The 144179-nt window shown below is 38.8% G+C and overlaps 1 protein-coding gene across 3 annotated transcripts; it reads left to right on the top strand.

Annotated features, from left to right (window-relative positions):
* The first annotated feature begins 47128 nt into the window (after window positions 1-47128).
* STAC (SH3 and cysteine rich domain) lies at window positions 47129-125449 on the top strand. 3 transcript variants are annotated; one of them, XM_063304093.1, is made up of 11 exons: window positions 47129-47671; window positions 74958-75231; window positions 92825-92925; window positions 97480-97561; window positions 99386-99501; window positions 111136-111217; window positions 113617-113678; window positions 115900-115988; window positions 116324-116375; window positions 117457-117591; window positions 124929-125449. In XM_063304093.1, the coding sequence occupies exons 1-11, from the start codon at window positions 47567-47569 to the stop codon at window positions 125025-125027; spliced, it is 1197 nt and encodes a 398-aa protein (XP_063160163.1). In that variant the 5' UTR covers window positions 47129-47566; the 3' UTR covers window positions 125028-125449. The 3 variants fall into 3 exon arrangements, with proteins under 3 accessions (XP_063160163.1, XP_063160162.1, XP_063160164.1); XM_063304092.1 differs by having other exon boundaries at window positions 113617-113687; XM_063304094.1 differs by lacking the exon at window positions 47129-47671 and adding an exon at window positions 52875-52931 and having other exon boundaries at window positions 113617-113687.
* Window positions 125450-144179: the final 18730 nt, after the last annotated feature.

The raw sequence follows: 144179 nt of genomic DNA, 5'->3' as shown, positions 1-144179 counted from the left end.
TGCACCTAGAAATACAAAGTCTTTCACTGCCTCTACGTTTTCTCCCTCTATTTGCCAGTGATCAATCAAGCTGGTTGCCATAATCTTGGTTTTTTTGAGGTTTAGCTGCAAGCCAGCTTTTGCACTTTCTTCTTTCACCTTCATCATAAGACTCCTCAGTTCCTCTTCGCTTTCAGCCATCAAAGTGGTATCATCTGCATATCTGAGATTGTTAATGTTTCTTCCAGCGATTTTAACTCCAGCCTTGGATTCCTCAAGCCCAGCATGTCGCATGATGTGTTCTGCGTACAAGTTGAATAGGTAGAGTGAGAGTATACAACCCTGCTGTACTCCTTTCCCAATCTTAAACCAGTCCGTTGTTCTGTGGTCTGTTCTTACTGTTGCTACTTGGTCATTGTACAGATTCCTCAGGAGGCAGACAAGATGACTTGGTATCCTCATACCACTAAGAACTTGCCACAATTTGTTATGGTCCACACAGTCAAAGGCTTTAGAATAGTCAATAAAACAGAAAGAGATGTTTTTCTGAAACTCCCTGGCTTTTTCCATTACCCAGCAGATATTGGCAATTTGGTCCCTAGTTCCTCTGCCTTTTCTAAACCCAGCTTGTACATCTGGCAATTCTCGCTCCATGAATTGCTGAAGTCTACCTTGCAGAATCTTGAGCATTACCTTACTGGCATGTGAAATGAGTGCCACTGTTCGATAGTTTGAACATTCTTTAGTGTTTCCTTTTGGTACGGGGATATAAGTTGATTTTTTCCAATCTGATGGCCATTCTTGTGTTTTCCAAATTTGCTGGCATATAGTATGCATTACCTTGACAGCATCATCTCATGAGATTTTGAACAATTCAGCTGGGATACCAACATCTCCTGCTGCCTTGTTATTAACGATGCTTCTTAAGGCCCATTTCCATATTGTGGTCTTGATTTTCAAGAGATTGTTGCACTGCACTGCTGCTGTTTTACAGCATGTTGAAGACATTCATATTCAGCTGATGCTTCTCCCAAGCCAAACATCACTGAAAACATTATTTGTGGGAAACTATTTGCTGAGCTGTAATGATGGATATAACCTTTAAAACCTTTTAGAATGCAAATACAATCAAGATTGACACTGACAGTGGCAAGAAACTTCCCTGGAAAAGGTTAATCTGCTCTTTTTCTTTAGGAAAATAAACCCATTAGCAAAGAGCAGTTATTCTAAATGTTTTTCATTGCTAAAGTTGAGCAAACCACTCAATGGCATATGTTGTTTCCATCATTAGCTACTTTTCATTCACTATCTTCCTTTTTCTTCCTTTGCTTGTCTTGTGATCTTGCACAATGAGCCATGTTATATAATCGGGGTTCTATTTTTATCCCTATTAACATTTGTCTTCTTAATCCCTCATTTTTTGGTCCTCTTATTTATAATCAATACGTTTCAGCTGAAAGTTAATCCAGGCTTTGACCGTTTGACCCACCTATGCAAATATTCATCATTCTCTTTGATAAATCAAAATGACGTAAGGCAACCTAGTTTGGAAAGCAGTGTTTCATTTGCCTAATAGCTGAAGGAGTATTAATTATCAAACTACCCTAACGTGCAGGATGTGGGATGATTTTATTTTTTATTCACAGCATAAGATAAATTGAATATAAAAGATTTATAATCAAAAGCAGATATTTTCCTGCAGATATTTTGCAAAATTCAAGTGTATGTTGTGTTTAGCATGAATGGAAAGTCCAATATCAATGGAAAGAGGTTTTTACACATTGAATTCCCAAGCTTTCCTGTCTACGGGAACTTCCTTTATTTTCTAAAACCTTCCCTGAAAAGGCCTGAGCTACAAATGGGAATTAAAGGAGAATCTAGGAAAAGAAAGCAGAAGCTGCTTCTGTTTGCACTAGTGACAGATACAATTAAGGTGTGCATTAGATCTGGCCAAACTTTAAACTAGATCAGGTTCTTTTAGAAGACTCAAGGCAAACCTCTTCTGAAGCACCCAAAATTCAAATCTGAACCCTGTCGAAGCTTTAGTGGTCATTTGCTGATTTGCAGAGACATAGAAAGTTAGGCACTATATTTGGGTAATAAAATATGTTCCTCCCCAAACTCTCCGTACAAGAAAAGAGAATCTGGAGAGGGTAAAGGGACAAGACAGTATTTTGACTGACAGTTGCAGCTTCTAGTCATGGAAGACAGAGTCATCTGATCATACCATCCATTGACATGAGATGGGGGAGACTGTTGGTAAAGGTGAATGCTATATTTCAGGAAGGGAGGGATATATTGAAGGAAGGGGAGAGAGAAGTGTGTTTTTCAAAAAACTAATGGACTCATCCAATTTAGTCTGTGACCTCAGTCTCTCCCTCCTGGTCCTATTTCCCTGACGCTTTTCTGTAGTTATTTTATCCTGCTATTTTAAATAAATTTTGTACACATTTATTCAGCCATGTCTGAGGGTCCAATGTGGTGATTTTTGAAGAGGAGGTGTGTGAGAGAAGTGGAGCATTCTAGAACAGACAATACCAATAAGTTTAATGTTGATAATGATAATGAAAAATTTAAATCTTTTCAGGCATTTCCCTGCACTGGTATATCAATGGACTCAAAAAATGTCTGTCTTTACAATGAAAGCTATTTATCAATGGGTTTTACATGAACTGGTGATCCAAGATGTCCTATTCTGTTATGCCTCATCTGTGGCAAACAACTTAGAAATGCAGCAATGGGTCCAGCAAAATTAAAAAGACACTTACAATAACTACAAATCACAGCCATACGACAAGTAAAAGTTCTGATTATTTTAAACAGCTATTGGAATCACAGAACAAACAGGGTAAAGCTTTTGTTAATAAAATGACAGTCAGTAAAAAAGCCTGAAAAGCAAGTTATTTAGTAGCAGAACTTAATTTAATAATTTAATTTAATTTAATTTAATTTAATTAATTTAATTTTCACATTTGTATAGCTGCCCATCTCACAAAACATGACTCTGGGCATCATATTATTATTTGTTATACAGGAAAGGAAAAGTCACACTTTGGGTGAGAAAGTAATCATGCCAGCTTGTAAAATAGTGGGGAAAACACTAGGACCAGATGCAGTACAAGAAATTGAAAAGGTTCCACTGTCAAACAGTACAATAAGTTGGCGTACTGATGACATGTCACATGATGCTGAAGAGGTTTTGTGTGATGAACTGAAGAACAACAGCTTTTCTATCCAAGTTGATGAGTCAACAGATTTCATCAATAAATGTCACGTTATGGTGTTTGTAAATTTTGTAAATGATGGTGAAATACAATAAAACCTTTTCTGCTGCAAAGAACTACATGAAACATGCAAAGGCCAAGATGTATTTACTGTTTTGTCTTCATATCTGGAAACAAAAAGTCTGTCTTGGAGGAACTGTGTTGGCATCTGTACTGACGGTGCTCCATCAATGGTTGGCTCCATGAGAGGTTTTGTTTCTCTTGTAAGAAAAGAAAATCCTGATGTTGTCACAACACACTGCTTTCTTCACACAGAGGTGCTGGTATCAAAAACTCTTGGAGATGAAATGAAAAATGTTCTGGATGATGCTACAAAAACGGTGAACTTTACTAAACAAATTTTCACTCCAGAATGTTAAAAAATCTGTGTGAAAACCTGGACAAAGAGCACATAAGTCTCCTATTACACACCCAGAAAAGTGGTGACTCAGCAGAGGAAGAGTTCTCAACAGGGTGTCTGAGCTGAAGGCAGAATTGCAAGAGTATTTTTGAGAAAATAGTGTTCCACGTTTTGCTGAGCGCTTTTAAAATGGAGAGTGGTTGGAGAAACTAGCATACTTAGTGGACACCTTTCATCACATGAACCAGCTGAACAAGTCTCTGCAAGGTACTGGAGAAAATGTTTTGACTTCAAGTGACAAGATTCTTGGATTTAAAAGAAAACTGAATGTTTGGGAAAATCATGTTGCAAAAGGAAATATTGAAATGTTTCCACTGCTGCTTGGGCTTGAGAACGAGGAAGGAGACCAGAAAGTCTCAAATCTAATTGAAAACCACCAGGAAGTACTGCAGAACAAAACAGATCAGTATTTTGCCTCCCTTTCAACACAAATGTATGACTGGGTAAGGGGTCCTTCCTCTGCATCTTCTGCTCAGCCTGATAACTTCACTTTGAAGGAAGAAGAACTTTGTGAACTGCAGTCTGATCATACACTCGAGATTCACTGATCTGCCCATGGACCAGTTCTGGATTTCTGTGAAAGAAGAGTATCCTATCATTCATAGGAAGGCATTGGACATGTTGCTGCAGTTTTCAACTTGTTACATGAGTGAGCAAGCTTTTTCTTCTTTAACAAGCATCAAAAGCAAAGGCAGAAATCATCTTATTTCATGAGTTGAAGATGAAATCCATATATGCTTATCTCAAGTTTGGCCCAGAATTGAGTATTTGTGCAGTAAAAAACAAGCACAGGTTTCACATTAAGGAGGGAAGTTTCATTCTTTATTTTTAGAGTAAGAACACTGTTAATGCATATATACAGGTCTACACATGAAACAAATATAATAATTTTGAAACTTCTGGCCTATATTTGAGTTGAAAAATGCAGGGTTCCTCCAGGGTCAGAAGGTTGAGAAAGGCTGCTCTAAATTTTTTAAGTTTTAAAAGGCAGACTATGTATGATGTTTTTGGGAAAGATAAGGATTGCAGAGGATTAAGTACCAACGCAAGTCGAGCCAAGTATTGCACATAAACAAAGCCATATTTTTCTGGTAGAGATCTGAAAGGACTTTGTTTTTCTTCTTTTTACACAGTAAGGCTATTTTATGGCATAATTTGTAAGTTTTTGCCATCCCAAAATGAGTAGGAAAATTACCATAGGTAATTACCTATTACCATATACCAATTTTTTGGCGGACTCTCAGAGTTCTCCTACACAGGGCTCTACACAGAAAGGTACAATCCATTGCTTTTGCAGAGGAATTTCCTCTTTTCCTTTGTCCAGCTTCTATCAGTAGTGATGTCTGCAGGATCTCACTGTAACACTTATATCAACTATTGTTAACTTAATTTCTTGGAAATGCAGTTGCCTGGAATAAGGGCCACATAACTTCCCTTAGAGGTTAGCTATGGCCTTCCACAAGTATCTAAGACTCCAAATCTCATCAGGGCCAGATAGTATAGCAGCTTCAATGATCAGGAACAATAAATATTGTTGTCCATGGATTTCCCACCCTACTTCATTATACTTCATGCATTCATATTTAAATGGTAGGGGAAATGAAAAAGCTTGTTCATTTCTTTTATATACAAAGTACTCCAGAAGGTCTAAAAGCATTTAACTCATGAAAGTAATTTAGTAAAACTACTTTAAAAGCATTGGCTTCCAGCTATGGTTTCTACTGCAGCCCATGCTTAATGAATCCAAGAAAAAAAATCTCTCTTCTGAAATATACACTGGAGCTTTGTTAATTGATATTTTGTATAGCTTGATTGCAATAGAAAGCTATGGTATTTATACTATTGCTTACAAACAATAGTCTTATTATGAAATGTATTCCTTAGTTTCTAAATTACTAAGATTAAGTACATAGACACTGTATAATATTCAATATTCTTCATTTTAAAATCAGACTCTCATAAACTAGAGAATACCAATCAAAATTATTCATTCATTTTCATTGTACATATATTTAATTGGCATTCCCAGTACAGGGCAAATGAGCATGAAAGATAAAATTAAAAGACTCTAAAAGTCAAGTTGCTTAAAGGGGTGTCATTTATTTCTAGTGTCATGCTAAGCTGAGAAATGATTATATTATTGACAGTGACATTTTCCTCCTTAAGAGAAAGTCATGTTGATGTGCATAACAAAATCATCTCCAGAACCCTTTCTTTGCAGTAGTGATGAGGAGAGAAAATTTCCTTCTGAGATTTAAGACCACTGATTGGAAACTGATATTTTAGCATTTCCTTGCATTTAACTGTGCTGCATACCTTTAAATGGTTCTGTGGCTATGTTTTAATATCAATTTCTGTTATTTGTTTGTTTGTTTGTTTATTTATTTATTTAATATCCCACCTTTATTATTTTTATAAATAACTCAAGGTGGCAAACATACCAAATGCTCTTTCCTCCTCCTGTTTTCCCCACAACAACAACCCTGTGAGGTGAGTTGGACTGAGAGAGAGTGACTGGCCCAAAGTCACCCAGCCAGCTTTCATGCCTAAGGCTGGACTAGAACTCACGGTCTCCTGGTTTCTAGCCCATTACCTTGACCACTAGACCAAACTGGCTCTCTTAATCTTAATCTTAATGATGAGGGTTAGGAAAGCTAAGACTCTAAAAGCCCACAAAGAGTTATCTGAACATGGAAGATGTGCTATTGTGCTCTTCATGTTTTTATATTGCCTCAATGAACCTCAACTTTGAGGAGAAAAACACTACAGAAATATAACATTTGTTTTGAATGCAACATTCAGTAACTAATATTTGCCTTTCTAGTTCAAAACCTCTGTCAAACAAAAGGGTGTGTTTTATTTGTATATATACATACATGAAAACAAGAAAGCACAAGGTTCCAACCCAGAAAAAAACAAGACATGCTAGAGAGGCATTGAGAAAGCATGGTCTGAACTATTATCTGTAGTCAGAAATTAATGTGTACATTATACTGAAGAATACAGGTACACTATAAAAGGAAGATATCAACAGAATTGGGAAGAACAAAATAGCACTAACCATTTACAGTAGAGGACTATTACAGCATAATGAGGACTAATATGCCCCATGGCTTTGGAATGCTCATTGACTATTGGGTAGGAATGGAATATTCTGGAAGAAAGTATTCTGATGCCCTCATCAAAGGAAGGAAATACACAATTTTTTTTCCTCACATGAGGACACTCCCATCCAACCCTTTCATTCCTCAACACCTCCTTACCAACAATCAACAGCCAGATAAGCAAAGATTAACATCAGGATTAACACCAGATGAACAATCAAGCAGTAAACAAAAAACCAAGGAATTACCAACACAAACAAACAATCAAGCAGTAAACAACAGCCTAATCAAGGAACTTCCAAAAAGAGAACAACACCCCCAACACTGGCAGGGCAAGCTATAAACAGAGAGCAAACCCCACTCCCTTCTCGCACTGAAGATGTAGCCTAGTTTGGCAATGAAACGTCTTGCAAGCAAACAACAAGGCTCGGAGAGCACCAAGGACTCCACAGTTCAACCCTGAGCTACAGACATTCTTTTCTATTATTACTATAGACTTGACTTTAGTCTGAGGGGCAGGTTTGTTTAACATGCTTTAGAGCAGCAGACTGCGTGTATCCATATGACACAGAGCTGGTAATATTATGCAGTTCCTTTTATAAAGCCGAGGGTATCTGGCACATAACATCCTGCCTATTCAGAGTGACAAGAATGCTTTTTATTTTGAAATAAAAGAACAAGAAAAGCTAAGCTTTAAAAGGTGGCTTGTTATTCTACCTTTAGCTAGAAGGATTTGGTTGAGGAAGCACAACAGCCTGGTTTGAGATGCATTTTCCACAAAGGTAGCATCATAGATGCTTGCTTTAAACACATTTTGATCCTAAATCGTTTTCATCACTCATACCTCCTGCTATATCTCCTCCCCTTCTTTTCAACTTTTCTTCCTGCTTTGATGGACATTTCATATTGCTATGAAACTCTGAGCTCCTATGATGGGGGATTTTCAGTTTTCAAGGAATGGTATTAAGAAAAGAAACCTTGTAAATTTCCACGGTCAGCCATATTCACCTCTAATTTAAGACGGTTTATTTACCATTGTTTGATCCTGGGTTCACAAAATTGAAATATGGTCTTTCAAATTCGAAGATTATAATGCAACTTAATTTGTTGGAGGGGAGATGGTTAAGCAGTAGAATATAGTTTAGCATATGCATTGGTTTTATCATTTTAATATAGCCAAAACATATAAAACAAAAGAAACAAAAGCTAATTATTGCTTGCATTATATGATCAGATAAAACAATCTAATACATGGGTGTTCATATCACATTGCTTTCCCCGATTTGAAGTTTTCTCTAGCCAAGGTGGAGGACTCCTGGTTGTGGCACTAGATTGGGAAAAGCCTCCTCACAGACACTTATGTGGACAAACACTTCAATTTGTCTCACCGGTTCACAAACTTGGACTCCAACTTAGAGAAGGAAGATCTAGACATTACAGTGGCTTTTTAGATCAGTCTTCCCCCACCTACTGTTCTCCATCAATAACAGATCAATAATCTTGAAATACAAACAAGAAGGGATTTTTTATCATCTTTGGTGGACATGTAAAAAAGCAAAAAAAAATTAGACTCAAATATTAATCCAAAGATTTTAAAGATTAATATACAATTGAAACCAGAGATATTTCTTTTGGGACTGATGGATAAACAATTGGAAAAATCATGTAGAACTTTGTTTTTATATATGATAACCACAGCAAGACTTTTATATGCTCAAAGGTGGAAAGACTCAATATTACCTACAATGGAAGAATGGATGATGAAGTTGATGGAGTTGGCTGAGATGGCAAAACTGACAGCTTTGCAGAGAAAATACATTGACTAATTTTATAGCAGATTGGAAGTCCCTTTTGGACTTTTGACATGAAATAGAAAAGAATTAAATTTTGATATATGGATTTGATGATTAAAAATATTAGTTGGCAGTAGAAAAAAAATGTATGCTATGTTTTAACCTTAGAGTAAGAGTTTAATGTAAGTTTTACCAATATCTGTTGTAAAAGAAGTCAGAAGTTATTCCTTTTTCTGTCTTTTCCTTTTCTTTTTTCTGCACTTTTGTCTCTCCCTCTCTCTTTTAGTTTCTGTTAGATTTTATCACTCTGTTTTAAAACTTAATAAAGCTATATAAATTTATATTATATAAAAAAATAATAGACCAATAATCTCAAGCAGCCTTGCCTAAACTGGATACTCTCCAGGTGTGTGTACTTCAGCTTCCAGAATTCTCTGCAATAGGCATTCTGTGTGGGGAATTGTGGGAATTGGTGTCCATATTTGGAAAGCACCCCGGTTGAGGGAGGCTTGTCTTCATCACTGGTTCCACTATTAATGGTTTCAAAAACATAATTGGGTTATTAGGTTTACTAAGAGGATGTGAGTGGAGGAATATCAAGCTGAGAAATGAAGAAAAAGGAGAAAGAGAAAAATGTTCACATCAAAAAAAGTTATTTGCCTATAACATAGGTTCATTTTTCATTCTGCCTTGACTGTGAATATCTTGCTTAGAGAAACTAAGTTGGCTCCCTACATTATCCTCTTCTTGATCATTATTCTATTAATTGAAACTTTCAGTATTTAATAGAACCCACTGATTTTAGATTTTTCTAAAATCTAAATCAAGTACTCATTGATTTTTTTGTTTCATCACAAGGTATAAGGAACTGTTTCATTTTTTGTTTTTTTTATTTTGTGGCATTCTTGTCTTATTCTTACAGTTTTATTGCAAATTGCCTCACCAACTCATTGAATGAAGCTGCAATTCAAAAATACACTCAATAACTACTGTATATAGGAATAAAATGTATGCCAATAATACAAATATGGGCAAACTTTTTACTTTATGATTTGAAATGGGCATATCTTGTTCAGCATATAGGAGGGAGGGCATATGCCATATACTGAAGCTAAGGAAGAAATATTCCACAGTCCAAACATGGATCAAAGCAGACCTTTGACTAACTGAAGCCCAGACTTTAGGAGAGCATACTGGCCGGGAAAAACTGCTGTAGATGTACCACCTACAATTTATATATTTTTTTCTCAGCTGGTATCTGCCTCCTTAAATCTACCCAAAAAGTACCAAATAATTACACAAGATAGATCTAATTATGGTGAGCCCCAAAATTGCTTATGCTTAATGATGAGAATAAGATTTTCCCCTTGAAGGGAGACAAGAAGGCTGCAGTTATTTTTTTTAATCAATAATGTATTTTGAATAACTTTCACTTGCATTGCATAAAGATAGTACTATGCTAACTAGGACTTGCATGTTTCCAGAATAATTTGGAAGATGTTCTTCAGGATTTGCATGAGTGCATTTGCTTACTACTCATTAAAGCAGCCCCTTCTTTTCAGTCTTCGAGAAGGAGTTGATTAATTCAAATTAATGTGATTCTTAAATCTGCCATATCTATGGTTTAGGCTCATTCAGAAAGAAGTGCTGGGCTTATATCCATGCAAGTCCAAAATGCTTCTTGCAAATTATTTCCCAAGCATGCATAGACTAACATATATCATAGAGTTGTTATTCAGAGAAAAATGGATGACAGATTTGCTAAGTCTTCCATATTGAGCTCCTGGAGGGAAGGTAGGATAGAAATAAATAATATGGCCAGAAATACAGATGCAGGAAAATTAAGGATTAGGGATAGATACCATTCTCTTTTGTTTCATTATTCCAGATATCTAAAAGTCGAAGCAGATTAGCAAAATCACTGCCCATTACTCTTTCCACTATCCCAGAATGCTCTCTACCATCTCAGTTGACTTCTCAGTTCATTTTTGTTTTTGAATGCCTTGAGGTATATGTGAGGCTCAGCTCTCTTGCAAATAAAGAGTATGCTGAAACTGGTGCTTTGCTTTGCTACATCCTAGCTTCTGAGATAATTTTATTAAATAACCTATAAAAATGAAATAAAAGCAGGTGGGGACATAGAGGCTGGTTGTATCAACAGATATGACCATGGCTATATTAGGGACTCAGGGACTAAACAGACACCATACATACATGGCCTCAAAAGAATTTACCATGTAAACATTCTCCCCAGATGCAGGCCTAGCCATCACAATTACCGATACTTCCAGTCCCAGCCCTGAGTTAGTGGCAAAAAATAACAACACAAAATGCCAAGTCAAAACTCCAGACCTGACAGTGTTCTGTTGGACTACAGCAACTATTCAGAAGTATTCTCCTCAATTCCGTCTGGTAGCATGGAAAAAGGCTGACTCAGGTTGTTAGACAGTGTGGCCCTAAGGGGCTGGCCCTTCTCTTCCACTTGCTTCCTGCCAGTGAGTAGACACAATTTAGGAAGAATCTATTTTCTTAACCTATACGCATGCTGAATGCTTAGATAAGAAAATGGCTACACACAAGAGAATTCAGGCTGTCAAATAAAATGTCATAATTTTAATGATACATAAATGCTCTTCAAATAAGTACTGATTATTCTTTATTTCAAAACTGAACAATATGCTTGATTGTTCTTAGCAGCCAGGCTAACCAGTAACAAGAACTAAATGTGTTCTTTCCTTGAGTATCTCAGTACTTCGTTAGATCTTGCTAAATACTGAGTTTTCCCCTTTCATAATTTAGAAGAATTCTCTAGGTTCACATTCCTAACTTTCTCTATGTCCTCAGCAGGAAAAAAAAAGTTTCAAAAATGCTTCTAACAGAATCAGTGGCTTCTGGATTGTCTCTACAGCTTTAGTAGCCAGGTGCAGGGGAGGAAAAATTAACCTTGATTATACCTTAAGATCAGAGTTGCTTTTGTTGGGTAAAGCCTGGACACTATATACTGAAAGGGCTAGAAACCAGGAGTCTGTGAGTTCTAGTCCCACCTTAGGCATGAAAGCCAGCTGGGTGACCTTGGGCCAGTCACTCTCAGTCCAACTCACCTCACAGGGCTGTTGTTGTGGGGAAAATAGGAGGAAGAAGGAGTACTTGGTATGTTTGCCACCTTGATGTATTTATAAAAATAATAAAGGCAGGATAGAAAATAAAATATAAACAAACAAACAAACAAACATTTTGAGGAAAGTACTAGCAGCACATGGAAGTTGCTTTGAATCACCAATATGATGGCGGAGAAACTGTAACTACTGGGGTACAGAAGGACATAATGTTGGTGTAAAAAGTCCACAATCTGTCCACTTGGCTGAAGGATGTCAAACAGACAACTTTTAGCACCTTAAAAAGAACATTGCAATTTCTAGAAGGCCATGTTGGAAAGCATGTCATCCAGCTACAAAGCACAAAATGGAAAATAAAAGCTTTATTGCATTCGTCTACATCCATTGGTCTATTTCATCGTGTGGGAGAACACAAGAACAGATAATTTGGAATGAGAACCTTCTAATGGAAATAACTCAAAGAGGAACCTTAGTCCAAGATTTAAAAGCCAGATGATTTATGCCATCTGTAGACTTACTGTATATTCAAATATTTTTCAAGTTTTGTCCAAGTAAGGCATTTGTACTTTTAGAATTTTCTTCTAGGAAATAATTTTCATTGCTAATTCATTTCTACCTGTTTCTTGGCAGAATCAATTGTTGCCAATGCCATTTTTGTATGAATTCTGCATTACCTTACACCTTCTCTTGCCGAAATTGCTCTGTTGGGTTCTGGTGTCATCAGGGATATCAGCAAGATTCCAGGGACAGGCTGGAAGTTTATTTCTATGAACTCATTCTCCTTTCTCTTCCTTTTTTCACTCATAGTATAATATGTTTAGAAAGGGGCAGAGGGAATGACAAGGCAAGAGAGAATAAAAAAGGCATTTAGGGACAGAGATAGCTTATTTTCTTTACCTAACTTCCCCTCTGGGGTCTGCCTTTTCCTAAATAGGGACTGTTTTAAAAAGGCAAGCAATCAAATTCTTTTTCAGTTGCAATTCAAACATATGTCATACACAGAATTTGGGAAGCTCAGTAGAACTTTCAGAATGTAACTCCCCTATTGTTCTCTATAACTGGTGTGAAATTTGGACACAATTGTTCTCCATGCAATGCTCAGTTTCAGCTACATTTCCATATGAGCATCACTGAAACTTAAAGAATCAGAATGAGGAATATTCTTGGTTTAAAAGGCACAGAGGAAAGAGAGATGATAGATCGGTGTCAAAATTACTTGTCACGGTTATTTTACCTCTAGTACCTGAGCCAATAGCAGCTCAAGGCCAGTGAGTTTGTTATTTATTTTATTTCCCAAATAAATCTAGCCTATGAAAGTGGAGAACAGGGGGATTTTGTACAATCCAGCAAGGGTCTCCTTATCTTCTGTCTGAAACTCTTTAGCAATATTTATTTTAGACATGTTTATTATTTTATACATTTCATCTTCATCTTAAGATTTACAATCATGGGGTGGGGGGTGGAACTTAAATTCAAATGCATGAAAGGTGTAGTGTAAGGTTTCTGATCTTTAAAACTGAAAGCTGCCTGGCATATTCTTAAACAGATCCAAATGTGATATTAAAATATAGCATGGAAATATACAAATAATAAATGTCAGTAGAAGGTCCTGATAGATAGATAGATAGATAGATAGATAGATAGATAGATAGATAGATAGATAGAGCGAGCCACACTGGAAAATTGCAGCACCCTCAAAAGCACTCATAAAGGATCAGAAGTATTTAGGAGAGATGTCATGCTGTAGAATCAAAGGTAGATTTGGAGGAGAAGAAAGTGCAGGTCTCCCTCCAGACTAACCACAGCAAAACTCTAAATAAGCAAAGATGGCATATTCATAACAGCCTTGGTATGCCATTCAATGTGGAATAACAGTGAATTGCATATAATCAACCCATTGTCTTCATTTCTTCTTTTGTTTCCTTCCTTCTCTCTTTTATCAAAAAAAAAAAAAAGCTCCCTTGGGGAGTTTTAGGAGCAAATTGATTAATTTCCTAAAAGCAGAAATTCAGTAGAGTCCATAAATTGATGCAATAATCATTGTAGAATCAACACAGCAAAAGGAAAACCTTGAATTCACTTGCCAAGCTGCCATAGCAGACATTTCCTAATACATAGTGGGTATATGCAATTTTACTGAGAAGTTACAATACAATTAGTGTCATCTTCCACTTCTTAAAAAGTGCTCCATCTGTTGAGTTTGCAAAGTTTTTATTTCAGGATGGATTCCTGTTGCTTAATAATTAAAATATAAAAAGACTGCTCTGGAGAATGTTGAAAAACATTTGTTATGATGTACAGACCTAGATAATTGCCTATGACAAAAGAAAAATCCACTAACAATACTGTATTTGTTTAGCAAACAAAAGAGAAATGTACAAAGAACTAGCCTTATTAAAAAGTTCAAGTAATTCTTTATAATAATTCTGTAATATATTGATTAATCTGATTAAAAGTATTGGTCTACATTTTTTCTTTAGATCAACAGTGCTATTTATTGGGGGTGTGAGGTGTACAGTTTGATTCATGTCAATTCAATTATTCAAGTCTATTAGAAGATTTGAATCTATTCAATCTGTCCACTTCGATGCTAATTGTCAAGCTGATTCAAAAACTGAATTCAATTTGAAGATTCAGGTAAAATACCAAACTGAATCTGATCTATACACAGACCTACTGTGTGTGCGTGCACGCATGCGTGCAAGTGTTTAATGAGATAAAGTTTAAGGCTGCTATCTTTTACTGTACTACATGTGATCAAGGATCCTCAGATTTTTACTAGGACACTAAACTGAAGTGATTGAAGTGTCACTGGGTTCCTTTGCCCATCTACCTATATTCCATTCACAAGCCTACCACATCTTTCAGCAGTAGAAAGGCTCTCTCAAAGGAATGCTCTCCTAGTGTAACTGTCATGGCAGTCTGGAACTTGACCTTCTCAGTACAAAGTCTTCCACTAGATTTTAAACCTTTCAGCCAGCAGAGCTTCAGTACTGAGTTGTACCCAGAACATTTCCTTTATTCATTTTCCCAGGTGGGTTCTGCCAGCCACATCTGGACAATCAGAGCGTGCCTAGTAAGGGTCCTACCTATCAGGAGGTGCTGTGGGTGGGGAATGGCAGGGGCTCTCTGTGGCAGCTCCTCCCTTATAGAACAAGTCTCCATTCCCCAAGGCAAGAATGGCCCCAACTCCGATGGTGTTCCAGAGGTTTGCAGAGATCTAGCTTTTCTTAGAAGCCTTTAAGAACTGATTGGGGAGTCTCTGGTGCCTATATTAGCTGGATTAATCTTAATTATCTGTGGTAATTTGTACAATTTATTATTGTAAATCTATGTATTACCAATGTCATTTTTTTCTGATTCACTTGTTATTGTCTATATTATGTTTTTTTGTTGATAGTTTGTTTTTGTATTATTTTGTAGTTAATTGGTTTCTTTTTGTATTTTTGTGTCTTTTTCAAACTAATAATAAAAATAATTTTTAAAATGTATTACTTACTGTATATCTGTAACTGTATAGAATGCATTAGGATTGAGGCAATGAATAAATTGCACAAATCAAATAAAGAGTGAATGTTGCAGTTCAACAAGGGTGTTTGTGGGGAGTGAGTCAAAGAAGTCAACATGGCAGCCACAACTGCATGTTCAAAGCCCTTGCCCTCTTTTGTGTGTGATGACACACCTAAAGAAATGACACAGCTTTTATCATGCAATTGGAGCCACCATAGTAATTTTTTGACCCTCTCTGGAAATGATGACAGTACATCATTTATTCTAGGTAATGAATCATTTGATAGACATGAACTTGTGGGAGTTTTCTCAATTTTTTTTTCAAACTGTTTTGAACTTTTAATAGATAAAACTGACATTTAATGTATAGTATATCTCAAAATGAATGTGGTCCATTAATTCTATTTTTACTTTCATCATTAATAATTATTAATTATCACCATCATTAATAGGTCAAGTTTATTTTATTCAATGCTCACAAAAGCCTCCTTTGATGCAGGAAACCTTCTTCTGGAGGAAGAAACGGTGTACTTTTTCTATTTAATTAGATATTTTGTCTGCATCTGAGTTGTCTCCAAGGCTCCTACAATAAATTTAATAAATTAAGATAATAATGCCTGCATGTAAATTTAATGAATATTTGTGTGTGCACATTTAACTCTTTCAGTATCAGAGCTTTTTGTGGTTATTGCCATAATGAAAAACTAACACAGAAAATGGCAGCTTTTTCTAGTATTTATTTAGAAACCAATGGAAATGTTGCCACTAATCATTAATGAATTACTAGGTGGCTTGCACATTGCTCTCAACCATTACTAGAAAAAAGTACTTATATTAGCTTTACAAGTGTCCTCTAGATGTTTTGAACTATAACCCATAGATATGCTGCCCAGGATAATGGGACTTGTAGGTTCACCAGACTGGAAAAATGGTTGTCATTAGCAGAAGCAGCAGAATGAAGATTCCCCAGAATCAGAGTTCTTCCCAATTCATATTATTCATGAATATTAAGAATTGCTTTCACTGAAACTATTTATACTGCATCTTTCCCCATCTTTGGGGAAGTGGTCCCCAAACTCTTCAGCTCATTGACCCCTTTATGAAGTTTCAGATTGTTCAATGACTCCCAAACATTTATTATCAGAAAATGATTTAATAAATATTACTTTAATAGTACTAGGAATAACAACAACAACAACAAAAGAACAAAAATAATGGATAGTCCCATTGACCATTGGAGGTCAATATTAACCATTTTGGAGAACCCTGCTCTAAAACATTTGTTGGTGGCTGCTAATATAGCCAGCATGAGCAACAGCCAGTACCAACTTAAAGCCCGCTTAAATCTTGTTTTCTGTTGATTTCATGGACATATTTATTTTCATGGCAACATTATGTAAGTAGGTTGCAACTGCCTTCTTCCCAGATATCCCTGTTTACTAAGGGGTAAAACTGCTTAGCTTTATCAGATCAACCAAAATTGGTGATGTGTTGCTGCCTAGGTCCTTGAATGACCAAGTGTGCGTGTGTTTCATTATTACTGTGTTGGTTGGGTTTGCATGGCATGCTTTACTGCAGAAAGAAAGACAGTTTGTAGTATACTGTGTGGACACCATAACTCAGTCACCACTCAGGTGATTTTAAGCTGGAACAATACCTTTACTCAGTCCAGCATAGAGGAGGAATCCAGAACCAACATGGCACCTAATCCTTTGTCCTACTTGGCTGCAGTTCAAAGGAAGAAAATCATGGCAGGGAGATATTGCATTTCTCCTTCCTCCAAGGCTGACTTTCCAGTACTGGAATTGCTCCAGAAGCTATAGGGTTGCAAGTGTAAACAATAACACATTACACATTATTAAAAGGGTTTTGCAGAGAGGAAGATGGTTGGTAAAGTAGATGTGGATTCTGCTTACCTGGGTCTTTTGGCCTTCCTTAAGCCAAACTTTTGTTCTCGCTAGCAGTCCCAATATGCTAGCCCCCACTAAACTAAGATTGGATCAATTCACATCTTGACCTCCCCTGCCACATCTATGTAGACAGCTTTGATTGTGCAAATATCCAATCAGAGATGAAAGTCAGCTATATCGAGAACAAAGTTCATTTGTTTATTTATTTGATTAACATGGCCGCCAATCTTAGTGGCTTACAATAAAATAAATAAAATACATAAAATATATAATAAAAAAACCACATAGCAGCCAGGCGTCATCCAACCAATTATCCACACAGCCAGGAGCCAGGGTCTGTCACAGCTCAGGGCCCCAGGCTTGGGCACAAAATTAAGTTTTCAAGGACTTATGAAAGGCTAACAGGGACAGGGCCAATCTAATCTCATTACTAGCTTTTTGTCTGTATGTTTGTTGAAAACAATTCAGCCAAAGATTTAGCTGACTATTAGCTGTAAGACATCTCAAAATTATTGGTTTTTAAAGGGAACATGGATGAGCTTCTCTTTAAAATGGCATCTTTCAAATTTGCAGTGATTTTGCTTTTTCATGCTAGTTCTGTATAATTTGGGGTCATGGCTATTCCAAATAATAGGCCAATGTTTGATGTCCTAACAGAGAAACAATTGATCTACTTTGTTATTTTTAGAAAATACTCCATTGTGTATTAGATGAAAATATTTATATACAGTAAATTCAATTAAAAAGTAGGTTAAATTGATTGAGTCCTAGGTGACCATGAATGGCTCATTTCAATATCAATGAACTAATTAGTATTTAATAATAGCTAATGAAACAGAACAATTCAAAGATTCAGTTGTGCCATATTCTTTTTGAAACCTTAATGAGATCCTATATTTGGATAAAGTAGTCCATTTTTGCACTATTTTTCTAGCCCCTCACTCTTAATAAAACACCTAGCATTATTTTTTTACTAAGAATTTCCACCAGAATCATCTGATTTTAACACTGAAGATTATATTACTAATAGGGCACTTACTTGGAAGTGACTCCCACTGAAATAAAGTACTGACATATAAATAAGTATCTTTGGAATCAGAACTAAGCCAGGTAGCCCTGTAGTTTACTGAGATAATATTATGTAGCATAGCTGGGGAAATAATAGTAATTTAAAACAAGAAAAGACCAATTCCAACAGCTACTCCAACATGTCAGCATCTCACTGATTTCCGTAACATATTGCTCTAAAGAATGTACTTAGGGACATGGAAAAATAGTTCAGTTTGCATTTTAATACAAGTGTACCCTGTTGACACATTCTACATCTTTATGCAAAATCAGAAAGCAATTATGTGTGGTGGACCTCTGCTCTTTTCTGAATTTTGTGAAGCAGTTTACAACTTTAAAAAGGCATGCCCTGGAGCAATACACAGAAAAATACTTTATAATTGGGGCAATTCAAATCCAGTCTTTCGAGGGGAAGACAAAACAAGTCAAACAGCATCTCCACCAACTGGCTTTTTCTCTATGCACCTGCTGAAACATTCATCAGCCAAACTTATGACTGGCACAGAATACAAAGCTGAATGGCTAACACTTCCATCAAAATGACCCCCAAGCTTTCTTTCTGCATCAGTTACATGGCTTCTTATTTCTGAACCATCATATCCAAAAGAGGTCTGGCTGCCACATTCTGCAGCAACTGAAACTTCTGAGATCTTCTCAGAAGATCTTATACATGATCTCCTGAGCATGTGTAAGATTTAAAATGGTTAAAAACTGCAAACAGGGATTTTTTTTTCTCCTTCCTGTTCATCTGTTATCCCCATTCCTACACTTTTTTTGTTCATGTGTTTGCTTGGTTTTGCTTCATATGGTTAAGAACACCAGCAGTCATAGCCAAAAACATTTGGGTGCCTAAAACAGAGCCCCAATGTTCTTAGCTAGGACTCACCTCTTCAAATACCAAATATTTGTCCTACTTTTAACAGTCCTGATGGTACCCTAATACCTTCAAGTCCAAGTTGGCACTTTGGTAAGCATTATGTTGGATTCCAAAGCACATTGTTTTGGAAATAAATGAATTGGTCATAATTAACGTTCTGCAGTTTTTGAAAATAGGCAAGAAGATGCTCTTTGAGAGCTTTACTTGCCATAACTCAATGAGCCAGACAAACTGAAACAAAATAGGTATTTCAGTTTTGCTTTTCCTTTGAAACCTTTACAGTGTAATAATTTCCTAATCTGTATAGGTTGCCAGCAAGGAAAACCATTATGCATAAATGTCATCAACCACAGCCCCATAAGTTATGAAAGAAATATGTCATGAACTAGAAATGTGTTGAGTATAGAGTTTTCCTTAGGCAAGTGTACACCCAGCATTTTCAGGAATTTATTTCTGTGCTCTAAATGTTCTGTCGTAATTAGATTCTTCTTTTAATCAGTCGTACTACTAAATAGAATACAGCCCTAATGGTCTGAGTACATTTTTTCCCACTCTCAGCGATATCTTACATATTAATTTGAGATTAACTTTATGACTCTGACTAATGGGGCTAGTTGTCTTGGTAAAATTACTCTCCAACACTGAGCCACTGGGATAAAATTAAGTTCAGACTTCCACACTAGCACTTCATACGTAATACTTACTGTTGTATTACTTATGAAACAGCCTCCCTTGATTTGTTACACCAGCTAATTTACACCCACTTCTCATCAATTTCATTATTTCTCCCTCCTGAGGTTTCATATATGGCTTGTCCTGAAGGTCATGTCTGCATGTGCTAGGTTTTCTTTCTTCCCTCCTCAAATGCCTGTGATCCACTGAGATACGTTACATTTTCAGAGAAATATTGCTGCATACTCCAATTCCCTTAACAATTAGGACACAGCTAATCTGCGTGTTTAGTGAATTTACCACTAACAATGAAGAACTGAAGATGGTAGGAGGTTTCCCTTTCTTCCCTTGGACTCATGAATGAAGATAGTCAGTGTACTGGAGAAGAAAAAAAGAATCCTTCTGATAGAAAGGTCACGATAACCAGAATAGTTTGAGTACAGGCTGGCTAACTTTGGTGATATTACCAAACTGGCCTGTTGGGAATGAAGGAGAAGGAAAATACCTTATTTGGGAACTCCACTTGGGCAAAACATACTGCAGCTGAAATTTCCCAAATTAACGGGCTCCTGGTTTGGCAACCTGTTTACAAAAATTAATTCAATAGAAATATTATTAGTACTGGACATCTAGTGCTTAAATTCCAGTTGTTAATATAAGTGATTGGCACGATCCTCAATTAGCTTGCCACATAATCCCTTCAAAATACATGAAATGTTCAGGATGAATCAGACTGAAGATCATCGGACTCTTTCTGCACTAGGGAATAAGTTTCATAAGTACATAGCACAAATGACCAATGTGTTGTTTCGAATGCTTTTATCCAAAGTAATATGTCATTTGTTAAGTAGATAAAACTTTATGTAAATCAAAATGTCCATTTTCAGGCAATTAAACGTACATCTTCCCCTAGACTGAAGCCCAGATTTACTATTCTGAGGACCATTGTTTATTTCAACCAATGCTACAAGAATTTGTAGGTAGGACTGTGCCTAATCTGTAACATCATCTAAGAGGTCAGATGCAGTATAAGCAATCTAGGGTAGCTTCAGCAGAATTAAAATTGATATAATTCAAAATACAGTTTATGAGCGCTACCGCATAACACACCAGATGTTTTACTTATAATAGGCTGGGTCTTCTTAAAACAAGTCTATTTGTAAATTTAGCATTGGAAAATTGGAAAATGCCCACTGGACATTAAGAAAAAGCATTGTATTGGGGCCATATTTAACACCTAACAAAATTGTGCTTTTCAGGTTTGCCCAACAGAGTATTTCCACGATGCTGACTTACCTGATAAATCCTCTAATGACACTTCAATATATTTTCAGTTCTGAGATCTATAGATTCCTTCCTGAAGCAGGGATAGTGATCTTATCACCTTTAGATATTGAGCTATAATTCCCTTGGTCATACAGGACTTCTTAAAATATAACTGAGCAGCATCTAGAGGGCCAAAAGTTCCCAGTACATATTTCAGAGGTGCTCATGTGCACATGCACAAAACATAACATCTGTTTCTCCATATATTTTGTTACAAACATTTCATTTGGTTTGTTGCACATTCACTAGTACTATGAATGAGACAGGAGATTAGTGAGTTGGGAGGAACTGATCCATTATTTATTTTAATAGGAGATCCAGTCAGCCTTTTCTGCCTGTAACTTTAGCATTCTCAACCCAAATTGCATGAAATTTTCAGGTATTCTACTTTATCCCAAAGAAAGATTCAAATAAATGAAAAATTACAAGATTTCCATTTGGAACCTTTTCATTTCCATCGCAAGAGTGACAATGTAGACTCCAATATCATAGGGGCATATATTACACCCACGTGAGACAACCTTCACCGCTGAGAGTGAGGAGTGACCTCCACAAGAACTAGCTATTTCTCTCCTTTATATTGGAGAAAAATCGTCTGTGACAAACAACAGAAAACTGATGGATCATCTTCTTTGACATAGGCTATTTGAAGCCATTTAAAATAGCCTTTATATGAGGGTCATAAAAATGTAGAGCAGCTTTTGAATGAGAGCCTTTAAAGGATAGGGATGTGTCACTTTTGAAAACTAAGAAAAGGAAGCACATTAATATAGGCAAGAATTCCACAGAGACTCAGACTAAACTAGTTTATGATTATATGCATGAATCTTCCTAGACACCCATTTAAAATAGCAGCAGCTTCACAGTTTACCAAGTCGACTGAGATATGTTTGAAGAGCTCAAAAACCTTTTGAACAGAATCAGAGCAAATAATTTGATCTGAATTGCTCCAACAGATTCTGTGATAAAATAATGCAGATAATTGTTGGCTTTCTATCAATAGTATATTTGATAAATATTTATTTACCATTTCCAGCATAGAAAAATACAATAGAGATATGGAAGCAATGTTTAATTACTGACCTGAATTTTAATTAAAAGCATACACCATGGTTATGGAAGGAACAGGGTGTATCCAAACTACAAAATCATTAGAGCAGGGACTCTGAGCATAGATGATAAATTTATTTATAACTGCTGTAAAGAACATTGGAAGCTGATTGGGACACATGAAGCTCACATGAAGATTGGAAGCTGTAAAGAAGATTGGAAGCTTCTTTATATTATTATAAACAGAAAAAGTATAGAAAAAGTAAATAGTGAATAAACAGAAAAAGTAAATGGAAAGCAAAGGAAAACAAAAAATATAATATAATAACATAATATATTTTTTCTTTTCTTTTCTTTTCCTTTCCTTTCCATTTACCTTTTCTGTTTATTCACTTGTTCTGTACTTTTCTTTATTCTTCTTTTCTTTAAATCTATACATTTGTTTTTATTATTGTATAAAATCCTTTAATAAAAAATATTTTAAAAAAGAGCAGGAGCTCTGAGTGAGACAATTTCTGACTCTTTAAACTGATATTAATGAAAGATTAAGAAGAGAAAAGCAAGTTTTAAAAAGATAAAATGTTTCACACTGTGATTATAGCTCTTTTCTGCACTCATCCAAAGCAGAATATCACATAATTTATATTTTACATTTTCAGCCTGATATATTCGGATCTTTTGAGTTCTGTTTTATATTATTTAGAAGCAGCACAAATTCATGTTGATAGAAAAAAAGCATAAATCCACATACAGGCAGAATTAAGATTCTCTTGGCTCTGTGCCAGGCATGAGCAAAAGTCAGTTAGATGTGATGAAATCATGAGATTTTTGTCCTTTTTAATTTCATTCATTTGTGTGTGTGTGTGTGTGTGTGTGTATGCATGGGCGCATGAGTTCAGAGGCATCATCTCAAAGCGGCTGTATGCAATGATACACTGTCCAATCCCTGATCCGTCTGTAATAATTCCAAGGAAAGTCTCACTGGAATGCATGAAATCTGTGCTATAGCAGTCATAAATTGTGATGGAATGTGAGGGTGACCTTGGAAGACAGTGGGAAGAGATGCTGCCTAGGGAGCAATTAGATAACCGAGGAAGGAGCCTGCAACAGAGTAACAGCCACAGAAAGAAACTTAGGAAGGGCCCACCCTAATTACTCAGATGGTAAATAGGGAGGGTGGGAGATTTGTATTTTCAGACTTGCAAGGTTCTGTTAACATAGCCTTACAATAAAGTAGAATTAGCTCATCTCATAGTGCTTCCTGTCTGGTTTGCCTGGGAGGGCTGACACAAATTTACAGGAATGGAGATTTTCCTGGTGAATCTTCTTTAGAAGGAATGGCAGCTACAAAAGTGAATGCCCAGTTGTATGCATGGCTCATTCATTTCATTGGGATATTTAAAACAGTATAGTATCCATAGTCATGCATTTCCTGGGAATTCTAGACAGATTTTGCCTCGTTTTTATTTCAGTGCAGCTTGTACAGGATGGTTTTCCAGTAGAAAAACTAAAAGTATTTCTCCTATTTTCTTCCCATTACCAGCCCAAAATATTTCACGGCCTGAGGCAGAATACACTTTACCATACCACCCAAATCCCAGTTCATTACAGAATTTAACCTGACTGGCAGTAAAATTGAACTTAAGCTTTGGCGATGAGCCCACAGTTGAATAGAGCAGTGTAGCTCAAAGGACACTGTAATCCTCATGGCAGGCACAGCATGCAACCCTCATCCCCAGTCCTTAGCCATTGGCACCAAGAGGTGATCAGATGTGTACTTGCCTCCACTCTAGAGATCTAAGTATTTTAAAATGTCTGCATTTTGGAGATTTCTCTCGTATTCAAGAATGCTAGTTTTAGAGCACACAACAGGTGAACACTCCTATTCCTATAACAGTATACTCTATTCCATTTGTTTGGCAGAAAGTTCTGTTTAGAGAATAAGTACGAGCTGCTGGAAGGAGGAGGAGGAGGACCCCAAATCAAAGTGACATATATTTCTTGTAGCATAAACACACACTATCAGCACTCTAAAATACTAACAGTTAAGTTTGGATTATTAAGTGGACTGTGAGGAGGGGGAAGCCAGCCAGCTTCCATGATCTCTTGACATCCTTGTCATTACTCTGGCTAATTTGTCAGAAGATAAGGGCAGTCAGCAAACCATTTCTCAGGTCAATCAGCAGTAGCTGTACACATAATTTTGGCATGCCATTTCCACAGATATTGTCAGTTATTTCCTTGGTTCTTCTAATTTAGCTCACCATTATCTACAAGAGTTTTTAAAATTTTAGTCTTATCCAAATCTAGCAGATGGCATGGCTGGGCATTTGTTAGGCTCAAATCCCACAGAAGACCTTTCCTCATAACATTACCATTCAAAGAATAGACACCATGATCAGAGACATACCTTCTTCTAAAATAATGCAACCCAGTGAATGAGAGCCAAAGTATGTCATAGTTAAGCCATGAGATTTGAATTGGGGAGATCCAGATTCAAGTCCCCAAACAAAACAGAGTTCATTGGGGGCAAAGTTGGGCTAATCACAATTTCTTCAGCCCAAACTCTTTCATAGGATTATTGTAAAGATACTTATGTAAGTTACTCTGAGTTCTCAGAGAAAGGAGGGATGGTGATGATGATTCCCCAAAAGCTCTCAAAATCCTGCACCAACATCAGTATCGTACTGTTCATTGAATAATAGAACCCTAGAGTTGAAAAGGGCAACTCAATTGGTTATTAAATCCAATCCTCTACTCCATGCAGGAATCAAAATGAAAGTATTCCAGATAGAAGACTACCAAGATTTCACTTGCACTTATCTAATGAACAGGAGTCCACCCACTTTCTGAATTAATTGTTACTTAAAGTTAGCAACATTTTTCCTAACATTCAATCAGAATCTGCCTCCCTATAATTAAAGACCTTTATTCTATGTTCTGTATTTTAGAATGAGAAAGTATGTGTCTTAACCTCCTTCGTTATAACTTCCTTTTAGATATTTGAAGAGCTCTCTCATAACTTCTCTGTCAGCTCTTCTCAAACCTAAATACACTCAGCTCTTTCAGTCTCTCTTCATACAACATAGTTTCTATCCCCTAATCAGCCTCATTGCGCTTTTCTGAACTTCTTCCAACTATCCAGAGTTGGATACAATACTAAGGTGTGTAAAGATAGGGTGTGACCAAAGCAGAATGAAATAGAAATATTACTTCTGATGATTTTGAAATTAGACTTCTATTGATGCATTTGTTGGAGGGTTTTGTTTGTTTGGCGGAGGGGTTGGTAGCAACCTCAAACTGTTCATTTATATTCAGTTTGCAAGCAACTACTACTCCAAGAGCTGTTTTACAACTATCATCTAGCTATTATCCTCCATCCTATACTGTATCTGGGCTTTTGATTTTTGTTTAGTAACTGAAAAACTTTTCACTTGTCTCCATTACATTGCATTTGGTTACTTTCAGCCCATTTCTCTTAACTATCAAGATAATTTTTAAATAAATTTCAGTCTTCCAGAGTATTAGCTAGCCAATTTAATTTTGTTTCATCATGGCACTTCTTCATCCAAGTCACTAATAAAAACCTTCAGAAGTAGAGGACTCAAGAGTGATCCTTGTGGTACCCCACTCAATATTTCTATGCAATTTGATGGGAAACTATCGATAAGCACTCTTTGACTACAATTTTGGCCAGCTGTGTTTTCACTTAATTGTTGTGCTATCCAACCTGCCCTTAACTGATTTGCTAAGCAGCATATCATGGGTACTTTGTTGAATGATTTGCTGAGGTCTGGATATATTATGTCAATAGCATTCCTATAATCTATTAAAATAATGACCCAGTTAAAAAATGAGATAGGGTAGTCTTGCAAGATTTGGTCCTGACAAATCCAAGCTGACTTCTGGCAAGTGCTGCATTGCTTTCAAGGTGCTTATAGATTGCTTTTTTATGATCTGTTCAAGAATCTTCCCAGCTATCATGTCAGATTGACTCCACCATGTCAAGTAGCAATCACTGTAATTTGCAATGGCTGAGAGCAAGGAAGGACTAAAACTCTAAGATACCTGAATAGTCAGGCAAAATGTGATACAGTAATTGCTAATGGTTAGGCTTCCCGTAACAAGAACTGCTGTACTGAAACTGCACTTTCTGTGCTAAAGGGAAATCTTAGTTTCATCATGGATTTTACAAGTACATTTTCTGGTACATGAGGGTAAAAATAGCATCTGTGTATAAATTATGAATGGAAGCCAGGTATGAATGATGCACTCATTATTAAGAAGCTCTATTCTCCATGTAATATCTCTATCTATCTATCTATCTACACCCACAGATATATCCCTTATAATTGATGTGGCTGGTTTTGTCACTTTTCATACCTTAACAAATGAAATGAACAGGAGATCATGCTTTTCCAGTGAACTAACTCTATTAAATCAAGGACAAGTTCCTTCCTAGTTCTTTCCTTCGATGCCAAGTCTGCCAACTTGTCTCTGTTCATCTCCCCAAGAAGATCTTTTCTGTCTCACTTTCTCCTTCTGTAAAAGATTGCCTTTTGACACCAAGCTAATGACAAGTCCACATTGAATAGACAAACAAATAACATCAGGAAAATCAATACTGTGACTAATTAACTGTAGACACATGGATCCATTCCTAGATTAGAGTCTGCTGGTCTTATCTCAATGTCAAGACAGCAACATGAGCAACTCACAGGCCATGCCACACAACAAAATTAATCTGATCAAAGTCAATTGGAAGCAGATTACCTTTCCAGTGAAATGGAAAAGCAATATATTTTAATGCCAACAGAGCTGATGATTTTTGGAAAGAAGCCAATTTAACCTGGGATGCTCATTGTCAAGAGACAGACTGGTACAAAGCCTCCTGTTATACAAAAGCAACTGACTTTATTCCAAAAATAGTTCCAATATTTGATGGGGGGGTGGCGTGATTTTATACGTCATGAGAAACCATAATTTTGTTTGTTTAGTTTTGGCCTTGCTTATTATATGAACCCATCAAAATGTACTTATTTTTTTAAAAAAACAGAGAAACCATTGTTGAATGTGATGTGTTAACCCAGTCCCAAAGTGTGAGAATTAAAGGCATACTTGCTAATCAAAGGCACTCAAGATAATTATCATGCATAATTCCTATGTTCCCAAGCCAAACTTGCCAAAATCTAGCAAGTCAAGCCATCGGTAAATGTCTAGAGCTTCTTATTCACTGCCAAATACAACTCTGAATGCTGAGTGATAGGATATATATAGATGAGCCATAAGCACACTCAAGATCTATCCAAAACATTTTGCTGCCTGAGCAGGAAACAACCGCCAACCCACCCCCTCCTCACAGTGAACTTGCAAGGCCAAGTTATTTTAGTATTTTTTAAAAATTTAAATGGCTATGTTCTTCTTGGTAGTAAAATCAATTAATTGCAATTGGTACATTTTCAGTACAATTGCCTTGAGCAATCACTTGTTTCTGGCATGGAAGGCTCTAAAAGCCAACCAAACAGATGCATTTTTAAGCTCCTTTTTACTGAGAGAGACACACAGCATATAACAATGGCCTCTACTTTGGATAGCTTCCCAGAAGGGGCTTGTAAGGGATAAAGGAATAAAACGAATTCATGAAAGACAAGTATTAACGACTACCTATTGCTTACAGTGTCAGAAGTGTGCCTCTCGTGAGAAGGGTGCTACTGTATTTCTCTCCAGCTTGTGGGCTTCCCATAATACCTTGTTGGTCAAAGTGAGAACTGAACCTTGCACTTGGCTGTGCTTTTGGACTCTTGGTGATTGATAATTTCTAATATTCCCAGCACTTAAACTGAATACCCAGTAGAAAAGATGATTCTCTGAAGCATACTGCTCTTAAGTAGCAATTTATGGGATATATAGGATCTATCCAAGGTATCTGAGCTGAACTATTGTTAGGATAACCTGATTCTGCATTCAATTTTGCATTCAGGTAATTTTAGGCTGAATGATTTTATACCATTCTTTACAGGTTAATTAATATGTATATGAAAGTCAGGTCTATTATATTGTGGAGTATTCTATTCTTTCTGCTGAATGGATTCCTAGACCTCTCTCCCAAAGTCTTGCCTTAAGGTATCACTGGCTATATCAAGGAATTCTGTTCTTGCACCTATGGAGAAGAACACATTTTGACATTTGTTTTCATTTTGCTAGGTAATATGCTGAAACCTGCTCTTTCCAGAAGCATTGCTACTCAACTGTTAGAGGAACAAGTTCTCTACCTTGAGTTAATCCAAACCACAACGTCCTGTCATTTCTTATTTTAATAACCAATTTCAGCATTCTCAATTGTGTTACAGAATCTTAAAGCAGAATTTTCAGGAATCTTACAAAGCTCTAAGAATTCTACAGCAATTTCTTTCCTTTGAACTTTTAACATACTATTTGGATGCTTCCTCTTTATTGCTTTTTTTTTCAAGGATTCAAAGGGAAAATGTCTGCTTTTCTTCTAATTAGGTTCAATTGTGGGTTTTATTAAAGCCAGCACTCCAAGGGAGGGAATGGATTTACGATCCTACAGTAATTGCCCTTAACACTTATTTTAATTGGAAGCAGCAGGGAGTTGTTTACTGGCCTTTTATTCTTTACATATTTAGAAATGTGATTGTCCTCCCTAATTTCCATGTGCAATGTACAGCTGGTAAAGCAGGAAATGTTAATGATAATGTTGTCTTTCTATCAATTGTCCTTTGGTCTGGCTTCTATAGAGTCAATGTTTATATAGTAAACTTGCGTAGTGAATAAAGAGGGTAGTCTTGAAGGACAAGGGGAAGATCAGCTACCAAGGCAACAATCACATAAATAAAACTTGAGTCCCAGCCAAGGAAGTGGTTTGTGAACACACAACACACACACCCCTACCTAATTCTCATAAAGATAAAAGAGGGAGGAAAGGAAGCATATTCAGACTTTCAGGATGTCTGTCAGCCTTATAAAGTAGAAACAGACACCACGCAGACCTAAAGCTACTTTTATTAGAACAGCTATAACAGTGTTTCTCAACCTTAGCAACTTTAAGTTGTGTGGACTTCAATTCCCAGAATTCCTCAGCCAGCAAGTTAGTTAGGTATTCTGAGAGTTGAAGTCCACACATCTTAAAGTTGAAAAGGTTGAGAAACCCTGAAGTCTAGTAACAAACTCTTGTAAATCTAAATGTGCTTCCCTTCCTTCTCCTTTTATCTTCATGAGAAATGGGGGATGGGGGTGCTGTCTGAGGCATTTTTGTAAACCACTTTCTTGGTCTAGGCCCAAGTTTTGTTTATTTGATTGTTGCCTTGGTAGCAAATCTTCCTTCTGTCCTTCAAGACTACCCTCTTTATTCTGTACAGGGGGGCGGGATTCTGTCAAGGCCAAGACAGTTGATATTTAAGGGAAGTCAACTATGATTCTGGAAGTAAAATTTAGCCCATGGAGCCTGAGTCTTCATGAATTTGTCAGTCACTTTTAAAATCATCTGTAAGATAACTCACTGAGACTGCAAAAGAATAGGGGGTATTTCAATTTTTTTCTAACGAAGAGTAGTGTCAGGCTTATCTGAAAAAGATGAATTAGTCTTTCAATTTTGCAATCTGGGAAAGAATTTCAAACAACTTGTGAATTCATTCATAAATTAGGGCAGGGGGTTAATTTTCATGGTTCCAATTTAGTCTCGTAATCCCTTATTTCTTGACATTAAGCCTAATTAAGGAAACTTGGTATGACTGTTGCTTCCCTAGTCATCCTCTGTTGTTAGGTGCTTGACATTAACCTTGGAAAGTCAATTAACCTTGTAAATCCACTACTCATTACTTATTACTTTTCTTTACAAGAAAGGCTAATGTCATGCTCCCAGATCAAACATTCCCAGAACATCTGATCCAACTCGTATGCATGAATGTAATCAACATGGGTTGAGACTTGTGAGTCAGTAGAAGTGGGTGGGGGGGGGGGGACAAGCTAGGAGTGTGAAAGCATCTTGTTTGGATTACCTCTGGTATCCAAGGTCAACCGGCAGAGCCGTTGCAGACACCTGCACAGAACTGAACAGACTGGCATGAGAAAGGGGGCTGCATACCGAAGAAGGGGGAGGGGGTTGAATTCATTGAGCTGTTTAACTTGGGGAAAGTGCGGGAACTTCTATTTGCAACTTTTTCTCTGTACTGCACACTGAGAGAGATTTCTATTTTATCACGTATTAATCGAATTTAATGGTAAGCTGAGTAGGCAGTCATCACAGCTAACAAGTTTCAAGTTCCAGACTTAGAATATGGCACCTGACCCACTGGGGTCCCCTGATGGCTGAAATGATTTGTGATGCCTTATTTCAACACTGGCTAAGAGATGGATGCACAGATCACCAGTTTCAATAATGTTTCAGATGTTAACAGTAAATGGGTCCTGCAAGGCACCTTGAACTGCCTCCTGCTGTTTCTGCTCTACACCCTCACTTTGTTCTCCAGCGACAATACATTTAGTGGAGCTCAGGATCAGTTCAAGCTTTTCATAACCAGTGTAAGTTGTAGATGTCCAGGAGCCAGCTGAATTCCCCGTGGATCATATTAGAGTGGCTTGTATTCTTGGACATTTGCCAGATGCAGCTGCCAAGTGGACCATCCCAATCATAGACAACGATCATCCCATAATAGATAACTATGGCAATTTTATGTGTACATTTAGAGCTGCCTTTGATAATTCTGCCAGAAGAGTAATCAGGAGATGTGCAGATTGTGCCAAATAAGCACAGAGCATGAGACAATACAGCAGAATGTCTACTGTATGCTAGGGATGTTCACTAGAATAATGTCATTTTAATCAATCAGTTACAGGAAAGGCTATCTAATGAACTGTGAGATAAATTAGCTCGCCATCTAGAGGAATTATTTCAATGCTGTGTGATGATAGTTAGAAAGCTAGACACACACGGGAGATGGGAAAGAGAAAAATTTATACTGCCTTTCTACCCACCCTTCCCTGCTCTCAGTTTTTTCAGATGCAGCTGGAGTTGAACATAGAAGCAATGCTAACTCCCTTCTGAAGTACAGTACAGAAGAGCAACACCCTCCAACAATAAGCTCAGACATCTGGAACTAGGAGGCTAAATTTTATTCTGCCTGTGATTTTACACTCTCCAGCTACCTCTGCAATGTATCTTTTAGATTCAGGAATCATCGTTAATTTCATTGATAAAGATATTATACAGCAATTTGCCTTATCCATTCAGACAATGGAACATCCAATACATGTGGAAATCATAGATGCAAGACCCAACATTCTAGTCCCATCCCATCCCCTTCACTTCCTCATGAATTACTATCTGGAAATCTTACACTTGTATTCAACTTCTTCCTTGCATGTTCTTATTGTCTTAAAGGTGGATTGGCTACAAGCACACAATCCTGATATTCACTGGGATCAAGGGATTATACTTGTTCTATCATGGAAGTGTCAGCATCACCAATTATAGGCACTATAGCCCAATTCTCTCATCACAGTGATTCCACAGGCCAGTCCTTCTGATTTACCAGAAAAGTATTCTGACTTTGTTGATGTTTTTGGTAAGGAGAAGGCTAACACATTGGCCCTCCTATTGCTATTACCTTTGTTCATGAAGCAGAGAGTCCTGCTAATTGCCAGTATCCTATGTCTAGCCCAAAACTGGCTTTTTTTAAAATGATTTCTTGATTACAACTTTAAACAAAGAATTTTTAGATCTTTTTCATTTGCTTCTGCTTTCTTTGTGAGGAGAGGCCTCTCTCTGAGGTTGGTTCACAAGTTCAGACTTTTGAACTCTGCAACTTTTAGGGATTATTTCCCATTGCCACATATCTCTTATCTTTTGGGACTCTTTGAAACACCTTGCATTTTTAGTACATGGGATGTGAGAGGGGTTTACACATTTATCTGAAGGAGGTCCATTAATATTTAACTGCTTCTGATGCATGCTGTGGGAATTTTGAGGACATCATGATGCCTTTTGGTTTGTCCTGTTGTCAATATTTATGAGATTTATGAACAAAATAATTTTTATAGCATATTGTAGTATATTTGGATGGCATTTTATTTTTTTCCAAAAATCCTGCTGCTCATACTGAATACATCAGGAATGTTTTGGGGAAGCTATGCACACACAAGTTCTATGCTAAATTTGAAAATGTGCTTTGGATCTCCCTGCCATGGATTATTTGGACTATAGAGTTTGGGTAGCTGACATTTAGATGGATCCTGCTAAAGTGGACTCCATTGTATGCTGGAATGCTCCATGAACTGCGAAAGATGCACCATGTGTGTGTGGGGAGGATAATTTTTCAAGCAGCCTATACCTGCTTTGCTGAATGCACCAGAGTTTTATACTCACCTTACTCAGGAAGGGATTGTAAGGGATTGTGACAGGGATCCTGTTTAAGTGGACTGCTCAGGTTCAAGAAGCATTTCAGGACTTAAAGCAAGCTTTCAGCTCCCACGTCCTCCTGCATCGTGTAGAACTGTCTTTCGTTGTTCAAGCAAATACCTGTAACTTGGCCTTGGGTGTTATTCTGTTTGAGGCTACAAATTTAAGGAGAGAATAACCTGTTATCTTTTACTTTTACTCCAATTTCCTTCCTGTATCAGCTGAACACAATGTTCTTTAAAATAATAATAATAATAAACTATTAGCTATTAGCTATAAAAGAGGTGTTCTAACATTAGAGACTTTTGTTTAGAAGGAGCCCTTTGTCCAGGACAGGGCCCTACTGGTCTTAAGAACAAACAACATCTCTAGATTGCACAGAAACTGACCAAACCTCAATTCAGGTAGGCAGATTTTTTCTCCTGCTTTAATCTATGTTCCTACCTTACAAAACAAGCAAGCAAATGCACTTTTTTGCAAGCCTGTAAATTGTATTCACTGTTATTTACTTTCTGCCATTATTTTGAAAGCTGAGAATGTTGTGCCCACTCTCATTCACTGAGATGTTGGAGATAGGGAGGCACATTCTGTTCTTGACTTTCTCGAACATGTTCAGGAGAACCCGTATGTCTGGGCTCAGATGGATGGCCTCCCTACCCCTTTCTCATGTGACAAAGACCACAGTTTTATAACCATCATCTGTATATTCCCCCTTCTCTCAGAGAAAAAGTTTGCAGCCTTTTCATTATAATAAAATGGCTGGAAACTTTGGTGTTTTCAATACAGTGCATTTTTTAAACTTCGGGGTTTTCATGGACTCACGTCGGAGCAGATATAACAGCATACGTTTCTTCTTGTTACATCTGCTATTGGATCAAGCCTGTAACAGGTTAGGCTACCAGAATGTTACAACCCTTTCCATCTCCTACAAGGCCACAAGATGCTGTTTCTTTGGCTTCTATTACTGAGCTTCCAAATGTTAAGGGTCTGAGCAATATCTTAGTGGTTGCTTGGAACAAATGATTCCCTTTGTTCCCTGCAAAGGTTTGTCTTCTCCACTAGAGACTGCCAAACTCTTTATTGACTACATCTCTGAACAGAGAAGGAATGGTTAATCATGGCACTGAATTTACATCACATTTCTGGGAAGCTTTATTCCTGTTGCACAAGATTCAGGTTCATTTATCCTCAGCTCATCATCTTCAGACAGGTGGTTAAATGGAAAAAAAATTAATGCAGCTGTAGGGCAATATCTGTGCTGCTATGTTAATTATCAGTAGGACAATTAATCATCTTCATTAGCCATGTTTTGCATTTTAGGAGACACAAGGCATATTTCACGAAGAACAGTGGCAAAGTCGAACACAGAAAAATGCTGCAACATCCTTATGTCCTGGTTGTGATTTTTCCTAACTTGGTGGCCTGCAGATGGATTAGACTATACTTCGCATCATTCTTAGCCAGTATGACAGACATTGGGAACTGTATTGAAACATTTCCTTAATTGGAAAGGTTGATCTGCCGAATGTTGTCTTAAGCTAACTGGTATTCCCAGGTTTTAGAGGCTGATCTTACTTTGAGAAATCCCAAGCAACTGCTTAAAAAATGGGAAGGGTGGGATTCACTACTTCCACACCCAGAGCCCTAGTTCTGAGGAATTCTATTAATATGCAGGTTAGAAAACCAATGTCTTTATAGATCAGCCAATAAAACCCCTCACTTTTAAGAGGGGTTGCTCCAGAGTTAAATTGTAAGACTACCAGATTCAGGCTGCAAATTTCAAATGATCAGTAGCTAGAAACAAAGAGTTGGAGGTTCTGTGTCTCTCTGCTGCTATCTAGTGGATTTCCAGAATGCTGCAGCCTAGTAAAAACACCCTGATAATGGGGTTTACATATAGAGAATATACTGCCTTCTCTAACAAAGCCACTATAAAATTGCTGTTCCTGCTTAAGTTCTGCTCACAATGTCAGTTCATTTGTGAGAAAAGACAATACAGCTATATTCTATATAGATATGGATACAGAATATAGTGTTCTAGACACACACACACACACACACTGAAGAAGATTCCGAGGAGGCACGTAAGCATTGGATCAAATGCACAATGAAACAACTGGCCAGATCAAGTAAAATATCAAGTGGAAATCACCAAGGTGACTAATTTGCTTCAAAACACTCAAGCTGATTTTCTGCTCTTGATATGGGTGGCACCATTTTGAGGATGTTAATGAGGAGGTGAAACAAGGATGCAGGTTAATTGCCTTAAATTGGGACCTTGGCTTTTTTTATTTTGAAAATGGCTGTTTGCCCTGCTGAATATGGATGCCTGATATTTCTGGGCAAAATGGATTGAATGCTGCATTTTTAAAACAGTGACAGAATTTTACCTCTCTGATACTTATCTGAGGATACAGATAGCCATTGACAGAAATTCTAACTGCAACTTCCTTCTGAGGGCCATTTGCATGTCTCTTTCATGACCTGGCAGCAGAACTATGTTTTTTATACCACTGTCTTCATTGGCATCCTCTAAATCAGTGTTCTCAACCTTGCCAACTCTTAAGATGTGTGGACTTCAACTCCCAGAATTCCCCAGCCAGCATGGCTGGCTGGGGAATTCTGGGAGTTGAAGTCCACACATCTTAGAGTTGGCAAGGTTGAGAAACACTGCTCTAAATCCATTCCAATTTGTCTCAATCCTTCTTAAAATGTGGCAGACAGAACAGGACATGGTCCTGTAGGGAAGTCTGATTTGTGAAGAATAGTGATTCTTACCCATGACTTGAACAGTTTGATTCTATTCACACCACCTAAATTATATCTGCATTACTACCAAACCAAACCAGGTGTAGCAGCCAAGATTTCCCAAGGAATGTTCAAGTCAGTAGTTTTGCTAGACTGCTCAGGATTCAGCAAGGCTTCTCCCTTCCCCCAGTGGGTTATTTCCAACACGAGCTTTTTTCATATAGGCGGAGAAGCATTAAAAATGTGATACTTCAGCTCCAACCATACATTGTATAATTCAATATCTGACTGCTTTCTTTATAGAGTATGGTTTGGCCTCATGCCAAGTCTAACAGTTTTTTCCACTTAGGATGAATTTTGTAGCAGCAAAATACTGGTGAAAATCAAAACTGTGGAATACACTTGTAGTCAAAATCATAGCTGAAATATAATGCCATGTCATCTCCAAAAGCTCCTTTGTGACAATGTCTCTCAATTTCTGCAGTTTTGGTCACAGGGCTGAACCAATAAAATGTATTAATTTCATCAGAGGTAGGACTTAGCTGCACAGTCCCTTTTTAATACCATAATTTAGTCTGAGAGCATGTGAGCATTAATAAAAACAACAGCCTCTGAGTATATATTAGGTTTGTTCTGCTATCCCTGGGTAATAACATCTATACCCAGCATGGGGGTCTAAACCTCTGATTTAGACATTGAGAACTAAAGGCAGAATTGATGCTTGGCACCTTTCTTCTTTTGTTTGGTAAGTCTCACTCTTTTATTAATTAAACCTGGACCTAGGCTTATGACTGTAAATGGATAAACATTTACAGTCATAAGGTATCCATAAAACTAATATAGGCATATGTGTTCCTCTCACTGCCCACTAAGTTATAAATATACTCAAAATCCTGTTTCAGGTTCTAAATTTAGTCACAACCAGATATTGTACAAGCTTAATGTGCTTTGGCCTTTATTAAGAAATATGCCTAATACCTAGCTGCCTAAATCTTGTTTAGTGGCTGCTGTGATAAATTAATTCATCTTATGCTCCTGAAAAGCTTGAATTTTCTGTCCTAGGTGAAGTTTCTCTTCCCACCATATAACCTGCCTAAGGAAATTTCTGCCCAGCTAATTTGACCATTGTCCTGTCATAGTGACTTATTATTCACATTCATCAGTCAGAATGCTCATGAAAATAAAATCGGTTACAGATTATAGGCAGGCAGTTTTGAATTTAGTTCTTCCCCTATTTAAAAAATGATATTCTTCAAAAAGACACAATGAGTTAAAAATGGAAAGGGACAAAATGGAACAGGGTTCACTGTATTAAGAATCACCAATTTAAAAACAACAAATTACTTCCTTTCTTCCCCCAAAATTGGAGAAACCCATACATTGGATTTCCACCCATCTTGTTCAATAATGATGTATTAGACTGACTAACTGTTGTCATGCTTTGGCCTTAATATCCCATGACGCTCCAATGAGATAGGTCATTGAGTATTAAAGCAAACTATCTTTTTCCAGATAGAATGTCATGGTAAGAACAGGACTAGGATTGGTTCAAATCATGACTTGGCTATAAAGCTCTCCAACTGATCTTGTGGTAATCCCTATAATCAATAGGATTATTGTAGAGATATAAAGAGGCAGGGGGGAACCATGCATCTCACCCTTAGGTTCTTGAAATGATATAAGGATTTTAAGTATACAGGACATAAAATAAGAAATAAATAATATTTCATCCACCAGAATTGGATCCTTCAAACCCTTGAAGTTTCTTTAAAATGTTTAAAGGATGCAGAAGGGTTAGATTTTAGTTTCAAGCAATTTCTCTTCCCTTCCACCCACCTATTTCTCAGCCTATGAAAGCCTTCATAAAGCTACCCAAGAGAAAAGGTCCTTGTGGTTTAAAAGAGTGTGGTGTATATCTGTCACATCTGCATGCAATGACAATCAGTCTGAAGTCTTTGCCTATCTTCTCTGTATTCCGGGATATTTTTTTCTTTCACAGATCTCCCCATTTGTTATACATTATTTCAAAGCTAAGTTGTTTAAGAAAGAAGGCAGGGATAAGAGTGCATTATATTTATCTGATCTGAGCATACTGTTTTGTTATCTGTTTTTAGCTTATTACATTATTGCCAAATAAAGACAGGCGGAAAGACTGTTAAGGCTGGAAGTCTTGAGTCATCTTTTCTGGGATAACTGTCAAACTGCAGACAGTTTGGTCAAAGCTGACAGATGAGTAATTGGGAGAATGGAATTAGTGTAGTAGGTATCAATACTAATTTGGTGATCATTTTTTTAAAAAGCCCACAAATGGTATAATCTATCACATAGATTCATACCCATTTGTGATGTGCTCCATTTTTAATATAAGAAAGGAAAGTCAAGTAAAGTCAAGTAAAATTCTTCACTATTACACATCAATTGCAAATCTGTCACTAAGTCATCATAGAATTGAAAGGGTCATCAAGTCTAATCCCCCTGCTCAGTCCAGGAATCCAAATTAAAGCATCCATGACAGAAGATTTGTAGTCTTTGCTTGAACACATCAGTGAAGAGAAGCACTCCACGCCCTCCACCTCATTAGATGATTGGTTTCCCTATCAAATTGCTCTTCCTGATAGGAAGCTTTTCCTAACGTGCAACTGGACTCTACCTTCCTATAACTTAAGCCCATTGTTTCCTGTCTGCATAATATGACAGCAAAGACCTGGTCCTGGCTTTCTTCTTTGTGATAACCTTTCAGGTATTTGAAGAGCGCTATTATATTCCTCCTCCTTCCACACATATTTATGTATTACAATTGTTTCCATATTGTTGGATTCCAGAAAGATTCCTGGTGATTAACAATAGCAGCAAAAAAAATGCAATTAAAAATATCAAATTAACAGCAACACCCTGCACCTGGTGGGTAGTTTTAATGGTAAGAAACATGTCCCTAATGTTTTTCAAACAACATGGCTTTCCAAAATGCAAGCAAAGTGGGTATTAACCGAACTTCCAGACTATTTCATAAGGAAGGAGAGACATTGTCTCTGCTCTCCCCCAAATTTCATGAATAGGGTGGTCTTTGAACATCCTTCCTGGCAGGACCATACAGAATGTACCAGTTCTACTTCAAGCAGGCAGTCCTGGAGGTACCTGGCAGCCAAACCAGGTAGCATTTTATAGGTTAAAAACAGAACTTTGATCCAGAACTCTGTTGGAAGCCAACATGGAGCCTATAGGAACCAGTATTAAATGGCATTGGTAGCTCTCACTTACCAATCAGTATGTTGCCACATTCTCAATCAATTGTAGTTTCTGAATCATCTTCAAAGTCAGCCCCATGTAAAGTGCTTTGCAATAGTCTAGCTTCAGTACAGTAACAGTTAAGCCTCCTGCTCCAGATATGGTCACAATTATGCACCAGCCATCTTTCAGTCCAGCAGTTGCCATGAGTCCAGCATAATCCCCTAATCATGGATTTACTCTTTCAGAGGGAGTGCTATCCCATTTAAAGCCAAAACAGGAGCTGAGAGACAGCCAGATATTTTGGGATGAACAGCACCTCCACCTTGCAAGAATTCAATATAAACTTGTTTCAGTCTTCCAGACCCACCAGACACCTAGTCAAAACTTACAGAACATTTCCAGCTCAAACCCAGCATGGAGATTTACAGCTTGGTATAATCAGCGTACTGTGATACCTCTCTGAACTGACATATAAGTTCTTCCTGTCATTTCTTGTAGAAGTTAAAGAACAAAGGTGCTACACCGCACAAGGGAGCATCCAATGGGCTACTTTCTCCTCTCCCATCACCACCACCAAAGGTCATCCACCAGGAAAACAAATGTAATTTTGCTTCAATGGCCCTCCACCATTTTCTCCAACTCCTTCCTCAGAAAGAGGAGGCTGAAGATGGGACAGAAGTTGTACAATATTGCTGGATCTAGGGAAAACTGAAGGGAGTGCATAGAAACTTCTTTCAAGGCTCCACTCTTTGTACCTGAATAATGATGCCTCTGCTCATTAGGACTGGTCATCAGAGCATCTGAGAGACCACTTGGGAGCAATGACCACCTCTGAGTTCCAGAGTTTGATCCAGATGTCCAATGGAACTGGCTGTCAGATTGCTGCAAAAATTCCCCTGGGGTGGACCATCTTAAACAGTGTCCTAATTTGCCAAGATCACAAGGCATGATAATCCTCATCTGAACAATATGTTTGATTATCTTGCAACAGAATGGATCTTGCAGAAAACCAACTTCAAAATAATATATATTTAAATTATTTGTCCTTCTTAAGCAAAACAAGGCTGTTTTTTTTTGCATCCTAGAATATCCAAAATAAACTGCGATTTTTAAAAATGTTTCTGTGTTATGTATCAGAAATAATAGTATATGTCGTAATCTATATTGTCTCTTGATTCCATTTGCATTCATAAACAATTTGGAGATCTCTGCAATTCTGAAGCTGGCATCCATTAATGGTTGGAGCTACTCTCTGATTAAGAGCTGACCTTTTGATATCTTAAACTTTAAAATCAGCTTAAGGGGAGCAACTGTATTAAATTCTCAGAAATTTATCCATAGGGTAAATGATTTCCTATTTCTTTGGGATGGGAAATGTAATGAGTTTTTGTTTCTTTGGATTTTTTTCTATAAAGAAATTTGGACCGAACCAAATCCAAAAACATAAATATGAAAGTCACTCTGATTCAGCCACATATAATATCCACACAAAATTTCCAACTGTCCTTTCCAAATACAGAATATGACATCCATGTATAACTTCACCAGCCATCTATGTGTATGTGTAAGCATTTTTTTACTGAAGTTATATACAATATTTCTCTTCAAATGACCCAAAAATGGTTTTTCACTTCAGTAGCTATATTGGACCACTGGCTACTCCTTTAATTTACCAGCAAAGTTCTTTTTCAGTCTGAAAATAATTCTGTTCAAGAACTTGCTCTGCTAGGGTTGTCAGAAAATAAGCTGGAAAATGACTTGTGACATAATTTCAAAGCATTACCTTGTGGAATGTTCACAGAAAATGATATAACATCTAAGATGGCCTATCTGTCCTTTGGTTCAGTGTTAAGCTTCTATTTCTCTTTTAATCAAATCCCTGGAATCTTTTATGCATGAATGCAAGGGTCTGAGAAAATAAACTGCATATTGAGAGAAATAGTTCCAAAATATAATCATTTCTGGACACAACTGGATGAGAAAGTAGATGAATATTTTTTATGTATTTGGGATAAATATGTAGAACACCACAATGAAGCATTCGATTTTTTTTAAAATCCCATTGTACTTCTCATTATTCTGTACGCTCTATACTTTCTTTTTGTATTTTATTTTTGTCAATACAGTATAATTATCCCATTTATTAACTTTTGTTTCTCTATAACAGGCATAAGAAGTATTTAGCAGTCCAATGAATAAAAGATTATTACTAAAGTGATACTGAGAACTGTTGACAGTTAGCAGCTAAATACTTTTAACCTGCTGTATAGAGGACAAAAAAGGCCCTGGTGTGAGAAGAATCTAAAGACACAATGTTTGCTTTTGATAAACTAATATCCTTTTGACACTTCGTCCATTGGGGTCAAACTTTAATTTTGCAAGTGATAAAGAAGTGATAGCAGAGTTGCCTAGGCCAATACTTTTGGAAGGCAATATAACTATCCTTTAAAGTCTTATATTGACATATATTGCTAATAGAGATAGGGTGCACTATATATTGTCCAGTAACTGGGATCTGCTTCACAAAGAAAAGCTTTTATTTAATTGCTATTTCATTTTTTGTTTTGTGGCAATCAAAAAACATGTTTCAATATCATGAGAAGCCTTCTGTTTTACTGTAGATAGTTTGGTGTAGTGGTTAAGGCATCAGGCTAGAAACTGGAGACTGTGAGTTCTAGTCCTGCCTTAGACACAAAGCTGACTGGATGACTTTGGGCCAGTCACTCTCTCTCAGCCCTAGGAAGGAGGCAATGCCAAACCACTTCTGAAAAACCTTACCAAGAAAACTGCAGGGACTTATTCAGGCAGTCTCCAAGAATAGGACATGACTGAACAGTTTTTTTTAAAAAAAGTACTATTCAGCAGTATAGTTTCTTGTTTTTTAAAAAAAGTGACATTGCTAAACAAATCCCAGGAGCAATGAACTTGCTCTAAACTAAGCTACAGTCGAGCTATGGCCAGAAAACGTGACAAGGTTTAGAATAAAATGTAATTCATTCTTTCTTCCATACATAGAAAGGTCTGACCTCAATGTAAAGTCATTGCTTCTAGTGACAGGACAAATCACTCTTTTACAGTCTTTGTTCAGATTATAAATGCAAACTGTATAAAAAAAAAGTGTACTTTCAAAACTGTTGATCAAATATGGAATAGTTTCTAAGAGCTGGAAAAAGTGGAGCTGGATATTAAAATCCCCCCCTTGCTACTCCAAAGCACACCCTTATCGTGCATCAGGAATGGGTCTAGGCTCTGCTGCTGTCTATATACTGTAGTTTTAATACACAATATCTTGATGCCTCAGAGCAGCACAGGCTCAAACCTGGCAACATGATGGGTGGTTCTTTTAGCTGAACTTCAGCCCTACCCAACATCATGAAAAGCTTCCTCCAACTGACATCCACAATGCTCTGGTTATTTCATGCACTGCATTTTTGTTGTTGTTGTTTGTTCATTCTTTCATGTTGCATCCTCGACCAATTGAACTTTTATCATACCTTGAAACTATGGGTCAACTGGCAACCTATCAACAACTAGGGGGAGCAGTCTTGTCTTTTTTAATATCTCTTGGCTGTCATCTAGTGATCATCTGGATAAGTGCAGCCACAAGATACAGCTGGTGGACAAGTGGCGCTGAAGAACTGGAGTTTGAGAAAGGAGCTTAGCTGTGAGAATCAGTATATGAGCTGCAAACTACCCTAATGTGAGGAGAGGAAGCATGGAGTCAGGCCTTCCCTTGGAAAAGCAGAGAAGGGACTAAGATAGACAGACTACAGAAAAACAAGAGCCAGGTTCTTCTTTCAATTACACTTTCAATTAAATGCATTAAACCAGGCACAGGCTGGCCAATTTCAAGGCTTTACACTCTCTCAGTGCATCTGTCAACCAGTGACCAATCCAAAGAGGGAGGACTACAGAAGCTGGAGTTTTGGTCTTGCTTGAAACCAAAAGAAGACTGAGGATGGGCAGAGAGGTCAAGGTCCAGACTGAAAGCAGTGTCCCAAAGGAAATCAGCAGAACCAATTGGAGCCACAGGTTTGCTGCTGGTCCAGTACCTGTCATTAAGCCTGTCTCACCAAAACACATCAACTCACCCTATCTTGCCCACACACAGTATTCTAGGGCAAGACATTAGGAAAAACACCATTTCCAGAGGGTAGGATCTTAAGCCTTCCTGAGGATATACAGAGGAAGGCACACATTCATGTGGTCAAAAACAGTGGGCTGTCCTCATGTGAGGCCAAGGAGGCTGTGTGGATTTGCCACAGACACTACTCATCCATTCTCACTCATTATGTGGAAGGCATAGGGAATAGCCTTGAAGGACAGGAGGAGGGGCTGTTACCAAGGTAATGTTAGATAAGAGGGACTTGAGCCATGACCAAGAAAAACTTGAGAAAGTGGCTCAGACAAGCCCCTCCCTAGTTGACACAAAGATGGAGGGAGGGAGGGAGGGAGGGACCGTGAAGCATAATCACACTTTAATCATTTTTTCCCTATTTTCTCTTTATTCCTTTTCTTTTTCCTTTCCTTTTCTTTTTCCTTTCTTTTTCTCTTCTCTCTTTACCTTCTGCTGCCATTTCCTCTTCACTGCATTCCCAGTGACAACTGCAACTTGAAAAAAGTGCCCATTAGCAATAATTCAAGTCCATCTACTCCTGCCGCATAAATCTAATTGCTACACAGGGGCAAATTGGGGCAGGGGGACCCACAGGAATTCCTTCTCACAAAATTCTCACTTAATTCTTCCCACAGAAATGAGTATCCCCATGCTATAATTAGATTTTGAAAAGAAAAGGTTCTCTTTATTTGAACTGAATCTTTTTTTTTTAATCCATAAGGCCATTTGTTCAAGATGGGGAGGGTAGAAATGGGGGCAAATCAAATCCAAAATTGCTGTGGGCCAAAAACAGCTCATAGAATAGAGATTGCTAATTCCTGTTATTTAGGTATGGCCCATATGTCCCCTTCCAATTATACAGTATCCGACCTAGTATGTCCAAAAAAAATCATTGTGTTAATTTTCTTCAGAAAAGAATGGATGCAACAGACTGAAACAGTTAGATGTATTCTCAAACACAGATGGAATTATTGTACGAAGCAGAAAAATCCTGGGTTCAGGGGATATGCTCTGCTTGCTTCCTGTTGTATCAGGGAAAACTTTCAACTATGCAATTACATCCAGAATAGCAGAGCAGTACCTGGAAAAACCAAACTTAGCTATTTTCATCTGCTGAAAAGTGTAGAAGTATACCTCTTCCACATAAATGTTGGTGAATTTGCTCTAGCATTGGATAAAACAAAGGTAGGCAACTTTTTACAAGCCAAGGTTTGAGCAGTATGCCAAAACTACAAATGAGGCATATTAGGGCTTTGAGCCATCTGGGAACACAGCCTGTGTTTACAACAAAATTGAAGCAGATGATGGATTTGGACTATGAGGAGGAATGCATACGAATGGGACTTATGGAAAAGTGATCATTTCCTGGACAACCTGGCTTATGTTATCTGCTATACATGGAGGAACAAGGGAGGGAGAAGGCAGGTGTACGTATTCCCAATGAGCCAAACAAGTTAACTGATCCTCAGAGTTGAACCACTGGGAAGGAAAAAGAAGACAAATGTGTCAGTCCAAATGCCCTCATTTACAGAGGAAAGTGAAATTAGTAAATCACTTTGCTGCCAGCACTATCACCATGGCAACCTGTGGATACTGCTTGATGGAGATCTGGAACAGAGTCTTTGACCTTTGAATAGCACCTGTACAGTTTGCCATCTGCATGCTTCATATGCACACAAAGTGCTCTGTATATGTTACTGGAAGGTTGTTTTTCTTTGGGCCTAACTGCTCTTCTGTGCCTCTCATGCAGGTTTCAACTCCAGGCAGTAACTGGAGACACGATTTAATATGCAATTTATGTAACCTGATGCATGCAAAAAGGTTCCTGGGTATTTAAGCCCCATGACATGTGAAGAAATGAACATCATCTTCTTGGGTACACTTTGGCTTACCAGTATTTACATGCTCCTATTTTGTGCAGATGTGGGAATATTTCCATTCAACAAACCACAGTTATGCTAACTATGGCTTGGTGTGATATACAAACCCAATTACTATACCATGCATGTCACTAAATCTGGATAATTGGACAACCTAACATTTTTCTCTAGTAAATAACCTCATATAAATTGTTTCAATGAAACACAGAAAAATTATGGAGTCACTAGGAAAGAAATGGATTTCCTCAATTTGAATTAACATAATAGACATGTAGTCCTAATCCTACAAGTAGGCATGTAATTATAATCCTTCCTTTTTCCCCTTTGCTCATCTCCGTATGTTTTTTGTTTTATTTTGGGAAATTATAAAGAGCTTGTTGCACGCAAAATGAGGGCTTCTTGGTTCTTCACCCGGCGCAATTTAACAGTCAATTGATCACGCAGAGCAGGGGAATCAAGCAGCTATTTATTCAAGACGTCTAGAAGAAATAGGGTCTCCCCATTAAGAGGGAACGACCCCAAGCACATCGCAAGGGGCAATTTTATACAGTTTGATAGCAGTTATCAAAACAGTTCATCAGCAGATCAAAGCTTCTTATTGGTTAACTATTTCAGCACTTGCGCAGTTTCTTGACATACAACATATATCCCACATGGTATCCCATAATAGTTCTTAGCATGTTTTGTTTTCCCCTAAATTCCCATCCTGGGGTGGAGACTTTGGAATGGTAATTAGCTAGGGGTCAGTGCCTTGTGGTTAGGGAAGCTTGGTTAGTCACGTAGCCTTCCCCACCTCAGAATCAGGCCCTGATCACAGGCACACCTGGGAACAGACAGCAGAGCCCTCAGCCCTTCTTCTCCAACCTCCTGGCCAGTGCATAGATGAGCCAGATCCCTTGCGTCCGTTAGTTTGGCTTCCAATTCCTTTCCATTGTTTCTTAGTCCAATTTCACGTTCCACAAGCTGTTTGAGGTTCAGTAGGGAATTCATTAAAAGGAACACTCCAAGAGAGCAGTTCCCACCCAAGCAACTTCCTGCTGTCAGCTCCAAGAATTCTCAGCAATGTCATGATAGGTAGGGAATTCTGGGATTTGAAATGCACACAGCAGGAGGGTGCCCAGTTTGGGAATCTTGCACCAGTCTAGAGTAATAAATCAAGGGTACATGCAAACACAAGGAATCTGCCTTCTTGACCCTAAGAAAAAGGATATGCACCCTAGTAAATACCTCTGAGTTCTGTATTGCTTCTTGTTCTAGGTTGCTAGGGCATCAGTGCCCTTTGTCTTAGGAAAAGTCCCTCTCAGGCAACGTTGAATAGCTGGATTCACATGCTGAGCTAAAACTAAGCACCACCATGGGTTTGTATATTGTGTGAGCCAAGCCAATGAAGAAAAGGAAGGCCAGGTACCTTGGTATTTGTGACTGTTCTTGAAGTTCAAAATGCTCAGGGTACATTACTTCAGGACATCTTTTAACAGTACTGCCAAGGCTGTAAGGGACTGGCCTAAGGCCTGCTGATCAAAGAAGTTAAGTAGGGACTGCCTGACGCTTATTACTCATTTACAATCAAGAACTACAGTATATCAAGATGAATGCTGCCCTGCATGGATTAAAGAAGCTGTCTTAATCTGACTCAGACCATTGGTCCATTTCAACCAGTATCTTCTACCAGATAGACTGGCAGTAGTTCTCCTATTTTCAGTTAAGTTTTTCCAGGTCAACTTGGAGACAAAAATTCAACCTGGATCCTTTTGCATAAAAAGCAAGGATTTAACCATTGAGTCATGTCCCATAAACAGAAATAACAATAGAAAATAGCTCTGCACAGAAAAATTCTCCCGTATTTTTCCCCTACAAGTTATCATTCAATTGTATGGAAGAAAATATGTATTAAATATTTTAAATTTATTTCAAGGGAGAAGAGCATTTCAGTGAAATTCTCATAAGTGGAGTGTGCTGCACTTGCACTTCCGTAGTTATGTGATAGCCAAGGTGCAAATCTGTACAATCACTCCTCTAGCATTTGCAGATGTCAAGGCTTCCCATCATTTAATTAAATCCCAAGGGAAGCCTCACACAGTAAATCCTTTCCATGACTGAGCCACTAATTCAACCATCCAATTACCTGAGTTCACACGACACAATAAACCATAGAATTGGATTCACCCAAGATAAAAGCTTTAAATATGGCTCAGGCTATCACACAAACACAGCCATAGCAGTGATCTCATTTTTACTAATACAACAAGCTGGGGAAGAGACATTACACGATTTATTGCATCACTGCCACCGTGGCAATAAAATGCCTGTGCCCTCGCTGCTACACTGCCACAGCTAGGGCCAGATGACGCTATAAATGGCTAACGCAAAAATTCTCGATTACTCTCCAGGATCTGAAATCAGGTGTCCTCGGTTGTAGCCCAGGGCTAACCACTGCAGCAGTTACATCTTATTCTACCTGGAAAAATGAGAGGAAAGACAGCTGGCCACCACTTTATGGAAAGCATGATCCAGAAACAGAAAGATCTGGATTTGGGACGAGGTTTTGGGGGCTTTACAACAGCTCCACGACAGTCCTCGTGGACGTCGCTCCTCGCCACTACTAGAAGCACGTGTTCGGCTACAACGCGTCGCAGAGCGGCTCCGCTGCCTCCCGCCCTCCGCCGCTCCATGTGTTATGCTCACGCTTTCTGCTCAGCTCACTCCCTTGGGGCTGGGGGGCCGGCGTGTTGGCTTCTTCATGTTACACCTACCGGCTGGGGAGGAAAAAAGGGAGGTACGTCAGGAGCCGAGAAGCAGCAGTGGGCGCGTCGACCGCCCCTGATTAATTTGGTACCGGTGAACAATCCATAACTTGCAAGCAGGAGCAGTTGGGGGCGGGGAGGAGGCATAAAACGCGAAGGCGGCGGAGGAAGGCTGTAGGGTTTATTTTGTTGAGTAGAAAATCCACGCTTGCATCTTGGAGTCCGGCGGAGCCCGAGGAAATCCGCTGGCTCCGGAGGAATGGCGAAGCGAGAACACGTGAACTAAACGGAGAGCTCTTCTTGACATCCAGTCACGGCGGCGGTCTTTCCTGTCAGAGGCGAGATGATTCCTCCGGGCAACGCGACTGAAGTCACCCTTGAGAGGGTGGAGAAGGAGAACGACGGTCAGCCCCCCTCTCCTGCCTCCACCACCAGCCAGGAATCAAAGGTATCTCGAGCGTCGGGGGTGTGCATCGTATATCCCTACAGATGTTTATACATCTTTATGTGTGTGTTTGCGTGTATGTGTATTTCCAGCGCGGCACACAATTCTTCATCTTTTTGTGGCCAAAGCTTACCTCGTAAACGCTGACAAGGTAGAGTGTCACCGTTCTCCGAGATGGCTCTGGAGGGGCGGCGTGATGGGTTTGGGGTTGTTACAAAGGGTGGATGTGTTTAAAAGGATTCTTTAGCGGCAAAGTTTTCAGGTATTTATTCCTGGAGGAATGGGAGGCGTTTGATTGATTTTTAAAACCATTACTATATTTGGGGCTTCGGTAACTCGAGGATCACAAATTGCTCACTACTGTATTGAATAAACTGCTATTTATTTATTATTGGAAAGTTTGTTGCTGTTTTAAATGCTTTCCAGGAGTTTCGTTATTTAATGGATAAGCAGGTCAGTAGCTAAAGGCTAGCTATAGATAGTTTGGTGGGCAGCCATCCTTTAACAAACAGGATTCCCTTCCACCTCCCCACCCTTTTCTAAAACGATTGTTATTGGCCTGGTTAGCCACACCTGTATGATGCCCATCAAGGTTCTTTCTGTTTTCAGCATTTCAAAACTAAGTGGTTTAGCAGACAAAAAGTTTCTTTGGATTAGAGTAAATCAGGAGCAGAGTTCTGTAAAGGGAATAAAGCAGATTAACAAAGCTGAGGTATTTCTGCTCAATCAGGGCATGTTATGAAAGGCCAGGAAGTACCTGGAAGCCTCAGCAACTTGTTCACTGGATACATCACCTAAAGAGAGAACTCTTTCGGGGACCTGACACTCAGTGTTGCAATAAAGGACTTCAGATATGTGAGGCTGTGATATAAATTGTGTTGGCACAATTGTTGGTGATCCCAGAGAATAATACTACATTAGCTTTATAAGGTTGCCAAATCAAAAGAGTCAAGGTGTTGTACAGAATTAAAGGCCTTCTAAGAAAGGTCAGGACCAAAGAGATATTAGAGTAGGAGGGGGAACCCTGAGGGCAGAAACAGCAACAGAGAAGAAAGCTGGGATGTTCTTCCTCCAAAGCCTTTTCCAAGTGATTTGCAGCAGTTGAGTGGCAACAGGACTCCGACTCCCATAGCTCCCAGGAATTCAACTTATCTGAAGAGGCACTGAGGCTGCTATAAAATACCATTACTATTGGTGAGGGAGGAGGAACAGACACTGCTGTGATTTCCTTTCTCATTTGGTCAATATGATTCCAGCAAGCATGTCAAAGATGGAAGCTAACATGGTGGGAGATGGTACTCTGAATCGTATCATATAATCAATGGAACTACTCCATGCTGTATTGGGAAGTTATATGGAAGAGCAACTGTGTGGCCTTGTGTCTGTGTTGGGGGATATAAGGAAGACTGCAGTTATTGATACATATATTATTTTGGCCTATGGGAGAGGTAATTGGGGCATCTTGAATTTATAACAGGGTTGCAGCCTAATCTCAAGAAATATAAATTGTTTTAAAAGTTCTCTGAGTTTGATGCTATTTGAACTAGACCTTTTTGATGAGGATGGACATAAATACTTGGTGTGAAAACACTTTTGATATTTTGAAAATATTCTCAGTTAAATTTTCCTGTGTAAAAATGGGGAATCCGCTTCTCAAATTACAAAGTATAAAATGATAACATTTAAAATCTAACTTCTGCTTGAATTTAATTTAATGGGGTGGCCTTCAAGTTTTGGAGCAATTTTCAGTGTTGGCAATTTTCTGTTGGTCTTTATATTCAGTTAACTAAACTCAAATGTTAGTATAAAGGTGAATTATGCTTGCTTAAAAACAATACAGAACTTTTGGTATATTTTTCTAATGAGGAAGATAGACTACAGCTTTCTCTCTGCCCCTACCCATTATATCCTACATGATTGATTGAGTGGGAAGCCATAATTCTTAAAGTTTGATAGCTCAACTTTATTTATTGGTTTTTCTTCTTTTTTCAGAAACAAATTGCAAGGTCAGAACTTAGTACACATCTGTTAGCAAAGTTTATTTTCTAAAAAAATAAAAATAATGGTTATCTCCAAATTTGAAGCTTTTAGGGCCCTGTAAGACAAGGAAGATTAAAAGGATTAGAAAAGGGAATGGGTGAAGTATCCCTTTTCTATCCTGAAATTTAACTTCTGTGAGTGCCAAACCATGCTATAAGACTGCAGTACTCCTATTAAAAGATGGCCAAAAAACCTTGTAAGATGCTTCTTACCATCTTGCTTTGTGGACACATGATCAGAGGACGAGGCAGGCCTTTTATCTAGTTACTGCTTTCTTCTTTTCTCATTACCCACCAGCACAACAGGTGCCATAGCTAAAGTGTTGCATTTCCATGGGGGCAGCTCTAAACCTCTTGACTTCTTGGGGACTGTCTTAAACTCAGAAAGCAAGGTAGGCAATTTTCCCAGTGCTCTACTTTGTAAACACAGCTCAAGGCTGCCTATTTCTGCAGTTTACTCTAAGACCTCAGTACTGCTTCCGTAGCTCCTTTTCCATCCCTCTTGCCTTCAACCAGGCCAGATGTGCAGTCATCAAAGCACTGTTTTACTGATGCATGCTAAAGCTGCTATTTTTATAACTCTTTCCCTATCTTGTGGCCTTTAAAAAAAGAAGAAAACATTGAGGGTGTTTTCTAAACAAACTGGGTATTTTGCCTTCTTCAAAAACATGAAATCAGTACAGTTTATTTCAAATTAAACACAATTTAAGTAGGGTTTGAAGTGATAGATAACAGTGCAGAAATTTGGGCTCTGTATTAAAGCAATTTTCAAATTATGGTTTAATGGGTAGTTGCAGTTGGACATGTTTTCATTGTGCTTCTGTCTCATTTAGGCCACATTACAGTACTTCTGCATAATTTGGCAAATATATGTTGCTGGATCCAATCTTTCACAATGTCCCTAGACATTTACTGTTGGGGAGAAAAGAAAACCAGAACAAATGTAAATTCCCTAGTTCAAGCCAGAACGTTTGACAAGTTTATGAACTAAGTTAGACAAGCCATCACACAGCTCCTTTGGCAAAGGCTGTAATCCTAAACATTGATTTGAAAAGGAGTTCATTGGAGCTAAGGAATGCTCTTTCAAATATTACATTTTATTAGAGGGTGTTCTGCTTTCTCAAGAAAAAGTGAATCACCTGATCCACTGAAATATACATTTCAGTACTTATTTGGCCCATCATTTACAGCAGATAATTTTTCCCAGCATATAATCATTCTTTTAAACTATTGCTTAGTTTTATATCCGGTTGTATCTCTAGAGGACATAAAGGTTCTTTCTGTCTCCATTTTATCTTCACTACAACTCTGTGAGGTGTGTTGGGCTGAAAGGGAATGATGGCTCAGTGACTTCATGACCAAGTAGGGACATGTTCCTGGTCCTGAACTAAAGCTCCATGCACTGTACAAGATGGGGGCAATAGGTGGTTTTCAGGTGCCACATGTGTCCCTCCAGCACAAATTTTGTAGCTTCTGCCCCTGAGTCTCCTCAGATTGCTCTGCTGAAATTCAGTTGCAAAACAATGAACTATGGCTGGATGATTTTTTATTTTTTTATTTACATTGGGAATCAACTGAAATAAGTGGATTAAGCCTTCACTAAGTTTAACAAACACTTGTTTTACTTGTTTTGGTTGTTGTCTGTTTAAGAGGCCAAAAAGCCTGGTTCAGAAAATGTCCACCACGCCTAACTAGAGAGCTAGTTGGGACATTAACGTGCTAAAGCTTTTCATGATTAAACCACTTCTGGCTCTTGATGGATGGTTTAATCATGAAACCTAGTCTGTCAGTGAGAAACCTAGATTGATCTATCCCTCCTTGGCCTTATAATTTTGTTTCTTCCACCCCCACCCCTTGATTTTATTTAGATATGCAGTCATTAATTAGGCTGAACTGGTATGGACAAAGAAGTTTTACCATGTTCTGATAGTTGGATGAATCCAACTATCGTACGTGACACTTTTTACAGCATTCTGATAAGATTTCCTTTTGCAGTTTGCACTGATCAGTGGATTTGTCACTCAACTGAACATAAACTCAAAGTATTCTGGATATCACACCTCCTTACTGGAAAAGATCTTAATACATACAAGCTTTCATATATATACATACATACATACATGCATATACATACATACATGCAAGCTTTTTTCTATAATTGTTGTTCAAGCTTTTGAAAAGGAAGATAAAAACTAATACAAACTAATATAAAGTAAGGAAGAAAAGAAAAGAAATCAAAGAGAAAGCTAGAAGTGCAAGAAAAGAAGAAAAGAAAAAGAAAAGATAGAAAAAATATACAAAGAAGTGGCTTCCAATATTCTTCACAGCAGTTATAAGTACAATTATATTTTAACCTCACTCTCTAAAGTTTTGGTACATACAAGCTGAGATGATGTAATAGGCTACAAAACCGAATGTGGCTGATTTTTATATGTCATGATTTATTAGCTGCAAATTAGAGAAGGCTACACAAACTAGGTTGTATATTTGGCTTCATATATGCTTTCTCACCCACATACACAAATGATGCACTCTAGATAGGCTAAAAAATATTGCCCGTGTTTAAGTCCATCATTCCCCAACCTGATGTGATGGATTACAGTGCTGTGCTGGCAGAGATTTCTGGGAACTGTAGTCCTAACATATCGGGGAGCATCAAGTGGGGGAAAGCTGTTCAAGCCTGATGTGCTTAAATCTTAAGAAAACAGTCCTAAATACAAGCACTTGATGACAATTAGTTTTCTGTTTTTCTAAGTAGTATAGTGTACAAGAGGTGAAGCCTCAGGGTTGCATGAATCTCCCAAAAGATGTTGGTATGACCCCAGAATTCTTCCAGAAGATGCAACCAAATTTGGCCTAACCCTATCCACTTCTTTGTCCTGTTCCTTCCTACTGTTTTGAGATTGTTTTTCATATGCAATTCAGATCTACCTGAAAACAGTTATGGACTGCTGTTTAAAAGAAACATATCTTGGACTTAATATCTTTGCTCACATTACTAGTATTGCCATGGTGTCTCAACAGTGCTTCATACTGTGTAAAACCTGAGTACGTTTATTGATATCAACTCCCACAAAATTCTGCCATAGGTCACTCAAGTAGTCTAACGTAATTTGATATATGAGATCTATCTTACAGTTCAGTGGAACAAGCTGTGAGGAGCGTGGCTGGGCTGCTGGATCTATTCTTCTTTCTAAGAACCTCCCTTGCCTTACTTTACTATAGTAGATATGATTGGTACACATTTATACTAATCCCTTTTATAGACTGTAAAATCTAGAAAGCTGTGCTGTATAGAAGCTAGTAATATGCTTGCCATAGACAGTTTAGACCTTAAGGAAAAGCTGAATTTAGCAGGCATTAAACATCTATTGTAGCACTTGCAGAGGGACTCTAAAACCTATTGTCTGAAAACACACTAAGCCTTAGCCTAAAAGATAAGTATTTCATTCCACATAACTACTGAGTTCCTGGATTATTCCTTGGTATTACTATAGGTGAGAAATTACTACTGTCAATATTATGATATAAAAATTGTACTCAAAAGGGTTCCACACTGTGGAAGAACACTTTATTGCTTTCTCTCAGTGGCAACTGAGCAGCAAATGCTTTTGTATGTAAAACCTAATTCCATTCTTTCTGTTTTCTTTTTGTGACATCTGCCTTTCAACTTTAATATAAAATTATATCTCAAAGCATCTCCAAAGTGTTTATTATTTATAATAACTTGGATGAAATTAGCCATCTGTTGTTTCAGGACATTGTACTGGATTTCTAGAGTTGTTTCCATTAAATTCCCTATTAAATTTGATGGAAACTAGATAGTGCTGCCTGATTTAATTCTAATTTTATTCACTGAGGGTTTGTTTTTTTAATGTGTGGCAACCTACCAGAAATCTTTGGAAAAATTCTATCTGTATTGGTAGAACAAAGATTTTAATTAAGTTTTCTTTTCTTCTTCAGTGCATCCAATATTCCATACAAGTAGACCTCTGTCTTATATATGTGACACTTTTAATCCCTTTGTGCAAAGTAATACAGTTGAGAACTCAACTTTCAGGCCCTACACCTACTGTGGGAAGTCTCCAATCCACAGGCCTAATCCAACCCACGGAAGTCCCTAATCTGGTCTGTGCACAGTGTGTTTTAATTGTTAGGGAGTTTGGGAAAATAACAGGCTTAATTGACTCCCCCTTTAACTGTTAAGGTGCTTCCAGACAGTTAGCTCCTATCAATGAAAATCCATTGTGCAAACTTTCCTTCCTTAAAAAAGTTACTTTGTGATAAGAAAATAGTCAGAAGGAGTAATGGAAAAGCCAATGAACAGAAAGCTGTCTGATTGAGGCAAGGACCTTCATAATAAAAGCCTTGTCTGAAAGCATCTTAGCCTTTTTTTTCTAATTTAACTAGGCAAATGGGATTAGGTATTAATTCTGAGGACAACTGCTAAATACATAAGTATTAGCAAAGTATTAAAATTCTCAGCATGTTTGGGAAGTCAGGATGTTCTGTCCATTTATTTTATTTAATACATTTAGTATAGCTGCCCAGAGTTTGGTATAAGATGGGCAGCTATATAAATGTTTTAAATAAAATAAAATAAATAAAATAAAATAAAATGCTCTACGTGTATCCTTTCTCCCTCAACAGAGTTCTCTTCTCTTGGATATTGTTGATTAAACATGAAGTTATAATTCTAATTCCATGTTAGGTTCCCTATCATTTGAGCAGTTATTGGATTTATAGACTGGTGGTGATGTACTGTGAATGGCTGTCAAGTTACTGCAGATCATAATTCTTTGTTGTAGTGACTAATTTTTTTAAAAAAACTCCCTCTTTCACTGAAGTTACTAAGGATAGAAATTCCTTACACCAGATCCAAAGTTGGTATAAAGTTGTGCAGTCCATAGGCATACATCCATGCACTGAAGGAGTATGGAATATATCAAAAGTATGTGCCACAATGTGCCTCCCTGGATTTTGTTTTTCCAATTGTACTGGTGCTACTTCACCCAGCCTCCCATAATTGATAACAAATCACTTAGCAGACAGATATTCCATGTAGGATGGTTGAAATCAGCTTTCTGAGGGAAGTCAAATGATTAAACACTTAAATAATTTTCAAAACCTTGCGATAGCCGTTTATTCTATATTTGCAGTGTGCAGTTTTTCTCCAAATTGATGCTCCCCAGATGTATGAGGCTCTAGATTTCCCACCTACTGTGGCTAAATCTGGAATTGTGATCCAACAGATCTATATGAAGAAAAACGCTGTAGACCATCTTTTACTGGGAATTTATTTTCTGTCCCTAGTAAAGAGCATTTACTTGATGGAATGAAGGTGAATGTACAGTGAGAAATGGGACTGAAGAGTGGTAGCAGAGTCTGTAAAATACTTTGTGGTCATTGAGCATATTACATTCAGATGCCTATGGCTAAGAAAGGAATAGCTCTTAATTCTGTAAATGAATTCTTTGTCAATTCTTGTCTGAACAGTTTCCTTAAAAATAGGAAGCATGCCTGGTGTAACAGATTTGTATCCCAATGAGCCTTGGTACCATGGGGCTTAATGAGAAAGCAGCTAGAACAGTGTTTTTCAACCTTGGCAGCTTGAAGATGAAAAGCATAGCTGGCTGGGGAATTCTGGGAGTTGAAATCCACACATCTTCAAGTTGCCAAGGTTGAGAAACACAGAGCTAGAACATAGCAGCTAAGCTGACATCCAGTGAAATTTGCTCAAAGGTCATTTATACCATACTGTTAGCTTTCACTTCAAAGGATTTCCAAAAATAACCAGCATCATCCATGTAACAATCCTGCCCCCATTTCATAGACAGCAAATATATCCTAATTAAATTTCCTAATATAAAAGCCTGGTTCTGAGCTAGATTATCCAACTTGCAGTCTTGTTGAAGCTAATTCTTTTCAAGTCATGGTGTGTTTGTTAGGTAAATTCACACCAATATATTTCCTGCTTAGTGGAATTAATACACTCTGAGTCTCCATTAGTGAAGGTTACGTTACCAACTACTGAATATTTTAAAAGGCAGAGATGGTATATGGGCAGTTTATTCAGTCTGCTGAATCAACAACATACAATGTGCAGTTGGAAGGGAACATGAGAACAACTCTTTAAAATCCCCAGGGAGAATTTGAAACTCATCTGCAGTTCTAAAGCTGTTCCCATATTTCAGCATAAAATGGTGAGTATTGTGAACAAACTAGATTTGTTATATTGAAAAAAGGGAAAAGTAATTAGCAAGACTTATACAAACGGTGTGAATGTTTCAAATATCATCTCTTCACGGATCAAGGAAAAGGTGCTGTATGTTTGTGAATAGCCTGCTTTTAAACGTTCAGACTTGTTTCAAGTAGTATTGGAAAAGTCATTCCATCTGTCTGTCTTTTCCCTCTGTCCCCGTATATAGTAACTTTTAGTAACTTATTCTGATAAAAATCACCGTCCAGAATAGGATAAAACACCCGCTGCTTGTCTAGGGATGGGCACTAGAGCTGTGCTGCAGTTAGCATTTGAAAGCAAATAGTTGCTTTGGAGCATACGGGCACTAACGTAACAACTATTGGCAACTTCTTAAAGCCGCTGCTCCTTCCCCCAGGCTTGCCCAATCGCCCTCACAGCTGCAGTGTGGTCTTGGAATAAGATACATTTGATTTCAGAAGTTACTAATAGTTGAATGAGCATCTCCACATTTTTATGACAAAGCAAGGCAATTCTAACATCTCCACGAATGGGAATTTCCATATTCTACTACATACAGTAAAAGGTGATACAGAATTGGGTGTTTAATTATTTTTATATTAATTACAGCACTGTTCATTGGCAAGTAGAGCGTCTGTGCATCATGCAGTTCTAAAACTTGGCACGTTGTCAGATGTGCAACTTTGGCAGTGACTGTCAATAACTTGCAGTTGACTGCTGTTGCATAATATTATAGTGGCTCCAATGCTATTACTGTATGCTTGCCTTCTTTTCAGTTTACCAAAAGTTACTTTCTTTTAACTGCCATTGGTTTCAACTTGTGAACATCAACAAACAGACATAGATAGTCCGCTTTTTTATTACTATTTCTGCTCTTTCAAAAAAAATCCTCAAACAATGATATTCTTTTCATGATAAAAAGATACTTGTTGGAGTGCATTGCAGTTACCTGCCTGTTTGAGCTTAAAGGCAGCAGTTGCGGAAATATAGCTTGACAATTTTAAGCGGTGAATTCTAATTTGGAAACATTTCAGCCAGAGTGTCAAACATTAAACATTGCTGTTCAGTCGCATTAACAAAAGGTTTTATTGGGCTGGTTGCAGGCAGTTCCAGGAGAGCAAAAATGGGGAATAGATTGTAGTTCTTTGCTTCTCCCTTTGCAATGGATCATTGATTTGAGAACTTAGTGACCAAAGAAATGGGCCCATCCCTTTGAGCTGCTTGATGTTTGATATGAAAGCCCACCAGTGTTTTTCAGAAACTTTTATCTCCAGCATATTTTTACTACTTTTCATGATTTAGGTATTAATTATTTAGGTGAGTCATAGATGTTTTAAAGCCTGTTGATTTCATGCTGTCTTGTGCTACTTTGCAGGCAATATTTTATGGGAGAACTGCGAAGAAGTTCTTGTAATGCTAATAACCCTGTATGTGTATCATCAGATCAAGAATAATTTTATTAAAATCATCTAGAGACTGAGTTCCCTAGACTTGCAAGTCAATTCAGAAGGACTTCTAATCTGTACTAAACATGAAACAAACTGCTAAGATTGCTATCTGTGGTTCAAATACTACAAATGCTTTGCAAAACTTTTCTTAAATGTAAACCTGAGATGTCCAAATGCAGACTTCTCATTTGGAGCAGCATTTGCATTAAAACTGTGATAAACATCATTAAAAAATCACATTCCTGGCTTCCCTTGTTCTCCTCTCTTCAAAGTTTTTCTGAATTCATTTGCATGAGTAATAAGTGTAACACTGAGCATAGCCTATAAATTTCCAGAAAATTTACAGAAAAAGAAGGGCAGTCAGCTCTATGCTAGCCATAGAGGACGGGGCAATCTGGTCCTCTTTTTCTAGCCCTTCTGCTTGTCTGCAAGGAATTCTACATCTTCTGCATGCAGTTTCTTCTAGCCTATGACTACCAAGATTGATTTACCTACTATATTAGTTAAAATTGCTTCCCATTCCTTCTCCTGATAAATATGGTTTCTTATCTCAAGAAAATTGACTCTGTGAAAAGTGCCCTGGTCATTCTCAGAACAAGAGATTAATGGAGCTAAATAACATTGATAGTGAATCCATTGTGATTTGGAAATGAGATGAAGTAATTAGAGCAGGATATCTTAGTCCTACCATTTGAAATTCCCTAGGCAATCCAAGGTAAGGTTGTCTGATTAGGATAATCGCATTAGTAGTCTATCAATCAGGCTTGTTATCTATGGTCATATAAACTACTCAAGTAGCAATAATATTAAGGATGCTGTTGGGTTGTCCCATCACTCTCAGGAGTTTTGGAAGGACCCCTTAAATTCCTAAGTCAGTTCTATAAAAAAAGAAACAAAATCAACCTGATGTCACTATGCTTGTAAATTGGGCATTATCCAAATCCAGCAAACACAGCCTTTTTAATGAGTCTTGTTTCAGTAAAGCCAGTGGCTCCAAATAGGAAAGGAAAACATTACCAATTACGTATACGTGCCAATTAAATACAGATCACATCAGCAGAAAATCCTTAGTATTGTTTGATGCTGAAGTGCATTTTATTTTAGTAACTTAAAATTTCTTTTCTCTGTTTAGATATGGTCATGGCAAAACAACAGAGACTATTGTTGAACCTTCATGTAGCCATTTTTTAATATATATGACACAAACACACACAAACACGCCCACACACATACACACACATATATATATACTATATATGACATTATGTCTGTCTGTCTATCTATGAGACAATATACCCTCTGAATTCCTCTCTGTAAAAATAGCTCTCCTTTTGATGTGACCAAATAATATTAAAGTGCAGTTTCCATAGGAAAAAGTTATGGCACATGATTTCATGCATCTGAAAAACCTAGTTGAGCCATGTCAGAACCCACAATCAAAGAGTTGTTAGATCTGTTGATTGTGTTCTCTGCCACTGAAGCAACAAATCTCAAGCTCCAGGTGTGGGAGGGGGAAAGTTGTTGAGAATGAGAAGAAATCCAAGGTCATACCAGCCAGCCAGGAGTGGAATGCTGGACTGTTAAGGGAAAAGTGGGGGAGTGTGGAGGAGGTTTTGATGCACCTATGTGTTTTCTATCAGGTAGCTGTGTGAGAACTTTTTTAGTTGTGGCTTTTTGCTTAACATCTGTACACATCAATAAATATGAAATCTGCATTTCATCTGGATGCATGAGTCAGAATTTTATTGAGTCAACTGTGTCAGAACTTTACAAGCCAGAACATTCAGATAAATGCTCCCTTGTTTTCCTTGCTCTATTGTGTAGGATTCTTGAATTATTATTTTGTTTTTTCATCTTTTAGGTGAAGGGTTAAGGTTAAAAAAAATAACTATATATTTAAACTCATGTATCATGGTAGTCCAATATGTATATTTATTCGTTCCACTAATCATAGATCAGAAATCAAGGAATATCAATTCAATTTGAATGTACACAAATGCAATACAGATTCATTAAACCTGGACAGTTTTAATGTAAGGGAATAGTGGAATACCAAACAGGTAACTACTTTATAATAAAAAGAATAGATCAACTAGACCCTATAAAATTATAACAATATGTAACTAATTAAATCAAGTAAAATTAAACAATATACAACATAAAAGACAGAGAGGCTTATCACCAAGGCCGGTCCAAAAATCTGGCATCCCTATTCCTCAGAATCAAAGAAGTTTTGAATACAGACCTCACATGTTCATCTCTGAAGACTTTATACAAAGCTTGGTTCTCCTCAATTATCTTTTCATCCTTCTTAACCTCATTAATTTCCACAGAACAAGTTAATTCTGTAGGGGGTAACCGGTGGCATGGGTTCCAATATAATGCTCAATGGCTTAGAAATTTAATACTTACTTTTTCTCAGATGTGACTGATCTTAAGTTCTTTTTTTTCTTGAAGTCTTCATTCAGAAGAGCAGAAGATATTGAGATATTTAACTGCAAAATATAATGCCTGTTATGTTAGTGCATCTCTGTCTTTGAACATGAGAGCTGTTCAGATTTATGATAACATAAAGTTGAACATCATTATACATTTTATCATGTAGATGACAGCATTTGCAGTCATTACCATAATTTCACAGGGCATTTAAACCATGCGGTAATACTTTAGATTCAACTCACATTTTCTTCTTCTTTTCACTATTTTTTTTCATCTTTAAACTGGACTAATTTATTTAGCTAGAAAGACTCAGAGCAACATCTTCTTCAAAGATGTGGATCCAAGCATTTCACTTTCATAAGTTTTAGAATGGAGTTGGCTTCCACATCTGATGCAAAGCTTATTGCCCTTCCTCTTTTCTTTCCCTGAAACCCAGGAGTTGCTGTGAGCATGTAGGCAGATTTCAAAATAACAAAATAGAATAGTTTCACATTTATTTCATGCTTCAACTCTTTTTTAAAATCTTCTCATTTAGAATGGGAATAATGAACACACAGACAAAAAAATCCTCTGTACCCATACAGCAATATTGCAGAATCAATCACAGCTCTTTTTTTGTTGGGGGGGGGTAGTCTTAGATTAGAAATTTAGTAGATAATTGAATGGTATGAGTGGAAAACAGGTAGATTTTCATTGCTGTCAATGTTGTTCAAAAACATTAAAAAGTTAACAGGAAAAAAGCTTTAAAGCTTGCCAGAAATTGAATTTTGCACAAGCATTTGGGGGCGGGGGTGATTGGTGTAAAAAAATCAGAATAATTTCATAAGAGATGGGTATTGTATAATATTTCACTGGCAATTAAACTAAGGCACTTGCTTTTTCCATAAATTCAATTCTTACTATTCTTAGGGACAAAATAGATCTATTGAAACTAATAGGGATTATAGTGGATTATATTTGGATGAAACTGTTAGTTCTACCAGATCTACATGCCAAGCTCTAGAACTGTCTTCAGGTTTTTATCTTTCTTTTGTCTCCTTTCTAGACATTTTTCACTTAGTGGCTTCATTAGTCATAACACAAAAATCCAGATTCATGTTTACTCAATGTGTGTATAAAAATGATCATTTTCTAATATAAAAGTAGAGTTCCATAAGCAGGCTGTGAAAAAGTTTTGATTATAACAGACTCCAAGAACTCAACTCTATGTTTGTTCAGTACATTGTAACAAAGACACTTTTTTATTTTTTAACAACTTCCCTTCAGTGTTTATAACAACAAAACAGATTCAGAAACAAGATTTTCCTTAAATTAGAAGGATGCTCCTTTTTTTGGCATCAGATAATACTGACACTAAAGGATAATTGACGTATTTTCTACCCCATGGAAAGACACTCTTCTTTAATTGTTCTTTTATTTGTTTGATATAAAATGGGTACTGTGGTCACTGTTCACTCCAAGAATTATTTCTTTAGTTTTTATTTTTTTTTTTATTCCTGCGATTATATTATGAAGTAGACAAAGACCACAAAAAAGAGTGTTTGGGGTGATGATACATATTTACTTTATCTGCATTACATAATTGGTTTATATCTCCTTGACCCAAAGAACACAATGCAGTTCCCAAAGGGGAATATACATTTGAGCGGGTAGACGTATAAGAAGCCAAGTCTTTTGTGTTGCGGCTGATAGAGAAAGTGAATCCACAATTAAAGCCAAACGTGAGTTAAGATTTCCCCCTTGATTGCAGACTTCCAGTCTGGTTGGATGCAGAGTTTTCTTTTTCTTAGTTCAGTATAAAAATTTAAATTTCCCTTCCCCAATCTAGTGCCCTCCAGAGTCACTGGATTTATGAAACACACTCCACGGCTTCACAAGAAGATGGAGAAGCCTATACTTTTCCACAGGCCCTTTCTTTTAAAAAAAAAAGAAAAGAAAGTTAATATGTACCTTTCCATGGACATGATAGTTTTTAAAAACTCTATTGGTACCAGTGGACTTTTAAATTTTGGTTTGTTTAACCTCCCTTTTTCTTTGGTGCCAAAGAAAGGATTAAATTTGCAGTGGCCCCACTCTTGATCAGATGTATACTTTAGAGATAGTGAATTCACGTGAGTTTTACAAATCTTAAGGAAAAAAAGCTTTAGATTGGTAACCCTCATCATCCTTAGCTGCTTTGTTATCAACATAAAACACCACAAAATACAATCCTGCCAAAATTAGTATCTTGAAAATCCTCTTGATTTCACTGGAAAAGTTTTCTTTTTCATGCCTAGTGAAATTATTGAACTCTAATAGAGTATTCATCGACCTGTGTCACATTCTAATTTAATAAGTAGGAAAGGACAAGTAAGGACAAAGCAAAACAGAAACTATATAATTCTCTCAGTGTGTCTGCTTCATTTTGCATGAGGGAGGAAACAGAATTGGGTTTTTTTTTCAACAGAGTTGACCTAAGACACAATAAAATGACACAAGACAACCTGAATACTTAGTACCTTTAGTGAAAAGAAACACTGCAAATACTGTCATCTTCATTAAAACAGACATTCTGCAGCCTGGAAAATTACTACATAATCTCAGAGTAGCAGCTCTCTTCCTTCATCATGCGCAAAAGAGCAAAATGTTTAGAATCTTCACTCATACACTACAGGAATGGGCATAATGCATAGGAAATATCTTTGGGATCCGTCCTCAAGGTTGTGTGAACTCCAGCTTCAGTATCCACAATTAATGTGCCAGGAACTACAGGTCTGTAGGATTGAGCCAGGAATATAGCCCCACAGCCATTGGCACCAGTAACAAGCAACAGTAACATCAAAACAATTAATGCATTATTGAATCATCATGCAGATGACACAGTTATGTAAGTGTGTCATGACATCTGACACAAATGCTTAAGTTGCATGTGCTATGTATATATGCTTGTGCTATGATGTCATGATGCACATATTTTCACTTGTCCCCTATGCCCCCATGGATGTCCATGCCCACAGCTATGCTGTATGCCAACTACCTTCAAGTCTTGAAAGGAACTTACTTTTTACCTTTGTGTTAGATGCAGATTTTCTCTAAAATGTTCTTTCCCTCTCAGGCTGGATTCAGGAGCCACCATTTATGTTTACAGTATTCACTCCAAAATAGAGATAGTCCCTGACTTACAACCAGTATTGGGACTGGAACTTCCATCGCTAAGCAAGGCAGTCATTAAGTGAGTCATGCCTGATTTCGTGACCTTTTTGTCAGTCATTAAGTGAATCAGGGTCATTAAGTGAATCTGGATTCCCACGGGAAGCTGCATCCATCATAAATACATGCTGGTTGCCAAGTGCCTGAATTTTATCACTTGACCGCAGGGATGCTGAGAAGTTCAAGGACCGGTTGTAAGTCACTTTTTCCAGTGCTGTCATAACTTTGAACAGTCGCTAACCGAATGGCCATAAGTCGAGGACTGCCTGCACTGTGGGAAATTGAAATGGCAGCTTCTGGATTCGAGCAGCTAGAGCTGCCATTGTCAGGATACTGGAGAAGACCACTAACAAATAGGACAGGACCATTAAAGACATTTGGTTATACCTGGAGATGTTCGGTAGCTTTCAACACTGTTAACAGACAAAGCAATTATCTTCTCCTCTAAGGCTCTGCAGTGTAAACAACTGAAATCCCAATAGATAAAAGTAGAAGCAAGGAAAGGAGGGACAAATAAGTCAAAGGAAGCAGTGCAGCACTGTACATTGCAGACATGGGGAGGAGGTACAGCTCTGTGAGAGTGTATTACTTGCATGCGGAAAGTCCACCATTCAATTCCCATCAAGTCCAATTAAGGCTGGCAAAATCCAGACTGGACCTTTTGTTAGATGTCGTTGACAATATTGTATTAGATGGATCAATTCTGTGCCTTGATATAAAGCAGATCCTAGCTGACCAGCAGGATCACTCTAAGAGTTAAAATCTGCCTTTTTCCTGGGACTCACAGTGCCATCAGAGTAAAAGATTAAAATGGTTTGATCCATGCAAACCGCTGTTGAAACAAAAAAGGCACTAGGGTGAATTTTTCTAAGTCTTCTAAGTAATAGTGTTAGCTATTACTAAAACAAATCAGCAGCTTTCCATATGCAAGATGTAGATAATAGATGCAGAACAGATGACCAAGTGGGAACTCTAGCAGTATACTACAGTAGAATAAATTGACCCAAATTAGGAAATGTCTCTCTGGGATGCACTCATAAGGTCCAACTAATCAGAGCAATATTAAAATGCCCACTTTCTTGACTTTGCAGGTATTGTGGAAAGAAATCCTCAAACTTCAGACCAAGTGTACCAGGAGTTTCTCAAGTTGCTCTTATTTTTTGCCCTTCTAAATAAAAGATAGGTACATTGAAGCTCTATTCTGGTAAAGAAAATTCCACTCTGGAATACGCTTAGCTAATAGTATTTTTTCCTGTTTCTTCACTTTCTCGTACATTAAATATAAGGCTTTGATTCCAAGTGTTTACCAACTGAAGATAATATAGAAATAATATGCTATAAGGGCGGGGGGTGGCTGCTGGCTTGTTAAAAAGTTATAGTCATTACCATTACTGGAAATAATCATCTATGCATAAGTAAGAGAATGCAAAAATACATTGTTGTTTTAGTATACAGTATATATTACGTTGGCTTATTAAGTTACCCTTCTGACTATGATGTGGGCAGCATTTTTTTTGTGGCAAAAGATACCTTTCTTTTGAAGCCAATTCACATAAAGTGTGTCTTAATGATAACACTTTAAATTACAGGTGGGTGCTTAAAATAGCCCATGTGCAGCCCAGCCACCCCAAAATTTCAGTGATATGAGTTTTGAGTCAAAAAGAATAGAAGCACAAGATGTCTAAATGGTGAAACACATTTCTTCCCCCATCCATGAAAAACAAGCTGAACATTATTGACCATTTTTGACTCCAGCACTCGGATGCGGTCCGGAGTGGGAGAGTCCCCTTTTGGCGGCACTTGGATTACTGTAGGGGATAGCGGGTACCTCTGCCTCCAGGACGGGCCCCCCACCACCGAAACGTCCCCCCGGGTTTCATCCCAGGTGACCAATTCGCCCGGGGTGGTTACGGTGGTCTCCGGCGCGGTTTTCATGCCCGCTGCTTCGCCCTCCGACCCTGAACTCGCCTGCTCTCGAATTGCTGAGAGCTCACCCAGTTGGGGAGGCCGGTCGGGGCGCATCACGGTCGAGTCCGGTTCTCCTTCACTCGACTCCTCACTTTCCACTAGCAGGATGTCAGGTTCGGTCATCGCTAGCACTCTCCCTCACAGGGTCGGACAACCTTGTCTTCTCCTGGAAAGGGGCCAGCGGAATTTCGAGTTTTATGTTTCTCAGCTTTATGTAATGGTTGCCTAGTCCAAATACTCAGACTCACAAGAGGTTGCTAAATGAAATCTGATTTATTAAGAAACTTGTGACAAATACAGAGAAAGCTGAGAATGACAGAAAGCGCGCCAAATACAAACTAAAAACCCTCGCTGCAAACGTAACCCCGCCTCCCTACCAGCCGAGCCACCCGTCCCAGGTGCTGGTAACCGTCATTTCTTCTAGCCTGGGAAAGCAACCTTGAACACATGAGATAACCCAAATACATTCCAAGCTCGCAGCCAAGAGATAAACATACTCCCAGCCGGAACCTGCAAAGATGAAACACGCATCAGGCTAATGACATGCGAAACGTTACGATGTACCAAGCACATTGAAACGGTAAACATGACACCTTCCATTAATTTGTTTTTACCCTTAAGTCCCATTGAGATCGGTGAGACAATAGAGTCATAACTAGTGGAAAAATAATTGATTTTGGTGAAATCCTATGCATTAATATTTAGAAATATTGTAAGCTCACAGAATTCAGTTGGACATATTTATAGATCAGTCTTTATCAGACTGCATCCTTAAGTATAGCCTTTTAGTTTTGTTTTATAAATTCTTGCTCATTAATTGCTTTTGCTAATATTTTGAAAGATATTTTTATGGAGTATAAGTAGAACAGATTCTTCATTGTTGCGTCCTTGTTTCTTTGTCATATGGCATTTATTTGCATGTTGGCACCATCTCACTTGCTTTCCTAAACAAGTGCATTTGTTGCCTGATAAATTGATCTGTGCAACACAACATGAATGAAAAAGGCTGGCAGTGCCTAGTTGAAATAGGAATGCTCCTTCATGGGTTCCTTTGCATGTGAGGTAGCTGATCTGTCAAAATGGAATCTGTCACAGCATAACATTCATGGAGTTCACTAGCACTGCCTCAAAATACTTCTCTAGTAAAAAAGTGTAGAAAATATATACGATTTGGAGATTTGGAAAAGGTGTATGCCAATAAGTGTTCTTTGTGGGGAAGTTACATCTAAAAACAAGCAGATTCTTGTTTCTAAAATGGCTGAATAATGCTGAATTTTGATAGGAAAGACTAACCATGAGTATACTGTATGCTACACTGACATGGACCAAAGACAAACTGATCTGTATACCTCCAGACTTGAGGTTGGTATCTCATAAATAAGCATGACTTACCTAGTTATTTCATGAAACAGTATTCACAGCCTCTGAGCAGTGAGTTACTTTTAAGTCTTTCTCTTCTGTTATAGTTTTCATAGCTCAATAAAATTAAGTTTTTCAGGATAGCTGCTGAAATTATATTAAGCCTAATAATTTCTGGCTGTATTTTCCATGCGGTGTAAAGCTAGACCACTTGGTGGGAAGGAAACTTTCCAGTGTGACTAAAGGCTTATGAAATGTGCGCTGAGTTGTGACCTCAGATTCTCTATGAACAAGCTTTGACCTAAAACTGATGTATTCTAGACCATGGTTCTCAACTGCACAGAAGTGGTTTAGGTGAGACACAAAGTAAGCCGTTTAAACTTTTAAGTCTTTAAAAGATACTGGAAATGATTCATATAATAGTATTCCTGTGAACATGTAAAAATCCTTTTCAGAAAAAGTGGGCCTCAAGTTCTTTGATGGTAATTTGGGACAAGATACAAAAGGTTGAGAATTATTGATTTAGAGTCCCGTGCATGCATTGTTGAACACTTTGAAGGAGGGCACAATCTTATATGTGCACTTTTCCTTGTGTCATCATGGACATGTATGGAGGGGGCAAGTAACATCACATGTGACAGATCTCATCATGCAAATGACATAAGTTACATAATTCATGGTATTTGTGTGCTATTCTCCTGGTGTGGATGATAATGTCATGGCTTCTAATGGATGACTGCATGTCTCAGTAATCAGTTTATATTGGAAATGTGTTGTTTTGTTTTATAGTAAGACACTTAGATAGTCTCTAAGTTGCAGATAAGAAATGTTTGGGGGAAATGTTAGGGAGAGGATTTCTTGTCTGAATCGGGTTATTCTGAAACCATCTTTGGAAAGCTTAAAGGGGGAAATGTTCTATCAAGGAGAAGAGGGTGAATATTTGAACAAGTGGTTGTCTATTTAAAAAGGCACCATTGTGCTTTTTTACACTCTAAAAATCCAGTAAGTAAAGCACCGTACTTCTGCAGAAGAAGGAGAAAGAAACAGTGGGGTAATTGAGCCCAATTTTCTTAATGCCTTTTATTATTCATAATGCATAAAATGTGATATCTATTTCATTGGAATAAATAAAAAGTTGAGGCTCAAATTTAAAATTGTTTTGATTATACAGTGGACAAAATGGTAAAAGAGTTTCCTAATATAGCATATTCACAATGTAGCATAAATTTTAAGATAAAATCATTGCAGTGAAAGTTTGTAAAAAGATGTTTTGGTTGGTTTATTTTATATGACATCTTCCAACTGTGGTGGCTGTTTCATTTATGATGTTTATGCACAATGACTATTGAGACTCTCAGAAATAGTGTCATTATTTTTATTATTTATTATTTTGAATCTTTTGGTGAGTCACATCTTCAGGCAGCTACAGTGCTATAGACAATAATGGTATAATGCATTGAATAAGGAAAACTAAGTTACTTTAATGATAATTTCAGTATTTTTATCCATTATTTTAAAAGATTATGCATTGTTTAAAATGTTCTCACTTCATCTCCACCCCCCCCCAATATTTCCGCTTCTTTTGTACTTATTTGCCACCTTGAGCACTCTTTTCAGGTGGGAGGATACGATGCAAATCAAACCATCATCATCATCATCATCCAGCATGTGTCCATGATGGAGGAAGTTTTCCAGCATGACTCTGTGCCATCCCGCAAGTTACTCCTATGCAACCCACTACCATTTGCTATTCCTCCAATATGAGAAAGACTGTCGTGTAATAATACAGCAACATTTCTTTTTGTCTCTATGACTGTTAAACCAGTGCTGCATTGATCATAATCCTGAGCAATATTGGAAGCAAAGTCCTGGGTATTTTCTGAAGTATTTTTCCTGAGGTCCTTATATCAGCAGTTTCAAATCACACCTTCATGCATTTGCTGCCAATAATTCTTACTCATGGAGTGTGCATTGCATTCTTATGCACAACTTTCTAGACTCTTTAATATTGTCACCTAAAGCTCAGCTTTTATTTTCCTAATAAAAGAAGTGAACTTTAAGGGGTGACTGATGTGCTCTGAAGAGAAGAGCAAACTGAAAGAAAAGCAAACTGGAAATATTTTGAGTTTGAATTGGCCATTGTGTTTTGTGATCAAGGGTTTTTGTTTTCTTTAATCAAACTGCTTATTAGGCCTGTGCAGATCATTCAGTGAGGAATTTTGGGCACCCTTCTGAATTCAGTCCTCAAAGCTTTGAAGGAGTTGTTCAAAGGCTGAGGCTGGCTGCTTAGATGCTCCCCCAAATTTTATGTCCACATGGGCCCTCTATGCATGCTTTGTGGAGTAGATTGATAGGGATAATTTGCTGACAATCAAACTGGCTTATTGAATTATCTGCACAAGCATATTATTTATTGTATTTAAAGTACTAACCTCTTAACTCATAAGTGCTAGAAACAGGAATAGCCATTATTAAAATAGGAACTTTAAAATAATATTTGGTGGATTCCAGTCATCCACCAAAGCTACTAAATATATGTCACATTCGTAATAAGGCAAGAGGCCCATAAAATGAGACATGATTTGTCATTATGGTTTTTCAAATATCAACATTGACTAAATAAAGATTATGACAGAATAAGAAATTGCTGTGGGACTTACTCATAAAAAGTTAGCTAGATCAAATTTGGTGGGATAGATAATCTGTGTGAGTTGGCCTGGATGCAGCTTTTCCAAACCTGACAAGTCAGAGTGACTGAGAATTGTGAGACTTGCAATCCTAACACATCAGGGGAATGTGTAGGGAAGGAAGGTATCACACTTTTCAGTAGGATTTTTGGTGTATAATTTACTGCATGATTATGTGCTTCAAATCAGGCTGTAAACTCAAAATGTTTGCATTGTGTCTAGTGACTCAGTTTTGTTGTTGTCATTGCACAGCACTGAATCATTTCTTATACTGTGCCAGATCTAAAGAATTTCTGCCTGAAATAGGATTAAGGCTGGCTGGAAAAAATATAGCATTCCCTAACAAGTGCATGTTGAGGGGAGGATCTTAATATGAGCTTAAAGTATTTTTGTGCTCCAATAAAGTAATAAATAGCAGATCTGATTTAGATGTTTTCTTCAATTAAATGCCATGTAACTGTCCTTTAATGAGAACAACATCTGGCTGATGTAAGACCATTTGGTAAAACTAAGCTTTTAGCTTGAATCTTCTAAACCATTCAATCACAGCACTCTTCTTTTATGTTTATTCTCAATACCCATTTCTTTAATGAAAGGTCAGAGAGTACTTAACCCCAGGATGAGAGATTGGAAGTAATCATAGAAACGTAGAAAGCTGCTTTATATTTAGTCAGACCATTGGTCCATCTAGCAGAGTATTATCTGTGCGCTGACTGGCAACAGCTCTCCAGATAAAGGGCTATGTGGCAGATTACAATTGCATGCAGAAGGTCACAGGTTGAGACCTTCACATCTCCTGTTAAAAGGGATCCTAAGTGGCAATTGAGGTGAAAGAATTCTCTCTCCCAGAAATCTCAGAGGGCTGTTCCCATAGGGGTGCTATCCAGTTATTTTGGCTTCCATAATCTCTAGTCATTAGCCATGTTAGCTGGAGGTTGCTGCAGTTAATCAAAGTTTCAGGAGGACACCAGCTTTGCCTACCTCATATTAGAAAGGCAAATAGTTTGGCCAGGTGAAAAATAATTTTCCTTGTTCTCCCAAACTGTTCAGTCACCTCTGCTGAACTGACATAATTACACAATTTTGCCCTTCGCACTACCATACAGTTTGCCTGAGGAATGTAGATACTAAATACATATCATTTCTGCCATGTTGTGCAACTGATGTCAGAGTATAAAAGAAGGATCTGAAATGTTCCTCAAATCGTAGGTCACTAATGCAAAGTAGGAATGCTTTTGCTGGTGAGTAGTTTGCAGTAATGGGAGTAGAATAACACTCTGCTGTTCCTTCTTAGGAAAAGTACCAAAGTTTTTGAAAAACATTATTAAGCCTTTCCTAAACTGGTTTGTCCAGATATTTTGGGACTACAGCCCCCCTTCCCTCAAATATTTAGAATGCTTAAATATTATCCAAGTTGTAGATCAGCTTTCTCCAAATTGATGCCTTCCAGAAGGGCATTCCCCATCCCACCCATATGCAAGTCCCTGTTATAGGATGCCAGGTTGGACCTGTCCCTTTTACATAAATTTCAGTTACTTGTTGAAGATCTTTTCCTGGATCAGAATTCTTCTGTCATAATAATAGAAGAAAGAAAAGACCAATGTGCATTTAACCAGAATTCTGATTCAGGAAAAGATCTCTAATGGGAAATTGCAATTTGATAACTTTAGGAACCTCTTCCCCATCCCTCCATTCCAACATAGCGAGGTAATTTGGGATATGTTGTTACATAAAGAAGGAAGAAGAAGCAGGCAAATACTGAGATTTATTTTCCCACAGGTCACTTCTCTCTGCCCAAGTTATGTGGAACTGTCCCTGCATTTCATCAACATCAAGAATAGGGAAATGATGCAGAAATTCAGTGTAAGACAAAAGAGAGTATGGGAAGCATGTGACATGTATGCTTCTTGTTCTGCTTGTAGCAGAATTGCCATGAGGGTCTAAAACAAATATGTATATGTATGCAACACCAAGTTTTTGTGGCTACTGAAAGTTGCCTCCAAATGGTAACTTATAAAATGACAAAATTGCATTTTAATTACACTTCAGTAATAATTTGCTTAAAACTAGTTTTCAACCTGGTTCGGCCTTTTTTTTTTTAGAGTACAACCCCAAGTATGCCATCAAAAGCTAGATGTTGCCCACAGCATGAAAAAAATATACACCCATGACCTAACATAATGGGAAATTCTGGCTTCTCAGTGGAATTGATTGCTAGTATTAGTCTGATTAAAAGCTACACAGTTAACCTCAATACATTTCACACATAGAACTTATTCTTTGTATATATTTGGACAATTAGTTTCTGTTGAATGACTGGCAAATTATGTCTAAAACTGAGTTTATATTATTATGTCAAATTAGCTTTCCCAGGCCTGTTGCTGAGCCACCAAGAGGGTTGTTATTTATAAAAAAACAAAAACTTGTTGTATGCTTCATTCTCTTTCCAAGTCTGAGAAGAATAATATTTACCGTTTAATTAACCTTCTGTGGTTTGGTGGGGATGGATGACAGATCAGTAATGAATGTTATTATAATCACATTGTCTACTGCAGTTTGTTTTGGGGGAGGGAATAGATAATTAGTCTTAATTTCTGCAAGAACTATTACAGTGTAGAAAGGTGATTAGTTAACTGAGCTTGGGAGTCCTGCTGAAAGTAGGAATAAGGTTGCCGGCAAATCTGTGAGCAGGAGAGTGTTGGGGTGGGGATCCAGATGCACACTTCACTCTCCAAAGTTACAGTAAGTTAAAAATCCCAAAATTAAATTTTAGCTCTTATAAATCAAGTTATCAAAAGTATATTTCATTCCCACTTCAAAAATTAATCATATAATTTCCAGTTCCTTTTGTTTTTACAAGAGACCTTAAGAATTCCTTTTGAGAGCTTATGTGCTAAAATAGAGCATCAACATGGACTGTGATGCAGTATGAATGAAGATTTCTGGAAATCCATTCCTTGCTGAAGTATAGGTTTTTAAAAGAAGAAAATGGCAAGGTCGTCAGTACTGTCAGCATAGAAGTTACTGCAACAAGCATAGCAGTAGAAACTGGAATTTGGTTCTGTACTGTCTCCTTTTCTTGATGCAGACCTTTTAGGAAAGATGTATACAGAAACAAGCATGTATATTGGAGATAAGAGTATTAAAAACAACATGTTGGTGGCATACAAAACAGTTTTTTTTGTATTTTTATTGAACATTAAAGGAAATACATAAACAAGCAAAAAGAAGATAAGAGGGATGAAAGTATAATACAAATAAACAAGCAAGGAATTTGGAAATGTCATGGAGGTTATGATTTTCCAGTATAATATAATTATTTATAAGCAATTGAATGTATTGTATCACTTTAACAGACTAAAAACACTGTTAATATTTAGTCTTGGTTTAGAGTTTGAGAACTGTGGTCAACCTGTATAAATCACTGTATAAATATTATAGCTTATCAGTTATAAGCTATAATAAATTCAAATCATATTAATAAAAATCTGTTCTGTTTTTGACACTGCACGGTAAAAACATGTACCTTATACATGAAGAAACCCAACTTTTTGATGTGGTATGTATCTATGTAATAAGTTCAAGTCTAGAAACTGTTTCTAATTTGAATTGAATTCTTTGTCAGATTTTCTTTCAAGTTATGAGGTTATTCTAGACATCGAAGCATACTCACACAACTTAGACCTTCTAGTATTTTCCATACTAGAATAGAAAATAATTTTCCAGAATTATGAGCCTTACAGCATTGCCACCAAATACGGAAAAAACATTGGACCTGCTCATTACATTTCCAGCCATTTTTAGAAAATGAATTGTCCGTTTTAGCAATCAGGACTAGAGTAATGTAGTCTAAGCAGATAAAACATTTTTTATCTGCTTAGACTACATTACATTTAGAGATACATACTTTTAGAGAAAACCAGTTTTCTCTAAATACAAGGTTTGGAGAAAATGTAATGATGTTCTTCCATTGGAAATTCCCATTGTTGTATTTCTATTATTTCATTCAGATTCTGCATCCACGTAATTGTGCAGTCTTTGATTTGTTCAGATTCAAATTAGTCAGGACTTTCAATATTTTCCCTTGTTTCTGCAATTCTTTTAGTACTATACTACTTATCTGAAGATACCAAATAATCTAATCATAGTTACAGTAAAAAGCTACCAATCAAACGCTACTGTAAGTTTGAACCAGGCACCCTGCAAATGGAGCAAATAAACTCAATTCTACAGCACTAAAATTAAAAACAGCAGAAGAAACACACAGAAGTACATTACGAATCAAATGTGCAAAAAAAAAAAAAAAGGAAAGGACTTAACAGATTTAACATAGTTGTCTTTGAACTTCTGCTATTAGGAAGGCCAAAAGTTCTTCAGCTGTTTTTTCCAAAGAATATGTTCTCACTCCCTCACATTCATGGCTATGATCAGCTCCAATTGCTACCTCATATTCTATAAATATTTTGTAATCCAGTATAAACAATAGATGCTAGTTGCCTCAGACAAACTCTGCATGTTCTTGGAAAACATAATGGGATACCAGAGAAGCTCAGAAAGTACAGTAATGCCTCATTCAAGTTAAAAATAACTTATTTGTAGAAAGCCTACCTGCACATTGTAACAGGGAGCTGGAACTGGGGGAGTAGAAGGGGTTATCCAAGCAGTAGCACGGGGTTAGCAGGGAGGGGGCTGTGTAGACGTTTCATTCTCGCCCCTAGTTTATAGGCACAAACCTGAAACTTCAGGTCTGCATGCAGCCTTCAGAAACTTTGCTTTGGTTCTTCAAAGCTCTTCCAAAAGTTGCCAACAATTGCAATATTTAAAGCAATGGAAGGGGGATGGTTACATGGGAAGTAAATGCAGTAACTGTATTTAATTACCTTAATTTGAATTAAATTTTGGTTTAATTAAATCAGGTTTCCTTCCTGTCTTGGTCCCACTCAGTTTTGGAGTGCAGTCCCCAGCACACCATCGAGAGGTTGAGTACAGCTCACAAGCCCCCAAAGTCTATGCACTAGTTAGGTGCTTGAGTTCAGTGAGGCAGTGTGCAGGTGACCGTTGCAGACATCACTGGAACGAAAGAGGGTTTGAAACAGGGAAGCCTCAAATATGTACTTCTCTGTGAGTGGCCTAGACTAGACAAGATTGATGCCCTCTAACCTTGCCAACAGGCTCACCAGCCTCCTTTTTTGCCCCACAGCAAATGAGAAGATGCCCCCTCTTGGGCCCTCCTCCCCACTGCTGGGCTCAGTGCTCTACTACCTCCGTAGCCAGTTCCCTCCAGTGTTCCCCTCCCAGCGCCTGCCTGCCTGCCTGCCTTGAGGCCAAGTGTTTGAATTGGCAGCAGGCCCAAGCAAGAGTAAACAAGTCTGGGGGAAGGAGTGCAGGTGCCCTCAGAGTTTCAGCACAGCTAGAACTATGGGAGGGCCTTCCCACCATTACCCATGGACAAGCTGGCAGCCCTTTTTCCCATATCGAGTAAGTGTGGAAGCCAATGAAGTTAACATGCCAAGGCCCTTCAGAACTTGGAGCCAGATCTGCCTAACTATATGTCTAGGTGCCACTAGACAAAGCAGATACGTGGACTATATTAATGAGGTGCTGATATATGATATAATTGTATAAATAGCATATTGGTCTAGAATTGGATCAGAAATCATAGGGTTCTCTGATTGACTAACTTCTTTCACCCAGTTTGCATTAACATCTTGTGACATCTGAAACCTCCTATTCCAAAAAATAAATAAACAAGCAAGATTGGCCCTGCCGTGGGTTTGGGGTAGTTGCTGAATGCATCTGGACTGTATTAGAATTCCAGTTACTTTAAACTGCCTGAACGCTAGCAATATATGTCAACAGGATTTGCATATTATGGCTATGTGCTAAGTATTCTGAATTCTGCCTTTTGGGGAAAAAACGTTGCTGTTAATTTATTTGCAGCTCCAGAAATTGAAACGATCGCTTTCTTTCAAGACCAAAAGTTTGCGGAGTAAAAGCGCAGACAACTTTTTTCAACGGACAAATAGTGACATGAAGTTGCAAGTAGATTTGCTATCGGAAATCAGCTCTAGAACGGGACAGCTCCCTAATTCTGAAAGTCGAAACTCCACTCCAACCAAAACCCACCTCCAACCAGAAGACAAGACTCATATTTTCCAGGAACACATCTTCAAAAAACCCACTTTTTGTGACATCTGCAACCATATGATCGTTGGTAAGTAAGATTTTACATTTCTGTGAGCACTTTTTATTTTTGCGATTACAAGCAGCCTTTCTAGGGGGCGTGATCAAAGGCACTTTCTTGCCTTTGTTTAAAGTATATTCAAACAACTTAAGAAATTTACTATCATCTCTTTCTTTTTAAGTTTTTGTCATAGAAAGTGATCCTCTGAGAACGACTGTGTTTGCCAGAACTAAACATTTCGACTTATAATTGCTATATTTAGACATTCTAAGAACCAAATTTCTAGAATCTAGAGTTAGCTTCCCAGGTTTCTATATGTAAGAAGCAAAGGAGTTAGAGTGGTGATGATGGAAACATGCTTAAATGTAGCCAACAGGAAGCTAGGAAAGAGACACTGTAATGCATATAATCCAGCTGTAATTAACACCAATTGAAAGAAATGCTTCTTTCAGCAGATGTTTTTGGAAGACTTCTCAGTGGTACTGTTGAAGTAAGTTTCGGGGCCATGGAAATTGCAAACCTTCCTCTCCATGGGTGGGGCAGGAAGCCTGGTTCCAGAAAAACCTCTTTACTGTAGTGATGGAAACCTCTGCCGCATCCTTTGTGCCAGTGACAAAGTGGGCGTTGGCTGCATATGTTCATCAATGTATTTATGTTCTACGGCTTCCAGCCATGGACCCATATGGCCTGATTAATTAGGAACAGTCTGAAGTCCCTAAATAATTGGGAGGGCCAGGGTAAATATTGATGGATTTGTGATAGTTTCCTGCATGTCTACAAAAGGAGTGGAAGCTTATAGCCCTTTTGCCACATACAGCCTGTGGCCTAGTTTCATGCAGTACTTAACCTGCTTTCAGAAAGGCTATCAGAAGAAGACAACAGTGTTCACACGTCATACTTGTTTATTATTACCACCTTAACCCATTAACTGAGTTTGCACAATGCACTGAATTGTAAGGAACCACATGCAAGCAAGCTTATGATTCCAAACCTAGAGTGTTGCATGAAAGCAGCTGCGAAGTTTATAATTTAACCTGCTAAGAGTATCTCAATAATTACGTTCTGCCAAGGAGTGAAATAATTCCTATTTGTAGTGCTTAATGGAATAGATGGTGAGTAACTCAGACTGTTAACTTCTCCCTTTTCCCCAGAAATGGGGTTAGGTGAATTTAAAATGAACATGCCTTCATTATGAAGTAGAAATTCAAAACTCATTCCAAAGCTCAGAACCTTTGTGTTTATTACAATTCCTCTCCCTCCCGCCCTTCCTTTCCAGTCTGTCAGAAAGCAAAAATCTAGCTTTCATTTTATTTATAAGCTATTAATATGTAGAATGAAAGGAATGTAAAGTGGGTAAAAGAAGTATTCTGATTATCAGTACCAACAACTGAGTCTCAGGTTTTTTTCTCATTTGACTTTGTCATATTTTTCCATTCAACCCTGAGATAACATGTTAATTTACATTAAAAGCGATGAGGCAGGCAGGCAGGAGGGGTGATTTTACAAGAACATACGAATTAAGGACAACGCTACCAATAGAAAGCATGTTTCTTTTTTCTCCACTGTACTACACACGTACACCTACCAAAAACACATACCAACTTTCTAGTGCTTTAAACTGGGATAAATAAATAAATTAATCCTGCTATTCTTAACTCCATTTCCTGTAGTGACTTAGATGGAAAACATCTTAATTTTCCATACATTCTTTGCATGCTAGGCCTCTCAACTGTGTCAAATGCAAGGATCCTTAAAAGTATGAACTCAGATGAATTAGTAAGATCAGCATGAGGATAAGTCTATTCAAAAGTGGTTAAATGAATGGAATTAATAGAAAATAAAAGAGAGGTTGCTTTGTAAATGAATAGTTTCTTGACCCTAGTTAGACTAGCCATTTGATTCTTTGCATAAGTTATATTTTGGGTTTAATTTTAAGCAATACAGTTAGCTTTTATTTCCTAAACTACAACATGGAAAGCAACGCCAGATGTGCAACTGTTGTCAGTACTGCAATTGCCCTTAAATATTTGGAACTCAAATCTTCCTTCGGCTCCTTAATTTTACTTTCTCTCTCATCAACTATTTGCTTTATATTCATGCTATACACGATATCTGTAGATTTAGATCAGTGTTTCCAAACTTGGCAACTTTAAGATGTGTGGACTTCAATTCCCAGAATTCCCCAGTCAGCCATTCTTGTGTGGCAATTTCAACAGAAAGAATTTCACTCACCAGTACCTGACATACTACAGTCTTGTCATTTCCCCTTCTATGTGGCAATTCAAGCTACAGGACCAATGTCCTATTTTAAAACTGAGCTACTCTGCTGTGAATACTTCCTAAAATTTTGCACACAGAGAAACACTACCAAAAGTAATGCAGCAGTTCTCCTACGCTCCCCTTCTTCAAATCAGGTTTGAATATTGGAATTCTCTGAACGTGGTCTTTTCCATAGATGGCAACAAGGCGGGCTCAGTGTGGCCCCAATACAAAATGGAATTCTGGGCTAGACAAGCCTTTGGTCTGCTTCATTATGGCTCCACCCTCCTTGGAACATTTGCTGGAGGCCAAAGAGAGGGCTGCACCACACCATCTTGGGTGTTTTCTGTTTAAAAAGTCCTGGATGCACAGTGCAATTCACACCAACATGGACTTGAAATAGAAGTTCAAGAAACAAAGGCATGTTTCACACATCACATAACGCAATTATGTGGTTTCATAGGATTTGGCTTTATGTGCTGTGTGATGCCAGTTGTAGTTTGTAAACTATGGTTTATAGCTTAACATCTTTTGTAAATCCAGCCACTGGGGCTTTATTCCCAAGGTCACAGGTAAGCAAACCATGGCTTAGAATAAAAAGTGAACCCATTCATTATGCTTTCTTGCCAAGGTGAGAAGATTCTATCTGCTACGTTAGCTTTCTGCTTCTACTTTATCCTGTCCCCATAAGGTGACCTGCATCCCTGCCTCTCAGTTTGATCACCTTGCGCTTAAAGACAATCCCTTTTTCCATTATTCATAGGTCTTTAAGAATCTGAACTGCAGTACACAAGACTAGCCCTTACTGCTGGCCAGTAGCAAGCCAGGTATGGCCTACTGGTCTTATGCGTTTATTAATAAGGTATTTGGTACTTTAGTTTCACATTAATTGTGCTGCCCAGTACCTCTTTTTTCAATGCCTTTTCATTTGTGAGTGTGGGTGTGTATGTACTATCACATGTACACAAAATCCTGACCATATGGCTTCCCTCCTTTAGTATGTAAACAATAGTGAAGTATATGCACACAAATTAAAGTAGGGCTTTTGCTGTACTTTTGCTATACTTTGCAGGCTGCAAAGTTGTCCATCATTGAAAGTGTTACTTAGCCATGCCAAACCTGAAGTAGAATAGAATGCATTGACTGTGGGAAAGTATTTGCTTCTATTATTAAGAGTATTATTACTATTTTTTTAAGAACACAGTACTGAGAAGGATTCTCACTATTAATGTTTCCTTTAAAAGCAAGTGTTCCAAAACTGGGTCCCTAGGAAATAAGTTCTAATTTTATTCTTGTTTTTAGTATGTCTGCTTGCAGTAATATATTCAGTTATTTCCACCAGGAATTTTTAAAAATATATTTATCAAGACCTCAAAGATACATCTGGATGGTAGCTAATAAAAATAGAATTGGGGAAAATGTCTTGCTCAAATTTTTATATGCCTGCTTTCAGGCGGCTAACATTTTCATTTTTGCAATTTGACTCGGGATTAAGGGAACACTTGGTAGGATGCTGTCTCTGGGCTCCCTGTGGCAGTAGTTAGGGTTGGAAGGATCTTGGAGAATATCTAGTCCAATTCCCTGCAGGGATCCACTATTACATCATTCTGTACAGAAGGCCATCCAGCCTCTGTTTAAACACCTCCAATAAAGACAATCCACCACCTCCTGAGCATTTATAGTTATTAAATGTTTTCTATGCCCAACTAAAATCTGATCCCTTGTAGTTTAAACCCATTCTTTCTTGTCCAGACTTCTGGAACAACTCTGAACTACTTTGCCCTGTCTTCTACAAACCAGTCCTTCCAATACTTGAAGAAAACTATCATGCCTACCTGCTATATCCTCTTTTCCATACTTGACATCACCTTGATTTTCTCACATTGCAGTGCTCCAGCTTTTCTGTAGAATTTAGGATTTAAAATAGATGCTGGTCAATGTTGTTTTATAACACACAGTGCTGTGGAGCAGAAGTCCTGACAGGCGTCAAAATTGGTGGGCCCCAATGATCATTATTTTTGAAAGTGGTCTCCTGTTTCTGCCCAAGAATGCTGGTGATGATACTGGGACTGTTAGTTTATGAGTAAGTGCAATATGTGGTGTCCATGTTGATTTGCCTACGATGGTTTAGAATCTGAACAGTTATTTTAGTTAGAAAGATCTTAGTGGCTCTCTGTAAGAATCCATATGTACCTCTCATCCCTTCTTTCCTCTGCTTTCCTGCTACCGTAAATTCATGTTTCAAAGATGTATGCCACAAAAATGTTGTTAGTCCTTTAATGAGCTATATGCCTTTTATTGTTGCTATTGCAGATTAACAGCTACTCTTTCACCATTACTTAACCTGCATCTTAGCTAATTATCATGATCACAGTCTTTCTACAACAGCTCATGGGATTAAAACAAAACAAAAATTGTGATATCGTGTTAAGCATCAATAATTTAAATCAAAATTCATTTCATTTCAATCCAATTTTAAAATACCTACCAGAGCAGACAGCACTTCAGTTAAAACCCTGTTTTAAAATATTTATCAGCGTCCAATACCAATTCCACTAAAAGACAATTTTAAAGTAACCATCAGCAGCAGATACCATTAAAATTTTCAATTAAAGGCCAGGGAGAAGAGACTGCTTTTCCTATTAAATGCTTCGATTTCTTCTTCTAACAATAGTTGCGACCTTTCATATTATTGCAAGCTTTTTATCAAAAGAGTCCAGTTGCACAATTTAAACTAACTCCATTTTTTTTATTGAAAGGGTGCGAGATTTATTGATTTTTGCCACACAACCAACAGGAGCTATTTCTATAAACCCTGCCATAGTGATACAATAGACCTTCATTCCTTATAAACTATTACTGCTTGCCATAGAATAGCTGTCACTGCCACATTGATAGTTTAGAAAGCCTCCTACAACACTAGATTAACAAAAGGGCCTCATACAGAAGCTTAGGCACAGAGCAATTTGTATGAAACCATTGTCAAGTCATGCTATTCACTGCTTTCTGAGAACTCCTAAAGGTTCACCTTCAGCTGTGATTCCCATTGTAATGGACATGAAACTCCCCTTGCTCTTTCAGCTTGGAAAACCTCAGTTAATTGCCTCAAAACCTGCGTGCAACATTCCCACTCAGACAGGGAAATGGATGCAGAAGTCATGATGTCTTCTGAGCAGCCCTTGGATTCGCCTGGGCAATTTTGGGCTGGGGGAACATTGCCTGGGTAGCTGTATCCCAGTTATTTCTTTCTGGTCTCCAAATTTCTGGAGTCACAAGCAAAGGAAGATTACTGGATTCTTCCTCTAGGCCTGGCCTTGTTGAACTGGCAGTCAGTCCCATGCAAATCAAAGAGAAAAACTTCAAAGACCCAGTTGCACACAAGGTAGAGTACTTTCAGATTCCAGTTCCAACAGGAAGAGAGGATGCATCCTGGTGCACATGACCCTCTCTATCCTTTGACAGCCCAGAGGTCAATGATTCCCATCAGCATGTGTTTCCTCATTGACTTGCCTGTTTCTTTTCACAACTTTCTGGGCCAGCTTTGTCAAGACACTGAGTCTTGTACATGGGCATGCAGTGGCTGCTGCACAGCTGTGCATGTGCACAGCTTAGAAGGACCATTGCCCGTGTGGAATAACTGCTGTCAGATGAAGCTCGAGGACTTTGATGTCACAAGGAGGCCATATTTACTCTTACACTACTATTACTACTTTATTATTATTGTCATCCTGAGCAGAAAAAGTAGCCGCTAATGTAGTTTTAAAAATTAATGTGCTGCACATAATTAAATTATGGGAATGTACTGCTGTGAAATGTTGTATCAGCTTAGTTATAAAATGGCCCTGGGTTTCCTTGCACTTCAAAAGTAGATGCTAAAAAAGATCAGCAAAAGAATATCACTTCCATGTCCTTGTTGTGGATTATCATGAGACCCTGGGAAACAGGTTGCTGACTTAGTTACACCTTTGATCTGATTTAACTGGGATCTTCAACTAGGATCTAATTTAACTGGGATCTGCCCAAGTGTTCATCCAGTACTAAAATAGTTCTCAGGCTTCCCCATGGACAAGGGTTGCACAGGGAAGGTGATAGGTTTAACTATAATTCTGTATGCTTTGCACAGTGTTCTAATGTGAAAAATGGCATCATCATCATCATCATCTCACCTAGGCCAAACTATTTAGAACCCTCAATCCAGTTATAGAATGTATTGCACTAATATGGTTTATGTGGCTTTTTACAAGAGCCACTAGCAAATCAAATTGCAGCCATGAAGAGTAGAAACAGTACTCTGGCATAACAGCTGCAAGTAAAAGAATATCTAAATTCATAGTAGTTGGTCTTACATAGCACATTTCAAGGGTGCAAAGCTGGCCATAGCTCAGACATGTCAGAAGTTCTTGAAACAGCACCATACGATAAGCCAGCTCCCCCTCCATTCATTCACGTCATGATGACTGAGGTGTGGTATAAATCAAAAAATTATATCCATCCCATGCACAGATTATACTCAAACGCCCATCTAATAGCAGGGATTGCTATGCTAGAATTGTACTTAATGACTACGAGATGTATACCAGGTTTCATTATTATTATTATTATTATTATTATTATTATTATTATTAATCTACAATTAAGTTCACAGTCTAAGACTGGTGGGAGCCTAATAATTCAAGTCCTAACCAAGGACCTAAGAATGATTAAGGTAGCATCTGAGAATATAGGCAGCGCCTAACAGGGTGTTTTTTTAAAAAAAAATTAGGGCATTCAGGTCCAATAAAATCAGGATTTCCAAGTATTGAGGGAGTCCTTTAGGTATTGCTCCAAGGGCAATTGGTATAACAGAAGATTTCTTTTTCCATAAGCATTCAACTTCTATCTGCAAATCCCAGTATTTTGTAATTTTTTCCAATTGTTTTTCCCTCAATCCTAGCATCACCCAGCATAGCAACATCAATGAGCCAGACTTTCTCCTTTTCAATGACTGTTATGTCAGACATGTTATGAACAAGATGCCTGTCTGTCTGGATCTTAAAGTCTCATAAGATCTTAACCCATTCATTTTCCAAAATCTTCTCAACTTGATGGTTCTAGTGGTTTTTGCTACATTGAAATCCAAACCTCTGGCAAAGTTTCCAATGAATAATTTTGGCAACTTTGTCATGATGCTGCTTGTAGGAAGTTTGTGTAATTTTGGCACAGCCACTGATCAAATGGTCAATTGTTTCATCCTTTTCACTACAAAGGTGACATTTGCTGTTGTTTGCTACATGATGAATTTTTGCTTTCATGCAGTTACTTGGCAAAGCTTGTTCTTCAGCCACTAAAATAAGCCTTCAGTTTCTTTCTTTAACACTCCTGATCTTAACCAACCCCATGTGGGGTTTTTATCAGCTTTTCTTTCTATATCCTTCAAGTACTGACCTTGCATTGCCTTGTTCTTCCAATTAACAAATCAGTTTCCGATTGTTTCTTTTCTATACTCAGCCTTTACGTTTGTTGTTTTCAAGAGCTTTCCATGATTGACTTCCTTCAGTAAGTGTTCTTCACTTTTCTTGATGTAGTCTTTCAAACCATGCTTTTCTTTCTCCACAGTTTCTTTTACCTGTAGGACTCCTCTGTCCCTTTAGTTCTTGGCAAATACAGCCAATCAACGTTGCTTTTCGGGTGTACATTGTCATTAGTTTTCTTGTTTTCCGATCCAAGTTATCAAATTCCATCTGGGTCCAGTCAACTATTCCTGCTGTATATCAAATAAAAGGGACTGCCCAGGTATTGATTGTTTTAATGATGTTTCCACCATTTAACTTTAATATCAAATTTTTCCAAACTCATTTGATGTATTGGTAGAAGTACTTTCTTTAACTTGGTCCTGTAATAAATCGGAAGCTTCCAAAACTCCCAAATATTTGTAGCTTTCTTCTGGTGCTACTGCCTTTATCAAATCTTCATTGTCAAGCTGTAGTCCATCATCTTCAAGAATTTTGCCTGCCTTTATGGCTATGGTTGCACACCTATCAATGCCAGACTGCATTCCAATATCTTTGCTGAATTCTTTGTTGCTTGTTAGCAGGGAATCCAGTTCAGCCTTTGTTTTTCCAAATAATTTTAAATCATCCATATAGAGTAAATGCAAAATTTTTAATCCTTTTTAGCCAATTCATATGCACAGTTTGTCTTGTTCAAAATTGTTGTCAATAGGTCCACTGATAGTATAAACAGTAAAGGTAATAATGAGTCACCTTGGAAAATTCCACATTTGATTTCAACTTCTCCTAACTGTTCCCCATTAGCCATCACTTTGTTCACCAGAACTTCATTGAAATATTTATAAATTGCCAAATGTTTCTGCTGATTCCAAAAATTTTGAGACATTTCTCAATCCAGCTATGTGGAGCAGAATGGAATGCCTTTTTATAATCTATCCAAGGCATAAACAAAATTGTGCTTCTTTTTTTAAAATCTTCAAAACCAACTCGTCGATCAGCAACTGATCCTTTGCTCCCCTCGACTTTTTGCAGCACACTTTTTGTTCTACAGGGAATAAATCATTCCTTTTTAAATAGCTCTAGATTTTATTTGTAATTATGCCCATAAGTAGCTTGTATGTCGTTGGCAAACATGTTATGGTGTGTAGTTTCCGGGCTCATTTTCCTTCTCATCCTTCTGAATCAGGAATGTCCTTCCAGTTGTTAACCATTCTTCAATTTTCTGGTGCTTCCAAAACTCTTGTCATCTGGTTTGCCAATCTCGAGTATAAACTTGCCAGTGATTTTAGCCAGCATCCCTGGAGTTCATCTGGTCCAGAAGCGCTCTGGTTTTTTACCATCTTTGATGGCTTCTGTACCATTTTCTCAGTTATCCCAATGTCTTCCACGCTGGATATTTTCACTGTTTTCAACTTGTTTGATCCATTTTGCATTCCTATTGTTACTCCCGTTGTTTTCCCACAAACTTGCCCAAAATATTAGGGTCTTTTCTTTGTTAGGTTTTTCATTATTTGTGGCAAACACATTATTTTGGTTTCTATCATGCAATCCTTGATTTTCCCAACTAATTCTTTGTTAACCAAGAGAGCTTGCAGTTCTTTAGCAACTCCAGTTTCTTCTCCCTGTTGTTCTTCATTAACATCAATAGTTTCTTCACTTTTTACTGTTTGTTGCTCACACTGCAGATTGGTATTATTAGTAGTAGTTCTGGATAAACTGAATTTTGAATTCCTTGTTTTTCGATTGCTTCCAATTCAGCATTGGTAAAGAACTTGTATTTCAAAATTACATGCCTTTGGTCTATAAGTCTCTGCTCATTAACCTCTAAGTCTTTCTTTCCAAAGTTGGTACGCTCACTTCTGAAATCAACATTTGATGGTTCCAATTGGTAGAAACATTCCGTAATTGAGTAGTTTTCTTCCTTTGTCCAAATTTTTCACTTTCGATTGCCTTCCAGTAGCCTGTCAGCTCCATATCCTGGTTGCCTAGCAGAGGGAGCTGAGCCCTGTAACACATTTTTCAATGAATGCCCAGGAGCCATAGTATGCAATGCGACTCTTGTTGATCTGGGTGACAGTTGATCTGGCATGAAATTTGAATTGCTTATTCTCACCATATTGAATGGGGTTATTTTGGAACAGATTTAGTCTGGGTCTTCAGCTAAGACCTATCTGATCTGATTGCACCTACTCAGCATAGCCCTTAGCATCACTAGAGTATGCAGACCACTCACCACAAGGTACTGTTCCTTTGGAGGGGATGATGATGATGATGATGATGATGATGATGATGATGATGATGATGATGATTTAAACTTGTATGCCACCCAACTCTCAACAACTCTGGCAGCTCCCTTATTATTTCACCAATCAAAAGATTCTGTGGCTAATTTACAGGGGCCACACATGATGTCGTCTTTGACCAGTTGAGATGTTTTAGTCTTGAATGGCTCAGTGGATTTACCCAGCACAGTATACCCCTTGGTTTGCCCCAAACCCTCTTTAATAGTTAAGCCAGCTTTGTTGTCATTCCCATATTGCAGAGGGAGCACAGATGCTGTCCAAGTTGTGGATTGCCTGAGGCTACCACGTGGGCTTCTTGCAGAGGTGACATTTGAATTGGGGCCTCTCACTTCTGGCCTTTATGTCATACCATACCAGCAACAACTTATTAAGATGCGTTCAAAGGCACTTAGGAAATGTCATCTTTGACTTTAGTCAGAACACTGGTAAGAAACAAAACTATATATAGCAGGTTCTTTTGGTGTTCTGCTTTTCCTCAGTGAAACTGCACTAAAATGTGGCAGCATTTAGAACACTCAAAGCTGGTGTGACTAAGATTAACCAGGGTAAAATGACTATTTTCTGTGATTGTGTTTTAACACATTTACTCTTTTAAGTTCTACTGGTTACTAAATTGTTATGAACATCCTGATATTTGAGTATTGGTTCAAACAAATAATTTCCTCTGTCCCTCTCGGGGAAATCATGATAGCAATTGAGTTACCTGATTTACCTCCATATTATAGAATCTTCCTTCTAGATCTAATAATTATGTTGTGGTGAATTAATATGGCTTCCATTTCCAGTTGATAAGGACATTGCTTGTATCATTAATTCTACTGAACTTTTCAGCTGTACTGCAAGTTTCATTAAGAGGGACTTTCACAAAAACTGTTTAAACAGCAGTTTGCAAGCATATGTCCCTTTCTTTAAAGGTGAGAAAGGTAGAAAGCTAAACACGGGATACATCAGAGGTTTGCCTTCATTAAGCACAAGATTACAGAAAGAAATTAGACTGCCATCTTGCCCTCTTCCAAAAACAGAGAAGAGAAATTTAGGAGCTTCCTATATGATTCTAGATGCTTTGCAGTGCTGTTGCAAATTTCCATTAAAATAATCCAATATCCTGTGAGCTATACTGTGCCTGAGCTATTTACTGCAGAAGCTGTATTCATAGTTGGATTTGAGTCATTCGTAATGATATGTAGGCCAGAAGAATTCAGTTCAGTCAACTATCTCAGTCAAGTTTTTTTAAAGAAAAAGATTTAATGTGTTAGTATAAATAGAATCATTTCGTGACACATTATCTTTCAAAACCGTCATTATACTAATTTTAGCAATACCAAATTTCTACTTTTGTGTTGGACTACATTTCTAAAAACCATCAGATAGCTGGGAATTATATGAATTAAAGTCCAACATATCTGGAAAATACCACTTTAGCACCCAAAATGTTCTGAACTGAGTAGCAGAGCTTCTCGGAGAAGCTTTGAGACACTTGGTGCCTTCATATCACACAGAAGATCCTGCCAAGAGCGTAGAAGAGAAGCGTCCCCAGTAATAAAATGACTTGCTTGTCCACAGTGTCCACTCAAACAGTTTTAGGAAACATCTCCAAGATATCAAGCTTTATGTTCTCCAGATAGTAGAAGCTTCCTATAGGGAAAAGCTATTTCCTTTTCCCAGCAGACAAGAAAACACACATACCCCTAGGTACATGAGCATTAACGTCAGGTCTTCTGTGGATGTATGCCCCCGTAATCTGAGCTGGTGTTCCATGCACAGGATCCTTTTAGTTGATGTTGTTACATCATTATCTTCACTGGTCAATGACCATAATAAAACTTCTGTCTAGCTATCTGTCTGTACGCCTACCTAAGGCTTGTTTTGGCAGCTACTCCAGAAGATTCACCCAGTTTGGTGAAATGTGATTTGTTTGCTTGTTTGAGTTATATTCCACTTTTTATTTAGGAGTTCAAGGTGATATACATAGTTCTCCCTCCTCCCATTTTTCCCTACAACACCCATGCTGTGAGGTTGGTTGGGCTGAGAGAGAGTGTCTGACCCAAAGTCACATAGTAAGCTTCTGTGGCTGAAAGTAGACTTGAAGCTGGGTTTCCCCAGTGCCAGTCCAACACTTTAACCAAGACCCCATTCCAGCACTAAGTCGTGTTTTATGTGGCTATAATCAAGCTGCTTATGTTCATTTTCAGAAGTTATTTGGGGTGGTCATATCTGCTATAGAGATTTCACAGATGCACAGTATCATCGCATGTCAAAGTTATTGTTATTCTTACTACTATTGAAGTTAATTTGTTGTTACATCTACTTCAGCTCTAAATGTCTACAGACATTTATGTATTTGTATTTAAGTTTATGCTTTAAAAAGGACCCACTGTGTTCAGTAGGAATTAATCCTGATACATTTTTGACAGGAATCCTTATCTCTACAAATCTGTCTTGATTTGCACCACCAACATTTTTGTAGTTGTTCCATCAGAAGGAGGGGGAAAAAGCCCTATTGTTCATTTTTCCTTTCTGCTAATGTAAAATACACTCTTGATTCTTCCATCTGATTATAAATGTTATCAAATACAAATACAGAGATCTAACTTCAGCCTTGCATTGGCCTATGACTTTAGCTCAAGCTGCTAAAAATCAGGAAAGTAGAATATACACTGACTATTTTCGTTTTTGCAAAAATACATGAAATGTTTTACTTCTTTTTTAAGTTAAGAGAATGTAATATAATAAAAATTACAGGATTCACCAGAAAATCATTTGCTTCCCTTTGGAGAAACTGGGAAGATACTTAGCAAAAGGTGCATTTCAGATTGTGTACTTCAGGGGGGAAAAAATCAGTGACTAAAAGAGATTTCACCTCAGTTTGCAAAGACTCTTTTTTTTAGATCCCACTGTGCATCTGTGATGACAAACATCTCTCTGAAATGGTTCCAAATGTCCCCACAGGTAACAAATGAAATTCAATAACAGAAATATAAAGAGTTTGCCCTGTTGGGATTCATTTTGTAGAATGGCTTGAAGCTTACTGGTAGCATTTAGACAGATCTGTTTTGCGTAAAGAAGGCTAATGTGTGTGCATATAAGCAGAAACGTGAGCATTTAGGCTACATTATTTGATGTAAAAGTCTGCTCTATGAGGTTGGGACAGTATGGTCAATAAAACTAAAAGCTTTGATATGTGCAGAATTACTTTTATTGGGGTGTTAGAAAATAATTTTTGAAATAGGCAATAAAACAATAAAACATCATGCAACTTTGAAACTGTCAAACTCTGCATATAAGTCAATAGTTTTGAAGAGGCCCAAGCCATCTTCCATCCATGAAAGAGTTTCAGTTCTATAATGATTTTTTTAAAAAGCATGGTTCTGCATGTTTGATTGTCAAGAATAAAAAAGTATGAAGGGGTAGAAAGCGATTAGTTAGATAGCATGCACACAGAATCTGCAACTTATTTTTTTAAAAAACAAAGGCAAACTCAAGCATAAATCCATGGGTACCTCTTTTAAAAAGGAGTAGATACACTGGTTCTTTTCCCTATGGTAATTGATCCCGCAGTCAGACACTATATTGATTTGTCCTGTAAACAGGGAGGGTGGCAGGGGTGTAACTTAGCATCAAAAATAGAGAATAATTTCAAGTCCTTCTGTGATTTTATTTTGCACATGCTAAATGTTTTTGGGAGAGATGCATGGGCATCTGTGGGAGGGTGGCAAGGAGGGAAAGGTGCCTAAACATCCTTGCATCAATTAGGACACAAGTACATAAGGGCGGGATTTATGTCATGGCATTACCACACATGTCTCATCATTTTGGCATAATTTCAGTTTGCTGTCGATGCACACTAAGAGATGAAATTGAAAAAGGTGCACACAAACACACACACCGTCTATACATAGTTATTGGAAAGTCCATACAACTCCTCACATGACTCTACATACACATTCTGTCTCACTTCTGAAATAGGAAAATAATTATTTCCATCCTACAGAGAGGCAGCTGAAGCAGACAAATGCGTAGTCTTCTAACCTCATGTTTCACTGAATTGTGGCCTGCAGCCCCAATTAAACAAGCTGATCGATTGTCTTAAGGCTTTCTAAATAAAAAGAATAATCATCAAAAGTAAAGAGGTTTTGATTTTCTGTGCAGGGTTTGGTTTACTTTAGTTTGCAATGTCTGGAGGAATTTTGCTATGAAAAAGATTGTAACATTGCAACTTCTTGGTGAAAAGCAAATAAACGAAGGTTGTAACTTAGAAAATTATGATGATGTGAAGATGGTAAGGAGTTTTTCCAAACTCTAACTCCTTAATCAAAGTCACCTACTGAACTGAAAGGCAGGGAATTCAGGGCAGATGAAATAACAGCTGCTTCCTGGTACACAGTAAAACAATGGGAGTTCATTACCACTAGGTGGTGACCAACTTGTTCCTAAAGGAGAAGACGATAACAGAAGGAAATACAGCGTGTTGGCTATAATATTCTGTATTAAATGCAGCATTATCTTGATATTAGTTGCTAGGAGATGTCAGAAGAAAGGAGCTATTGTATTCATGTTCTGTTACAGAAAAAAGTAAACTGTACTATAGAAATATTTGGGTTAACATCTTAGGGCTCTTCGTACAATAATATAGCAGAAATTGTAATTCTGTTTCCAGAGTATGCTACTTCAAACTATAAATGAGAGGTTTATGAGTTTGAACAATTGCTTTCCCATGAAAGTTGGGAAATCTCGCACTTAGAAAACCAGATATTATGAAGAAGATTTTACAGAAACATTTCTCTTTAACAGGCTCTTTTTATATTGGGAATGTTGTTTTGTCTGGAGCAACATTCAGTCAGGGATATTCCAGCACCAGTCACATAAAATGCAGTTTTGCTACCTCCTCTGAGGCAAATAAAACTTGGTCTCAGAACTTGGGGAATTTAATCTAAGAATCACACAACACACCTCTGTTCCTTCTTTAATAATAGCCAAAAGAGGGAAGGTGTTTCCTCCATGGGCTGGACAGCCTTCCTTCCTTCCATGATAGTACTGTAATCCACGGAAATGCAGGGGCATTGCCATGCATTGTGCATGGAATATAAATATATACAGGATTTTGGAATTAAGCATTAAGCTACTAATAGTTACATATATATTTATTTTAGTAATGATTCTCCCATCCTCCCTTAAGTAATCTCTCATTGTGTTGTGCAGCATTACTGTCTCAGATGATGAAATCAACAGCTGACTATTCTGAGCTCTAATCAACTCTCTGAATATCAGGATGCTTCAAGGATGGGTAGAATTAGGGTATTTTAATAGGGTGGCATGGATCATATTTAGAATAGACAGCTGACATAAAGCACATGCTAGACAATCAAAGCAGTGTTCACTCCATTATGCAAAATGGATTAAGCTGAAATTTTTCAGTTGCTGAAGTATTTTTTATTACACAAGTCTATTTTAATAGCTAATCTTGCCAAATAGGGTGGTTGTGCCTGACAGGAATTGAAGAGGAGAGGTTTTTCCTAGCATAATGGTAATGTTGAGTGGTATCTAGTGGTGAATTTGTCCTGTGATATAGTATATGAATGCCTGTGGGAATCAATGAGATCTCCTGTGGGTTAATAAGGAGAATCCAGCTGAAACCGCCCATTGGCATAGTGGAGATTAACTCGACACATCAGATATATAACTCCAGAGAGTACCAAGGGCTAAGGCACAGAATTATTTCAAGTCCATTACTAAGCAAGGTGCCACACCTTCTTGCACATTATTCTTTCAGGGGATGGGGATGGGCTACTACTTGCTGGAAGTAAGAGTTGGATAATTTTTTCCTCCATTTTCTTAAATCATTTCAGGCCTCAAGGAATGTAAAAATCACTTTATAGACTTTTTGCATGAAACAGAAAAAAATGCACTTATGACTTGTGGTTTTGATGATTAGAAAAAAATGGATAATAGAAAAAAGTGAGCTTTTTTGTAATCATAGAGTAAGAGATAATTTTGTAATTATACTTATATTTGCTGGAGAGAAAATCGGAAGCTTCTTTCTATTTTTATTCTTTCTCACTGCACTTTTGCTTTGCTTTTTTCTTCCTGTCTTTTTTTTTCTTTCTGTTTTGTATCAGTTGGTGTTAGTTTTATGTTTTCTTTAAAACTTTTAATAAAATGTATTTTAAAAAAGGGAATATAGAAATCATAGTGGTGATGCAGGTAACATCACTGGAGCGTGTGGAGCTGAAATTGTTGACTTTTCTTTCATGGGGCAGTGGGCACAGACAATCCAAAACTTGTGTTTTATTTTAGATTATGAGACATCTTGAGTGCCCTGTGGGTAGAATGGCAGCATTTAAATCTTCATCATGATATTAACAGTAATAATTCTGCCCCTCAAAGTTGCCCTTTTACTGCTAAATTTTGGCAGAGTGATAGAAGTTATTCAGTCAACCATTTATACATATAGCTCAATGGCAGAGTGCATATCCAGTCTCTGGAATTTCCAGTTCAAATGTGATGCTGCGGAGATAGAAAAGTCTTGTGTCTGAAATCCTGGAATCCAACTTTCAGCCAGAATAGACTCCAGTACTAGGGCAGCAGGACAATAGCCCAATCTGACAAAAGTTATATGCGCAGGATAGAAACAGTGGGGGTGGGGGGTAGGGGTTACAGGAAGACATATGGCAGGAAGTTGAGAAAGCCATCTTGCTCCTGTTGGATTCAGTGAGAAGGCAGTGGTGTATAAGAGCTCTTGTCCTGGCACAGATTTCAACTATATGTCTATAAAATGGTGAAGGTTTGGAGCTGGCATTTTCCCCTTTACCAACCAGATCCTATTGCTAAATGTGCAGGTTAAATTTTACCAGTACTACAACATGGCTGGCAAAAATCAGGGAAGCAGGGACTAGATCTGCAATTTCCACTCTATTCAAACAGTGAACTACAGGTAGTCCTCACTTAACATGTATTCATTCAGCAACCGTTCAAAGTTATGATGGCATTGAACGAAGGGATTTATGACCAGTCCTTGAAGTTCCAGCCATTGCAGCACCCCCACGGTTGTGTGAACAAAATTTGAGCCCACTTGGGCCTCCCCACATTTCCACTGCCTTTTGGCTTCTCGCCTATCTACTGCCACCAGCTGTCCCCGCCACCTGGACCTGCCTGCCATCATGCCCACCACATTGCATGCCACTACTGTACCAGCCAGAGCCTTCTTTTGCACTGCCTTCTTTCTCACCAGTGCAGCTGGGGCTTCTCTCACACACCAGCCAGGCCCTTGCAATATTTCATACATTTCTATTTTTAAAGGATAAAGATAACATTAACTAAACCATTAAAATATGTGCAGTTCTGCTTTGTCCTGTATTTGAGATGCAATTATTATTTGCAGATAAACAATATTTTTCCCAAATGTCACTAAAAGAAACTCACTTCATCATCTGAAAAAATGGAAATGGATTCTGCATACCCGGAATGAGATTGGAAACTTGTGCAGGGGAGGAAAGTTGAAACTCATTTGAATTTGTATGCCACGTTATTTGGTGAGTGCATGGAAACTATTGATTGTATCTGTGCCTTTGACAGGGACAAATGCTAAACATGGATTACGCTGTAAGGCATGCAAGCTGAGCATTCACCACAAATGTGCAGAGAGCACTGGACAGCAACAGTGTATGGGCAAACTGGTAAGCCAATGTAACTATTGAATAAACCTGCAAATAAGGCTCAGTTAAGAGATGTGGTCAAACAGATCCCTCAGTCATCTTGATTTAGCTGAGTTAAAGAAATATGCTTGTATTACCAAGAGGTTGCAGAAATCATTCCCAGTCTGCTATGTTTGAGAAGCATAGGTGCCTTTAGGCAAAGATAAAAGTGAGCGCTTTCATTTTGTACGATGTGAGGGCAGGGTTGTCATTAGAGATCAATACAATTGACTGTTCGCCAGGGCCCACATTTCTGCAAGGAGTTCATTGCTGACATCTACAGTCTTCTAGTTCCTCCTGACATTGCCTCTGACTATTTCCATCCTTTCATGAGTTTGCAAGCAATGACAAGACTGAAGAAGTGAAGCACTGTGCTCTTCTTGTCTTATACTCTGCTTCTGGACAGTTTGCAGGTTCTCCAAATCCACAGATTTGTCAAAAGGCAAATAAGTGGGCAGTAGTGACACTAGCTAGGAGGAGCGGTTGAGGCTACTGTGACTGAGGACCACCCAAATTCTGGACTCTGCCCTAGGTTCATCAGTAAAGCAAAATGCAATATAATTTCCAAGATGGTGACCAGGAACCTACACTGGCTGCCGGGTTGAACAGGGCCCTTGTATTGGTGCCTGGCGACCCTGTCCTCACCCCTCCTCACCCACCTTGCTGGATGGTGGTCTTGGGGTGGATGCCTGGGGGTGCCCCAACCCCCATAGTTGACACGTTAGGGGCTGGAGGAGGTAAGCAGAGCCCCATAAAGCTTCCTAGAGCTTCCTCCATGGAACAATGTGGTCGAACAGTGCGGATGGCTGCAGCAAGGCCGGGAGGCACACAGCAGCCAAACACCATGAAGACCCCCTGGGGTGGCCTGGGGGACCCCCTGGGGTGGCCTGGGGGACCCAGTACAAAGTGTGGAGGGCAGCCCAGAAAGCCTGGACGGGCCCCCACGGAGCTCCCCAGAATGGCAGAGCCACAGAGCAGCAGAGCCACAGCCTGGTGGCCAGGCGGTGCAGGAAGCTGTGACAAGGCTGGGAGGTGCAGCACAGCAGCCAGGCACTGTGAAGAACTCTGGGGGAGACCTGGCAGACTCATCTTGGAGCCCCCCAGAGCAGCAGAGGCACTGCGCGGTAGCCAGGCAGCACAGCGAACTCAGGAGGCATGGGGACTCCTTGGGGTGGCCCAGTGGATACAGCACAGAGTCCCCCAGAGAGCAGCCCTGCAGGCCCAGGCAGATCCCCCCAGAACAGCAGAGGCGCAGTGTGGCAACCAAGCAGTGCGTGGTCCCTTATGACGGCCCAGCAGACTCAGCGGGCTGTCTATAAACCTCCTGCAAGCCCCCAGTCTGCAGGAATAAGGAGCCAAGCATCATGGCAGATGAGACTCCGGAGTGAAGACCTGAGTGGACGAGTGAGCCCCCTAGAGCAGAGAGTGGAGTGCCCTGTTGGGGTCCCTTCAGTGTGATGAGTGGGGTACTCCCCCCCTGGTGTGAGAGATGGGAAGTTATGCATGTGGATGAGTTATGTATGTGGGGATCCTCTCTCCTTGAGTGAGAGTCAGGGAGGAAGAGAAATGAGTGGGGCACCCCCTGCCACCTAGTAAGAGAGGCCGGTGAAGGGGATGCAGTAGATGTGGGTGTGATGGTTGGGTTCCCACAGTGCTGAGAGCACGAGCTGAAGTGCTGGGGAGCTCACTACCACCCTGTGATTGCTAGGTGGATGTTCTTGTATGATTGGATGGAGGGACTCCTAACCAGGGAACCCGGAGGCCAGGATTGGGAGAAAATAGATATAGGAACTCTGAGGGATTTAAGGTAGGTTGTTCCATTCAGGTGGTGATGGGACAGGGGTGTCATGGCAGGAGTCAGAGGGTGGGCCATCTTCGGGAAGATGCCCCTCGTGTTTAGTGGCATGTTCCAGCCCTCTGCACTCAGACCCTGGCCCTGGATAGGAGACCCATGGAGGCCCTGGCTTTTGGCTGCTGCTTCTTAACACCAGGTCACTTAACAACAAGGCCCCCTTTATATACAATCTGATCATTGAGGAGGGGGCAGACCTGGCATGTATTAATGAGACCTGGCTGGGCCCGGAAGGAGAGGTACTCCCTTTGGAAATGTGCCCAGCCGGGTTCATGGTTTGGCACCAGCCAAGATTCCAGGACAGGGGAGGAGGGGTGGCTGTTGTCATCCAGGAATCTCTAGTGGCCTTCAGGGGCGCTGCTCCACAGGTAGCCGGTTGTGAGACCCTGTTTTTCAAGTTGGCCTCCCAAAAACAGTTGGGATTGTAGCTGTTGTACCAGCCTCCCTGCCATGTAGCAACCTCCTTGCCTGAGCTGCTGGAGGCCGTTTCGGGGCTGGCGGTATTGTTTCCCAGACTTATGGTCCTGGGGGACTTCAACCTGCCATCCCTGGGGCTTGCCTTGGAGGCGGCTCGGGAGTTCATGGCCACCATGGCAGCCATGGGCCTGTCTCAGATTATTCGGGACCTGACTTGAGACAGTGGACTTGGTTTTCTTGTCAGAGCAGTGGCAATGTGATCTGAGGGGAGAGCTACATAAAAAATAAAAAATACATACAAAGCTACCCTTTGTCATGGTCAGATCACACCCTGGTGACCCTGAGATTCTCTTACTCCACCCCCCTCCACAGGGAGGCAGGACCCATTCAAATGGTCTGCCCCCAGTGACTGATGGACCCAGTAGGGTTTCAGAGGTTGCTGGGGGTTATACTCAAGGATCTGGTGCACGGTCCAGTGGAGGCCCTGGCTGCTGCCTGGAATAGGGAGGCAGCAGGGGCCTTGGACAGGAACACATCTGTGCAACCTCTCTTGTCTCATCGAACCCGACACTCACAATGGTTTACGGAGGAGTTGAGGGTTCTGAAAAGGATTAAGAGACATCTAGAGTGCTGCTGGAGGAAGACAAGGACCAAACCCAACCGAATCCAAGCTAGAGCTGCTATTAAGGCCTGCCTTGTGGCAGTAAGAGCAGCAAAACGTCAATATTTCTCCACTCTTACTGCATCTGCAAAATGCCATCTGACAGCCCTGTTTAAGATCACCCTATCCCTTCTGGGGAAAGGGGGTCTAGTAACCCACAGACAGGGCTATGCAGAGGAGCTTTCTGGACATCTGGAGGATAAAATCACTTGGATCCATTCCACACTGGATGCCAAGCATGCAGCTTGGCCTGTGGAGGTGCCTGGGGAGTGTACTTACCCGGTTATCTGGGAACAGTTTGACCCTGTTGAGCCCGAGGAAGTGGACAGGATTCTCGGGACTGTAAATGCCACCACTTGTCAATTAGACCCTTGTCCATCCTGGTTGGTGAAGACAGCTTGGGAGGTGACATGTGGGTGGGTCTGGGTGATGGTGAATTCATCCTTCAGGGAGGGAGTGTTTCTGGCTGCCTTTAAAGAGGTGCTGGTGCACCCCCTCCTCAAGAAGCCATCACCAGCCATTTTTTTCTTGCTGTGATACTAGGAATCTGCTTTGTATAATTAGTATCCAGTTAGTTAGGTTTTCTTTCTAATATTAAACATCAGTTGAAACTTTTCGCCTGATCGTTATTATCATCATTATTTTTATGGCAGCTTTGCATGTACATGTAGGGCTACTATATCTGGCAAGATTCAAATGATTGTGCAATACAGAAAACTTAATTCTTTGTTTTCTTCTAACAGTCCTCCAAATTTTTGCAGGCTAGAAACGGTAATCCTAATATAGGGCTCAAATAGCTAGGTGAGTCCAAACAAATTTTTGCTGCCTGAGTAGAACATGAAGTAATGCCAACACATACTAGGTGCCTAATAATCAAGCCAGTTATTTTGACGTATGCATTTTTCACCAATCTCACAATAAAAATAAAATATTATAATAAATTAAATAACTAGTTATTTGCTGCCCTTTACAAGGTAACCACAGTCTATTGCCTTGTTAGTTGCCTTTCTTTGCTTAAATATAGGGCCAAGCATTCTTGTAAACTTTTATTGGTAAGATGGACAGATGGAAGGAAAGAAGGTGGATGAAGCATGTTGCTCCTCTACAATAATAGAATGTGATCCTGTGTCCTTGTTATCTGGATTCCATTTGGATCTAGCAGGAGTGAGATACATTGCTTTAAAGGGAAAGGGGGTACTCTCCAGATGCATTGGACTGAATCCATTTAATTCTCAGACAGTATGGCCAATGTTGGCTGGAAAATGTAAGAAATTGGATTTAGGAAGGCTGCATTAAGACTGGAATAGAAGTGTTAGTTATCTATAATATAATATATGGCTTGCAGAGAATGGGGGCATGCAGAAACACACACGTGGCACCTGTCTGTAAATCTTTAAACCAAATTAATATTTTCTTAGTGTTGCTCCACACATGCAGAGGGTAGTTACATAATCCTGGAAAAAGATGCAGCTGCTTTTAAGAGTTGCGGCAGATGCTAAGTGAATGAGCTCTGAAACACCTTTTTGACTTGAAGTCTAAATATGTACAGTCATTATCTACAGTTCTCCTGGTGTCACGTGTTCATTTTCTTTCTCTTTCTTTCTAGCCCAAAGGTTTTCGCCGTTATTACAGCTCTCCCCTCCTCATTCATGAACAGTTTGGCTGCATCAAGGAAGTGATGCCAATTGGTAAACTCCAATTAACTTTCTGTTTTATATTGTTTCTATTTTTCTATTCTCTGAGTCTTGGTGTTCAGCAGCCCACATGAACTTTTCTGTGTTTTCATTTGTGACACTCACTTTCCTTCCTGGAGCTGTCCAAACCTCGTTGAATAGGGAAAACTTCAAAAAGTAGGGGGAAAAAAACAGATGGAACAGCAACTCTAATTACATGTTACCCAGAGTTCATGAGCCTGAAAATTCCCATGCCAAGCCACCAAGTCCGGGACTGTTAACAGCATAAATAGAAGTGGGATAAAGAGTTTTTTTTCTTTACAAGTCACCTGGGTGGGGGATTCTAATTCAGTCTCATTACTTTTGGTGGCAGGGAAGTCCACAGACCATGATAAAATACAATTACATTTGATTAGTGAGTGGAGACAGCACAGACACTGAAAATCAGAAAGAAGTAGCAGGAGATGAACTGCCCATATCTGCAAAAATAAAAGTGCTTAGTCATTTACAGTTCACCCAGGTAGCTTCCTGGCTGAATTATAACATAAAGTAGGCCTTCTGAATCCCAACCTGAACCTCTTAACTATACTATTACACTACCTTGTCTTATGGCTCTTCCCAACATCTCCTGCAGTGTGGTTTCTGTTGGCAGAATGCTGGGAAAGCCTTTAGCCCAGGAGAGATCAGAAAAGTCACACACACCAGGCATATCTATAAAAATAATTTATTTACAGAAAGCAAAACAAAAGCAAAACATATTTAAAGGACTTAGCTCTCATTGAGAGCAAGCCTGGCTTGCTACATATCAGCAGAGAGAAAAAAGAGGAAGTAAGAAACAAGTCCGGGCAGGTTTCCTCCCCCCAGGCAATTTGCATGAAGCACGTGCGAGGAGACAATCAAATACAACCTCTTCACCCGGCCAAAATGATGAGGTACAATAGCAGTCTTAATCGTTAGTAGGAAAACCTCAACAGTTTCCTCCTGTCCTCAGTTTCTGCTGTTACTGTTGGGGGACCAAGGAGCAGGGAAGAGGATTCTGCCTGCCAGTGTCCCCCACTCTACACCCACCAAAAGCACAAACTCCTTGCCTTCCTGCTTGTCTCCCCTTCACTGACTGATTTCACACACCATCCATGGAGCCCTCCAAACAGCATGGAGCAACAATGGCAGCATGGCTGCAGCATGCAGTCAGGTTGGCTGCCTGGCTGGCCCTTTGCTGTGCCATTGCTGCCATGAAGCCAAAAGGCCAGTAAAGGGAGGCCAAAAAGTTAAGGCAAGGATTGTGCTGGGGAGAGGTGGTACCAGTGAAAATAGAGATCTTGCGGAATTCTTTCTGCAAGGTCACTATTCAGGAAGAGAGGGAGGGAGAGAATGTTGGCTACTAGATGAGGCTCTGTCATCTCCAGCAGTCAAAGGAGAAATGGCCCTGGTGGCACAGAACCTTGCAGTGAGATGGGAAGAGTTGCCATGCAGTGGTCCAGGTGGAGCCCTATAAATTTCTCAGATGCTTCCTCCGTACGGCATAGAATCCTTGCATAGGCAGTCTTGCTCCATTTTCTGATGGAATCTTTTTGATCCAGCCACAAAACAGATGGTGGCTCTGGTGTGAGGACATGTCTTCCACAAAGAGTAAGCAGCTCATCTCAAGGCTAGAGCGTGGGGGATGGTGTCTAGAGGCTTTGTTCCAAGATCTAATCCTCTGCCAAATGTTGTTGTTGTTATTATTAAAAAACTGGTTGTCTTCTTGGAATGATACATGTTATTTTTCAGTGTGTATGGAAAGAACCTGTCTTGCCTTATCCCTCAACTGGACTGGTGTTTTGTTTTTTTCCCCCTCAGCCTGTGGCAATAAAGTTGACCCTGTGTATGAAACCCTTCGCTTTGGAACTTCCTTGGCCCAGAAAACCAAGAAAGGCAGTACTGGGAGTAGCTCGGACTCACCAAAAAGGAATTCTGTAATTATACCATTTCTTTCTCTCTCCTTTAAAAACTCTCTTAATAGGATATGGGCTTCCTTATGTCCCTGCCTCACAAAATTTACAATCTACATTTCTATTTTCATATATTGGGGGGAAAGAACAACAGCAGATCGAAGAAAGGGCAAAGAATGCAAATATTAGGGATAAAGCTAGAAGGAGTAGGAATGAACAAAATTAATTAAAAGCATTGAAGTTTTTGAACTAAAGGATTGAGCAAAGGCTTTATAGAAAAAGGAGCAATTTGAAGAAGATGAAGAGTTAATCTACTGAAACATACAGGGCAGCAAATGAAAGCAGGCAGAATCGTTTAAGGGGGTTCAAAATCCTGAGCTGTCTGGGACTGACAGAGTGGGTAGAACATCACTCTCCACAGAAGGTCCAAAGTGTAGACCTTTCTGAAACAAATTCCATCCCATCCACAGCCAGATCTGGCTGGCACACCAAACTAGACAAACAAAAAAATATTTTCAGTGGCTTGAAATATTCTTGTAAGACAGAGAAACAGAAATAGAATAGTTGGGAAATCCTGATTTATGAGTTTGAGTTAGAATATTGATAATTCCACCAGAAGAACGGGGCCAGAATTATTCCTGATAATTACGGAGTAGCAAACAATTCTATAAATGCTTGCTTCTGCAAATGCACAAAATACCACACATATAGGATTGCAAATCTTTCAGAAGCAAAGGGAGGGGTAGTTACAGCATTCTGATGCTGTCAGCTGTGCTGTTGTAATGCAAAGAGGTTGGCTTCTCCAATAATCTTTGAAGAGCTCAAAGGTTCTTTAGGGCATAATTCTCTTCTGTCCTCCATTAGTACCATCTCAGTAGCTCTTGACACTTTAGTGGAGAAATGGGACACCCTCTCTACAATTTCAGGAGGGAAGCAATAGCAAAACTAGATTAGCCATCTGAGAATATATGCTGTAAAGCTGACCCACTGTGAGATTAGCACCTCTATTGTACAAGGATTAACTTCAGTTTACTTTATATATGCCAATTCTGCTTACTATATTGAGCTGCTTTAGGATTCCCAACAATTCTTTGTATGAGGGAAGATTTCCAGGATGAGCTTGTTGTTTATTCGTTTAGTCGCTTCCGACTCTTTGTGACTTCATGGACCAGCCCACGCCAGAGCTTCCTGTCGGTCGTCAACACCCCCAGCTCCCCCAGGGACAAGTCCGTCACCTCTAGAATATCATCCATCCACCTTGCCCTTGGTCGGCCCCTCTTCCTTTTGCCCTCCACTCTCCCTAGCATCAGCATCTTCTCCAGGGTGTCCTGTCTTCTCATTATGTGGCCAGAGTATTTCAGTTTTGCCTTTAATATTCCCTCAAGTGAGCAGTCTGGCTTTATTTCCTGGAGGATGGACTGGTTTGATCTTCTTGCAGTCCAAGGCACTCTCAGAATTTTCCTCCAACACCACAGTTCCAAGGCATGTATCTTCCTTCTCTCAGCCTTCCTTATGGTCCAGCTCTCACAGCCATATGTTACTACGGGGAACACCATTGCTTTAACTATGCGGACCTTTGTTGTCAGTGTGATGTCTCTGCTCTTAACTATTTTATCGAGATTTGTCATTGCTCTTCTCCCAAGGATTAAGCGTCTTCTGATTTCCTGACTGCAGTCAGCATCTGCAGTAATCTTCGCACCTAGAAATACAAAGTCTTTCACTGCTTCTACATTTTCTCCCTCTATTTGCCAGTTATCAAGCAAGCTGGTTGCCATAATCTTGGTTTTTTTGAGGTTTAGCTACAAGCCAGCTTTTGCACTTTCTTCTTTCACCTTCATCATAAGGCTCCTCAGTTCCTCTTCCCTTTCAGCCATCAAAGTGGTATCATCTGCATATCTGAGATTGTTAATGTTTCTTCCAGCGATTTTAACTCCAGCCTTGGTTTCCTCAAGCCCAGCATGTCGCATGATGTGTTCTGCATACAAGTTGAATAGGTAGGGTGAGAGTATACAGCCCTGCCGTACTCCTTTCCCAATCTTAAACCAGTCCGTTGTTCCGTGGTCTGTTCTTACTGTTGCTACTTGGTTGTTATACAGATTCTTCAGGAGGCAGACAAGATGACTTGGTATCCCCATACCACTAAGAACTTGCCACAATTTGTTATGGTCCACACAGTCAAAGGCTTTAGAATAGTCAATAAAACAGAAATAGATGTTTTTCTGAAACTCCCTGGCTTTTTCCATTATCCAGCGGATATTGGCAATTTGGTCCCTAGTTCCTCTGCCTTTTCTAAACCCAGCTTGTGCATCTGGCAATTCTCGCTCCATGAATTGCTGAAGTCTACCTTGCAGGATCTTGAGCATTACCTTACTGGCATGTGAAATGAGTGCCACTGTTCAATAGTTTGAACATTCTTTAGTGTTTCCCTTTTTTGGTATGGGGATATAAGTTGATTTTTTCCTATCTGATGGCCATTCTTGTGTTTTCCAAATTTGCTGGCATATAGCATGCATTACCTTGACAGCATCATCTTGCAAGATTTTGAACAGTTCAGCTGGGATGCCGTCGTCTCCTGCTGCCTTGTTATTAGCAATGCTTCTTAAGGCCCATTCAACCTCACTCTTCAGGATGTCTGGCTCTAGCTCACTGACCACACCGTCAAAGCTATCCCCGATATTGTTATCCTTCCTATACAGGTCTTCCATATATTCTTGCCACCTTTTCTTGATCTCTTCTTCTTCTGTTAGGTCCTTGCCATCTTTGTTTTTGATCATACCCATTTTTGCCTGGAATTTACCTCCGATGGTTCTAATTTTCTGGAAGAGGTCTCTTGTCCTTCCTATTCTATTGTCTTCTTCCACTTCCGCGCATTGCTTGTTTAAAAATAATTCCTTATCTCTTCTGGCTAACCTCTGGAATTTTGCATTTAATTGGGCATATCTCCCCCTATCACTGTTGCCTTTTGCTTTCCTTCTTTCTTGGGCTACTTCTAGTGTCTCAGCAGACAGCCATTTTGCCTTCTTGGTTTTCTCTTTCTTTGGGATGTATTTTGTTGCCGCCTCCTGAACAATGCTGCCAACTTCTGTCCAGAGTTCTTCCGGGACCCTATCTACTAAGTCCAGTCCCTTAAATCGATTCTTCACCTCCACTGCATATTCCTTAGGAATATTAGTGAGCTCATATCTAGCTGATCTGTGGGTCTTCCCTAATCTCTTTAGTCTGATCCTAAATTGTGCAAGAAGAAGTTCGTGATCTGAACTACAGTCAGCTCCAGACCTTGTTTTTACCAACTGTATAGATGTCCGCCACCTTTGGCTGCAAAGGATGTAGTCAATCTGGTTTCGGTGTTGTCCATCTGGGGAAGTCCATGTATAAAGCCATCTCTTAGGTTGCTGGAAGAGAGTGTTTGTTATGCACATTGAGTTGTCTTGGCAAAATTCTATCAGCCTATGTCCTGCTTTATTTTGTTCACCCAGGCCATGCTTACCTGTAATTCCAGGTGTCATTTGACTGCCCACCTTAGCATTCCAGTCTCCCGTGATGAAAATAACATCTCTTTTAGGCGTGTTGTCCAGTAGGTGCTGCAGATCCTCATAGAACTGATCTACTTCAGCTTCTTCAGCATCTGTGGTTGGGGCATATATTTGGATCACTGTGATGTTAGATGGCTTGCCCTGAATTCGAATTGAGATCATTCTATCATTTTTTGGATTGTATCCCAGCACTGCTTTAGCCACTTTACTATTAATTATGAAGGCTACTCCATTTCTTCTGTGGTCCTCTTGTCCACAGTAGTAGATCTGGTGGTCATTTGATGTGAAGTGGCCCATTCCAGTCCATTTCAGTTTACTGACGCCCAAAATATCTATCTTTAATCTTGACATCTCACTAATAACCACATCCAATTTGCCCTGGCTCATAGATCTTACATTCCAGGTTCCAATGGTGTGTTGGTCCTTAGAACATCGGATTCGCCGTTCACCACCAGCACCGTCGGCCGCTAGCCGTCCTTTTGGCTTTGAGCTAGCTACGTCATCACCTCTGGGCTAGTTGAACTCATCCTCTGTTCCTCCCCAGTAGCATTTTGACCATCTTCCGACCTGGGGGTCTCATCTTCCGATGGTATACCGACATATTTCTGGTTGTACTGATCCATTTAGTTTTCACGGCAAGAATACTGGGATGGGTTGCCATTACCTTCCCCAGGGATCGCATTTAGTCTGACCACTCTGTCATGACCTTCCCGTCTTGGGTGGCCCTTCACGGTTTAGCTCATGGCATCATTGAGGTGCTCAAGCTCCAGCACCACAACAAGGTAACGATCCTTTGCTGATGTTCAGGATGAGCACTGCAGATCAAAAACTAGGTTAATTCTCTGGGCTCTATTTTCCAAAGACATCGTACTTTTCAATCTCTTTTAGCCAAATCAAAATATACTTGCCAAGCATCAAAATAAAAAACTCTCTAGCCCCATGTTCTCCTAAATGACGTTGGGTAACCTGATGCCCTATAGCTTCCTGAGCCCTCGTGCCCCTTTGTTCTCTTCTAACTACAATGTAACTGCTAAAATTCACAGTACAGTTTTTTCCACCTTTTAAGTCAAATCTGACAACGTAAGCTGTAAGGTAAATTCAAGCTACTTAGGTAAACAAACCAAAAAAAAAAAACTAGAAGAAGAAGAAACAGCCCCAGACCCCCCGTAAATCCTTGGGAGAAAGAACAGAAAATACTGAACATTATCCTCTCAAAAAGATTGTCCATCACCCCTGCCCTAAATGCATATGCACTTAATGTTGGCCCAGCCTCTGCTTATTTCATTCCAGACTTAGAAAGGCACCCAATTAATCAATTTATTTATTATGGTTGTAGACCAGTACATAGAAGGCACCCTCTGAAAAGACCCTCTGAAATCAATCAGTGAAACCTTATAGGATGTGTGATTTGCATGCAGAAGCCTTCCATTCCCAGCCTCTAATCTTACCCATTAAGTAAGATTCCCATTTTATGCACTGCAGAGCAGCTGCCATCAGTTCTGACAATGTTGGCTCAGTGTAAAGTATTTTCCGTGACGCGGTGGCGCTGCGGGTTAAACCGCTGAGCTGTCGATCGGAAGGTCGGCGGTTCGAAACCGCGCGGCGGGGTGAGCTCCCGTTGTTAATCCCAGCTCCTGCTCACCTAGCAGTTCGAAAACATGCCAATGTGAGTAGATCAATAGGTACCGCTTCGGCGGGAAGGTAACGGCGTTCCGAGTCGTCATGCTGGCCACATGACCCGGAAGTGTCTATGACAACGCCGGCTCCAAGGCTTAGAAACGGAGATGAGCACCGCCCCCTAGAGTCGAATTCGACTGGACTTTACGTCAAGGGAAACCTTTACCTTTACCTTATGCAAGAGTTGGACTAGTTAGATAGAGATCAGGAGTAAGATGTAGTTTTGCTTCTCCCATGTAGCATCAGCTCTTCTCTAATTGTCTTAATTGCTACTGTTAGAGCTGCTCCAAAGAATTCACCCTCACAGAGAAGGGTTCTGGATCTCTTGAAAGCTTATATATCACTACTGAAATGATCTATCAAACCCAATCACTGTCATATTTCATAAATAGAAGGCTAAATTTCGTTAAATGTTTTGCTCCTTTTCATTGATTTCTGTAATTCATTCAGAGATCAGAATTTCCTAAGTGTAATTATTTCATGTCAAATTGGTAAAGTGTTCCCTTAAATAATAAATGATTACTCAAGCACAGAAAACATGAACATAATGTCAGCTTGCCTTGAAATTTTGATCAGATGGAGAGTGGGTATAGGTTTCTAATGCCAATATATTGTGGGATTTACTTCTTGTGGAGTCAGGCTGTGAAATAGGAGGTGACGCATAAATGTGTAGTTTTTAATACTACAGGCATTTTGAAAACACACATGAACTTCAGTTGATTAGACCTTGGAATTTAGAAGTATATTTAACTTGTTGATTTATTACATTATTGTCTCACATTCCTTCAGGTTGTTTATGACAGTGAATCTGATTCTTTCTTCTTCCCATTTTATCTTCACAACAGTGTTGTGAGATAGGTAAAAATTAAAAAGAGGAGTGATCCAAGTTCACCCAGTGAGCTTCACCATTGAGCAGGAATTTTCAAATGTATTTTATTCATATATTTCAATTATTTGTATGCCACCCCCATCTAAGACTTAAGGCAATTCATGACTCAGTAAATTCATAAAACCATGAAAACTGTCAGAGCAATAAAACAATGTCTTGTGACATCACTTTATATTATTATAATACCATATCTCATAATAAAAAGTATCTCAACAATCCAAAGGCATAAAACCAGCATAGCAAGACATCCTGTAGGCAGCTATCCCCACTTAAGTGACACCTTATGATCCAAGACTCTACATCTTGCCAGCCCTTCTAAACAGGAAATACACCATCCTGACCTTGGAGGTCAACCTGTTGTAGAATGTTAAAGTTGCAACTAAGAAAATCTGTCTCTAGACCCAAGCCCCTATGACCTTAATTTCCCTACTTATGTTCCAGCATTTGAATTATGGAACCCTATTAGCTGTAGACAAATCCTATTATAATCCACCAAAGGAATATGGTCATGTTTGTTGGCAGAGTGCTAGAAAGCATTTGGCCCAGGAGAGATCAGAAAAGTCACACACCAGGCATTTCTATAAAAATAATTTTATTTACAGAAAACAAACATATTTAAAGGCTGTTTGCTGAGAGGAGAGATTTCTCTCAGCTGCATACTCCCTGCAAGCCTACACAGAAGGGAAACTGAAACTAAAACAAGTTCAGGCAAGTTCCTCCCTTAGGCAATGCAACCATTAACATGTGAAAAGGGGACAATTAAATTCAACCTCTTCACCCGGCCAAAATGATTAGTTACCATAGTAACCTTAACCTGTAGTAGAAAACATATTAACACTCCCCTTTTTACACTATAGATTAAGATGCAAACCAATCTTCTCTGACAACTTTATATGTCTTTCCATTCACATTACTTTACCATTATCTCCCCTTTGGTTTAACAGAAAGCTACCATTCTTCTGTGTTTTTCCAAACCTAGGTTGTTATAATTCCAAGGCTTTTTAATGTGAAATGGCTTTTCATGCAGGCTTCAAAATCAAGCCTTTGTTTTTCTGTTGATGTGAACAGCAGCAAATCATCAACATAAATGCACAGATACACACAGCCTTGTTTGTCCTTCTTCATATATACACAGGGATCTGCTTTTCCTTTTTCAAAACCAAAATTCTGCAGTTTTTCGTCTACTTTTTGGTTCCAGGATCTAGCAGCTTGTTTTAACCCATAGATTGACTTCTGCAGTTCACAGACTAGATTCTCCCCTTTTTCATAGCCAGGGGGTTGCTGCATGTATAATCTGTGGTCTAAATCACCATAGAGAAATGCAGTTTGAATGTCATAGTGGTTAACTGACATTCCCTTGAGTGCAGCAACTTTTAACAGTAATCTAATTGATTCACCTTTAGTAACTGGTGCAAAAGTCTTGTCAAAGTCTAAATCTTTCCTTTGAGTGAACCCTTTTTGCAACCAACCTTGCTTTATATTTTTGGATTTTGCCATCAGCATCCCTTTTCAGTTTGAAAACCCACCTACAACCCAGACGGCGTTCATTGGGAGGTAGATTTACCAGTTTCCATGTTTTATTTTCTTTCAAGGATGCTAATTCCTGTTGCGTGGCAGAATGCCAATTTTGTGCAATCTCAGGTGGTAAAGCATTCACTTGTTCTAAAGACTCAGGTTCTGTGAATATGTGAAAAGCCTTTACTGTTTCAGCCTGAAAACGTGATGGAGATCTCAGAGGAGCCTTTATTACTCCTCTGAGATCTGCGAGGTAATACAGGGCTTAAATTTTGACTCCTATCACTTTCCTGAGAAGCATCTCTCTCATCAGACAGATCTTCAGTTTGCTTTTCTGGTTTAATGTCCTCATCAGGCAAAAGATCACCATCAGCAAGTCCTTGCTGTTCTCTTGTGGTGGTCAGATCAACTGGAGAGCTAGAATTTAATCTCCCCCAGTTTTGTTCAGCAAAAGAAGCGCTTTTGCTAATTATTAATTTCTCTCCCATTATGAACCTGTAGCTCCTCTGGCTTGGTTCATACCCAACAAAGATGGCTTTCTTTGTTGTGGGGCCTCCTTTCCTTCTCTGCTGTTTTGGAATGTGAACCCATGCAATGCTACCAAACACTCTAAGATGGTTTACCTTTGGTTTCACACCATAAAACAAATGGAATGGAGTGTCCTGAATCACAGAGTTATACAATCTGTTTTGTACATAAGTGGCAGTAGATATGGCCTCTCCCCATTACTTAAAAGATAATTGTGAATCTTTAATCATGCATTCCATCGCATTTTGCAAGGTTCTGCCCTTTCTTTCAGCAACACCATTTTGCTGAGGGGTGTAAGGGTTAGAAAGAATTTGTTCTATCCCCTTTTCCACTAGGAACCTTCTGAATTTGTGAGAAAGGTATTCTCCTCCTCTATCACATTGGAGTGCAGATACAGGCCTAGGGAATTTTCCATTTGCCCATGTCACAAAACTTTTAAATTTCTCAAATGCCTCATCTTTATGTTTTAAGATGTGATAAATGTGTATCTTGAGAAATCATCAATGATGGTCATTGCATACCTTGCTTGTCCAAGACTTGGAGCAAAAGGACCAATAATGTCAGAGTGTACAATTTCCAAAGGTCTAGTTGTAACTCTGTCGCTGTGCTTGCTCACAGGAGCTTTTAGTGTTTTGCATTCTTTGCAAACTACACAGTCTAAGTATTTATCACAGGGTTTTATCTTTAGGTCAGCACATAGCTGTGGCATTTGTGCTATATACTTGAAATTAGCATGGCCAAATCTCCTGTGCATCAGGTGTACACATTGGTCATGATATGGAGTGTTGCCAACTGCAGCCTTGCAGCTTGGCTTCCTTGCATTTTGCACAATGTACAAGGAGTCTTTTAATATACCAGTAGCACACAATTTTCCATTTTTACGTATCTCACAACCATTTTTCTTAAATGTTATGACATACCCTGTTGTAGCCAATTGTGCCACAGATAAAAGGTTTGATTGTAAATTTGGCACATACAACACACCTTTTACAGTTTCCCCCAAGCAGGATAAATACAAGTCACCTTGTCCCATAATTTTGGTCACAGACCCATCAGCCAAAGATACACCTTGTCTTTCAGTTTTAGTCAGTGACACAAAAGAGCTTTTACAATTACATAAATGACAACTGGCCCCAGAATCTAACACCCATACATCAGAATTACCCTTCTCAGCAACCTGTGCAATTTGGGTTGTCTGAAGAGACTTCTTCTGTGTTGCCCTTGTGTTCTTCTTCTCTGTCTTTCTACTCTTGGGTCTCATGGCACAGTCTCTTTGCAAAATGTCCAGCTGAACCACAAGTGAAGCATCGCTGGCTGGCTAGCGCTGTGGCCTCAGCTTCTGTTCCCTTCTTTTCCCTTGTTTTCTGGTACTGCAGCTTTCCAGAAGAGATGGGGGGGGATCTTTCCTCTCTCTTCTCCCATTCAGCGAGTAAGCGCTGTGTAACATACGATGGGGTGAGGTCTGCTTCAGGCATAGCCTCCAGGGTACAAATCAGGGTGTCCCACGTTTCATTTAGTAAGGACAGGAGGATATAGGATTTTGTGAGAGGTGTAAATTCCATTCCTCTCTCCTGCAACTCAACAAACAGCTGCTGAATATGATGCAGGTGCTCAGGAAGGCTATCTCCTTCTGCAAGGTAGGCTTTGTACAGCTTTTTTGTCAAGGTAACTTTATTCCCTGCGCTTGCCTTTACATACAAGTCTCTCAAAGTGTCCCAAAGTTGCTTTGCAGACTGCATACCTCGCACGTGGACTAGCTGGTTGTCCTCAACTCCCAGGATAATGGTGGCTCTAGCCTGCTCATCCTGTCTCAGCCATTCAGCACTGGGATTTGGGGGGGGGGGGTTGCTCACTAATTGGCAGGCAAAGATTCTCTCTGCAAAGATACATCTCCATCTTCAGGGCCCAATTCAAATAGTTGGTCTCTGATAGGCGCTCCAAAAGCATTGCTGACGGCTGGGAGGTAGCCATGGCTTCTTCCTTCTTTTGCAAGTCACCTCAGCTGGCTTCTTTGTCCTGTAGACCGGCAGTTGCTGGAAAATCTCCAGGTGGCTCCAAAGAAAATCTTCACAGGTCTTTGCTACCTGCCTTTAAATTGTGCATGAGGTGTGGAGCTGATCTCTCTATTCTGTCTGGGGTTTTACTGGGCTTACTGGGTTTACTGGGCTGCTTACTGGGCCCATAACCTGTTGGCAGAGTGCTAGAAAGCATTTGGCCCAGGAGAGATCAGAAAAGACACACACCAGGCATTTCTATAAAAATAATTTTATTTACAGAAAACAAACATATTTAAAGGCTGTTTGCTGAGAGGAGAGATTTCTCTCAGCTGCATACTCTCTGCAAACCTACACAGAAGGGAAACTGAAACTAAAACAAGTTCAGGCAAGTTCCTCCCTTAGGCAATGCAACCATTAACACGTGAAAAGGGGACAGTTAAATTCAACCTCTCCACCCGGCCAAAATGATTAGTTACCATAGTAACCTTAACCTGTAGTAGAAAACATATTAACAATGTTTGTCTGCCAGTGCTTGTTAACATATTAAAAACGTAAGTAAACTTTATAGCACCTTAAAGATTAACAAATCTGTTATTTCATGAGCTATCATAGATCATTATCTATTTCATCTAGCTCTAAAATCCGTAGATTATATTTTATGCAATTGATAAAGTCAACTGGGTTCCATACAATTTGTGCAGCAATGACATGCTTTAGCTTTTAGGTTGCTAGAAAATTACTTGCTCTTTTTATAACTAAACATCCGTTGTCAATCATCATTCATCAAATTCTTTGTAGCCAGTTATTTAAAAAGTAGTCTCAAAGGAATGTCAGGCATGACCCATGAAACAAAACCTGGGATGGGAAAGAACAGTATTATGCAAATGAAGAGATGATAAGTTTACTTCATAGTGGATTGAATACATACCTACAGTAGTTGGAGTAGAATAGACTACACTCTTGATTAAGCTACTTAATTCTAAGTAGGATTTAGTAAATCTGCTTTGACCATAACCACATCTCTTTCCAACCGTCATCTGGATTCAGTGCAGCAAGCAAGAGCAGACTGAGTCCCAACAGTGCATGTTTTCAGCTTTCACTTAAGTATATGATCTTGGGGAGTTAAAACATTGCACACAAGGAGATGCAATGCCTTTCCCTGACATTGAATAGCTATGCTGATTAGGCAATTATCTGAGTGGACCTCCAGCATGTTGAGGAACACCAATTTGGGAAGGACTGATCCAAAAAGCTTAGTATCCTGTTTCTTCTCCCGTATAAATGAAAACATGTTTACACACCATTGAACATCTAGGGCATCAGTTTATCCCATACATATTGCTATCCTTCCATCAGGTATTCAAAATGCCTCTGGATAGCACAGTAGAAGCAGCACTGAATCTCCACTCTTAATTCCCCCTGCGCTCACCGCTATCATCAATTTGTTGGCACGTTTGATCGTTTTTTTTTTTCACCTTGTCACTCATTTTCACTCTGTTGCCTTTTTTCTGTGTCACAGACATCAGATTTGGCAGAAGTTCCTGAGGAAAGAGGCAGTCCGGGAAATATGTTTGACATAAACAGACAACGCAGCAATAGTGGTAAGTGCAAAGCTATCAGTAATAGCTCCAACGTAGAATATCTCACAGAGCCCTGAAGTACAAACTCTGTTTGGGATTAATGTCAGAAGGTTGCAGACAGATACTGAGGAGGCAGTTGTTTACTCCCTTCTACATTCCCAGGGTTTTTAATAATTAAATATGTTCTGTTTCTTGGTACACTGCCAATAAGTCCTAAAAAATTGCAGTAAATGCTTTATAGCTGTAATGGTTGCCTATTCTAAAACACTATCAGACTCATGAGCAGGTTCATAAAGATATCTGATTTATTAAAGAACAGTATGCAGGATCACAGAGAAAGCTGAGAATGATGAAAGCGCGCCAAATTCAAACTAAAAACCCTCGGTGCAAATGAGATCCCTCCCCCCGTAGAATCTTCCCAGGCTCACAATCCCAGATGCTCCTAACGGCTTCTGATGGTCTGCGGGAAAAGGCCTTGAGCAGATAACATAACCCAAACACATTCCATTGTACTGATTTCACATACAGAGCTTGGTACAAGGTCTCACAGCAGCTCCCTCCCAAACAGAAACGCGCGTCAGCGCCATGGCATGTGAAACGTTACAATGTATAAACTACATTGAAACAGTGAACATGACAATAGCCCTATTTAACATTCATGTTTTCCATATTTAAAAAGATCTATTATCTGTGAGATATTTCTCACAGTACAGGAAAGTTGTTGATGCAGTTCTGTGTGTGTTTCACAATAAACTTTAGCAGAATAAAAACAATTTGTTTGATTATCATTTGATTAGATTACTGTTGTCTCATCAGAAGATCAGCATAGAAAATTATACAGGAGCTACTCCAAAACACTCCTCTTGGCAGAGTTACAAAATTGCCTGTGCTGTCTGCAAAGCCATGGTAATGGCAAAACTTTTGTTGTGTTCCCAAGGCTTCTGATAATAGAGCACACAAACATTAATTAAGGATATTAAGTGTATTGAAGGATATTCATGGGTATTAAATAGTTTAAAGTCTGGACTTGTTTGCCACACAGGTTCTTCAGTGATAGGTGATTAAAAATCAAATACATACCCACATATTATAAGACATTTTTTAGTCTTTGTCCTGTGCTAATCTTTGGAACATGGCAATATTGCCAAGCACCAAGAACCTATAGAAATTGAGGAGGTGGTAGAGTTAGTCTGGTCCCTCTGAGATAGAGATATCCACCTCAGATCCCATGACTAGTCCTATGAATACAAGGGAAACACCACTGCCTGTTGATTCTAAGTGGTGGGATTCATACAGTAATTATAGGGGGCATGCGGAATAGTCTGAGCCAAGAAAATAACTTGAGAAAACATCTAATGAGCCCTTCTCTAGTTCACATGAAGATAAAGTGAGGGAAGGGGGAAGCACATTCAGACTTGCAAGATTCTGTTACTGTAGTTGTTACAATAAACATAGTCCTGACCTTCATGGCACTGGTTTGGTCTACCTTGTAGGACTGATAGTAACCCAGAAGATCCTAAAAAAGTATTCATCATCAAGATCTATATTCCATGGTCCCACATCCTATGAGCCAGAAATTATAGCGAAGTTTGCTAACTTCTTAAATAATCTAATACAGAATTTAAGCAGATAGAACTGATGATAAGCACTGCCATTTGGCATATGCCAACGTGGGGAGATTTTGTTTATACTTTCATTGCTGCATTGCAACTCAGTTCTCATCAGAGATGTAAGAATGCTAATGCTTTGATTATGGAAGTGTTCCTTAAGGAAAACTTATGCTAGTAATAGTTTGAATGCTATTCCTGAATGCTGTTAAAACCTCCTGCAATGCCTTGCCATATATACACCCCAGACAGACTTGAGCAGGCCCAAATATACTCCCAGTGGCTGAGATAACCGAAAGAAATTTAGTGACAATTGATATTCATGTGTGAGCATTATCAGTCCCAGGAAGAATTTTTATGTTTCTGAAAACAGATTTTTACAGGTGAATGTTGACAATAATAATTGCTTCTTGTCAGAAGCCATATGTGCATAGGAGAAAAGTGAGGTTACATATATATACATATACAGTGTGTATGTGTATACTCTACACATTCTTTGCTTTTTTCCCATACATTTCCCTTCAGTTAAAGAATAAGCAGGACTATTTATAAAGTGAAGTTTTTAATGCCAATAGTAAAATCAGTGTTCATAGCTTTCAACCCTTTCTCTTTAAAAGTCTTCCCAGATGAAAATAAAAGAATAGGACATTGGTGGTTTGGTTCTTAGGAAGAGTATCTTAATAGGAGTGCAAGTTACAAATCCTTGCAGGCAAAGATAAAATGAAAGTGCAAAAATAATGGTAGTACAAATGGTGGGACTTCTTTGGCAAGTAGGTTCTTGGTCCTAAAATATATTTTTCTCTCTGATTACAGTATTTACATACTCAGTAAATGGTACGTCAGACTTTGGAGAAGAACCAAAGAAAATAAACTCGGTACTACAGGTGACTTTTTAAATATGATAATAGCATATTGTATTTAATATGAATACCTAAATTAATAAATAAAACATATATTTAAATATGATAATAAATGATAATTTGCTGAATGTGTTTTCTGCCCCCCCCAAAAAAGTCCTCTTTTTTTAAATAAAACTTGGAATTGGGCATGCCCATACTGCTTCTGCACATCTATCCCAGATCTCTGAATCACAGAATTATAGGAAGATAAATTACAATAATTCAGTTGAATATAGATAGAGCAACTGGGGGAATGAGGAACACTGCCTGCTAAGGGTTTCAATAGTAGGTTGGGTATGCTGTGGGTCCCCCGTCAGCCAGGGAGTGTCAGTTGGCGGGAACTAGAATGCGTGCCTTCTCTTCTGTAGCGCCTACCCTCTGGAACATCCTCCCTCCAGAAATTAGGATGTCCCCGACCCTGTTGGCCTTTCGTACGGCCATAAAGACCTGGCTTTGTGCCCAAGCCTGGGGCCTCGAGCATGTGGATGGTCCCGTCTCTTGGCTGTATTAACATCCATACATTGCTCACTTGGCAGCCATGTATATTTTTTTTGTATTTATTTTATGTTTTAACTGTTTTAATTGTAATTGTTTTAATTGTTTTATAGTTTTATTGTTGTAAGCCGCCCAGAGTCACTTGCTGAGATGGGCGGCTATAGAAATCAATCAAACAGACAGACAAACAAACAAATAAATGTTTCCAGTTCTGTGAAGCTTTCAGCCAAACAGGTTTACAATTTCACTGCAAAACCTTTTCATTAATCTGGGGTGGGGAAAGAGGGGGAATTGGACAGGGCAAAGCCAAAAAGCGTATCCCAATCACTTTGTCTTAGAATTTACCATTTGACTAGCCAATTTATAGTGGCAAAACCCTTGTCAGTTTTATTGCACTCTTACAGTGGAGGAAGCTGAAGCCACCTGCTTTTGTAAAGATGGGTCTGTCTGCATCTATTCATTATTCTGATAACTGCTATTAGACTTCACATCAGTGCAAGAGCCAATTCTCACAGATCCAAAGATCTCCTTATCTTTGGCAGTATTTGTTACAACCTTAGATGATTGATGCTTCTTGAGCTAGACCCTTTATAATAATTTATGTAGATAGTCATTTCATACTCAAGTACAGATGTACCATTTTCTCAACCATTAGGTTACCTCAATCTGTGAACTGAATGATTTTAATTTGCATTAGGTAGAGATGGGGGAGAGTTTTGTTTGGTATACAGTTTTCAATAAACTATCTAATTTTCTCTTTCTGGACTAGTATGCAGAAAGATTGTTCTTTTTTTTTTTTTACTGCCCGGATCTCTAAAGATATAATTCTTTGCTAGAAATTGCATGTGTTAAGTAAAAGTTTGCACAACAATACATATTTTAGAAAAAGTATATTAAAAAGTATATATTAGACACAGGTATGGAAATAAATATGAATTTTCATTCATTTTTAAATCACTACTGATGCAGAAATCGGATGGAATGGAGCTAAAGTTAAATACATGGAGAACTGATATGGACTAGAAATAGACATAAATACATATTCGGTGTGGAATGGTTCCAGTTCCCAATGATTAAACAAGAACAACCATAAAAAGCCTTTTCTTCCCCTCTTAATATAAGCTGCTGAGAACAAGAAAGCTTGAGAGAAAATAGAAGTAGATTTGTGTATGAAACCAGTTCTGATGCTGAAAAAAAATGCCTAGGTTCTATATGTACTCAAACAACTTCTTTCCAAATTCTCCATTTACCTTCCTGGATCACTCTTTTGCATGTGTCTTGTCTGGTGGATCTTGAGATTGTACCAGCAAAGTAGACCCTACAAATCTGAAGTCTGTCCACTGTTGCAGTATCTATAATGCTGAGTGGCTTCTCAGTCAGCGTTTGCTGTAGTTGTTACTCATCACTGAATATCCCCTCTCCAGCTTTAGAGCTAATAGCTCATGAACTTTATTTCAAAATAAGTTTAGACCCCATCAGGTAAATTTCACCAATTATGTTCTACACTGAGTTAAGAAGGGCAGACAGAATAAAGTCAGATCGAAACATAGCTATTGGTCCCTGGTACATAGCAAACCAAACATATTTCAAAATAGTACCTCACTTTCAAGGGGGAAGTATATGTGCTCTCCAACATGATCTTTCTGCAAAACTGGTAGTAATCCATCCTCCTCTTCTTTGTTCCTCCTCTTCTATAATCAAGGGATCTCTTAATAAAGATACGGTACAGATGAATACCTATGTTGCCTTGTACAAATTTGTACCACAAGAGCATGAAGATTTAGAAATGAGGTAATGCTAATGTATACCATATATTTCATCTGCATGAATTACTTTTATTTGTTTTAATATACATATTTAGACATCACTTTTTTGCCAACAATGCTCAAGCTTTTTTAAAAAACTGATGTGAATTTGGGACGCTGAGGGCTACATTTAGTTGTGATTGGCTTGTTTCACTGATTTTATTGGAATCAAAACCAGTAGGTTTTAATTCCAGCTAAACATTATAAATAATTTTATACCTCTACGGTATGTTGGATGAATAAATGGCAGAATTTACTGGTGCTCTTGCGTATTAATAGAGACATGTAAACTCATTACAAATGTTTGTTTTTTAATCATAGGCCAGGAGATAGAGTTACACTACTAGAAGATTCAAATGAAGATTGGTGGAAGGTACAATCAAAATAACTTCAATAAAGTTGAAAATGGAAGAAGTGAACATTATATTAGACTTTTTTGTCAGTACATTAGTGTCATGTTCACTGATTCAATGTAGTTTATACATCGTAACGTTTCACACGCCATGGCGCTGACGCGCGTTTCTGTTTGGGAGGGAGCTGCTGTGAGACCTTGTACCAAGCTCTATATGTGAAATCAGTACAATGGAATGTGTTTGGGTTATGTTATCTGCTCAAGGTCTTTTCCCGCAGACCATCAGAAACTGTTAGGAGCACCTGGGATTATGAACTTGAGAAGACTCTGCGGGGGGATGGATTTCATTTGCACCGAGGGTTTTTAGTTTGAATTTGGCGCGCTTTCATCATTCTCAGCTTTCTTTGTGATCCTGCATACTATTCTTTAATAAATCAGATATCTCTGAAATCCTACTTATGAGTCTGATGGTGTTTTAGAATAGGCAACCATTACATTAGTACAAATTCATTTGCATCCCAATACTCTGTTTTGCTAACAAAGTAGCCTATTGTAGAACTTTTCCAGTGCAGAACAGTTCTTTGTTCATTGGTTAGTTGTTTTATAGTGGGAAAGTAAAGGAACTTTCCTTCTTTTTCAGGTTAAAATGCAATAGATAGAGCAGGGGAATGCATTCAAACCATCAAGTTATCTGGTGGTTACCTTAGACGTTGGTATCAATTATAGTACCTATCCCCAACCAGATGTTCTCCAAATATGTTGGATTATCGCTTCCATCATCCTCAGCCAGCATGCAAACCACTTGCTGAATATTGATGAAGGAAGTTGTAGTCTGCCATACTTGGGGAGCTAGGGTTGGGGAGGATGGGTTAGACTATCTGGCCAAGGCTGGAATGATTAAACTTCAGATTCCAGATTCAGATTTTAATGAAACTCACTGGGTGATGGTAGACTCTGCTGGAGCTATCTCACAAAGCTAGTTATCTCACTCACTGAAGGGAGAACAGAGCAATTCACTCTGAGGAAGTGGCAGAAGAGCATATACAGAATTCAAAATTTAATACTATGTAATGATTGTCTTGTCATCATGTCCTATTCACAGGGGAAAATAGAAGACCGAATTGGTTTTTTTCCTGCTAATTTCGTTCAAAGATTACAAGATGAAAAAGTTTTCAAATGTATCAGAACATTCATTGGATGCAAGGAACAAGGACAGATAACCCTAAAAGAGAACCATGTAAGTAAACTTAAAACTATTTCCTCGGCTTTAAAATGTTAAGGACCTATCTTCCCTTTAAGAAAATTGGTTCCATCAAATACTATGGTTCATGATTCCACCCAAAAATTATAAAGATTTGTGATCCAAAGCCATAGACTTACATCAGTGGTAAATCCACTGACCAATGCTAGACACTTAACACAAGTAATACAAAGCTGGTCCATGAAAGGGCAAGGGCTTGTTGTCTACTTAAAAGAGATGATTAAATATATGCTGTCAATGCTTAGAGAAGAAAAAGTAATTTTGCTATTTTTATATACATACAAACAGATTTAAATTGAGAGAATTCTATGGGATCATGCTGATATCAGAATTAATAGGCATGAGCTGTGAAATCAAAAGCTCTTAGCTACAACTGTGGGATGAAGAAGTCCATTAGTAGTTGACTTATACCATTGATCAAGTTCAATCAAACTCTTTTGGACAATGTTGTTGAGAACATAGCAGTGGGTAGTCATAGGCATTTGCAGTGGAAGCAAGCGGCCAATTTCCACCCATTTTACAGTGTATTTGAGTGTGAAGGCACAACATAGCTATGAAAGGGCAGAGATTGCACTGGGAAGTCATGATGCATATTTTGTCATTTTGATTTTATCATACTTAGAAACATATGCCTGTGTGTGCAGGGAGGGCTAAAATCCAATGGCAAATTGAGGAAAGAGAAAATGATGAGTGAAACTAGCACCAGACTAGGTCTTTGGTCATTTAGTTTAATCTTTCTTTCTTTCTTTCTTTCTTTCTTTCTTTCTTTCTTTCTTTCTTTCATTCATTTGATTTAGGTGCTGCCTGACTCCAAACTGACTCTGGGCAACTCACAATATAGCAAACAAAATAGAAGCACAATACAGAATAAATAGACAAGTTGGATCCTGCTCCTCAGTATAAAATATATACAAAAAACACATCCAAGAAGTGATTCTGTCCACCTTAACTCAGGCCTGGGAGAACAGCCAGGTCTTCAAGGCCTTCTGGAATGCCAGTAGCGTGGAGCCACACCAATTTCAGGAAGGATCTCATTCCAGAGGGCAGGCATCACAGCACAGAAGCCATGCTTCCTGGCTCCTGATAGATGGCACCATTTAATGAAAAGGATCCAGAGCATGCCCTGATGTTCCTGCCTGCCCTCTCAACTCCCCCAGCCCACTTGCACCCCTTGTTCCCTCCTCCCAGGCCAAGGCACCATTCACCACCCACCCCATACACCCCATACATCACAACACTATGTGCATCTAAATTTCCAATATGAAGTTACATTCCCTTTTCTTGATGGGATGTTTTTAAAATTAGTAGGCCCATCTCATGCCTCAGGAACATTCATCTGAAGGTTTGATTCACTAGCTTGAGGTGGATTTCTTAATTTTTAAAAGGGTGCTTCATGTCACAAACAGGAATATATCTTGTAAATTTTGACATAAGCTCTTCTCATTAATGAGGGTTTACATATGCTGGATAAGGCATGAATATACAAACAGTAATGTACTTGTCATGGGAAATAGAGAAGTTTTTACACATGGTGTTTTATCAACAGGACCACTGTATAATGTTATTCAGAAGGGCAGAGATATTTTTAGTGTCCTTACGTATGCCAAGCTGCTTTGCCCAGACAGTGAGGCAATTTGTGTTTATATGGCTTTGTACCTTTCTTCCTTCAAGTTGCTTATAATGCTTGTGAAGAAGGCAAGATCTGAGATAAATGAAAACAGTATGTGTTGTTCCTCTGCTCTGAGAGGGAATTAGGAAGCAGTTAACACAAAACTCCCCTTGAAAATGTTGTTACAGTTAAAGGATGTCCTAGCCTGTGCAGATAATGCAGCCGCAAACAGGGATCCATTCTGGACTGGATCTTCATAAGACAATACTACATAAGAGAAAGTACCAGGTGCAGGTGATGGGAAGCCTAGAAAATAGTTCAGAGAAAAACTGTTTGACTAAGAGGGGTGGGATGACTGGTTTGAGCCCCTTTAGTTTTTTTGGTTGGGATATTTTTTTGGTTTTCCTAGTATGGGCTGGTCTTCCAGTCAGCTGTCTCTTCTTTTCTTTGCCATATGTTATTTTTTCATTTTACATCATTGTAAACTGCCCAGAGTCATCGCAGAATCAGGTGGCCTCGACACTGGAACATGAAATATTAAAGAGAAAAGTCTCTCCAGTTCTTGGCCATATCTATATATTTAAATCTATTTGTTTTGACTTGTATTCCACAATTATAAAAGCACAGATTGCGTGTGAATAATGTAATGTTTGTATATCTACATCATCCTCGTAATCAGACAACTGATCTCAATAAATACCCCACATCAGGCTTGTAGAATTCTATTCTGTAGTTACCTGCAGTTCTTCCCTTCACAGCTGTGCTGCCTCATCATGATTGGAGAGGGGCAGGATCCTGGGAGGGATGAGATATGAATGTTGGGAGTGTAGGCCAAGAGTGTATAATACCAGCAGTGCAATTAGAATAATCGAGGACCTATATTGGACTACAGAGATACAGGAAGATGCTGGAGGCAGATAAACCACAAGGATAGATTAAAACCTCTAGTTCTCTAGTTCCTGATATTGCCATGTAGGAAAAGAAAATCTGAAGCTGCAAAGACAATAATTACATTGGAAAGATCCAGCCACAGGCTGGTATGTAAAGGATGCTAATAGGCAGATAGTAACTAATCCAAGAATCAAATGAAGATGGCAAGATTATATTGAAATTCTGTGCAGTGGAAATACCAACATCCAAGATACCTTAGAAGATATTCTCTACTTACAATAACCTATAGTGCTAGAATATCAGCACTCCAGTCATTACAAGTCAGAAGGGTACAGGAATTGATGGAATACCTACAGAAGTATGGCAAGTGACAGAAGGAGAATCAGTAAAAGTTCTAACTAACTATGACAGCAAATCTGGAGAATGACACAGTGGTCAACAGATTGAAAGAAGTCAGTCTACATACCAATATCAAATAAAAAAGACTTAACAGAGTGGGCAAGCTATCACACGATTGTTAATTGCACATGCTAACAAAGTGATGGTTAGGATCATCCAATGCATATTAGAGTCATACATGGAAAAGGAGATGCCTGAAGTTCAAGCTGGCTTTAGAAAAAGCTGACGAACAAGAGATATTACTGCTGCTGCATGCTGGATAATTGAGAAAGTGAAATAATACCAAGAAGAAGCCAATACATGCTTCACTGATTGTAGAAAGGCCTTCAATTGTGTCAACATGTTTAGCTGTAGAATGTGCTTCGGAAAATAGGAATCCCAAAGCATTTCATTGTCTTCATGCAAAACCTATATACAGGTCAGGAGGCCACAATCCAGATGGAACATGGCAAAACAGGTTGGTTCCAGGTCAGAAGAAGTCCCTTACCCTTGCTCACTACTTCATCCTGATAATACTGCCAAGCAGTGCACTGGGTTGTTAAGAACCAAAGGACTATGGGAAATATTATTTGCCCAAGGACTGCCTCTGTTTTGTGACCAAGCATGCCATTAGCCAGGACAATAGAGAAGAATGAGTGAAAGAAAGAATCTTACCCTATCCTCAGTTACCATTCCCACTGTACTTCTTAACTATTTCCACAGCTGGAAAAGTAAGAAAAGGGCAGGGAATTTGAAGCAGCTATGGTAAGGATCTGAAGGGTCATCAAGAGCTGGTAGGAATATGCAGCATTTTGCAAACCGTTGGGGAAGTTGGCTTGGAGAAATTACCTTTTGGGGGGAAGGAAGATCAAAAATAATTTCTGAGTTAATTCAAGAGTGAAATTGGGATACAGGTTGTCCTCAGTTAATGACAGTAATTGGGACCAGAATTTCCATCGCTAAGCGATGCTGTCGTAAAGTGCGACATCACGTGACTATGTCGCTTAGCAATGGCAATCCTGGCAATCCCCATTGCCATAACTAACTAAATCCCACCGGTCATTAGGCAAGGACCCACCCCAATCTAAGCCATTCCTGGCTTGGTTCCTCCAGTCCCAAGCCTCAGTAAGGTAAGGGACTGCCTCCTCTTGAACTCCCCCATCTGCCTCTCTCCCTCCCACCTCTGCCATTTTGGGCATCCTGCACAGCAGAACTCTTCAGTGGCAGTGTCACTGGTGCTGAAGTGGAGGCCTGAGGCCTTCAGCAGTCTCAGCCAGGCACTGCCAGCCCTGGGCCTCTACTTCAGCCCCAGCGCCACTGGCACCGCCACAACGACTGAGGAGTGCCAACTCAAACCCCATGCCACAGCCAGCCACCAAAGCACAAAGTCCCAGGTGCCCCCTCCACCCCTTGCTCTGCTGGCCCTGCTGCACCCAGCCGATGTTTGCTGTCTTCTTCCTCCCTCTTCTGACAAGGCACATTCAGCCTGGCCCTACACAAGGGCTGTGCCAGGCTTTCTTCCCAAGGCTGCACACATCATTCATGTGATGCTTTGGAAGCCTTCTGAGGCCTTCTGAAACCTTGCGAGAAGACCACGCCTGCCTTTCTCCAAACCATGTATGCCATTCTCCAAATTGCATTCACCCTTATCTCGATGCTTTGGGAGGTCCTCTGAAGTATTGTGAGAAGGCTGCACACAATTTGGAGAAGGGCAGGCATGCCGCCGAGAAGTGCTGCTGTGCAGGGTGGCCAAAAGGGAGAGATTTTGGGGGGTGGGGGAGTTGAAGCGTCCCTGTGGTCATAAGTGCAGATGGGCTGCCAAGCACCCAAATTTTGATCACATGACCATGGCGGCCATAACTTTGGGGACTAGGTATAAGTACATTCGTTGAGTGCCACTGTAACTTTGAATGGTCGCTAAACGAATGGTTGTTAACCTAGGACTAGCTGTAGTTCACCTCATAAACATTCCTTTCAATAACCAAGCATGAGGGCTGTTACAATCTAAAAGAAAAATCTGGCCATCGATAGCTATTTTCAGATTATTCCTTGATGTGATATTTAGGGACTTATGAACCTTTCTTTTGTCTGATTTCTGCTTATACTCATTTAGATGATTGGCTTCACTCATAACAAATCTTGCCTTTATTGGATGAGGGTTGAATCTGAACATCCACACCACAGATTTTGCCCACAGGCAGCCTTTAGCAGACATATGGCTCATAATGGAGCAATTCATCAGTCAATTGTCATGACTGATCATAGTGTGCAGGATTTTGGAGGCTGGAAATGCTGATAGTTTCTGAGCAGCTTTGCCCTTGCTATGCACGCATTGGTCGCACAGGTTTTTCTGATAGTTGAAGCCTTACAAAACCCAGCAAAGTAAGTTTGCCAGAAACAACAGTGGAATTAGGACACATAAGCAGTCCTGTTTATTCATATTGCTATCCACATAATAGGAATAACTGCAGGACAAAACCAGTGAGTGTTGCCTCTGTCATAGCATTCTCGATTAAGCTAATGCAGCTCTTGTTTAACTATTAGTAGATCCCAGAAGGGAATTCGTTCTGGGATGCGGAGGCAAGGAACATCTTAACAACAAAACTTAACTACTTCCAGACTAATTCACATTCTTCAGCAGCGCAACACACCTCATAAAGGGCAGAGATGGCACTGGGAATTCAGAAGTTGCATAGTTCTTAGGGCAGCAGTTCTCAGTCTAACAGGAATCAGTCACACAGATCATCTGGTATATTTTATTGTACACCACGTTGAGATGCAGCACAGGAAGCACTACGCAAATTTGTTTAATAAATACTAATCTGAGAATTAGAAATAATGGCTTGTCTGAAAATATCAATTCGATTCATGTCTGAAGTGAGCATGACATGGCTAAGTGCATGGCTTTACAACATTGGCTGGATATATAGCATATTACCCAATCTTTGGCATATTTACTCAGAAGTAAGCCACACTGATTTCAGTAGAAATCACTCTAAGTTATAAAGATCAATAATTTTGGGAAATGATCTATAATAGAATGGAATAAATTTAAAATTGATTCCGTTCTATTATACTAGATACTTTTCCAAAATTACGGATTTCCTTTCCAACCTGTTATTTTTCAATTAAATATTACTAAATTTTATATTCCTGTAAAGTATATAGAATTAGCTTTGTACATGGTAACTGCTGCAAGGATGACTACACTTCCCATTGGAAAGTACACGCAGTTCCTCTCAGAAGACTGACTAAGTTGTGGGAATATGCCTCAATGTCCAAAATCATATTGCTAAAGTAAATATGACACAGATTTTAATTCAACTTGGAAATCAGTTTGGGGTTATATGTGGGCTTCTACCACATCCAGAATTTGGGTTTCCCTTAAAATAAAGTGTTTAATTGCTTGGATAGAAATGACTATAATTCCTAATCTCATTTTATGATTTACACCATTTACAGGCCATTGCTGTTAATATTCATTTATTGCTTGGATTTTAATGATGATATTGAGTTTTTAAGGCAATATAGTATATTCAATTACTTAAAACTAAGCAATGAAATAATGTAATTTTTAACCTAATTCTAGATGCTTACATTATCCATTTTGTGCTTTCTTCCTTTCTTTTGCCTTTTCTATGTTCCTTTTCTCTTTTCTTTTCTTAAAAATGATAAATAAAATATATATTTTATTTAAAAAACCATTCTTAAATAAGCATGCATAGGTTGTCAGTATTAAATGGATTACCATAAAGTTTACAGATTATCCTGTTAAGGTCCATATTGCCTTGATGAAAAGCAGTGTGCTGCTGCAGTGGGCAGGCCCATAGCTAAAAGTGAGCAGAGTGATAGATGTGTCCCTTGGTTTAGTACAGTAAAAAAGAAATAAATTTGCATCCAGGCATTTTCCGTCTTTAACTTGTACAACTTCCTCCAGCAGTTTTATACTTGGGGGATATGGCAGGACTGAGTAAACATTGACACTAATTAGCATAATGAGCATAATTGAAAACAGTATGTTTAGAACTTCTCTAAACCATCATCCCAATGTACTTTTAATTCATTTATTATCTGGCTGTTAGGAGACTTCTCAGCCACATTAACCTGTTTCTGTTGTAATAGCTTACATCATAGAAGTGGGTTATTGTCACAAGGAAAAGCAGCTAATAATGTTATGAATAAGTAAGGCAGTGTACCATGTGTGAGCTGCACTGTGATGTTTGGAAAGCATCTCTGTAGTTTCCACCTTCATATCTCCCCCTTCTGAAACATCAAAGAAACCTGAAAGAGGACTACGAAGTTAGGTAGCCTGGTTCAGCTCAGCCCTATTTACAGCAGATTGTCTCATCTATGCAGCAGCTATTTGGATTCCATAATAAAAGAAGTGTTTGAGTGTAAGAAATGTTTAACTGTTCTCTCCATTGTTTATCTTCAGATCTGTATAACTTCAGAAAAGGAACACGACGGGTTTATCAAAGTATGCAGTGGGAAGAAAAAGGGCCTTGTCCCAGTAGATGTCTTGGAAAACATCTGAGACTTGCCTGCTCAGCAACTGCAATAGGGAAGCTTTGCCAGCAAGACAGTCTGCTTCATTTTGCACTGTGTCTACCCAAACAAGCTGTCCTGAGGATGACCAGGGAAATCACAGAACAATTTCAAAGATCAACTGTTATCAAGCACTTAAGCGGTTTTGAAGCAACAAACAGTAGTTGATCAATAACAAACTGTATTATTAGAGAAAGAACCAAATAAAGGTGGTGTGAGTCTTAAGGGAGGGGTGGGCTGTTTTTCTAAAAAAACAAGAAAAAAATTAAACTGGATTTCTTTTTTCCTGAGCAAGGCTGCTAACTGTTACCCCTTTGGCAACAGGCAACTGATCTGTAAGATTAAGTTTTTATCTTGTTCAGATGTCTTGAGAAAACTGTTAGAAACCTTTAGTTGATGTTGTTTGAAGTGTGACTGGGAAGGGTTCAGACTTTGTCTGTATACTACTTACTGTGGTTTGATGGTTGAAATATATAGTAGGAGTCTGGTCTTTAAAATGTTGTCCCCCATTTTAGGGAATCAGGATAATGTTTGGTTCTGACTTTCAATTTTTTGTAACAAAGCAGTTTTAAGTGAAACATGTAGACATCAGTTTGAGAAACATACTACTGCCTCGATTAAGTTCTTTGTGGGTTTTTTAAATAGGTTAAACCAGTGAGCTTATATACCTACAAGTAAGTTGCAGATCATAGATGTTAATTCTGTTCATACAACTGATGAATAGCGTTTTCCCCCGTGGGCCTGGTTAGAAGTTGTTGCCAAAAGAAGGAAAGTGCTTGAAACAAGGAATTTAGCTGCAGACATGCTAAATATACTTTCTATTTTAAAATACTCTGTGTGTGTGCGTGCGTGCACACGCACACGCGCATGTGAACATGTTTGAGGGTATATGCATACACACACAAACATATGGGCTGAAAAAAGCATATATCTGCAGATGAAAAATATACAGGCTGAAAGAAAAATAGATTAACCAGGACATACTTGAAGAATAAATGCAATGTTCAAATGGCAAGGTTTGACAATTCACCTGGAAGCATGAACTGTCTACAGTCCAACACAAAGTTAGATGTGCTTATAAAGATGCCCTATTAAGTTTAATAGAATTAACACTGCCCTATTGGGATAACAGCCTCTGACAAAAGCCAGAGTTTTGCCCATTGTTTCACATTCTGTTTTGACACCCAACCCAAGCAACATCTTTCTGATTCCAGTCAGAGTTTAGAGTCAGCTTTCCCTTCCTTTTTTATGCAAGTGGATGAGAGATTGTCACTGAAGCTGAACAGAATCTATTGGTTTAGCGCTTAAGAATAACACTGTGATCTCTCTTAAGGAGTTCTAAGCCCCTTTTTAATATTAACCTATGATCTGCTTGCTTGATTTTAAAATGTACTAGAATCTTTTGAAATGTGCACTATCCATAAGCTAGGATACACTTTTACACTTGTTATGGAGAAAAGAGTAAGCAATGTCCTGTCTTTATCATCACTGACCTGAAATCCCCATGACCCAAAAGAGAATCAGACATGACCAATTTCACCACTTGGTTTGTGTTTCAATCTCTGGCTGGATATTTGGGTGCATTTGTTACCAGAGAATATGCCTTCGAGGACATCAAGTCCACCCTTAGTATTATCAAAGGGCTGTGGTGATGGGCATTAACTTTGTTTGAAGATACAACTGGAACCTGCAGTGCATTACTGATATGAACATACTGAGTGCTTTTGGGGATTGCCAGAACCACAGGGGATGGACATGGACTTACACATCCATACTATCACTGACTCATTTGAAAGGCCCACTTTTCCAGAGTTGTGGAATGGTATTGCATGGTATTGACAGCCACTCCATCATTTTCTCACTCTTGTTCATGTAAATAAAGCCACCCCAAAGGCAAAACTAATGAATTATTGTTCCATATAATGCTTGAAACATTTATTTTACAGTCTTCATTTAAAAGCATTTTAATTTTTTTTTAATTTTGAAAAGGGAAACCAGACAGTTTACTAGTTACTAAACATTTGCCTATGACAAAGTAGCAGTAGAGAAGAGACACTACAAACCTAACCTGCTTTATGTCATTGCTTGATTTCAAATCACTGACCAGAGGTAACAGTTCCTGAAATGACTATATTGTATTTTAGTATGCAAAGACTAGGTAAAACTGTACAACCATCTGCACATGCTATTGTTTACTTCAATGCAATATACTGTGATTCTGCCCTATTTCAACTGCTTCTCTTAGTTCAATTTCTCTTTCTGTCCTGCTTCATAGGATAAATATTAATATTATTTTCAATTCACAATGGCCTTTAATCATTGTCTCATTTCTTTTGATACTAAGCAATAAAACAGTAAAATGATTTTTAAAAGACTGTCATACTGATTCATGTCTCTGTTACAAACAGATGGCTTTCATCTTTTTCCTTACCACCATTGATGGTGAAATCAGAAATGAATGTGCACGTACAAATACACTTTGCCATGGCTGATCAAAGGCTTTAGTATTCGTACTCATGTTTAATGTTGGACACTGTTTTAAGCAGCTGCATGAATCAACAACTCTTTCATGTTAAATGTTCACTGTTATTAGACATCTGGTTCATACCTATCTTACCACCTCCATTCAAGCATCTCTTAGGTATGTGTCACTTTGCTCACCTGAGGACAGGAAAACAGGATACACTTAAAATATCTACTTGAAATCTGTTGGGATTAACACAGGTGGACTAATACTTTCAGCCTTATCTCTAGGGGGCATCCATGTGAAAATGTCATTTGTGACCCATGGGGCGAAGTAGCCTCTGCTAAAGTTCCTCTGACAAACTCTGATATACGAGGGCTCAAAGAGGATAAAGCAACAGGGCCAAAAGTGTTCAGTCCACCTATATCCCTCGTAGAGACATGCCTCCCCCACCCTCACCCCCACCTCAATTTCATATTTTAACACACTTAATGGCAAGTTCTGAAAGTTTCTGCTAGCATTCAGTAGAATCTCCTTTTGCTTGGATCCTGAGAAAACAGGCTTCTGCAACTGAGGTGTCCTTTGGTTGGGGAATTTTGAGAATTTAAATCTGCACATTTTGAGGGTTGGGAAAAGCCATGACAAAGCAGTGCCCTGCACATCTACGGCCTTAGATATTCTGAAGTTGGAAAGACTCCACCAAGGCAGGGTGGGCATTGTTCAATGCATGTGCCTGCTCCTCTATCCCATTTGCAGCCCTCAAAAGCACCCTGAGATCACATGGTCAAATTCAGAAGTAAAATGTCTAATGCAGAGGGATAGTTTTAAGTTTCAAAGCACTAAATTAGGGGAGATACAGATACAGGGACCCTGTTTGGGGTTTCCTTCTTTCTCTTCTTAAAATCCCACCAAACACCATCAAAGCACTTTAAGATACCACCAAAATTCAGCAGCAAAATGGCTGCTTTCCAGTGGCATGATTCTCTGCTTCAAAACATTAAGGGTAGAAATAGATGTGCTCAGTCATTTCAAGAATCAGAGCGATTTTTATCCTTGAGCACTCCAAAGCCCCAATAAAATATTTTTTAAAAAAAACTGATCCAAAAGGCATTGCTCCTGATGACATTGTTGCACCCTTCGTGGCCACAAATAGGGGACAAAAGCAAAGCAGTCCTTAGGTGAATACATCTGCTCTGTATGAAAATTGTAGTAGTAGCAAAACATCCCTAGTTGAGTTTTCATAACCCCAGTAATTCATATCACAAGAGTGAGACTGGAACCAAGACAAAATATCTCAAGTCACTTTTCCAAGAAAACATGAAAGCTGCCCACACCCCACCTCTACCCCCACATACCCCTCTCCCGAAAAATAAGGCCACTCTAGCATCTCCTCTGAATTTTCTGAAGCAGTTTTCTCTATAATCCCTCAGTATGGCAATAGTGCAGGTCACTGTGAAGAAATTTTAGAGATGACCCTTGGGAAAGAGTGAAAGAACTGTTGAGGGATTTGGATAAGCAGTTATACAGTCCAGATATTGACGAAAGCAGACAAAGAAACTCAAAATAACCCCACCTTGATTTTGCTTAGTATAAGATGGGACAAGAAGCCTCATGTGGGGCAGAGTGGTAGGCGGCAGTATTGCAACCGAAATTCTCCCCACAACCCGAGTTTGATTCCAGTGGAAGCTGGATTCTTCAGTAGCCAGCTCGGGTTGACTCAGCCTCCATCGATGAGCCAGTTTGGTCTAGTGGTTAAGGTTCTGGGCTAGAAACCAGGAGTCTGTGAGTTCTAGTCCTGCCTTAGGCACGAAAGCCGGCTGGGTGACCTTGGGCCAGGCCCTCTCTCTCAGCCCAACTTGGTGCAATGTAGACTAGCCTCCTCATGGTGCACCCTGGGCAATGTGACTTGTCATGGCTAAATAGTCTACACATCTGGCTGCTGGACCTCACAAAGATTTCCCAGCAAGATAAAGCAGCATGAACACCAAACTGCTATGCCATACAATTAAAAAAAAAAAAAAGCCATCCTTCCAAGGTTGGTAAAATGAGCACCCAGCTTGCTGGGGAAGGTGATGACTGGGGAAGGCAATGGCAAACCACCCCGCTGTAGTCTGCCAAGAAAACATCGCGAAAGCAGCGTTCCCCCCAAAGGGTCAGACATGACTCGGTGCTTGCACAGGGGACCTTTCACCTTTCACAAGATGGGACAGGGAGAAACTTGGACAGGCTTTCAAGATTGCTGTCAGCTCTTCAAAACAGACCAGATCAAGAAACAGACGCTACAAGGATTCCAGAAATGCTACTATTGTAGTGTACAGTAACAGAATCTTGAAAGCCTATCTAAGTTTCTCCCTGTCCCATCTTACCATGTTAAGACATAAACACTAACACAAATGTTGATGTAGTAACAACAAAATGGAATAAAGAAGAAAAATGTACAGTACAGCTACTGTTGTATCCCACCATCAAGAACTTGTTGGAGAAAAGATGCCCTTAGCCCCTCCAATTTTCCTGATTTCAACCAGGGAGGAGAGTTTGAAATGACTCTTCCTTCATAGTGTAGTGTGTACCAGCCTAATGGACTCTTCAGAACTAGCACTTCCATGAGAACATGGAATCCAACTGGCTGGTGCACAGTGATAATCACTGGTCCCAAATAACAAGGTAAATTAGTATTCCAGAAAGCTTGTTTCTTTCTTTGATTTGTGTAGCTCTAAATACTGTAGATATAGCACTAAGTAACTGATTAACACTGAATGGGCTTGCTTTTATCAGAGGCTAGCTTTCAGAGAAGTTTAATTCTAGGAGTTGAATGTTCACATCTAGTTTAATATTCTCTTTAATAAAGATTGAACCAGCATGGGAATCAGAGCTAACAAACATGATTCTGCAAAAGATCTCTTCCTGATAGCAGAGTCATCTCATGTAGAGCACACTGGAACTTTTCTCTCTAAAACAAGGAGAAATATATGCTTCACTTTGTTCTTACTATCTCATATAGCTTCTATTAGAGGATTCTTCCCCACTGAACCCTAAACAATTACTGAAAACTGTAATCCGTTGGCATATAAGAGGAGAGGCTTCATTGTTTAATTTGTACTGACCTCAAGTGTATACATACTTATGTAGCAGCAGTTTAACCTTAAATAGCATGATCCTTCTTACACACACACACGTATTGGTGCCTTTGAGTCAGTCTTGACCCCTGGCAACTGCATGGGCAAGTCCAGACGATTTTCTTGGCATCATTGCCTTCATCCTACAGCTGAGAGATTGACAGGGCCAAAGCCACACAACTGGTGTCTGCCTAAGGCAGAACTAGAACTCACAATTACCTGGTTTCTAACCTAGTGCCTTTAACCACTACACCAAACTGGCTTTACAATGAATTACACCATGTATATGTACAATTAAAATAAGAATATAATCTTTCTCCAAAAATGCCGACCCTTCTTCCTGGACTATTTGGTCAAGTTTATTGACATAATTTATCGACAGGGAGGGACAATCTTTTTGTAGGTCAGCAATGTACATTTTACAGGCTAGGTGGCCTTCAACAGCTTCATGAAGTAGGCCAGTGATGCTTCCTTGGAGTAAGCCAGGTTTTTCCTTTACTTTTTGAGTGTTTGTAGTTTGAGGTTTTTAAATTTTAGTAAAGTAGGTGAATTCAATCTATTCAAAAGTGTAACAAAACAGTCTAATTTTTCAAAAAATCAGAAAATTGCACCACCAAATTTTGATGTTCCACACAAACTAGAATACAGCTATGGTCATAACATGGTGTTATAGAATTATGTTTTACTTATGTTAACTAAATCTGTTCCAACATTTTGTACTATATATGTACTATTTTGTGCCACAAATCCCAAGATTTCTGACCACTGCTAAAGTGTATTGATATATTTTACTGAAATTCCTAATTAATATGCCAAGCTTAGCTTATGTCTTGAGGGTACAGAAGTGAGTTTGGAATGATCACTAAGACCTTGACAGTGGCATCACATCTTTAATACAGGTCTTTTTTAAGAGTGCCAAATTTAGCTAGGACCTCTCATTAGAACTGGTACTACACACAAAGAATAGTAGCAAAAATATGGAGTTTGTGGCACAAATTAAAATGGAATTTGCATCAGATTTTGACACTGGGAATTGAAGGAGACTACCTCTGTACTGTTATATTTAAAAAAACATAGATATGTCCATGTAATCACCATGAACTCAACTCAAAATAAATTTTATATTTAGGAGTTAATGGAGCTGATGAGAGCATGCATCCAAAAATAATTTTGTAGAGTCATGTTTTGGTATGACCCAGGCAATTTGCTTTCCAGTGACCATTCAGCCCCTAGTATATATAGGAGGCAGATAGTGATTGATTATGTTCCATCAAGTCAATGTCAACTCTTTGAGCTTTATAGTTATTGAGGTTTATAGTTAGGTGCAAATTTGAAACTGGGTCTCTCCAACGCTATCTCTTTATGATATCATGAGTAAATTAAACTAGGGTAACCACAAGGCAATACTTGAGCAACTACTCTGAAGGAGAAACTGTGTCTCTAATTGATTATTGATTATGTGCCATCAAGACAGTGTAAACTCTTAGCAACCACATAGACAGACCTTCTCCAGGAAGATTTGTCCCTAATCTGGCCATTCAGGTCTCCCAAAGGTGTACCCATTGCCACTGTAGTCAAGTTCATCCAACTTGCAGCTGGTTGTGCTCTTCTTCTGTTTCCTCCCACATTTCCCAGCACTATGGACTTCTCAAGGGAGCTGGGTCTTTGCATAATGCGTTCAAATTAATGCCCCAAAATAGGGGACAGATGGTAGCCTGTTAAATAAGCACTGATTATTGTCAGACTAATTCATTTAATATAATGTGGTAAGGGATTTGTGGCCATGTAAATGATATTGTAGGAGAACTCCCATTATTGCTGACCATTGGACAAGGGAGTTGGAATCCCACAATATCTAGCACGCAAATATTTCTCTAATCCACTTTTTTGTTGACATAATCAAATGAAAAGGACAAATTACTTTTGTGCTAATCTGGTTATTCACATATTTTAAAAATGCCATATGTTTAATTAAATATTAAGTTCACCCAACAGAGGTACCTACAGAAGTTTAGAAATCCATCCTTTTATCAGTCATGTTATGAATACATATGGGAAATCTCTCTTACATTTTTATATGAATTCACCACTACAGTGCTCATAGCACAAACCAATTAGCACATTTAACACCTACTCCATTTACCATCATAAACTATGCAAGCACTTGGCAAATAATAATTTTTTCAGTGAAATGTATTGTCAAGTAATATGCTATGGTTAGATGCAAAATATAAATCACCCATAAGTTGCAGCCCATTGTTAGTTTAAAAACCAGCGATAAACAGTGAGAAATATGAGGCAGCACCTAAATTCTCCTTTTGAACAGACTGTGTGCAAGGATATTCTAGCAGTCGAATGAGATTGGATGAGAAAAATGTGAGTTATGTAACTTGCATTTTGAGTTTATGCCTACTCACTATAATAAATCTCACTGCATTCTGTAGGACTGCAGCCCTATCAATACTATTGTAAACATTTAAGCTCTATGGAGTTTAAACCCTGTTAAGAATAGCTAGGATTGCAGCTTCATATTTCAGACCTATCAGAATTCTTCCTAACTTTTGTTTCACACTGTTTATCTGGGAATAAGCTGCACTGAGCTTAACAGGATTTACACATGGGTAGAATTGTACTGTAAATAATATCAAATGGATGGAGAAGCTTTGGTTCACTGCCTCTTAGCCAGAAATTCCCATCATATATGACCAGTGGCAATTCTGGGTCCAAGCTGATGGGACTTGGTGTAGATCACAGATTCCCCTCTCCTCTTTTAAAGTAAGAAAGAGTTGTTACATTTGTTATGAGAAATCCATGAAGTTTATAGGTATACATCACCCTGGAAGTTATAGAGCGCAATCAATCCTATCATAAACATGTTTAGTATAATTACATGCCAAGCATTTTATAATTTGCTATATGGCAATAATTCATTATTATAAGTACAGTGGTTGTGAACTATGCTACCTGCTTTGATCAAACGTTTTCCTAGCATTCCCTTGCCCAGGTGAATCTGCGTCACTTGTGACCAGCAGCCCTATGTTTGAGAATATAACACTGACAGAGAAGGAAAGGAAAGTGCAGGTGTTTTCTGGCTCTGGAACAAAAGAAAGAGGGCAGGCCAGGGTGGAAAGAGCATCACGAGCAAGAAAACAAAACCACTCCAGTTTGTGATAGAACAAATTCACTGATGATGCATCCACCGCATTAATCAAGACACCTCAAGAGAAAGTTCCATGCCATCAGGGCTACTAAGGACTACCTTGTCCCAAGTCACAATTAAAAGGCTACCTCAGTGCAATTTCTTTCTTTTCCTGTTTTATCCAGGATTTGAGTGTTGCAGAAATGTCCCTGCTAAATTGAACAGTCCCTCAAATATTCTTTCAGTTATTCTTTCAAAGTAATTTTCATAAATATGAAATGCCTGTAAGAGAAAGGGATATTTTGTAAGTCAAAGGGATATTTGTAAATGCTTGCTTGAGCATTAGTTAGCGGAGTTGTACTGTATGTAGATGCGCACCCAGGTAAATTGTTATAATAATTGCAAAACAAACTTGCGACAAAATATTTCAATATGTGGAGCTGCTAGACGGGTCTTTCTTCAGGACACTCGTCCCTTCTCCACAGTAATCAGGGGATTCCCTCATCCCTCTAACAGTCAGACCGTCATACTCAGTCCTCGTGAGCATTTTGGACTTCTTTTCCTTTAATTTTGTTTTAATTTCGGCCAAGTTCAAAGTTTCCATGAACTTGATGATACTGCCTTCTTCTGCATAGGTGGTCCAATTTTGGTTCCAAAGGAGCCACATAATGATTTCCCTGTTAAGAATATTTCTTAGAAACTAGGGATATAGTATGTCTCCCATCACTTTATCTTACCTAGCTCCTGGAAGTGTAACTTTTATTCTCTCCACTCATCCATAATCACAGTTGGAAGGGCCATGTAGGCCACTGAATCCAACCCCCTAGTCAGTGTCTAATGCCTCAGGCCCCTCCTTAATTGCAACCAATTTTTAATAATATCTTTAAGATGAGTGTGAGAACTGATTCTCAGATTGAGAATCAGGTCTCACACACTTAATCTCAAACATAAATCTATTTTCTCAGATTGTTAAGAGATCTAGCAGTCTTTTCCAAACTAAATAAGTACAGTCTTCCCCAACTTCCCAAAAGAAATAAGCTTCGCCCCCTTGCATCAAAGAAGTGAGAGAAAGAGAACCAGAACTTCCCTGCCCAACTTGCCTACATAAAAGTTTCTTGTTTGAAAATAGAGTACTTACCAAATTCATGTGTTCTTACTATACCAGAAGTGTGTATGATAGGCATCCAGTACAAGGCACAATGATGTTACATGTGTCATATCATCATCATCATCATCATGACAGATGATGCAAATTTTGTATATTGCATCATTTGTGTGATGACATCATGTCACTTGTCCTCCTTCTCTCTCCCACAATAGCGCATGTATTTTATGGCCCTGAGAAGAGCACAAACCTATGACAGGAAGCATAGGCATTAATGTAAGGAAAAAATGTTTGTAAAAGCATAAGGCCAGTAATGGTAAAATGGTAGAATAATAGGCTGGGTGGGATCCTAATTCAAAGATGACCTCTGTTTCTTAGCCTAGCCTCCCTCATAGACTTTTTGGAAAATAAAATAGAGGTAGCCCATTGCCATATATGCCCTGCTGTGCTCATTGGAGAAAAGAATAGCAGAGCATATTTGGAACTTTTCACAAACACCTCTCTGTATTCCCACAGCCTCAGTGTAAGATATGCCAGTATTATTGAACTAGTAATAAAATTGTCCCTAGGGAAGGGATAGGGGAGCAAGGACTCTTGAGAGACTCAACTCTCCAGAAAGATGATGCATCCACAGTGACTGACAGCCAGAAGGACACTACATATCTCTCATTGGACTTAACTAATCACTACTTGATAATTGGGCTATTTTCTATCTTCTTTATTTATTACTATGATATCTGTATCACTTCAATTTAACCATCACTAAGCAGCTTGCTCAGAGGAAAGCTATGACAAACCTAGAAAGCATATTAAAAACCTAGACAGCATATTAAGAAGCAGAGACATCACCTTGCCGACAAAAGTCCGTATAATCAAAGCTATGGTTTTCCCAGTAGTAGTGTATGGCTGTGAGAGTTGAACCATAAGGAGGGCTGAGTGCTGAAGAATTGATGCTTCCAAACTGTGGTGCTGGAGAAGAATCTTAAGAGTCCCTTGGACTGCAAGGAGGCCAAATCAGTCAATCCTACAGGAAATCAACCCTGACTGTTCATTGGAAGGACAGATACTGAAGCTGAAGCTCAAATACTTTGGCTACCTAATGCGAAGAGAGGACTCACTGGAAAAGACCCTGATGCTGGGAAAGATTGAAGGCAAAAGGAGAAGGTGACGGCAGAGGATGAGAGGGTTAGAGAGCATCACCGATACAATGAACATGAATCTGAGTAAACTCCGGGAGACAGTGGAGGACAGGAAGGCCTGGTGTGCTATGGTCCACAGGGTCATGAAGAGTCAGACATGACTTAATGACTGAACAACAACAACAAGCAGCTTGCAAAAGTCAGACAACACAACTGACACAGTCAGAACATAAAAAGCAAAACATCACAATAATTATTTCCTCACCATATTCACAGTGTCATCTTTCACATCCAGGACAAGCATTCTTGCGGTTCACATCATTCCTTCAATATCCAAAGGCTCTTTGATTAAGTCATCTCTTCACAGGTTTCCTGAATATCATCAAGGTGGAGACCAATCTCACCCCCAAGGGCAAGTTTTTCCAAAAGATAGGAGCCCTGATGGAGAATGTTTATTTCTGGGGGGCCTCCCAACAAATTTCTCAGTAAGTTGGAGCTTCTCCACATACACTCCTGCTTGTGCATCTTGGTGAACAGATTCAGTGGGCAATTTCAATATAAGCAAATTTGAAGCATTGTTCCAGACTATCAGGAACTAGCTCAAGATATTTTAGTGACTGTGGAATAGTATGGTTGTACTCCCCTTCAAATTATTTTGGCACCTAAGGCAGAAAATCTCAGGGTCTGTCTACCAGATAGCTGATCCATGCAGCTAAAAAGTAGCAGGGCTACTTGTAGGAGAAGCACCCCTGGATATTCCTTCTGTGCTACTTGAAGACAAGGCTCTATGTGCTATATGGCCTGTCCTGTACCTCTCAACTTAGTCTATTGTCCTCAGGAGGAAACTGTACCAACCTGAGTGACTATATGTACAGTGAGCAAGAAAACTGAATTAATGAGTAGCTTCTATATGTAGTACCACCACCAATACCATCCATACACAAACACAGACCATTTTTTTTAACCTGAGGCTATAGGCTTACAGAGTCAGTTGTACTCTAAAAGGCCACTATTCTGGATCCTTTTAGTGCAATTACCATACCTTAAGTTTGCTGTCATTTACAGCTTCTGGGATAAAAGAATTCTAGACAGAAGCTAGTTATGGTTCAAACAACACGTTAAGACTTCAACTAAAGGGCCACATATAGAAAAGTAAAACAGTGTCATGTATGTGCTTGTTAGCTGCAGTTTCCTTCTTAAAATGTGTGTTCAACATCTAAATAAGATTAAACTGTCAGTCTGGTCAGCTTTTTCATGTAGAACAATGGATGGTCATTATCTTATCTGTCTCTGGCAACAAAATGTTTTGGGTAGCCCTGGAAACCGTAACACCTTTCTCCCTCCTTGGCAGTAAAAAACACAATAATAATTGACATAAGCATTTGCTGCCTTCTTGTGACACTGAGAATCCATTACTGGAGATGCTGCCTCAGTCCAGTTAATGGTAAGGACTATGTCAAGGGAAGGGTTCAGATCTCAGTTCTGTAATTGACAAAGAACTAACTTTGCCCATCCTGAAGTTCTAACATGTTGTAAGCTCCAGATATTTATTCTCAAGTTTTTCAGTTGATATTTGAACGTCACCCAGAGCAGAAGAGTCAACTGCTTTCTTGCACAGTTGGAGGGTGCAGATTTAATTAATAGACTTCTATGCTCAGAGGATGTTGAAAAGAAAGAAAGTTAGCATTTCCTTGATCAACCGGACAGGAGCATCTATGATGAATGGCTGAGGCTGCAGTTGTGGTGGAAAATGTATGAGGCGGTCTGGGATGCATAAAAAGCAAAGTGATGTGTCAATCTGAAGTCAAGAATGAGCAATAAAGCCTGATGTACCATTACTCTCTATGAGATGGTAGCAAGCACAGTGAATCCTGATTTTTGCCTCAAGGGACAGAGAGAGGAGGAGGAAAGGCATCTAAATCCATCATATTGCATTTGGAAAGAGGAAGATCATTATTATTATTATGGTTCTTTTCCTTGTTCTTTGCAGGGTTGTGGAGTTTAGAGAGTGCTCCAGCTGTATGACCAGGGGCAATAAAACTCATCAGCACTAAAAATCCATTAACACCACGAATGTGCTGGACTGATTTTGACAGAGTGTAATATCTGTGCAACAAGATTCCCCACCATAACTGACAGCCAATGAAGCATCAAGAATCCTGACTTTTATTGTGGTTGGGAGAACTTCATGAATAGTTATGCTCTAAGAGCAGTTTTGCAAACATTTATTTCATTTCAGTTCTGCCATTTCTTATGTTCTGCTTTTGCTTCCAAGGAGTTTATGTTGGATCTTTACTTGAAACTCATTTATCCTCACAACAACCTTGTAAGATAAATTAGGCTGGGAGATAGTGACTGATCTGTGACATTAATGAATTTAATGACTGAATGAAGTGTCAAATCCCAGCCTCCTTTGTTCTAGTCCAAAGCTCTAACCACTACACCATTATCATATGAGTCAGGACTATCTTAATGGAATATTTTCTCTCTCTCTCTTTTTTGCAATCCCCGTTTTTGAATTTATCCTAGCAGCCAATGTAACAGTAACAGTAACTTTATTGATTAGTCAAATGACCATATCAGAAAGTTGGGCATCAGCCACTATAAGATATAAAATATAAAATATGATACCATAAAACAGCTAAAATACAGTAAAATTAGCTAAAATATACTATGGTAAGATAAAATATGATAAAATACAGTAGGGTAAAATAGAGATAAAATTGTAAGATAAAAATGCAAGATGTAATAAAACAAGTAATAAAATACAGAAACAATGTAAGTTTAAATGAATTCATCACCTTTACATGCCACCCCAATGCATTCTATAAATTGCGTTCTCAGTTGGACAGCCCTAACTATAAACTTAACAGTTCTATTGACCACATACATATTTGTGCCCTGGAGGAAGTAACATAGTCTTTTGTTATGGTCCCAGTATGTGGTTCTGTCAATTAATGTCTGAAGGTACTGAGCCCTTGCTGGGGCATATAGTTGGCAGTTAAATAGGACATGTGCAATGTCTTCTACTTCAGGTGCTCCGCAAACACATGTCCTCTCAAGGTAAGGCACTTTGTGGAATCATCCGTATTTGACCATAGAATCTAACTGCTCAAATCTTGCTCTAGGAAGAGCTATCCTATGATATTGCATCAGACCCATTGTCAGGTACTTTTCTATTTGAAAGGACAGTTTATTCTTGGCCAGCCATTTCGATGACCTATTGTGTGCAAGTGACTCAATGTCTGTTTGGGCATTAACATCCAAGACTCTTTGTTTGAATATTGCCTTGGCCTGGTCTCCGGCTGAAAGTAAGTATTGTGATGAAAAGCCAAGGAATGCAATAGTTTGGAGGAGTTGGTTGATCCATGTGGAGGATTGAGGTGTGCCCATCTGTTCTTCAAGGCACATTTTTGGTAGTCTATCATGTTCCATTGGGAGAATCCTCCACCAGTAATTGAAGACTTTAGTTACTGATAGACTGTAAATGGAATGGGTGCCTAGCAGCCACAAACATTATAAATTTACCAAGCACTGAACTTCTCAAGATCAGAGCAAGTACCAGCTACCATGTTTGCCAAATCCTCCTAGTTTTGATAAACTGCTGGAATTTTTGCAATGAAAAAGAGACTCATTTATAATCAATTTAGTGATCATTGAATTTATTTTTTCCTTTACCCTGTTGAAAAGGGAAAAATAACTTTATATTATTTATTTAAATGTAAATGTTTCATTTAATTAACATTTGACCGACAGGAAGCTCTGGCGTGGGCTGGTTCATGAAGTCACGAAGAGTCGGAAGCGACTAAACGAATAAACAACAAAAATTAACATTTAATAGTTATTGTATTTATTTATTTATTTAGTTAGTTAGTTAGTTATTTTCTACCCTTCCTTTATGCCTAATACTCCTTCCTCCTCCTCTTTTCCCCACCACAACAACCCTGTGAGGTGAGTTGGGCTGAGAGAGAGGCACTGGCCCAAGGTCACCCAGCTGGCTTTCATGCCTAAGGTGGGACTAGAACTCACAGTCTCCTGGTCTCTAGCCCATTGCCTTAACCATTCATTATTCCTTCCTTTCTTCCTGGAATGATTAAGGAATATGGAAGGTTAGATGAAAGATTCATGCTAGGGCATCTTATTACTTTTGCTGTCTGTCAGGATGGTAGAGAAATGGAAAGTCATTAATCATGTATCAAGACAGCAGATTAGAGTTGCCAAGGATTTTGAAAAGGACCATCAAGACACAGCAATTAATGGAAACAAATAAGACAGCATCGTTCTTTTTTGAAAAGCAAGGGATAATGTTAGGCAACAGATATTAGCTGATAAGAAGAAAATTGAGGCAAGACATTACCTGTCCAAGTAAATCAGAAAAGGAGTAAAGAAACTGAGACATACGAGAATCAAGAAGTTTCTGTCAGCTAATAGTGTTGTTTTCAAATATTAAGCAAGAGAATATATGGATAACAAATTCCCCAAAATATCTATCATCTACTTCTATCTATCTATCATCTATCATGATCACACCGTGAGCTATGGTTAGATGCAGATTTGACACTGGGTCCCTCCAATCTTGGGCCAATGCTGTAACTCTTACACTACACGGTCTTTAACAGCATGAATAAATTAATCTAGGGTAACCACAAGGCAATACTAGAGCAACTACTCAGAAGCATAAAATGTCTCTCACTGATCACAGTATTGATGATTGATTCTGCAACATCAAGTCAGTTTGGGGTCTTAGTAACTATATAGGTATACCTTCTGCGGGGTAATCTGCCCCTAATCTAGTCCTTCAGTTCTCCCAATAGTATAGCCACCATCACTGTAGTCAAGTCAGATACAGATACAGATACACACGTACAGATGCATATACTATAGAAGTACAGACAAGTACAACAAGAGCAACCTCTAGAATTGATTTCAGATGGGATCGGCAAGCCTACATGAGCAATATGGGGAAGCTGGGCATTGAACAGGACTTTTGTTTGTGTTTGTCAAATTGTTTTATTTTTTGCAAGGATCAGATTAAATTCTGGGTGATCTCCCTTTGGGATAGATATGGTGCCACTACAGAAAATGTAGGGTCCATTGACCCGCTACCCACACTAAATTTATTAGGCTTCCTATAGCAAGATTAGTGCAAGGAATTGCAAAAACTGGGACAAGGATCAAAATCTAATAATAAAAAAAAGTTTCCTTCAGGTTAAACTCAGCTCCTGATAATTTCATGGACTCATCCATAAAACAACACAGTGGTGGTTTACCTTTGGATTCTTCCAGGATGGTATTTTAACCTCTCAGTCTAGCCTAGGGGCCTGGGATTCCTTGGATATCCCCCATCTAAGTATTAATCAAGCACAACACTGCTTAGTTTCCAGGTTGAGACAATGTCAGCCAAGAGCTTCCACCTTCTGAAGCAAATCCACTAGTATAACTTTATCAAAAAGTGCCTAACCACACAACCTGCTACAGTACAACCTATGAAAAGGGAAACATTCCCATTCGTCAAAAATATCTCAGAAACAACAACCACAAGGCATCACTGTAAGCACACAAACCAACTAAAGCACTCCAAAACATTTTAAGCAGATCAAAAGACCCAGTAGCCCAAGAAACAAAAACAGTGGTTATCTACTACATGCAATGTAACACCCACTATGTAGGACAGACAGGCAGAAGACTAGCAGAACAATACCAAGTAGCTGTCAGAAGACATGACAAAAACTCCTTAATCTCGGAACACATGGACAAACTCAACCACAGTTTGCAAACATCTGCAAACAAACAACCAAGCTCAGAGAATATCAAGGACTCCACAAAAATACTGCCCTTGTGATCTTAATTTTAATTTTTGATTTTAAACTTTTACTTAGGGGCAGTACAACTACTTTTTGTTTTATGTGATTTTGAAAACACCAAACTTAAATGGGATTCTTTAAATGGGATTCTACACAGAGAAGGGAGAATTTACATCATCTTTGCCAGGATGTCACTGTTTTTTGGGTCCTTAGCTGTCAATGAGTTGCTTGTGAAAGATTCCAGCTTTGCATTCAGGTTAAAATTACTGAGTAAATACTTATCTGACTTATATTCCATCTCTTCTCCAAAGTTCAAGGCAGCATCCATTACTTCCCAATAAAAATTCTACAGATGCTAATATTGTAGAAATAACTCTTAGGCTTCATTTCAGCATCTCATTCTGGGTACTATCCTACAAAAGATTCAAGAACCGTCAAAACTGATAGGATTTTTTTTTCTTCACGTAACAACACATCCTTCCTGAAGAGTTATTGAAGAGGAAAGAGAAGAAGATGAATCACTGCAAGCTTGCAAAGGATTTCTTCTTAGAAGAACCACTCAGTTATGTCTCCAAATGCATTTCAATGGAAACTCTAAAAGCAATCCATTTTATTATTTATTTACCTGGGAAAAATGTTTTCTGTTGACTGATTTGCTTGAATAATGAGAGTTTTCACTTGTTTAAACAAAAACAATCCTATTGTCATGAGTACTGATGTTGAGCAGGAGTGGGCCCCTATCCAGGGGGAAAAGTGCATGCATAGTACTGAGGAGTTAAGCAGCCATTCAAAGAGACACAGAGCAGACCCGCCTTGAGTTTTGGGTTTATCTGTGTGGGCTTCCCACGATCTTTCAGTTTGGCAGGATTTTCTGTCTACTAGAGTAGTTCAATAAACACTAGAGACCAAGATACCATCCCAGCATGGTTCTTCGCTCTAAGATAGGACACCTATCCCTGAAAGGAGGCCTGAAAAATTCATGGAAAATAGAGGAATAATAAACATTTGGGGAAAAGATAAGAGATCCTGGTATCATAACAATTTGCAAACAAATGTTATCCTGCACTTGAAGGACAAGTTCAGCCTTTTAAAAGAAAAACCCAAGGTACATTTTTAAAATAACAGATTGAATCCCTCACAAAAGCCTCACTAATGAAAGGCAGAATGACCTAGCTCCAATTATAATGCTATCTTTGATTTGGGTTGCAGGACAGATACACTGGAGGGAAGAAGGAGCAGAATTTTTAGGTCTTGTAGTGCTGCACAAAGCCAAGACTCTGGGTTAGTGACCTTCATTGCAATAAAACTTAAGAATGATCATTCTAAAGTTTTATTGCAATCAATGAATGCTACAATTGAGGAACAGTAGGAATGGATTCACAAAGGCAAATGTTTCTCACAACTTCAGTTACTCAGAGATAGATAAATGTGCTAATTTCTATTTTTCAAATGTAAATTTTTTCTTCCTATTTCTGTGTCAGTTAATATTTTTGTTTTTTAAAATGTTTGCTTAAAAAGTCATATCATTCTGTGGAACATTCTCCTAATGTACACATCTATATGCAATTTTGTCCAGTCTATACATTTTTACAAACAAGTCCCCTTAAGATATATTTGCAATTTATTTTTGTCTGTGCATCCTTTTTTTGCACACAGTTTCCCCTAATGTATATATTTGTATCCACTTTTTAAATGGGTCAGTTTCATAGCATAATTGAGCTTTAGTTATATATGAACTGAAAAAGATGAAACTGGGCATGATTGCATTAAAAAGGCAAAGAGTATGAACATATCTCCTCTACTGTAGAAATAATTGATTCTTGTGTAGTTGGGAATATGGTGCATACAAATGGTGAGCAGTATTGGAAAAATGTTGGGCAGCATAGTGATAGCCACATTGTCTCTCTTCCCTTCCTCCGTTTGCCCCATCCTCACTTTCTTCCCATACAGCAGGTTGGGGGAGGATGGAAACAGTTTTGCCAGAAGTCTAAACTCATTGTTTGCCAGGAGTTTTATAAATTAAGCTCAAAACTATATGAAATTTGCCCAAGAGATCTGGGAGGCCCTGGGAGCACAAATTGTCTGTCCCTGCTTTAAAACAACTACTTGTATACAATGCTGTTTTCACCATGCTCATCATCGTAAAACTAAACACCTCAGCATTTGCAAGTATTTGCCTTCCAGACGCAGGCCTTCAAAGGGGGAAGGTAACATCAAGAGCAAGCTGGTGTTTTGTGTGTCATTCTCGTCAGTCAACAGCACAAATTATATGAGCCCTGAAGTTTCCATCTGTTCAAAGGAATAGGTTTGCTTGAAACATAATGTCCATGGTCATCATGAAAACATGACAAGGGGCTCACATAGCAACTCAGGC

This window comes from Candoia aspera, chromosome 4 (genome assembly GCF_035149785.1).
Source record: "Candoia aspera isolate rCanAsp1 chromosome 4, rCanAsp1.hap2, whole genome shotgun sequence".
Taxonomy (NCBI): domain Eukaryota; kingdom Metazoa; phylum Chordata; class Lepidosauria; order Squamata; family Boidae; genus Candoia; species Candoia aspera.
Note: the sequence above shows the minus strand (reverse complement) of the source record. Positions and strands in the feature narration are given on the sequence as shown.

Bases quoted from the DNA above. Each gene is read 5' to 3' on its own strand.
- STAC (XM_063304092.1), top strand. From the start codon at position 47,567: ATGATTCCTCCGGGCAACGCGACTGAAGTCACCCTTGAGAGGGTGGAG. The intron at 92,926-97,479 runs GTAAGCCAATGT...CTTTCTTTCTAG, and splicing joins AACAGTGTATGGGCAAACTG to CCCAAAGGTTTTCGCCGTTA. The intron at 111,218-113,616 runs GTAAGTGCAAAG...CTCTGATTACAG, and splicing joins CAGACAACGCAGCAATAGTG to TATTTACATACTCAGTAAAT.